General features: G+C 35.0%; 12 protein-coding genes and 1 non-coding gene across 34 annotated transcripts; 8 read left to right on the forward strand and 5 right to left on the reverse strand.

The window, feature by feature from the left end:
• Positions 1–272: 272 nt before the first annotated feature.
• LOC123900269 lies at positions 273–379 on the forward strand. The gene has a single exon (XR_006805915.1). It is a non-coding gene; the product is annotated as a small nucleolar RNA R71 (small nucleolar RNA).
• A 19,839-nt stretch (positions 380–20,218) lies between these two features.
• LOC123895320 (probable signal peptidase complex subunit 1) lies at positions 20,219–24,873 on the reverse strand. Of its 4 annotated transcripts, none has more exons than XR_006804235.1 (4): positions 24,566–24,873; positions 23,614–23,898; positions 22,336–22,536; positions 20,219–20,403 (listed from the first exon to the last, which is right to left on the reverse strand). XR_006804235.1 is itself a non-coding variant. In XM_045945570.1 (3 exons), exon 2 carries the CDS (start codon positions 23,896–23,898, stop codon positions 23,617–23,619), a length of 282 nt encoding a protein of 93 aa, XP_045801526.1. In that variant the 5' UTR covers positions 24,566–24,873; the 3' UTR covers positions 22,052–22,536; positions 23,614–23,616. The 4 variants fall into 4 exon arrangements, 2 of the variants coding, with proteins under 2 accessions (XP_045801526.1, XP_045801527.1); XR_006804236.1 differs by lacking the exon at positions 20,219–20,403 and adding an exon at positions 22,054–22,268; XM_045945570.1 differs by lacking the exon at positions 20,219–20,403 and having other exon boundaries at positions 22,052–22,536.
• A 6,944-nt stretch (positions 24,874–31,817) lies between these two features.
• LOC123895321 lies at positions 31,818–34,917 on the forward strand. Of its 2 annotated transcripts, none has more exons than XM_045945573.1 (2): positions 31,818–32,198; positions 34,425–34,917. In XM_045945573.1, the coding sequence occupies exon 2, from the start codon at positions 34,457–34,459 to the stop codon at positions 34,739–34,741; it is 285 nt and encodes a 94-aa protein (XP_045801529.1). In that variant the 5' UTR covers positions 31,818–32,198; positions 34,425–34,456; the 3' UTR covers positions 34,742–34,917. The 2 variants fall into 2 exon arrangements, with proteins under 2 accessions (XP_045801529.1, XP_045801528.1); XM_045945572.1 differs by having other exon boundaries at positions 31,819–32,198; positions 34,332–34,917.
• On the reverse strand, positions 33,144–34,323 carry LOC123896134 (peroxidase 65-like). Its single transcript, XM_045946563.1, has 2 exons — positions 34,315–34,323; positions 33,144–33,629 (listed from the first exon to the last, which is right to left on the reverse strand). Exons 1-2 carry the CDS (start codon positions 34,321–34,323, stop codon positions 33,144–33,146), a joined length of 495 nt encoding a protein of 164 aa, XP_045802519.1.
• Positions 34,918–42,394: 7,477 nt separating the features above from the next.
• Positions 42,395–61,042, reverse strand: LOC123895323 (probable inactive purple acid phosphatase 1). 6 transcript variants are annotated; one of them, XM_045945576.1, is made up of 12 exons: positions 60,757–61,042; positions 60,467–60,692; positions 59,920–60,011; positions 59,391–59,457; positions 59,169–59,291; positions 58,895–58,987; positions 58,535–58,664; positions 58,235–58,316; positions 56,963–57,095; positions 56,329–56,534; positions 56,108–56,233; positions 42,395–42,471 (listed from the first exon to the last, which is right to left on the reverse strand). In XM_045945576.1, the coding sequence occupies exons 2-12, from the start codon at positions 60,665–60,667 to the stop codon at positions 42,438–42,440; spliced, it is 1,287 nt and encodes a 428-aa protein (XP_045801532.1). In that variant the 5' UTR covers positions 60,668–60,692; positions 60,757–61,042; the 3' UTR covers positions 42,395–42,437. The 6 variants fall into 6 exon arrangements, with proteins under 6 accessions (XP_045801532.1, XP_045801535.1, XP_045801536.1 ...); XM_045945579.1 differs by lacking the exon at positions 42,395–42,471 and adding an exon at positions 44,700–44,837 and having other exon boundaries at positions 60,757–61,041; XM_045945580.1 differs by lacking the exon at positions 42,395–42,471 and adding an exon at positions 45,397–46,039 and having other exon boundaries at positions 60,467–60,649; positions 60,824–61,042.
• Positions 43,633–44,829, reverse strand: LOC123895324 (probable inactive purple acid phosphatase 1). The gene is made up of 2 exons (XM_045945581.1): positions 44,539–44,829; positions 43,633–44,065 (listed from the first exon to the last, which is right to left on the reverse strand). The coding sequence occupies exons 1-2, from the start codon at positions 44,827–44,829 to the stop codon at positions 43,760–43,762; spliced, it is 597 nt and encodes a 198-aa protein (XP_045801537.1). The 3' UTR covers positions 43,633–43,759.
• Positions 61,043–62,612: 1,570 nt separating the features above from the next.
• LOC123895325 (DEAD-box ATP-dependent RNA helicase 22) lies at positions 62,613–74,505 on the forward strand. Its single transcript, XM_045945582.1, has 8 exons — positions 62,613–63,065; positions 63,813–64,103; positions 64,297–64,410; positions 64,520–64,968; positions 71,631–71,958; positions 73,321–73,473; positions 73,701–73,752; positions 74,152–74,505. Exons 1-8 carry the CDS (start codon positions 62,766–62,768, stop codon positions 74,205–74,207), a joined length of 1,743 nt encoding a protein of 580 aa, XP_045801538.1. The 5' UTR covers positions 62,613–62,765; the 3' UTR covers positions 74,208–74,505.
• Positions 74,506–76,180: 1,675 nt separating this feature from the next.
• Positions 76,181–77,685, forward strand: LOC123896135 (protein FAR1-RELATED SEQUENCE 5-like). The gene is made up of 3 exons (XM_045946564.1): positions 76,181–77,019; positions 77,067–77,417; positions 77,502–77,685. The coding sequence occupies exons 1-3, from the start codon at positions 76,181–76,183 to the stop codon at positions 77,551–77,553; spliced, it is 1,242 nt and encodes a 413-aa protein (XP_045802520.1). The 3' UTR covers positions 77,554–77,685.
• Positions 77,686–77,717: 32 nt separating this feature from the next.
• Positions 77,718–79,098, forward strand: LOC123895326. 2 transcript variants are annotated; one of them, XM_045945583.1, is made up of 2 exons: positions 77,718–78,184; positions 78,286–79,098. In XM_045945583.1, the coding sequence occupies exon 2, from the start codon at positions 78,393–78,395 to the stop codon at positions 78,984–78,986; it is 594 nt and encodes a 197-aa protein (XP_045801539.1). In that variant the 5' UTR covers positions 77,718–78,184; positions 78,286–78,392; the 3' UTR covers positions 78,987–79,098. Both variants share the same exon structure in this region, with proteins under 2 accessions (XP_045801539.1, XP_045801540.1).
• Positions 79,099–82,856: 3,758 nt separating this feature from the next.
• Positions 82,857–100,327, forward strand: LOC123895327 (pentatricopeptide repeat-containing protein At1g03100, mitochondrial-like). Of its 12 annotated transcripts, none has more exons than XR_006804242.1 (8): positions 82,864–83,270; positions 83,586–83,627; positions 83,753–83,859; positions 84,557–84,832; positions 84,950–85,004; positions 85,430–85,537; positions 85,643–85,744; positions 85,863–86,051. XR_006804242.1 is itself a non-coding variant. In XM_045945586.1 (8 exons), the coding sequence occupies exons 7-8, from the start codon at positions 96,282–96,284 to the stop codon at positions 97,992–97,994; spliced, it is 1,617 nt and encodes a 538-aa protein (XP_045801542.1). In that variant the 5' UTR covers positions 82,883–83,270; positions 83,586–83,627; positions 83,753–83,859; positions 84,557–84,832; positions 84,950–85,004; positions 85,430–85,501; positions 96,229–96,281; the 3' UTR covers positions 97,995–98,464. The 12 variants fall into 12 exon arrangements, 5 of the variants coding, with proteins under 5 accessions (XP_045801542.1, XP_045801541.1, XP_045801544.1 ...); XR_006804243.1 differs by having other exon boundaries at positions 82,865–83,270; positions 85,430–85,501; XM_045945586.1 differs by lacking the exons at positions 85,643–85,744; positions 85,863–86,051 and adding exons at positions 96,229–97,487; positions 97,584–98,464 and having other exon boundaries at positions 82,883–83,270; positions 85,430–85,501.
• Positions 100,328–112,086: 11,759 nt separating this feature from the next.
• LOC123896136 (protein FAR1-RELATED SEQUENCE 5-like) lies at positions 112,087–115,346 on the forward strand. Its single transcript, XM_045946566.1, has 2 exons — positions 112,087–112,688; positions 113,924–115,346. Exons 1-2 carry the CDS (start codon positions 112,087–112,089, stop codon positions 115,344–115,346), a joined length of 2,025 nt encoding a protein of 674 aa, XP_045802522.1.
• A 24,199-nt stretch (positions 115,347–139,545) lies between these two features.
• On the forward strand, positions 139,546–140,068 carry LOC123896137. Its single transcript, XM_045946567.1, has 2 exons — positions 139,546–139,713; positions 139,808–140,068. Exons 1-2 carry the CDS (start codon positions 139,546–139,548, stop codon positions 140,066–140,068), a joined length of 429 nt encoding a protein of 142 aa, XP_045802523.1.
• A 2,430-nt stretch (positions 140,069–142,498) lies between these two features.
• LOC123896138 lies at positions 142,499–143,601 on the reverse strand. Its single transcript, XM_045946568.1, has 4 exons — positions 143,484–143,601; positions 143,044–143,391; positions 142,728–142,944; positions 142,499–142,554 (listed from the first exon to the last, which is right to left on the reverse strand). The coding sequence occupies exons 1-4, from the start codon at positions 143,556–143,558 to the stop codon at positions 142,499–142,501; spliced, it is 696 nt and encodes a 231-aa protein (XP_045802524.1). The 5' UTR covers positions 143,559–143,601.
• Positions 143,602–144,179: the final 578 nt, after the last annotated feature.

Consider the following 144,179-nt stretch of genomic DNA (forward strand, 5'->3'; position numbering starts at 1 on the left):
TTAAACTCTCCAACTTTTGAGTAAGGGCTTCTACTTTGGCGTTGACATGGTCTATGCCACTTACTTCGTATATACCGCCTTTTGTTTGGGATTTCTCTATAGCAGCGCGTTCGCTTCCCCATTGATAATGGTTTTGGGCCATGTTTTCTATAAGCTGGGTGGCTTCTTGGTATGGTTTATCCATCAGTGCTCCACCGGCGGCTGCATCTATGGTTAGTCTTGTGTTATAAAGCAGGCCATTATAGAAGGTATGGATTATGAGCCATTGTTCTAGACCGTGGTGTGGACAGAGTCTCATCATGTCCTTGTATCTTTCCCATGCTTCGAAAAGTGATTCTCCTTCTTTTTGCCTAAATCCGTTGATTTGGGCTCTTAGCATAGCTGTCTTGCTTGGCGGGAAATATCTGGCCAAGAATTGTTTCTTCAATTCGTTCCATGTAGTGATGGAGTTCGAAGGTAGAGCTTGGAGCCAAGCTCTAGCTCTATCTCTTAAAGAAAACGGGAAAAGACGGAGTCGTATTGCTTCGGGTTCGACACCATTGGCTTTGGTCGTGTCTGCGTACTGCACAAACACTGATAAATGGAGGTTAGGATCCTCCGTAGGGGAACCAGAGAACTGGTTTTGTTGCACGATTTGCAACAAAGCGGGTTTCAACTCGAAGTTTCTTGCTTCGATGTTAGGGGGCGCGATGCTCGAATGCGGTTCTTCTTCAGAAGGAACGGCGTAGTCCCTAAGAGGATGTGCGTTGTTAGCCATGGGTAAGAGGTTTTGAAGTTCGCGGATTCGACGTTTCAAATGAATAAAACGTTCTATTTCGGGTATAGGTTGTTGTAATGGTTCCTCGGAGTTACGAGTATTGGGCATACAACCTAAGAAAAAGGGTTTAAGGGTTTGCCTTAATCGTTACGGATTAAAAACTGTATAGCGAAAATTTGACTAAATTAGTCCCCGGCAACGACGCCAAAAACTTGTTGCGATTTTTCTGCAAGTGCACAGATGTATCGTGTAGTTATAAAAGATTATCGATCCCACAGAGACTATTCTTCAATATTTCGCTAATGTTTTTAATATAGTGTAAGGTTAAGGCTGAATATTAATTGGATTGGGGTTTTAAAAAATAATTAAAGTTTATTGGATAATAAGAATTAACTAAACTGGAATGTTACTTTTAGTAGCTTACTAGGGTTCAGTAATTAAATTGAGTTTTTGGGAAAAAGGGTACTTTTCAACAAATTGATATTGATTTAAAGATACGCGTCTCACACTCTCGCGCTATTGAGTTATATCGTATAAAAATAAGATAAATGTTTAACTGTCACTGTTTCATTTACTTATAAAATACTATTTGAAAATCAATATAATTAATTAGAAAAGAATCTAGTTTTCACAAAACTGTATTAGTTTAAAAATATAGATCTCACGCTGTCGCGCTATTGAACTGATATTATATTTAAATAAATCAACGCTTCACTCTCGCTCTCACATTTATTTATAAAAATATTTTTTGAAAACTAATAAGATTTAATTAACTTTAAAGAGCTGTCGCGGTGTTTAAAGTTAATGTCCAGTTTTTACTATCCGGTACAAATCTCACACTGTCGCGCTATTGATTCATACCTTTGTTAATTTTCACTGTCGTGCAAAATTATTTAATTAAATTAAAAACCGAAACAGAAAACCGAATTAAAAAATAAATTCACAATTTAACCACCGAACCCAATTTGGCTTACTAATTCACATTCCAGTCATATAGATTTAGCTAGACATAATTATAGATGAAGACATCATAAAATAATAAATAACCATATTAAACAAAAACATCACAGAGTAGAATACGAGGAACAATAAAATTGAAATCATGCAATTCAAATTTAAACTGAATTAAAACTTACAGAATGTCAATAACACAAGTACTGGAACAGGAATTGAAACTGGAAATTACACCTCAAATGCTTTGAATGCTTAAACACTTAAAATCTAAAAATTAATTTGCTCTGAACTCTGTAAAAATATGGCGTTTTTTTTCTCCCTCTGGTTAACAGAGTTAGACTCTCTTATTTATAGGCGAACGTTTGCAACAACTTTTCCTCCAATTCATTCGGGATTCAGTTGAGAGTCGTGTGGCGTAAGAGTAGGAATGGATGATCGTGACAAATCTCTTTCTAAAAAATAGGAACGGCCAACTCCTTTTTTTGTTGTGACTGGTACCTTGTTGCTTAGTGGCTGGCGCCACTTGCTTAGTGGCTGACTTAGTGTAAATGTGCCAAGCTGGCGCCTTGTGACTCATGGCCAGCACCTTATAACTCAAGGCCAGCGCCTTGTGTTGTGTGGCTTGTGCCTTTTCAAGGCCAACGCCTTACACAAGGTGGCTAGCGCCACTTTTTGATGGTAGTTGCCTTGTTTCTTTGATATTTTGCTCATTCTTGGTGCATCTGTAGTTTCATAAAAAAAAAAATAATTATTTTATTTTATTAGCATAAATTAGACAAAATATTAAAATACTTAGGGAAATAATATTAATAAAATAGTGCATTTTTCGTTGTTATCAGCTGCATCATCTGTCAATCAGTCAAACTGATGTTTTGCCTAGGAAGCAAATGACTGTTGACCTCAAGGTGTTTTCCAATGTCAATCCTGGTGTTCTCGATGATAATACATGTGGTGATACTGAGGTAGAGGAGGAGGACTCTGATGCAAGTCCTTCTATGTGACCTGCTTATGCTTTATTTGCATGTCCTTTCGGATTTTAATTTTGTTGGGCTACGCCCTGATGCTCTCTGGATTGTAACATGCATAATCCATGTCTTTTGGGTCCGATACTCCAGGTTTTCTATGCCCTGATGGTTTGTATATGCACTTTATGAGTTCCTATGCTCTGATTCTCTCTGCACTCTATGTTCTCTATGATCTGATAACTCTGTGGAAATATGTATTTTGCTCCTACTATGTGATACTGACTTTATTTGTCAGAATTTATGGCTAAAAAGGGGGAGTAATATGTTGTGCATGATGTGATGCATAATGCTATAGCATCTAGTATAGCATGTCTGTTCTATGTGATATGCAAGTTTTGAGGGGGAGTGAAGTTTATGCATATGTTGAGGGGAAGTAGGTAGAATTTATTTTTCTATGTGATGCATAATGCTATAGCATCTAGTATAGCATGTCTGTTCTATGTGATATGCAAGTTTTGAGGGGGAGTGAAGTTTATGCATATGTTGAGGGGGAGTAGGTAGAATTTATTTTTCTACTACTTATGATATGCATGTTTATATAGGAATTTATTTTTCCTATCCTCTTTGGCATTGCTTAAATATGAAGGAGTTTATTTCTCCTATCTTGAATCCACTATGTGAGAGTTTATTTCTCTCTATCTGTACTTTGAGGCTAGATGTGTTATGTTCCGCTGTTGCATGCCTCTGATGCTTACGTGCTAACTATCTATTCATCTGATGAATTTCTTTACTCTCTTTCCTAGTTGTGTGCGTATGTTGACTCGAAGGAAAGTTTAAATAGCTTAGCATCGTTCTACTTTCTTTCCTAGTTGTGTGCTTATGTTGACTCGAATGAAAGTCTAGACTGTATCTCTCTATGCACTGGCCTAAGGTTGTTTTAGCCAAAATTTGCCAAAGGGGGAGATTGTTGGTGTTTTGATTGGCTACATTTTGCAAAAGCCAACCAGCCAGATGCTGGACTGAGGTGCTGTAGCATTATAGTACAGCATCCTGATGCTCTGTTTTTCGTGCAGAAGTTTTATTTCAAATCTGAGTCAAGATTTGCTTCAATTATATATTCAGGCACGTGCGCCTGGGCAAAACGAGCCTTGCTCAGCAAGTTTTATTGAAGTCGGCTGAAGGAATGTTATTTAAAACAAAAATATAATTATATTATATTTTTGGCGCTTTTTTTTGTTTGGTACAACATGAAACAAACAAATTATATTTTTGAAATTAATTTAGGGTTGGGCCGAAATTCCTACAGTTGTACATGTCTGAAGACCTAACTTGGACATCAAGACAATTGAAGACTATAAATATGTGAAGCCTCAAGCCTTTACAACTCATGTATTCTAAACCGTGTTGTTTACAAAGTGTGAGTTTTTTTAGGTTTAGAGTTTGTGTCTTTTGTCAGCCTTTCTTGGGTCGATTTGATGCAAGTTTAGGACTGGGTTTGTGTTGTTTATTGTAAGCTGCTCCTAAGCTTTTAAGCACGGAGTTAGTTTGTGTGATTCACTCATAAGCTTTTAAGCAAGAGTGTGGTCTAGTTTCTAGGAGAGTGTCTCCATCCTTATCGTTATTATTGACAGCAACATAGTACGTGTTGTTAGAGGGAATTTGGGACGAGGTCTCATTATCTAAGAGGTTCTTAGATAGGATTGCATGGGTAGTGTCTAGGTGATAAGTCAAGTACCGGGTGTTGGTCGAGGGCTTTGAACTAGAGCTATTATAGTGGATTCATTCCTGGATTGGTATCCCCCAGAGTAGGTGACGTTTCACTGAACTGGGTTAACAACTATCTGTCTTATTTATTATTCTGCAATTTATTTATTTATTTCCTGTGTTCTGCGACTGTCTTGCTGCAACGTATGCTATAGCATCTTGTGCAGCATTGTGTTCACTGCGTGCCAGATTTCAATATGTACTAACAGATATTGAGATGATGTTACGTAGTTGTGGAAATAGTTTAAAAGATTATCCTCCAATGCCTAGAGCAGACACATCATTAGTTTCTGATATACAAAATAGTTTAATACACGACGAATTGAATTATAACAGACAATCATTAGCTGAGGAACATGTTAGATTAATGTCAACTATAACGCCCCAAAAATTAAAATTCATTTTATTTAAGTATTTAGTGATTTATAATATACGGTTTATTCTAACCTACGTTAATTAATTATTAGTGAGTTATATTGTGAGCATGATAATAATCAAGATTGGACACTATTACTAATTGAATTTCTATTAAGGATATGCGACATCTCAATCAATGCTCATCAATTCTCTCCAAATTGCCAAAATTACTATATTGTAACTCCACTCTTCAATTGATAATAATAGAGGTTCATGTCAATCCTTTATTCTCACATGGTTTTGACCTCCCAATATTCATGCTCCAAATTCCAAATCCATGAAAATTAATGGTCTCTCACTTGCCAATCATTATGCTGATCCCATATTCTATATTGCCTCATATGTGCTAAACGATAAATCATGAAATGTCTTTCACAATCTACATCCCAAGTGAATACATCCTTTATCATCGTCATCATTCCTTTTGTTCAAAGAATATATTTACTTTGTCATCATCATGCTTTATTATAAGCTTCATTCTCCTTAGTTCAATTTGTGTAAGTTCTCTTTGACGAGTCTCTCTATTTTATTTTCTATTTGTTCCATGAAAACTCCAAAAATAATCCATTTTCGTTTTCCTTAATGCTGTCACGGTAAAATATCGACTGCGCTTTCGTTAACCGTCAGATCATACTCAATTTTGGACGGTGGGTTCACGGCATGTGGCTTTCCATTTTCAATCGTTGGATCGTCGAAACGAATTTTGAAGCGTGAGATATCATGTGTGCACGGTAGCTGCGAATTTAGGCTAGTTTTGTGCTCGGAAGGAAAGCGGCCAAGGTAAGGGCTTTTTCCCCATACATTCATACTATGTAAGGATTGTGTTGTGAAGTGGTAATAGGGCCTTTATCTTTTAAAAGAAAATAATTAAAATAATAGAAACAAACTAGTTTTGTTTGAAGTGTGTTTGTTGTTGTTTGATAAGTGAATTGATGATGATTTGGTAACTTATAAAATTAAATAAATAATTAAAAAGAGAAAACAAATAAAAGTATAGAGAGGATTAAGTTTTTTTGTTCTAGTCGCTAGTTATATTGGTTTTGTGCAGGAAAGGACTATACTCAAAATATTTGATTTTGAAATAACATACGTGAGTCAAATTTAATTAAGTGGATACTTACAAAGTGTGTGATTATGATGTTGTATTAATAATAAATTGTCTTTGTTACCATTGATTGCTATGGTGGTCGTTGTGTTGCCGTTGTTGTTATAAGTTGTTGTTTATAAGCCGCTATTATAAACCGTTGTTTATAAGCTGTTGTCTTTAAGTTGTTGTCTTTAAGCCGTTGACTATTGATGTTGTCTCGTGATTAAGCCGTCGATTATTGATGTTGTTATAATGATGATGAAGTTGTTAAATGATGTTGCCTATTGACGTTGCTTACTATAATATGACATGCATTCATTCATGTGCCCAATGACGTTGCCTATAGAAGTTGTATAAATGACGTTGCTTAATGATGTTGCTATTGGTGTTGTTCAATGAAGTTGAAAATAATGACGTTGATCCTCCATGATGTAAAACTGTAAATGACGTTGATCCTCCATGATGTAAAACTGAAAATGACGTTGCTATTGGTACCACATGCATTTAGCGAGTCTAGGCGCATTACATTCATTTTATTTATTGAAGTTGTGTTGTATTTGGATTGATGAAGTTGTGCTTTACGTATTCGGTGTGTTTCCTTGTTGTGTGTTGTTGCTACTCGTTGATGTTCTAGTGTGTTCTTTATATTATTGATAACGAGTTATCTGCTTATTTGTTTTTGAAAATAAATAATTATATATATATATTTTTAAAAATCTTTTGATCGGTGAAGTATTTTGTTATTATTTTATGACATCTTTCTTATGGTGAGTATGATTCAATTTGGATAAGGAAATTGACCCTTACATGATTATTGTTGTAGGTACTAAAGATGTGTGAAGTTGATATGTTGCTTGAAGTGTGTGCGGGGCAAAAATGGGGTTTTATAAATTGAAAACTTTATGTAACGAATAGTTCGTTGAGAAACCTCGCTATTTTATTTTAATTATTTTGTAAATTAAATTTTTCTAAATAATTTCTTTATTTAAAATTTGGGCTGTTACAATTGGTATCAGAGCAATAATCCTCGGACAAAATGATTTTTGGGTGGGAGCGATTTTGTATGACGCGTGTCTTTTCTTGATGTGTGAATGTTTTGATTTCTTGGATGTTAGCCTTGCCATCCTTCTTGTCCTATTTAATTAGTGATCAAAACTTAGTTGGAATTATATGTGTAACTGATTCAATTGCTTTGCAATTTGGTGATCTAAGTGGTTGACCTTAACATTATGATTTCTTGATGTGACCTTGGTTTGAGTGATATTTTATTTGTTTGTTTATTTATTTTTTTTATTTTTTTATTTTTTTTTAAAAAAAAATGAAATTTTGAATTATGAGTTTTGGAATTGTTTATTTAATTTTGTTATGAGCCCAAGTTAAAAAAAAATATGATGAAAATATATAGTTATATGTTTGTACATTTGATAGGTGAAATAAAAGAAGTGTGATTTTGCGACATACTTTTTTATGATTGGTGTTTCTTAGTTAATTCTTAAATGATGATGGTATGATTTCTTATGTTTGATAGAGATGACTTTGCTAGAAACTATGTTTTCATTTTTGAATTTTCTATTGAATAATTTTTGTAGCTTGTTACTTAAAAGAAAGTATTACGATGAACTATAGTTTAAAAAAATTTAGTTTTGGGTGAAATACTTGTTGAATGAATTTTGTGCTCGTTTTGAAGATAATAAATTGTATAAAAATATTTATGCCATGTTTTGGATTATAAAGATTTTTGTTGAAATGTTTGAGCCAACAAAATTGTGATTTTAAAGAGTATTTTATCCATGATTTATTTACCGTTGTTTTGAATTTTAAACTCATGTTTTTTTTTCTTTTTCATATTGGTATTTGGTGACATTGTTTTTAAGAGATAATGAACTAAGTGGTTAGAGTGTGTAATTGAGTAGAGATAGAATTAGTTAAATTATTTTATCTAATCTTCGAAATGATGATTTTTGATAATGAAATACTTATACATGATTGAGTAAATTGGTTGTTGACCCTGAATATTTTAAATAATGACGGTGATGAATATTCTTGAAAATATTAATAGTGAATGAATTCTATTGGTGATGCTTTCATGAATTCAATTAGTGTTGTTATGTGAATTCTATTAATGATGAATCTTGTTGGTAATAAATTATGAATAATTTGGTGGTGAATATTGATGGTGATTAACGATGATGAGTATTGATGTTACTTTTGAATGTAAATGAACAACTTTTATAGCTTATTTTGAGGTATCGATTTTACGAATAAACATGATGAGAAATATGATTGATTAGCTTGATAAAAGAATGGTAATTAGCAAGCATGTTAGTATGAAGTATTCTTCTAAATTTTTATTATAAAAATGTTCCTTTATTTGTTACGAATTTTGTAGTTACTTTTTAGATCATGTCAATTAAGAAGTGTTTTCTTTAAAAAATAAAAGCAATTTGATCGAATGAAGAAACTATTTTATGACATAGTTAAATGACTAATTTTCCAAGAAAATAATTTTTATAACTTGGTAATCATAATTTGTGAATTAGAGGTTATGTTATTGACAATTAATGATCTTATATATGAATTTTGTAGTATTAGTATATTAATTTTGTTTTTATGATGTTGTCTTACTATTATAATTTGTCTTGCTGCGGTCTGTCACTAAAACATATTTTCTATATAAGATGTTCCTGCTGCCTGTCACTAAAAGTTTTTGGCTGTGCAATCTGTTTACTTCTGTTGTCTGTCACTAAAACATTTATATGTGCAACTCTGTTTTTCTGTTGTTGTCACTAAAACTGCTTATAAGTGCAATGTTGTTTTTGCTTTCTTCTTATAATATTGATGTTGCTTCAATAATTTTTTTTTTTATTTTTACTCTGGATAGGTGCTACATTTCTATGTCTAACTACATGTGTTGAAAACCCTTTAATTCCTTTAGTGATGTTGTCTTTGAATTAATAAGCTAAGATTTATGAAGTTATAAGGTAACTAAAATATTTGTTTCGTAAATTAAATTTTGGATGGATAGATCGGAGGAAATATACTTTGTGTAAATGAGTATGAAATATTGTGGATTGATTTTATTTTAAGTGTGCTTTAAGGAAAAGAGTTGAGAAAAAAATAAATGGTATAATTGTGTGTTTTGTTTCTTTTGTGTGTGGTGCTTGTTATTGTGTTGCTTGATTCTTTTTTTGTTATTGCCTTTGTCATTCTATTTTTGATATTATGTCGTTGGTTGCAAGTAAATGTTACATTTAGAATTGAATGATGATTTGGTAGCGAAATTGAATCACCAGGTTGTTTTATTCAAATAATTTTCGATGACGAAAATTCTATAAGTGGGGGAGAATTATAACGCCCCAAAAATTAAAATTCATTTTATTTAAGTATTTAGTGATTTATAATATACGGTTTATTCTAACCTACGTTAATTAATTATTAGTGAGTTATATTGTGAGCATGATAATAATCAAGATTGGACACTATTACTAATTGAATTTCTATTAAGGATATGCGACATCTCAATCAATGCTCATCAATTCTCTCCAAATTGCCAAAATTACTATATTGTAACTCCACTCTTCAATTGATAATAATAGAGGTTCATGTCAATCCTTTATTCTCACATGGTTTTGACCTCCCAATATTCATGCTCCAAATTCCAAATCCATGAAAATTAATGGTCTCTCACTTGCCAATCATTATGCTGATCCCATATTCTATATTGCCTCATATGTGCTAAACGATAAATCATGAAATGTCTTTCACAATCTACATCCCAAGTGAATACATCCTTTATCATCGTCGTCATTCCTTTTGTTCAAAGAATATATTTACTTTGTCATCATCATGCTTTATTATAAGCTTCATTCTCCTTAGTTCAATTTGTGTAAGTTCTCTTTGACGAGTCTCTCTATTTTATTTTCTATTTGTTCCATGAAAACTCCAAAAATAATCCATTTTCGTTTTCCTTAATGCTGTCACGGTAAAATATCGACTGCGCTTTCGTTAACCGTCAGATCATACTCAATTTTGGACGGTGGGTTCACGGCATGTGGCTTTCCATTTTCAATCGTTGGATCGTCGAAACGAATTTTGAAGCGTGAGATATCATGTGTGCACGGTAGCTGCGAATTTAGGCTAGTTTTGTGCTCGGAAGGAAAGCGGCCAAGGTAAGGGCTTTTTCCCCATACATTCATACTATGTAAGGATTGTGTTGTGAAGTGGTAATAGGGCCTTTATCTTTTAAAAGAAAATAATTAAAATAATAGAAACAAACTAGTTTTGTTTGAAGTGTGTTTGTTGTTGTTTGATAAGTGAATTGATGATGATTTGGTAACTTATAAAATTAAATAAATAATTAAAAAGAGAAAACAAATAAAAGTATAGAGAGGATTAAGTTTTTTTGTTCTAGTCGCTAGTTATATTGGTTTTGTGCAGGAAAGGACTATACTCAAAATATTTGATTTTGAATTAACATACGTGAGTCAAATTTAATTAAGTGGATACTTACAAAGTGTGTGATTATGATGTTGTATTAATAATAAATTGTCTTTGTTACCATTGATTGCTATGGTGGTCGTTGTGTTGCCGTTGTTGTTATAAGTTGTTGTTTATAAGCCGCTATTATAAACCGTTGTTTATAAGCTGTTGTCTTTAAGTTGTTGTCTTTAAGCCGTTGACTATTGATGTTGTCTCGTGATTAAGCCGTCGATTATTGATGTTGTTATAATGATGATAAAGTTGTTAAATGATGTTTCCTATTGACGTTGCTTACTATAATATGACATGCATTCATTCATGTGCCCAATGACGTTGCCTATAGAAGTTGTATAAATGACGTTGCTTAATGATGTTGCTATTGGTGTTGTTCAATGAAGTTGAAAATAATGACGTTGATCCTCCATGATGTAAAACTGTAAATGACGTTGATCCTCCATGATGTAAAACTGAAAATGACGTTGCTATTGGTACCACATGCATTTAGCGAGTCTAGGCGCATTACATTCATTTTATTTATTGAAGTTGTGTTGTATTTGGATTGATGAAGTTGTGCTTTACGTATTCGGTGTGTTTCCTTGTTGTGTGTTGTTGCTACTCGTTGATGTTCTAGTGTGTTCTTTATATTATTGATAACGAGTTATCTGCTTATTTGTTTTTGAAAATAAATAATTATATATATATTTTTAAAAATCTTTTGATCGGTGAAGTATTTTGTTATTATTTTATGACATCTTTCTTATGGTGAGTATGATTCAATTTGGATAAGGAAATTGACCCTTACATGATTATTGTTGTAGGTACTAAAGATGTGTGAAGTTGATATGTTGCTTGAAGTGTGTGCGGGGCAAAAATGGGGTTTTATAAATTGAAAACTTTATGTAACGAATAGTTCGTTGAGAAACCTCGCTATTTTATTTTAATTATTTTGTAAATTAAATTTTTCTAAATAATTTCTTTATTTAAAATTTGGGCTGTTACTATTAGTTCATCGGTTCTTTGGAATTTTTGTGAAGTTTTAACATTGAGTAAAAACATGAGGCTTCTCGGTGATGCTTCGAGTGCAGACATTGAACAAAGAATATTGTTTTTTGAATGAGTTTTTGGGTGTTGGCGATGGAGAAATTGGAGATGACAACGAAGATGATTTAGAACTTGACATTCCATCAGATTTATTGATTTCAAATTCAGGTGATCCTCTTGCTTCTATCGTTGAAAGCACTTATGCCCAACTTTTACAAAACATGAACGATATAACATATTTCCAAAATAGAGCTATACTAGCTCCTAAAAATTCAATAGTCGACACAATAAATGATTATATGTTGGATTTAATTCCTGATGAAGAAAAAACATATTTGAGTTATGATACTCCACTCACACAAAATGTAGACGGTCAAACAGTGGATGATATTCATACTCTCGAATTTTGAACACGATTTCTACGTCGGGACTTCCAAATCACAAGTTGAGACTTAAAGTTGGAGTTTCAGTTATGCTATTAAGGAATTTGAATAAAAAATTAGGATTATGCAATAGAACAAGATTTATTATTATGAGATTGAGAAAACGTGCTCTTGAAGGAAAAATTATTTCAGGAAGTAATATTGGTGATCAGGTTTTCATACATAGATTTTCTCTGACACCATCTGACGTGGGAATTCCTTTTAAATAATAAACAAAATAATTAAATAATTATCAATACATAATAGATATATGTCTTTGCAAAAAGAAAATAGACATACATGCGATGATTAGAAAAAAGAAGATCTAGGTGGTACCAATGTCTTACCATGGTTGTGCACATGAGCCGAATTGGGTTGAGTTTGATCAAAACTAAAACCCGAACCACATAAGATATTTTGGATTGGGTCGAACAAAATAACCGCTCATTTTAGCATTGGGCCGGTTGGATAAATCCACTCATTTTTCGGGTTGGGTTGGATGGATAGTGGGTTTATAAAAAAAAAAAATGTTTTTTTAGTATTAACAATTAAGTATATTTAATTTTTTTTCATTTAAATCACATAATTTGGTTTGGGGATATCTTTTATATTATAAGCTTGTATACGCAAGCAAATCCTAAACCCTAATTTGTTTTTCATGTTTTCCCTCCATTTTATCTTGCAATTTTTATTAAAAATTAATACAATTTTGTCTTGACTAGGATTCGAACCCGTAACCTTCAATGCAAGACAATATTTCCAACCAATATGACAAGTATACCAATTGTGATTAAAATTATGTGCAATCTTTTATATTATAAGCTTGTATACGCAAGCAAACCCTAATTTGTTTTCCCTCCATTTTATCTTGCAATTTTTATTAAAAAATAATACAATTTTGTCTTGACTAGGATTCGAACGCGTAACCCTTCAGTGCAAGACAATATTTCCAACCACTATGACAAGTATACCAATTGTGATTAAAATTATGTGCAATAATTGATAAGCACCATCAATTTTAAAAGTATATCATATCAAAATTATTGTTGACTATATTATTCATCACGAAATATTTTTATGTCTTTCTCGATCAATGATTTTTTTCTACCGGATCATAAATTTAGAGAATAATTATCATGTGAGATTTGGAAAGTTATTATCACGTGTGATTTGGAAAGTTATATATATATATATATATATATATATATATATATATATATATATATATATATATATATATATATATATATATATATTCTCATACTATAACACTTCAACAATATTGAAATCTATTATAAAAAAAAGCATCTTTCACATTTCAATATCTCATGTTAACAACTCACCACAATTCGACTTAATTTACTCAGAGGTGTGTATAAACTTTCATTTTATTTTGTGATTTATTATCTATATTCTTGAAATTGATATTGTTTTAAAACTTAATGCTAACTTTATATATATATATATATATATATATATATATATATATATATATATATATATATATATATATATATATATATATATATATATATATATATATATATATATATATATATATATATATATACTTTGAATCCCAATCACTTATCTGATCGGGAGAAGTTGGTTAATGAATTGCAAATTAGATGTTGGACCTACTGCGTTGAGTTTTGCGTAACCGAAGTTAGTATAGTTCCAAATTTTTTAATAGATTGTTTTTTACACCAAAATTCTAAATTATTTATATTTAATTTTATTTTATATGTTATTTCTATTAAATTATGATACCGAGTATTGATATTAGGATTTTCACACACGACACAATTTTGCATTTAGTGACAAGTCACAATGATCGTGTTACAACAAATTTCTATACATCTGATAATGGAAGCAACAAGTCACAATGTTTTAATGAAATAAAGATGTATTATGACTGTAGATATTTGTCGGCATGTGAAGCTGCATGGAGGATATTTTCTTTTGATATACACTCTAGAGAGCTTACAGTTGAGCGGCTTAATTATCATCTTGAAGATGAGCACACTGTTTTATTTGAAGATAACGAGCGTATTGAAGACGTTCTAAACAAACCAAAGAGTCGCACATCAAATTTTTTGGTATGGATGGATGCAAACAAGAAATTTCTAGAGGCAAAAAATTTAACATATAGTCAATTCCCAGCTAAGTTTGTGTTGAAAGAAAATTTGCATCAGTGGGCTCCAAGACAGTGGATAAAAAACGGTGGATAATTTCAAATATGATAGTTTCAAGGAAGTCTGTTTTGCAATGGGTTTGCTGGATGATGATAAGGAGTATACAGAGGCAATAAAAGAGACAAGCCACTGGGGTTCAGAGATTTTTTTAAGGATAATTTTTGCAACATTATTGGTGTCAGATCAGCTGACCAGGCCAGAAATAGTTTGGACAAGTACTTCACATCTTTTGATTGATGACATTTTGCACAAACAGAGACGCTGCTTGGTGCTCCATGTATAAAATATTTTCACCTATTTCTATAAAACCATACTTATTAGTTGTTTATTTTTTTACTCATATAACCTTGCTTATATCACTTTTTAAATTATTTATTATGCAGTTTATTAAATTGTAGTTTTTTAAAACTGGAAAAAGAATTTTGTCAAAAAAAAAAATGGAAAAAAAGTTGATATTTTTTATAAATACCCTTTATTTTTACGTTAATGTATCCAAACATAAATCAATTCTGTTTAACTCACTTTTAACCAAAATCTATTCTATCAAACTCAATTTTGTTAAATCAATTTTTTTTTTTGCAATACAACCAAACACAACCATAGTCATGTCACTAATCACATTCATTATTTTGATTTTAATATTGCAGATTTAATATTAACCGTTGATCAATTGATATGATACAATATGCACTAGCAAATATTGAAATGATGTTACGTAGTTGTGGGAAGAGTTTAAAAGATTATCCTCCAATGTCTAGAGCAGACACATCTAGGCATGGTAATGGGACGGGGCGGAGACGGGTTTTGCCCTCTCCAAACCCAAACCCATAAAGTTCGGGTTTCCCCAAACCCATCCCAAATTCGAGCGGGGATAAAAATGATAACCCCAAACCCATACCCAACGGGGATCGGTTATCCCCATCGGGTTTCGGGTATCCCCATTACGCCTCTTTCCACATGAATTTAGATTATATTTTAGTATTTTTTTATTAAAAAAAAGTTAAATGTCCAAAATTATATTCTTTAAACAATATTATTTTAAACAAAGAAAAAAAAAAAGAGAAAATGGTTTGTTTAATACTAAAATTAAAATAAAAAATAAATATATGAACGTAATTTAAGAGATTGTTTAAGCGTTTCTAATTTAAAAGAGGTGAAACCTAATTTTTAGTATAAGTGGGGCGGGTTCGGGGTGGGTATCAATGTACCCATTACCCGCCCCAAACCCATCTTTTGAAATCGGGGAAAACCCAAACCCGAACCCAAACCCAGTCAACTCGGGTTTTCCCCGTCAAAATGGGTATGGTTTGGGTGGGTACCCGCGGCTATGGGTTTTATTGCCATGCCTAGACACATCATTAGTTCCTGATATACACAATAGTTTAATACACGATGAATTAAATTATAACAGGCAATCATTAGCTGAGGAACAAGTTAGATTGATGTCAACTATGACTTCAGAGCAACGTAAAGTATATGACACAATCATGATAAGAGTTAACGAAAATAAACATGGTGTGTTTTTTCTTTATGGTTATGGCGGTACAAGGAAGACATTTATTTGGAGGGTCATGTCAGCCGCATTACGCTCAAAAGGTGAGATAGTTTTAACAATTGCCTCAAGTGGGATCCCTACATTGCTTATACTTGGCGGTAGAACAACACATTCAAGGTTTTGTATTCCTCTAAATGTTGACGAGTTTTCAACATGTACCATAGTTCCTAAAAGCCCTTTGGTGCTATTAATACAAAAAGCAAAGCTCGTTATATTGGATGAAGCACCAATGATGCACAAACACTGTTTCGAATCCGTTGATCGAACTTTAAAAGATATTCTCAAGTCTGTTGATGAAAAAAATAAACACATTCCCTTCGGTGGAAAAATTGTTATTTTTGTCGGAGATTTTAGACAAATTCTACCAGCAATACCCAAAGGTACAAGTCAAGAAGTTGTTCATGCTACTATTAATTCTTCGGTTCTTTAGAATTTTTGTGAAGTTTTAACATTGAGTAAAACACATGAGGCTTCTCGGTGGTGCTTCGAGTGCAGATGTTGAACAAAGAAGATTGTTTTCTGAATGGATTTTGGGTGTTGGCGATGGAGAAATTGAAGATGACAACGACGATGATTTAGAACTTGACATTCCATCAGATTTACTGATTCCAAATTCAGGTAATCCTCTTGCTTCTATCGTTGAAAGCACATATCCCCAACTTTTACAAAACATGAACGATATAACGTATTTCCAAAATAGAGCTATACTAGCTCCTAAAAATTCAATAGTCGACACAATAAATGATTATATGTTGGATTTAATTCTTGGTGAAGAAAAAACATATTTGAGTTACGATACTCCACTCATACAAAATGTAGATGGTCAAACAGTGGATGATGTTCATATTCCCGAATTTTTGAACACGATTTCTACGTCGAGACTTCCAAATCACAAGTTGAGACTTAGAGTTGGAGTTTCAGTTATGCTACTAAGGAATTTGAATAAAAAATTAGGATTATCCAATGGAACAAGACTTATTATTACGAGATTGGGAAAACGTGCTCTTGAAGGAAAAATTATTTCAGGAAGTAATATTGGTGATCAGGTTTTCATACCTAGATTTTCTCTGACACCATCTGACGTGAGAATTCCTTTTAAATTTCAACGGAGACAATTTCCTATGATGATTTCTTTTGCGACGACTATTAATAAGAGTCAGAGACAATCTTTAAAGCATGTTGGGATATATCTTCCGTCGCCAGTGTTTACACATGGTTAGTTGTATGTTGCAATTTCAAGAGTTACTTCTAGAAAATGATTAAAAATATTGATCATCGATGACGATGGTGAAGATACGACTAAGACTTCGAATGTGGTCTATAAGGAAGTCTTCCCTAATATAACATAATTTTCTTTGTATGAATATTTTTCCAAAATTATTGTTGAACTATCGTTTAATGTTACTCAATTTTTTCCATATACCTTACATTATTGTAATTATCATATCTTATTTAATCATTATATATCCCATAGCTAATCAGACCGGTGCACCGCACGGGTCGATGTCCTAATTTGCTTGAATGCATAGGTCGCGTGTTCAAATCCTTGCAAACACTATTTGGAATTTTTTATTAGATATACATACAAACATAAAATTGGTTCGGTTCCTGACGATTTTTCCGGTTCACCGGTTTGACCATAGAACCGGCTGGGTCACGCCAGTTTTCACTGGTTTATTATTTGCTTAATCGGTTCTGCAAGTAGATCGATCCATCAAACCCTTTAATTCCTGACCGGCCGATCCGGTCCAGTTTTTAAAACCATATATATAACTAGAACATCGACCCGTGCGGTGCACGGGTCGTCTCCGTTGAAATTTAAAAGGAATTCCCACGTCAGATGGTGTCAAAGAAAATCTATGTATGAAAACCTGATCACCAATATTACTTCCTGAAATAATTTTTCCTTCAAGAGCACGTTTTCCCAATCTCATAATAATAAATCTTGTTCTATTGCATAATCCTAATTTTTTATTCAAATTCCTTAATAGCATAACTGGAACTCCAACTTTAAGTCTCAACTTGTGATTTGGAAGTCCCGACGTAGAAATCGTGTTCAAAATTCGAGAGTATGAATATCATCCACTGTTTGACCGTCTACATTTTGTGTGATTGAGTATCATAACTCAAATATGTTTTTTCTTCATCAGGAATTAAATCCAACATATAATCATTTATTGTGTCGACTATTGAATTTTTAGGAGCTAGTATTTTGTGTGAGTGGAGTATCATAACTCAAATATGTTTTTTCTTCATCAGGAATTAAATCCAACATATAATCATTTATTGTGTCGACTATTGAATTTTTAGGAGCTAGTATTGCTCTATTTTGGAAATACGTTATATCGTTCATGTTTTGTAAAAGTTGGGCATAAGTGCTTTCAACGATAGAAGCAAGAGGATCACCTGAATTTGAAATCAATAAATCTGATGGAATGCCAAGTTCTAAATCATCTTCGTTGTCATCTCCAATTTCTCCATCGCCAACACCCAAAAACTCATTCAAAAAACAATCTTCTTTGTTCAACGTCTGCACTCGAAGCACCACCGAGAAGCCTCATGTTTTTACTCAATGTTAAAACTTCACAAAAATTCCAAAGAACCGAAGAACTAATAGTAACATGAACAACTTCTGGCCTTGTACCTTTGGGTATTACTGATAAAATTTGTCTAAAATCTCCGCCAAAAACAACAATTTTTCCACCGAAGGGAATGTGTTTATTTTTTTCATCAACAGACTTGAGAATATTTTTTAAAGTTCAATCAACAGCTTCGAAACAGTGTTTGTGCATCATTGATGCTTTATCCCATATAATGAGCTTTGCTTTTTGTATTGATAGCGCCAAAGGGCTTTTAGGAACTATGGTACATGTTGAAAACTCGTCAACATTTAGAGGAATACAAAACCTTGAATGTGTTGTTCTACCGCTAGGTATAAGCAATGCAGCGATCCCACTTGAGGAAACTGTTAAAAACTATCTCACCTTTTGAGCGTAATGCGGCTGACATGGCCCTCCAGATAAATGTCTTCCCTGTACCGCCATAACCATAAAGAAAAAACACATCAGGTTTGTTTTCCTTAACTCTTGTCATGATTGTGTCATATACTTTACGTTGCTCTGAAGTCATAGTTGATGTCACAGCCCAAATTTTAAATAAAGAAATTATTTAGAAAAATTTAATTTACAAAATAATTAAAATAAAATAGCGAGGTTTCTCAACGAACTATTCGTTACATAAAGTTTTCAATTTATAAAACCTCATTTTTGCAATGTTAAAATCAAAATAATGAATGTGATTAGTGACATGACTATGGTTGTGTTTGGTTGTATTGCAAAAAAAATTGATTTAGCTACATTGAGTTTGATAGATTTGATTTTGGTTAAAAGTGAGTTAAACAGAATTGATTTATGTTTGGATACATTAACGTAAAAATAAAGGGTATTTATAAAAAATATCAATTTTTTTTCCATTTTTTTTGACAAAATTCTTTTTCCAGTTTTAAAAAACTACAATTTAATAAACTGCATAATAAATAATTTAAAAAGTTATATAAGCAAGGTTACATGAGACAATGAAATGTGAAAGATGCTTTTTTTTAATAGATTTCAATATTGTTGAAGGTGTTATAGTATGAGAGTATATATATAACTTTCCAAATCACACGTGATAATAACTTTCCAAATCTCACATGATAATTATTCTCTAAATTTATGATCCGGTAGAAAAAAACCATTGATCAGGAAAGACATAAAAATATTTCGTGATGAATAATATAAAATCTCAACAATAATTTTGATACGATATACTTTTAAAATTGATGGTGCTTATCAATTATTGCACATAATTTTGATCACAATTGATATATTTGCCATAGTGGTTGGAAATATTGCCTTGTATTGAAGGGTTGTAGGTTCGAATCCTAGTCATGACAAAATTGTATTATTTTTTAATAAAAATTGCAAGATAAAATGGAGGGAAAACAGGAAAAACAAATTAGGGTTTAGAGTTTGCTTGTGTATACAAGCTTATAATATAAAAGATTATAACAGGCAATCATTAGCTGAGGAACAAGTTAGATTGATGTCAACTATGACGTCAGAGCAACGTAAAGTATATGACACAATCATGATAAGAGTTAACGAAAACAAACATGGTGTGTTTTTTCTTTATGGTTATGGCGGTACAAGGAAGACATTTATTTGGAGGGTCGTGTCAGCCGCATTACGCTCAAAAAGTGAGATAGTTTTAACAATTGCCTCAAGTGGGATCCCTACATTGCTTATACCTGGCGGTAGAACAGCACATTCAAGGTTTTGTATTCCTCTAAATGTTGACGAGTTTTCAACATGTACCATAGTTCCTAAAAGCCCTTTGGTGCTATTAATACAAAAAGCAAAGCTCGTTATATTGGATGAAGCACCAATGATGCACAATGTAGCACCCTTAATTTACCCCTTTATTTTATTTGTGAAAAAGTTAATTTCATTTATTTAATAAGGATGTCACACTTACTCAATGTAACTATGTCCTCAAATGATTAGAAATTATGCGGCGGAGAATAAAAATTAAACCAATAATATAGGTTTCAAAGTCCAAATTGAAATGTTTGAATCAAAACGACATAGTCCAATTGTTAATAAAGAATTAGTAGCATAATTAAATAAAAGTTTTCCCCAACAACATCCTAACAGAGCGACTCCAATTAAATAGCAAAGCAACAGCTATCCGAACGCATCAGCTATGACTCATCACCTACCTGAAAATCTACGGTTGCACACCGTAGGGCCAAGCCAGAAAGGGGAATGTAAAGGTGAGCGACAATACATCAAGAAAGTAACTGAATTAAAACGTAATAACTAGCAACATCATAAACAACAACAAGACCACCTAAGCGGATGGCCACGCACATTCATCAGTCAACCACAATCATCAATCAACAATTAAATAAAGAGAAATAAACAACAACATTTAAATAAACAAATATAATTAAAATGCATGCAATGCGCCTAGACTCGCTACATGCATGTGGTACCAATAACAACGTCATTTCTAGTTTTACATCATAGAGGATCAACATCATTATAAGCAACATCATTTTCAACTTCATTAAGCAACGTCATTTTCAACATCATTTATACAACTTCAATAGGCAACGTCATTAGGCATATGAATGAATGCATGTCATGTTATAATAAGCAACGTCAATAGGCAACATTATTTAACAACTTCGATAGACAACTTCATCATCATTATAATAACATCACTAAACAACGTCAATAAGCAACTACAACAATAACAATTACAACATCATAATTTCGGCACAACTTCAACATCATTAAAATAGATAATTCAGCATCGTTATAACCACGTAGCTCAACATCATTATTCAACAAAACCACAATTCAAACAACATAATTACTATCAACGAGCAACGACTTAAAACAACACCGATACACAACAATTATTAGCAACTTCGTTTACAACACCAACTAAAACTCCATAACTCAATTAATCATTCACTCCTCTCCAAAACAACAACCTATTACTCCTTTTTAACAGTACTCATAATCCAAATCATCTTGATTTAGTTTACCGACGAAACGTACGAATTTTAAGTCAATTTAATTAATAAAAATTAAGAAATAAATTCAAATCTTAATAGCATATAAAACCAGGGAGAGTGAAATGAACCAGAGGGTTCCAAAATATTCAAAATACCCTACATAAAAGTTTGAGAAATTTTCACGAAATTATAATATTTTTAATCACCTTTTTACTCCAAATAATTAATTAAAAATAGCTACGAGTGTCCAAAAATTACCAAAGAGGTACCAAAATTTCAAGAAAATTATTTACTATTTTTACGTAAAAACAATTTTCAAAAAAACAATCTCCCAGACCTCGCACGCGCCAGACTCGCGAGTGGCCATGACGCGCGGCACTGTTCATCACCCCTGTCACCCGTTTTTCCTGCAAACGGGTCGTGCGACCCGGTAATCCGACCCGAACATATCTCCCTCGTTTCTCAACGGAATTCGACGTTCTTTATACCATTTTGATCGTAATTCAAAGTTATAAAGATACCCGATATTATTTTTAAGAAAAAGGCTATCAAATCTAGCGTTTAAAATAGCAAAGGTTCTTACGAAAATTTAACCAAAAAACTCCATTGATGGGCATTCAAGGACTTCGGCTTTGATATTCTTTTGACTCGGAAAAACCCCATGATTGTTTTAGATGTTTAACACGTTTTAAAATTGTTTCCTTTCTAATCAACATCAAAATCCCATAAACTCCATTATTTGAATTCTTAAGAACAACATCAATCTATGGTTTTATTTACCCAACAATAGAATACCAACTTTTAATCAACCAACAACTCACAACTTCAATCATCATAGTATAAGATTCAAAAGGATGGCCAACACATATTTCAAACACGAATCTAAGGTGCAAAGAAACAAATTAGTGAAATTAGTCAGAACTAAGTTGGTGAAATTATTGTTCCAAACAACACTATAAATGAAATTGGACATTCTACATACAAGGACTCTATATATTTTCCTCTGTCTTGCTGGACCATTTTCAATCATCAATTGGGTCATGAATCGAAAAGATCTAGCTGAATCCTGAATTTTAGATGTGATCAAAACCAGAGTGAGAAGGAATTTTACAAAGTAGATGACAAGAACTTACCAACGTAGAGCGGACACTCAGGTCTCAGTGAAAACATCATTGCATCTGCCAAGTTATCTTACATTTGATCTATCCACTAAGATAATTGAGATAAGACAAGTTCATGACTGAAGAAATTTTCAAATATATGCTTCAAAGTGAGCCTACCTTCACGACTAATACGACATGTATGATTTAAGGTTCCAGCCGAACTTCCCTTTTCTTCAGGTACACCAAATATCATAAAAAACACGAAGAATCAATCAAATCATGAAGAAGATCAAACTGAAATGGATAAACACAATACACAAAAAATAATCATTCAAATAAAAACCAAATGTTTGAAATGTAATGACAGTCATAATTAGAAACTCTATAAGATGACATGAAAATGGTTGAAGACATGTATTAGAGGCATTATATCCTTCTCATCTTGACTCATACATAGTCTATGTAGCATTGGCATCCTTCAAATTTCAATTTAACCGTCTTTCTTTCCTTTTACATGACTATTTAACTTGCAGAACTAAAAAAGAAAACTTGCAGAACTTACCCTCAAATCTAAACACAATATACAGAAAACCAAACCATTTTCATCATAGCTCATGGTCAAATTCAATGCACCTACTACAGCACAATATAATTAAAGTGACTCTAATATCACTGACTCACTTTGTAATTTGCAATGAACACTACATATGTCTACACTGTTCATTTGGGGTTCCGACCAAACATACATTAGAAGTGAGTCAAAATATGAAGAAGGCGTTAAAAATTAAAACTAGAACAAGAGAAGTTTCTCAGTTTGTATATGTAACAGAAATAACAAGAATCCTCTAGCTTAAGATGTAAAACCAGTTCATTGAAAACCTTAAACGATGACAATCCTATGTATATGCCAACTCAATTCAGTAAAGCAGAACTAAAGAGGGGTTTGAGGGCTATATCTTGAGTAGCTCGTGAAATCATGTGGATATTAGTTATGCTAGGGACTGACTTTGAACACCAACAAGAATCATAAGTAAATACCAACAAGAATCGGCAGAAAAATGATGGTATGCCCCATTATATTATCAATATCTTAAAGAGGTTAAAACAAGAGAAAGTGAGAGAAAAAAAACAGGCATCAAGGAAAATGGCTATCGAGACGAGCAATGTCCAAAAGAAAACAGAGATATAGTTGTATTCTAAGAAGTAAAGTGCATTGTAATATAGATTCGTAAACTTGTGTCAAAGCATCAACATCAGAATTTGAAGAGATACTAGTACCAACATAAGCAACAAGAAAAATAAACCTACTTTTTAGATGCTTGTAAACTTCTTCTTTGCAGTTACATTCACAGATGGTTGTGGCTTTGGATGCTTTTCTGCCTCGCTCGGGTCCAACCACTTAAGAGGATGGTGGTTGAAGAAGGGCCAGTTGGGAAGAGTGACTAATGTGGTGAGAACCACACCGCCAGCGTATGTGAGGATCATTGTTTGGAAAGAAGCCGTGATATATCCAGCTCCAATTGCAATCACAGCAAATGAAAGAAGCATTATCTGCATCAACTGCTCTGCAAGCTTTTGCCCTTCACAATCCATCTAATGAAGCAAAGATAATCAAATGAAAACATTAGTGTTAACATTAGCTTTCATCCAACTACGATCCATACCTATGTTGTGAAATTAAGTTAAAACATTGTAACACCAATTAAAGTATTGGTTTCGTACCCGATGAGAATATATCCTAATCTTATATTGTGTTAACTTTACCACTATATAGCAGACAAAAAAATCACTGAAACTTCAAATGAAATAAAAACTATACCACACAAATTATAAACAACAACAGATTTCCACCAAAAAATAATTTATGAAATAGCCATAAATCATAGGAAAAGGAATTTGCAATATTTTCAGGTCACTGTATCTTGTTTGCGTTGTTAAAATTTGTGCTAATTAGAGCACTTTTTCATGTGGGAGATTTTTCGAAGTTTCGGCCGAAATCTGATTCCAATAGGGCAACATTGATACATATATTTCATTAAATTATGAAGAAAAAAGAATGTATGCAATTTCCTTTAAATAGGCACGAAAGAATCGTAATTTATTCCAATAGGACGTTGCCCTATAGCCATAACTAGATACCAGACAAAAATGTAAAAATAACAATAACAAAAAATAATACAAGCATAGAAAAAGAACCTAAATTGAAAAATTGAAAAATTGAAAAAGGAAATTGAAAAATTGGAGTTGAAATGGAACTGACCGGTCAAGAACGGAGATGTATTTGAGAGTTGAATAGATTGATTCGGGATGTCACGGTTGAAGGATGAGTTGACAGTTTGCGATGTTGCGTTTCCCTTATGAGTGAGAGAAGGTTCAATTTGGAGCTAGGGTTGGAGATTACGAGTGAGAGAGAGGACGGCTGAGAGTGAGAGTGAGAGAGAGAGAGAGAGAGAGAGAGAGAGAGAGAGATGGCGGTGCTTGGAGAAGACGACTGAGAGTCGATTTGGGGTTGCTGGGTTCGATCGATTTCGGCAGAGAAGATAGTGTTTGTTGTGTGGTGTTATCGCGTAAGATGTGTTTCGTGTTTGGGTCAGAGAAGATAAGATTCCTTTGTTTTACTTGGTCTATCTACTATTCAGTTATTGGTTCCAAATATTATTTTTTTATTCAACCTGACTTTTTACATCTGTAGCTATATATGGCCAGATATATATATTTTTTAGATAATTTTTGCCATAATTACAGGATTGCCACTGCGTTCAGTTATGTTTCTGGTACATTGAAACCAGATGTAAAAAGTTTTGTCTATATATTTTTCACATCTGTGGATATTGAAACCAGATGAAAAGACTACTCCATATAGCTTTTCACATCTGACATATGTTCCGCAGATGTAAAATGCTTATGTAATATGTCATTTTTCTACCGGTGCTCTTTGACATTTTAATGATAAATTTTTATTTTCTTTTACAATTTTTTTTAATAATAAGTGAGTTCATCATGTTCTTAAATAATCAACACCTAAGATCATTCATTTTGTTGAAGAAGCTAAATTAGCCCACTCAAATTGACACCAGAGAGAATCAAACCTCAGACCTCAAGAGGAGCACACTCCCAGGTCTCAAGCCAATACCAATGCACTAACCCAAACGGGTTACCTAAGATCATTCATTAGCGGTAATAATTAGATTTTCTTCGCATTCTTTCTTTGAACCGTAAAGGAAGCTATTTTTACCATTTTTCAACGAAACAACTTTCAGAAACATATGATAGACGATGATGTTTAGCCTGATGTTTTGGTGTGTTGGATTTCAAGTGTGAGTGTTTAAGTCCCACATCGACTATGTGTAGAAAGAATGATGGATTTATAAGAGAGGTGACCCATTAACCTAACACCTTAATGTTTTGGATTGGGATGTGGTGTAACACCCAACCCATTATTTATATATTTCTACCTTTAGTAAAATCTTTTTCAAAATACGCAACGGAAAATCACATTTAGTTTATTGAATATCGGTTCGAGTATTACACTCCTTTACCAAAATAATACTAATGTAATTAATTAGTAAAAACAGTGTTTATACAATTCTTTGAATCAAATAATGTATTTATTGATTATACAAACAACCTAGACAATAGACTTTATATATATAATATAAAACCCTTTCCCGTGTCACAATCAGAGCGGAGCTTCACCGACGACTCGACATCGAATACCACAAAATCCTGTGAATCTGGACCCCCAACGGTCCAGCACATAACACATAAAAGAGAGTTAGACAACATACTCAAAATATAAGTGTAAGTAAATGGTACTTAAACACTTCTTCATAAAAACATGCATAATCATACATTATACATATACATCACCATCATTCACGCATATTCATATATCATGCATATACTTCATTTATCACATAATCAATCATCCACAAAATACACCAAACATATAGTTTCACGTCGTCTCGGACAATACCAAAACATCAACAAATATCACATAACTCAATTACCAATAGGAATATACATAAAGTTCCTAATGTAATTTAACACCACAAATACATTGTTCAGATTATGGTCATGACGGACCCTGCGTTGTTCATTTTATAGTCATGACGGACTCTGCTCCTCACATATGGATTAACAATCAACATTTACCAAGTATGTGTCAAACATCATTTATTATAAAATGCACACATAATCCCTAATGCAATCTAATGCTTCACATTCATGCTATGTCCTCTAGACACCTCTAATGCATGTGGTACCATCTTCTTTATTAGCCCACTCAAATTGACACCAGAGAGAATCAAACCTCAGACCTCAAGAGGAGCACACTCCTAGGTCTCAAGCCAATACCAATGCACTAACCCAAACGGGTTACCTAAGATCATTCATTAGCGGTCATAATTAGATTTTCTTCGCATTCTTTCTTTGAACCGTAAAGGAAGCTATTTTTACCATTTTTCAACGAAACAACTTTCAGAAACATATGATAGACGATGATGTTTAGCCTGACGTTTTGGTGTGTTGGATTTCAAGTGTGAGTGTTTAAGTCCCACATCGACTATGTGTAGAAAGAATGATGGATTTATAAGAGAGGTGACCCATTAACCTAACACCTTAATGTTTTGGATTGGGATGTGGTGTAACACCCAACCCATTATTTATATATTTCTACCTTTAGTAAAATCTTTTTCAAAATACGCAACGGAAAATCACATTTAGTTTATTGAATATCGGTTCGAGTATTACACTCCTTTACCAAAATAATACTAATGTAATTAATTAGTAAAAACAGTGTTTATACAATTCTTTGAATCAAATAATGTATTTATTGATTATACAAACAACCTAGACAATAGACTTTATATATATAATATAAAACCATTTCCCGTGTCACAATCAGAGCGGAGCTTCACCGACGACTCGACATCGAATACCACAAAATCCTGTGAATCTGGACCCCCAACGGTCCAGCACATAACACATAAAAGAGAGTTAGACAACATACTCAAAATATAAGTGTAAGTAAATGGTACTTAAACACTTCTTCATAAAAACATGCATAATCATACATTATACATATACATCACCATCATTCATGCATATTCATATATCATGCATATACTTCATTTATCACATAATCAATCATCCACAAAATACACCAAACATATAGTTTCACGTCGTCTCGGACAATACCAAAACATCAACAAATATCACATAACTCAATTACCAATAGGAATATACATAAAGTTCCTAATGTAATCTAACACCACAAATACATTGTTCAGATTATGGTCATGACGGACCCTGCGTTGTTCATTTTATAGTCATGACGGACTCTGCTCCTCACATACGGATTAACAATCAACATTTACCAAGTATGTGTCAAACATCATTTATTATAAAATGCACACATAATCCCTAATGCAATCTAATGCTTCACATTCATGCTATGTCCTCTAGACACCTCTAATGCATGTGGTACCATCTTCTTTATTAGAGTATCTCATCTCTAATATCCTTCTTTATCGGATAAATATAATCCGATATCCTTCTTTATTGGAATATCCAATATCACATATATTCATGAATGCATGTATATATTTCATGAATTCACTCACAATCAATAGCATTAAGCTCTTCATTTACTAATGTGGAACACTATCCAACATTACTTCTTTATTAAGATAACACTATACCTTAATATCCTTCTTTATCGAATAACATAATTCGATATACTTCTTTATTAAGTTAATTAACACCTTAATATACTTCTTTGACATTTTAACAAACATCATCAACACAATCAACAACAATTATATTCCACACATATAATCAACAACTATCATCACAATACAATTAATCATGGTTATAAACACCTAATTGCATGTTAGGATACCTTAAATCCATGTTACAAGTGCCTAATTGCACTTAAAACAATTATCAAAAAGTTGCTGTCACAGTACTGTTCGCTAAGCGAAGGCGTAGCGAACCTCACCAGAGGGTCACCTGCTCGTGGCGAAGCTGCAGCGAGCTGTGGCGAGCTGTTCGCCACACGTTCGCTGAGCGAAGGCCTAGCGAGCGCCTCCTGTCAGGATAGTTCAAAACCTGCGTTTTCCACACCAATTCACCCAAAAATCCCATTTTTCATGTTATAAACCCCAAATAAGTTTATATTCAAGCATAACAAGCATATCTAAACACAAAAGGACGGTTCATTTCACCGATCTACCATTTTTACTACGAAAAAGTAGAGATTTAACACTTTTACTCAAAACTCTCAAGAACACAAGTTCTTGAGTTTAATCATCTATAGACTTCGTTTTTATCCAATAAATTCGTTCATACATCATGGTAAGAGCATGTTAAACATGTTATGAACCTTAGAATCGATTTCCATTAAGAAAATCCATTCACAACTAAAACGAAAATGGGGTGGAGGAAGTTCGGGTGAGGAGAAATCGACATTCTCCCCTTCCTCGAGTCACCCACGAATATGAAATCTACTCTCTTACCTTAGACCGACGAACTCACGAAGATTGCTCCTCAAATCTCCCCTCCAAGCTCTTGCCCTAGCTCTCCTCTTGCTCTCCCTTCTCTCTAGCTTTCTCAAGAACAATGAAAAATGAAATGTTCCCTCTCTTCCCCTTGGCCATATGGCGCCCTCCTCACAAGTCCATAAGGCCCATTGGGCCTCAAGCCCAATTAGCTTGGCCCAATAACACGTTAACTCTCTCTCTGCTCGCTTAATATCTAAAGTACTCGATAAATAACTCTAGTTATTAACTTAATTAAAATGCCACGTTAAATAAAATATTTTAACACATAAAAATAATAATATGAAAATTGGGTCGTTACATGTGGCGTCTCCCTCTCTTGTGTGGTCCTAGAGCATTGGCCCATTGAAAGACAAAAGAGGAAAAAGGAAAAAGGAAAAAAGGAAAAAGGAAAAAAAGGTGTAGGGAAGAGGAAAAAGGAATTTGTGTTTTTTTAATTTTAAAATTACATTTAAATTACAATCATGTCCACTTGTCTTTACTGATTTTAAAATAAAAATAAGGGCTTTTGGTGTCTTATTCAAAGGGTGTATCATGCTAATACACACCTTCACAAAAGTGAATAGGTGTGTTATAGGAATATCCTATATATATATATATATATATATATATATATTTCCCATATAGGGAGTGTATCCGGTGAGAACTGATAATTATTGTGAGAAATGAGAACTATTAATAATAACCATATGATTTAATCGACGTATCAGATTAAAATCCGCACACTCACTTAAAATCTCATGTGATTTTATTTGTGCAGATTGAAAAATCTTCCTAAATATAATATTTCCTAATTTATTGTGCAGCTCCTCCAAAACTTACCCGAAATAATTTTTTACCTTTCTCTTCAATTTATTTGTTCTTCGTTGGCACATTCTCCTCTTGTTTTCTAATCGAAGAGAGTGAAGAAAAAAAAAACTGAAGAACAAACAATAGGTTATCATGTGTGTATGTTAATGCTTAAACTAATTTAATATGCATATAGAAGGCGTGAGAATTCAGTATTCACATCATATGATACAGTAGTAAAATATAATTAAGATGATATACAGTAACACCATCATCATAATATCATATCATATCAAATATATAGCAATGAATCATTTTAATAACAATGCTCGATGATGCATTTTAGACTCCAAGCCAGTTGAGACCTCCAGACCTGAATCACGTACATCCAAGGCTAGGAGTCTTCAATTTTTTTTCATTTTTTATTGAAGAGAGAGGTAAAAAATTATTTCGGGTAAGTTTTGGAGGAGCTGCGCAATAAATTAGGAAATATTATATTTAGGAAGATTTTTCAATCTGCACAAATAAAATCACATAAGATTTTAAGTGAGTGTGCGGATTTTAATCTGATACGTCGATTAAATCATATGGTTATTATTAATAGTTCTCATTTCTCACAATAATTATCAGTTCTCACTGGATACACTCCCTATATATATATATATATATATATATATATATATATATATATATATATATATATATAATAATCCTCAAATTTAATTGACGCATCAAATTAAAATTCTCACACTCACTTAAAATCCCATATGATCCTATTTGTGCAGATTGAGAAATCTTACTCTATATAATCTTCCTAATTTATTTATCATATTTCCTAATTTATTAACGCATGTAATTCATATCATGCTAACACAGAGAGCATTTTTAGGAATGAGAATTTGCAGTGTCAATAGCTTTATAATGTGTAAGTTACATACCATCGTTGCTGTTATGGAGCATGTATAGTTATATCATAGAGTAAAGTTCATGATGTGGAACATGTATACCTTCATTAATCTCACTAATGTGTAAGTTACATCATGGAATTTGCAGTGTCAATAACTTTCTAATGTGTAAGTTACATACCATCGTTGCTGTTATGGAGTATGTATAGTTATATCATAGAGTAAAGTTCATGATGTGGAACACGTATACCTTCATTTATTAACTTGTGCATGTTAGACTTGGCCTTTAATAAATAGTACAACACAAAATCAATATAAGATAAAATGAAAAATAGGTACATGTAAGTCACTAATTCCACCAAATAGCAAAAAGAAAGAATAATCATTCCAAATTAAAGCCAAACCAAGCCAAAATTTAGTTCATTGGGCAACTGCATTTTATTTTTTTGGTTTATGCATTTTTCTATTCGTGTTAACATCATATTTCCTCCGGCTTTATTTATAAGCAAAAGTAAATAAAAAAATTTTGGTCTTAAATATAAGTAAAAGTTGTTAAAATCAACTTTATTTAATGTTATTTTTTCAAAAGTACCCTCATTAATTGTTCTACTTATTTAACATTGTAGAGATTCAATGCAAATTATAAGATCATTTTAGGAATTTCAGTAGAAATATAACATGAAATTAAGACAAAAAAAGTCACTCCTTAATAAGTGTGCAAAATGAAATTTTGGCTTACAAAAGAGGTCGGAGAAAGTATGCATTATCTGCGTTAATAAATTAGAAAAGATTATAGCAATAAATTAGGAAAGATTACATATAGAAATATTTTTGAATATGCACAAATAGAATAACATGAGATTTTATGTGAGTGTGAGAATTTTAAAATGATGCATCAATTAAAATTTAAAAGTTATTACTCCCTCCGGTCCTTTTTATAAGGAACACTTAGGGCAAAAAATTTGGTCCTTTTTATAAGAAACTTTGACCAATTTTCAAATGTTTTAAATGTTCAATTTCACTTATGCCCTTATTTATTATGAGAGAGAATTTAAAAATAAGTAAATTAGTTGAATAAGGAGTAATTAAATAATGGTATATATGAAATAAATTTAAATTTATAAGAGTATTAAATGAAAATAACTATGTTAAATGTGATTCCTTGGTCTGTGTGATTTTTTCAAATTGTTCATTATAAAAAAGATCGGAGTATTAATAATTTTCGTTTCTGATAATACGATTAAAATGAGATGATGAGTGAGTAAAATGCTATCCATGTGTCTTTTGATATCTCTCTCCCTCTCCCACACCACACGCCTCACTTCCTCAATTTGACTGAGCCACTCCTTTCCATTCATTTCAACCCACACCAATTTTACAACCAGAGCTTAACCTTGCATGCAATCACAACAGTAGCAGCCCTTGTAATTCCTTTCTCCTTTACCCAACCAAGGTAAGTGACTGACTTATTCCTCCCTTCTCCTTTCCCCAACCCTCGTAATTCTTTTTGAGCATGTGAATTTCTAGCAATCAAGAGGTCATGGGTTGTAATTGGAGCTTGAAGGGGGATCAAGGAATTTTGTAAAGAATCCATTTCCAGCTCTACAACTCTCGTTGTTATCACACCTCTAATTCAAAGGTGGGTTGGTTCCTTATTAGGTTATTAGCTTTACCCTTATATTAATATCTCTAGAATATTTTAGTTATTGATTACATGAATGAATTAGTACTAACATGCAATTAATAATTAGAGATATAACTGGGAATCGATTTATAGGGAATTTACTTAACATTAATTTAACTGAGCAGCAGTATTAGAGAAAGTTAACACCAATTTTCATTTCGTTTCACATTAATCAATTGAATCTACACAATAAGTAACACAACAAAATTAAAAACGTGTACTTAAATCCCTTAACTAGTAATAATAATTAATCTGTTGGTCTCAAATCAAGTATAATCTACAAAAGATGGACACCTATATGAATAGACGTTTTGCGGTGTTTGACACGTGTCGGTGTCCGACACTCGACACTTCTACGACACACGTCGTTGGATAGGTCAGACAGGTGTTGGGATTCTCTCCATTTCTCATTCTTTCCATTTCATCCATTATTATATAGTTTTGGGAATATAAAGCAAAAGGGTCCAAATATTTTTTATACACTCCAAAACATTTAAAAACTTTGGTAATGGAAGAAATTAAATTAATAGGAAATGGAGAGGATCCCAACTCGTCAGACAGGCGTCAAAAAAATTATTATTTTTCTTTACTTCGACACTTCTTAGATCGGTGTCTGACACCTATAAGACACTGTGTCGGACAAGTGCCCCAAAAAATTTAGTGTTTTCTTCTTTGCCTCTACTCTCCTCAAACACATATTAGACATATTTACAAGGATTAAAATGCGTCAAAACAATAATGTTGATCAATGAGGGATTAAAGAGATTACATTTTGATAAAAATATTTTTAACTTTTCGATAGTAGATGGATAACCTAGTGGTGTCGGTGTCCCATGTTTTTTACATTAGCAATGTCGACGTGTCCGTGCCGTGTGAGGTGTGCCTTTCGGAGTCTGGACTTCATAGATTATCATTAAGTTTGTTGAAAGTATCACACCTATGTCGTATCTCTCCTTCCTTCCCCGCCTTAACATGCAAAACACTAACCTTGCGCATAGCATTACCAAAATCCTCAAAGAACTTAGTTTGGTCTGTAGCATACAATTCCACAAAGGGTTTTGTCCTCTTATCCTCAAACATCAAACTATCTGTAGCCAAAAGCCCTAACCCTCTCTTCAAGTTTTTAAAATACATGTTATCAAACTTGTTAGGTGTCATCACGTCGTTATACGCTGACATGGAAGGATCTTGTTGATAATTTTGACAGAGTTTCTTTAGCCCTGCGGCATACTGTGGGTTGTAAATAGGATCAGTCTCAGAGGTCTTGCTGAAGTTGAAGAGCCTATTGCTAAACTGTTTGCAGTGAGAGAATCCTATTGTGTGTCCACCAGCTAGAGCCACCATCTCTTGCACGGTAAACCCTTTTGAAGTGAAAATGTCTATCACCTAGCACAGTCACAAATTCATAGTTTTAAGTTAGTACAATAAACATATAAAGAATTAATCAAACTATATTGGTGTAATATTGTTGAGATCTATTAAATGTGATGTGAGTTAAGTCTTACATTGGTTGGAAGAGTTGCGTTTGAACACTATAAGTGAGATGACCCATAAACCTAATACCTTAAGGTGTTGGGGGAAAGTGTAGTGTTAAAGTTATGGTTGCGCAATGTCCAATATGCTGACCCAACCCAGTGAGACTCTCCCTCACAGCCTAACAAATACTCCATCCGGTCCTATATATAAGGAAAAGTTTACTTTTTAGATTCATTAAAAGTTGATGTATCTAGACTATAATGTTGTCTAGATACATCAACTTTACAATTAATCTAAATAATAAACTTTTTTTTTAATATATAGGACTGGAGGGACTATTTACCAAGATAGGTGAGACATACTCTACCCCTTGATGATTTGGGGTGTTTACCCAATAACCAACGAGAACAATATATATATATATATATATATATATATATATATATATATATATATATATATATATATATATATATATATATATATATATATATATATATATATATATATAAACTTTCAGTTAACGGACAAAATTGTAATATAACTATTTGATACCAAAAAAATTAATGAACAATGTAATAGATTCTTCTCTAACCTGAGACATTGTCATAGTTGGTAATGGATATTTGTTTTCTGCGTCGATTGCTTTGGACTCTACACTGTCTTTTCGACCAAGGTCTAACTCATAGAATGGGCCGCCGACAGCAACAACAAGATCACGCGTCGTTGTGGCAAGTATGTCAGAACAAGAGACCACGCCGGGGCATTCCAACTCCAACATGTTCTTGGTACGCGTGATCATGTCAAAGCCATCTCCTGAGAGGGAGAGATTGATGTCTGCATCACGCTCCGCCTTGTTGAAGGAATTGGAGGTTACCAAGACAGAGGCATCACAACCTCCAATCAAACAGTCAGTGAAGAAGAGGCGGAGTGTGGCGCCCGCGGTGGAGGGTGTTGATTGCTGCTTGCTGGTCACGGTTTCCTTTACAATGTCTAAGAATTTTGGACATGATTTTTCATAATAGTTTGGGGTGAGTTGGGATTGTGTAAAGGGAAGTAGGGTTAGGTAGCATAAGAGGAAAATGTAAGATTTATATTTATAAATCATATCGTTGTTATTGTATTATTACTATAAGTATTCTTTTTTGGGTTGGAGAGGATAACGAAAATTGAAAGGTGTTTAAAATTTGTGTCAAAATTGCTCACTTGAAGAAATGGTTATTATTTGTTTGATTAAATTTAAGAAGATGAATGAGATTCATGTAATATTTGGTATTGTGTGAAGGAAATATGGAGAACAAATGGTAGTGATTATATGTGGAAGAGAGGATTCAAAGGGAGGTGATGGTTATTTTAAGAGAGGCTTGTATATGTTTTTCTCTTCCATTGGTTGTAGACAAACCAGTCAATCTTGAGGTCTAAATTCAATATAGATAATAGAACACTTATTGGTTATTAAATTTCATGATTGTAATTAAGTGATTAAAATTATAATAACGTGAATATTTATTTTATATCAGTAAGGGTCAAAGCCCAGAAAAGAAACAAACCTACCGCTACAAGGGAATCAATCGAGGGATAATGAACCCCCATTACATAAAAAAAAGTGCTAGTATGATCCAACGTGCAACCCATATTTGTCGAAACATCTGCACACTAATTTAGCTTTTCTATAAGTGTGAGCAGATTTTCACTTCCCAATGTAACTCGTTAAGTCTCCTGTTCTTAAACTTAATCCAATATATATTCAGATATATTGCTAAAAAAAAATCCTCTCAGAGTTCAATTAGAACTACATTCATCCATAACGATCAAATCAATTGACAGTCCCTCAATGCGTGCAACAGTGTTTCCTCCATATCGCCATATTGTACTGTAATGTAATTTGTTAGCAACATGTCAGTCATCTTGAACCAACCAAATGAAAGTACTTAATTCTCCTCTCTAATACATGGAGCTGCCAAATGTCCAACCAGCCATTCTCTTCATCTGCATGCAGTACCGAAATTGTAACAGAAAAATGTTTCCTGTTACATCAGTTCCAGTTTTAAAATTTGATTCATTAGTTGCAGCAGGAGTTAAACTCGCGCACAGTCACTTTACACAAACTAACTAACTTAATAACTTATAGAAGAATTCTGTGTTTATTTCATGTAGCACAATGCTCAATATATACACGGTACAACTTCTGTTTCATATCAGAATTGCTAAACAATTGCCTAGTTTATCTCCTTAAACTATGCCTACAATAGCTTGGTCAAAGGTATAACAAATCACCTAATTAATATACCTAATCAATATACAATACAGAATATGACAGTTAACAATACACTTAATGAAATATATTTTATTTCCTTATTACCCGCACTCAAGTTGGTGCATGTGGACTCCAAATGCCCACAAGGCATGAAACTGAACGCGACCCAAAGCTTTAGTAAATGTATCTGCAAGTTGTGCATGAGTAGGAACATAAGACGGTTGCAGATTGCGACGCACAATTTCATCGCGGATGAAGTGACAATCTACGTCGATATGCTTAGTACGCTCATGAAAGACGGGATTCTTTGCAATGTGCAGCGCAGCTTGACTGTCGCAATAGAGTTGTATGGGCATTGAATGACTGATCCCAAGGCTGGAAAGAACACCCTTGATCCACTTCAGTTCACATGTGGTACTAGCCATCAAACGATACTCGGCTTCAGCAGATGAACGTGCTACTGTATGTTGTTTTTTGGTTTTCCAAGAGATGGGGGAGTTACCCAAGAAAACTATCCATCCTGTAAGAGACCTACGAGTAAGGGGACAAGTGGCCCAGTCAGAGTCGCACCATCCATACAGTTGCAGATCACAATTACTGTCCAAGAGGACTCCTTGTCCGGGATTTCCTTTGAGGTATCTAACGACTCGCAAAGCAGCATCCCAATGCTCTGTTCGCGGTTGCTGCATGAACTGTGAGAGCACATGGACACAATATGATAACTCAGGTCGTGTAAAACATAGATAAATGAGACGACCAACCAACCTACGATAGCGATCAGGATCAACAAGAAGCTCGCTACTGGAAAGGCTAAGATGATGATTTTGTTCCAGTGGAGTACTTGCAGGTTTTGCACCAAGTAAACCAACTTCACTAATAATATCTATAGCATATTTTCTCTGACAAAGAAACACACCTTCAGGGGATCTTGCAACTTCCACCCCTAAGAAATATTTTAACTTTCCCAAATCTTTCATATGAAAGCATCTTCTCAAATAATCTTTGAAACATATAATTAAATCATCAACGTACACTAGTACTACCAGCTGAATGTCTTTATCTTGTAATGTAAACAAAGAATAGTCTGCGTAGGACCGCACAAATCCATAATCTTCGAGAGCCGAAGACAACTTTGCAAACCAATAACGTGGGGCTTGCTTCAACCCATACAATGATTTTTGAAGCTTACAAACCATACCTGGCTGAGAGGAGTGAAAGCCGGGGGGAATTTCATGAAGACCTCTTCTTGTAAATCACCATGAAGGAAAGCATTGTGTACGTCCATTTGGTGGAGCTCCTATCTTTTCGCTGCAGCGACTGCTAGAACAATTCGCACGGTGACCATTTTTGCCACTGGTGCAAAGGTTTCAGTGTAGTCGATGCCTTCAACTTGATGATTTCCAAGTATAACCAGCCGAGCTTTAAATCGTTCAGCGGTTCCAACGGAAAGATACTTGATTTTATATACCCATTTGCATCCCAACGCCTTTTTATTCGTTGGCAAGGAGCACACTTTCCATGTGTTATTATCTTCAAGAGCTTGTATTTCTTGTTGCATTGCTAATCGCCATCTGCTGTCTTTTATTGCTTCTGCAAATGACATAGGCTCTCTGTCGGCTGTCACGGCTGCAAGAAACTTGCGATGCTGCAGTGAGAATTTTTCACAGTCAGTGTAATGAGCAATAGGATACCTTACCTTCGATTGATGCTATGATGTGGAAGAACTAGTAGATGGGCTCTTTGATGTTTGCACTGTATTGGTTACATGATCTCGCAGCCTTATAGAAGGAATTTTAACACGCTTGCCTCGACCAAGCTGCTCCTCATTTTCTTCATTAGTTGCAGCCTGTTCAGTTTCTAAGTTATTGCCCCCCCCCCCCCCCCCCCCCTTACGTCATCATGACTCTCTTCTCTTGGCAACTCAGCATTTATAATTTCCTCTTTGTCAACATTTTCATCATCAACAACAACCTCTCCATCTTGGATGTGTGTCATTAACTCACTACTTGAGATTACAGGTTCTTGTCCAAAGGGAAATTCAGCTTCAAAAAAATCAACATCTCTTGATACAAAATAAGAGTTGGTATCCAAGTCAAATAGCTTCCATCCTTTCTTTCCATGCGGGTAGCCTACAAACACACACTTCCTACTTCTGCTAGCAAATTTGTCACCATTTCTTCTTTGATTATGTGCATAACAAAGAGATCCAAAGACTCTAAGATGTTCATAGGTAGGTGGCTTCCCATTCAACACCTTATAAGGACATTTTCCATTTAACAATGGTGTCGGCGTTCTATTTATCAAATATCCAGCCGTTAAAATACATTCACCCCAAAAAGAAATGGGAAGATTACCTTGAAATCTCAATGCTTGAGCCACATTAAGTATGTGTCTATGTTTCCTTTCAACTCGTCCATTTTGTTGAGGAGTTCCGGTGCACGATGTTTGAAACATAATTCCACGTTCATTGAATTGTGTTCGCAAACCTGTATATTCAGTTCCATTATCACTTCGAATCATTTTAACATGCCTTTCATATTGTTTTTCTATTAATGCAATAAAATTCAACAAAGCATGAGGTGCTTCCTTTTTATCTAACAACAAGAAAATCCAAATTGCTCGAGAATAATCATCCACTATAGTTAAAAAATAATAAGCACCACAAGAAGATGGGGTCTTATAAGGCCCCCACATGTCACAATGAACTAACTCAAATGCACTAGCTGCTTTATGATTACTTAAAGGAAAGCTATATCTAGTTTGCTTAGCCCTTTGGCAAACATCACATGCCTTATTTTCATAGTCATTATTGTTGTCGCGGATGGCTGGAAACAATTTAACCGGAGGCGTGTAATCACTGAACTAAGAAATTATCCGCAAATATTGCGCAACTCCCCCAGAATACAACCGGTTCTTCTCGACGATAAACATGCCGAGACTTTCAAGACACGAGAATATCAACAAGGTTGGTAACTCAGACACACTTTAGAAAATAACTTATGTGTATATAAGTATGTATTTTTCAAAGAAAAACTTATATCTCCAAAGCAACCACTCTCATGGTAGTTTTTATATCTGCGTCTCTAAAAAACATTACACGAATGACTTATATAGATTTTAATAGCCATGTTGCCTAGAAGCCGTTCCACACTTTATGGCCACATATTTTCATTATAGAAAATAATAATGATTATTGAAGAGAGTTTAAAGGGCGGTTACTACAATAAAGAACATGTTTTAAAAACGTTTCAATACTTAAATAATATGGAATCCCATGTAAAAAGATCAAGCCAATTTAGATCAAAATATTAAGTAAATATAGAAAATGATTATTAAATTTTAATTAAAAAGAATAACAATTAAGTTTTGAAATATCTCAAAATTATCCAACAATCCCCCACATATTTCAAAAGTTTAAATTAAAGAATAATAAATTAGAATTGTTTTAAAACATTGTCTGAGTTGCTTTTGAGTGTGATGTATCAAACTGGTGTAGCAAGCTATATGAACCAGTGCTAGGATGATAAACTTAACACACAGTGAAATTGGTGTAGCAAGCTATATGAACCAAAGACACTTGACGTGTGTTAGCGGTCTACCACACGCATCACACCCCCACAATTCTCGTATTACGCGGTGTTGCGCATTTAGGCCGTGCACGTGTCTGGTTTTCATGAGTGCTCTAGAGACCCGTCACAGTCTCATGCAAGCGGCCCCACCTGACACTCATATAGGTGATTCCATCTAGTGTATGCTACAACCATACACCACCCACAAGGGCTTATGGTAATCATTAAAAGCCTTAAGCTTACCCCTCAAATTAATTTTAATTTAGCACTTCTCATAGCCATTATCCATAACACATAGGAAATGAACAAAATTTTAGTGCTAACATAACTAACAAGTAACTTGTTTTTACCCATATGAACCTTCTTCATGGGATCTCCAATCACAAAGGTTGGGTTCCCATTACTTGTCGTTTTTCAGTGGCATAGTTCATTCCTATCAATTTTCTTCCCATGGGTTAAGTCAACGGATCCGATCAATTCACTAATATTGACTAAGACGTCTCAAAGTCAATCAATCTCATATTTTCACAAGTTTATAAAATAAACTTGGTTTTCACAATAAGTTTATACTAGTCTACTTAGATGGCTTCTAAGCGACAACTTATTCATCAATAAAATAAATCTACTTATAGGTTTATCTCATTGGCTCATATCCAATTAACATTATCATTGTATTATACAATGGATCATTACTCTAAATAATATCTCACATATTCGTATAACATACTTCAACAAATATGCCTAGATAAATTCTAAGCGTACATCTTCTCAAAAGAGAAAGTTATACCCAATTATAAATTTATTATTCAAGTCTACTTAGAATATTATTATCTAAGCGACACCCCCACATTGGATAAATGTGACTTCATTTGAATAATTTTCAAGTGATAACACTCTCACAGTAGAGAAATAAATCTCAAGTATATATTTTTACACAAATAAATATCATGATACATCATTGTATTGTTCTAATACAATGGCTAATCCACTATATCATTTATGATATATCTCGAATATCTTTACTCAAGTAACATTATGATCACCAGGGATGCTCAATATTTTAATTCCAATATAGTTGAACTTCCTAAAAAATTTCTCAACATACGATATTTATGATAGAATTATATCTGTCACACATCCTTATAATATTGCGCTACAATTCATACACTTGATCCTCTTATGCTTTAATTCACATCAGTTTGAATATATCTTCTAGCATCATAGGAAATGCTCAACAATTTAGCCTCAAATTTCATACTAAATAATCATAAAATTCTCTTAAAGTTGGCCACTACTGCAACTAAAATCACCAACCAAACTTTTTGAAGATAATAATGTCACACCAATTACATTACCACAAACGTGACTACAACTGCAATCACTACCATATAGAAGCTACTAGACAAAAGACTATCCAAATTTTAAAACTGAACTAGTATAAAACTTCAAGTGAATATATATTAAAATTATCATCTTTTTCCCAAAATAAAACTGCCATATCTTGTAACAATTCACTGTACTTCTTGAAATTAAAACGAGAGTTAGATTCAATCACTTTTAACATGTCCTTTCTCATCTCAACAAATTCAATTTCATATTAAGATTAATTCTCGTAACACATCTGCTTAAATATGCACTTTGAGCAACTTTAAATTTCATATGAGCAAATCACTATATAAGGCCCAAATATAACGTATACACGTCAAAGTAAATTCTCACAAGATAGATGTTCTCACAGCAAAATCTGATTCACACAAACTAAAGTGACCATGCCAATTTAATTTATACTCACAAAATTTTCAGCTTTACTATAGAAGGCATATCTCAATTCTACACATTGAACACAACATTATATTCTTATACAAATTTTAAATTAATCCACACAAAGATTTTCAATTCCTCATTTAATTCACATAGTACAGAAAATCAGTTAAATATATAGATATAGTCGGCAACCGAAAATATTCTAAAATACATGGATAAATTAATTCAATCACTATATCTAATCGCAAAAATATTCCACTACGATAGAACAAATTAGCTTATCATTGTTAAATAAACTACTCATTAATGTTAATTTCTAGACAAGTTCAACACATTCACAGAATCAATATAAAATTCAAAACTTTGAAGGTTAGAATATGTACCTGACCCCTTGTGGATGATTTCAAAGGGAGAAAATTGTTACACTTACATAGAAGGTCTATCACACCTAGAGGTGGGAACAGGCCAGGCCGGCCTACATGGCCTTAAGGCCTAGCCTACATAGGCTCAGGCCAGACCAGCCTATTTCTTTAAATAGAGCAGGCCAGTGCTTTTTTATAAGCCTATTTAGCTAAAAAGGCCAGGCCGCAGGCCATTAAAAAAGCCTTTGAGGCCTACTAGGCCGGCCTATTTAAGTTAACATGAATAATATTTTTATTACGATTATTATTTATATATTAAAATTTATACTTTGATTAAATTATAAATCTATTAACTTTTTAAGTAATTTAAGTTTATTAATCTACATTAGTTTTTAACATATATAAATGTATTATTATAAACTAGAATTGAAATATGATGACATATATAGTCAAATTCTCTAAAATATCAAATGGAACATTATTTTATTAGTTCATAAGTATATTTCAAAATAAATATAATTATTTATTTAAATATGTTCATATGAAATAGGCTTTTAAACAGGCTAACAGGCCACATCAGACTTTCAAAAGGCCAGGCTCAGGCCTAGAATTTAAGCCTATGATAGGCCATAGGCCAGGCTCAGACCTTCGATTTTTTGACAGGCCAGGCTCAGGCTTGGCAAAGCCTAGCTCGGCCTAGCCTATTCCCACCTCTAATCACACCATGCTCCCGTTCTTTTATCAGGCTAACCCCCACATTTTGGTGTCATAAAATAATATTAGAGAGACTTACCTGGCTCCTGGCAAGCAAACAAAGACATACCCTCACATTAGCCGATAGTATTCCCTCCCAACATTGGTTCTGAAATAGAGTTGGTTTTTGAAATAGAGGGACCAAAAGTTCAAAAAATTCAAAATAAGGGGATCAAAACTGCATTTAAGCCTAAAATAAATAAGTATAGCTTCAATAACAATTTTTGCCAATATAACTCTTCCATCCACCAACATGTTAATGAAATAAAAAAAATTTCTTATAAAAGATGTATATTTAATATCCGTAAGCTTAGCCCAGTCGATACTTGATAGAGATATCACATATATTATGGGGTTCAAATCTCGGATAGTTCACTTATTCACCTTTAAGGTTGAATTTATAGCCAATATGCTACTAAACCCAAAAAAAAAAATTTATCAAAAGAATCAATTGAATAATTACAATCAGTTGACTTATTCAATATTATTATTCTTTTTATAGGCCTTATAAGGAATAATGATCAAAATAAATAGCATAAACGAACCTGCATTAAGGAATGAAGGAATATTCTTATTATTACTAACATCAATAGAAGAAATCAGATCTTTTATCAACCAAAAAAAAACAAAAAAGAAATCAGATCTTTTAAAATGAAATAGACAGTGTAACAAAAGAGGCAATATAAAATTGACTTTCAAAACATAAAGAGCAGCAAAAAAAAAAATACAAATATCAAATGAATATTCTATATTTTTATTACCTTTTATTTCATTGTTTTATTTATATATATACAGTAAATAGTTTGTCTCATAAAGTTTTATTCATCAAATTCAAAGTAAATAAACATTTTTCTTTGCATGACCCTTATTTCAAAGTGATGCAAATTTTTAAGACATAGGTACATATATAGTAGGGATATTTTTTATTCAGATTAAACAAATACATCCATTATAGACTAAGGTGATGATACTCATCCTTGTATCAACAATATCAATAGCAGTTGAATCAGGAGTATACACTCAATAATGGTGATGCAAAGAAAAATGTTTGTTTGCTTTAGATCTTTTCCCTCTAATAAAAGTTTGACTATAAGTTTGACTATTTTAATAACAAGTTGACTCATTAGAGACATATATAGAGACATGACTCGGAGTATATTTTGTATTTTCCTATGATGTGGCATCCTTAAATGATTGTAAGACTTTAATATGTAAGGAGTCTTATTCAAATTAGCTATAATGTTTACGTTTCATGTGATAGTGTGATCACAGGAAGCATTTTATTCAACCAAAGTAAACCAAATCAACATTATTGTTTTTTTTTTTGCTTTAAGATCATAATGCTAATGTTGTACTTTGGCAACTATCAACAGTGCATGCCAAGATGTCCCTATAATCCCTTGATATCTTAAAAGAGTCATAAACTTGTCCATCACTACTCTTCTTGTACTCAAGCAACAAATTTGAATGGTCAAATGCTGTGAGTTTCACAAATCCAAAGTCGTGGTCTTTAAAGATACTCCATGTGGTGTTTACGGGTGCAAAGTCGGCTAGGGCTGCTCCTCCTCCCCCAACCACTACATGTATTGTCCCATTCAAGGAACCCTTGAAATTGTGCTTCTCTTTATCGGTGCATATATTCTGAAGGACGAAGAAATATTAATGGTTAATTTATATGTCATACGAGAACAACAAATAATAAAGTGAAGACGACGAGTGAATCATTTAGTCTCTGAAATTGTATGAGTCGGACAATTTGGTCCCTGAGATGAACAGAATTTCAAAAAGTAGAAATCCTCAACCACATCAGCCCTTCTGGAACGATTCCATGGACTGAATTGACTAACCCAAAAGAGCTAATGCGGTCTAGAATTTTCAATTTCAGGGGTCATTTTGAAATTGATGATTCACTCTAATTTAACTACTTAAAATCCAGAATATATCTTTGATGAGCAAGTTAATTGTCAAAAAAGCAACCAACAAGGGAAGGACTAGAAGAATTTTACGCATCCAAATAGGGAAAGGTCGTGCATAGCATGTAGTCAGCTAGAGCCAACTGCAAAAAAGTAAAGGAACAAAGTAAAATCTGCGCATCTTTGAAATTAGAGAAATACCTGATAGATTGGGCATGTTCTTTCATAGTTATGAACATGTCCATACATGGCTATGTCGACCTTATACTTTTGCCAGAGACTTTGAAGGTCCTCCCTTCCCATTGGTTCTTCAAACGAACCTTCTGCAACATAGAAATCTGCAGAAGAATAACCAAGTACCCTATGTGCAAGGAATATTAGCCATGGCTGTTTTTGTCTGTCAACGGATGCTAGGCACTTTTCGATGAACTCATACTGCTCTGTTCCTTTTCTCCAATCAAGTTCTGTGTGAGCTATGCAAAATCTGAACATGCCGTAGTCTGATGGGTTTGTGAAATATGAAGATGAATATAACAGTAACAATGGAGTAAAAGGAAAGAACTTTTTATTGAAATCGTAAGAAGATTCGATTACAATGCAAATAAAGGAAAAGAAAGAGAAAATACTATCAGCAAGAGCTAACAGTCCTGAAAGCAAGGAATGCTTCCTCAATCACAATTAAGTGACCCCACCCAAAATAACTGAATTCTAGGATGATTCCATTCTTCTACTGACACCACTATTTATAATCATTAGACTCTTATGCCACGTCATTGTTCACATTTCCTTTGCCTCTCTTTCTTTGATACACTCTCCATACTCTTGGTTTGGGCCCTATCTCAAGGCCCACTTCTACTTGATCCACATTCCTATCAACACCCTCCTCCTCAACTAGAGCCTTGTCCTCAAGGCCAAAATCTGGAAACTGACCCTTCATAAAGTCATTGTCTTCCCACGTGACATCATCCATAGACTTGTCTTTCCATTTGATCAAGCTTTGTTTCACAGTTACTCCTTCTTTGACTGTCAGGCGTGACCCCACCACTGCTTCAGGGTACACTGTTATGTCATCACTAACCTCTAAATCCTTTGGTAACTCACCTTGTACATGATAGTCACCTACAGCTTTTTTAAGTAAAGACACATGAAAGACTGAGTGTATCTTTGACTGTGCAGGCAATTGCAATTGATAAGCAACAGGCCCTACTCTTGCTATGATTTTAAAAGGACCATAGAAACGTGCAGCCAACTTTTGATTGATTCTACGGACCACTGAGTGTTGTCTATGGGGTCTTAATTTGAGGAAGACCCATTCTCCTATCTCAAAAGACAAATCTCTTCTCTTTTTGTTAGCATAACTAGCCATCTGTTCCTGAGCTTTTAAAAGATGAAGTTTCAACTGTTGTAACGCTTCATCCCTGTCAGATAACTCCATAGCCACTGCAGCCACCTTTGTTTCATTGGACAAAAACCTCAATAAATTAGGAGGAGATCTACCATAAACAGCTTCAAAAGGAGTTTTTCCAATGGATACATGGTATGTAGAATTGTACCAATATTCAGCCCAAGGAATCCAATGAGTCCAAGACTTAGGCTGATCAGATGCAAAACAACGCAAATAGCTTTCAAGGCATCTGTTAATAACCTCAGTCTGCCCATCTGTTTCTGGATGATAAGAGGAGCTCATCTTCAACTTCGTACCCTGCATTTTAAACAGTTCCATCCAAAAGTGACTAACAAAAATGGGATCCCTATCACTGATGAGTGATGTTGGAATACCATGTAAGCGAACTACCTCTTTAACAAACAGTTCAGCAATAGACTTTGCTGTGTAAGGGTGCTTCAACAAGATAAAATGGTTGTACTTGGACAACCTATCTACAACCACCAATACAGCATCATATCCTTTGGATTTAGGGAGACCGGTGATGAAATCCAAGGATAAATCTTCCCAGATAGCATTGGGAATGGGCAAGGGCTGCAACAGACCATCAGGAGTAGTAGCAGAATACTTCTGTCTTTGACAAATATCACAAGCTCTTACAAAGTTTCTCACACATTTTTGCATACCAACCCAATACAGAGTTTCAGCCAACCTTCTATAGGTTCTAAGGAACCCTGAATGACCACCAGATGGAGTACTATGATATTCCTCCAATAACATAGGAATGGAAGGAGACTTGGAAGAAATTACTAATCTTCCATAGTGATACGAATCAGGGTGTGGTAACGGAAGCAAACAACCAATAACGAAGGTACTAGGTACCACCCTTATTAGTCGAATTCTATTAAGTGTTTTAGGTGTTTGTTTGTTGGGTTTTAGCGAAAACAGCAAGGAAATAAGCAATGTTAAACTACACCAATAGCCTAACACGAGATTAGCACTCAACACCAATTGAGCTAATCGGACTATTTTCAAGGCGACGCTTGCAAATAATCAGGCGAAAATTGTAGACACAATTTCTAATTGGACTGAAATGTTCTTGTTTATTGAATAATTGCAAATGATCAAATTACATGCATATATGGCCGAAAAAACAGTAAGGCCTAATTAAACACAATAAAACTAGTAATAAAAATGCAATTAACTAGAAATAAAATGACTTAATGCAATCAGCTCATGATACTCCTTTTCCATGATTAGTCACACGCCTATTTAAGGCCTTGAGTGTCCCATTTATGCTTCTTTTGTAACCATCTTGGAAAGGCTTTAAATGGCTGAATTTTATTTGTCTTAATTGATGAAAATGCTTAAAATAACCAAGTAATTAAACTCAGCCCTTGATGAGGATTCCAAACAGTCCCCACGCCATTAACTTCCCTTTGAATGTCACTTGTGTTGATTTTCAACTCCTCTTGGTCAATTTTCGTACCATCCCCTCCCCCTTTGAAAGGAATTGACCTCAATTCTTGAATACCATCATCATCTAAATACGGTGAGAGATCTCCAACATTGAAAGTAGCATGTACTCCATATTCTCCGGGCAAATCAATCTTGTATGCATTGTCATTGATCTTTGATATAACTTTGAAAGGACCATCAGCTCTAGGCATGAGCTTATTCTTTCTCTTGCTTGGGAATCTTTCTTTTCTCAAATGGACCCACACAAGATCACCTTCACTGAATAACTTAGGCTTCTTATTCTTGGACCTTTGCTTGTAAACTTCATTCACGGCCTTGATTCTTTCTTGCACTTGCTTATGTAGCTTGATCATTGCTTTGAGTTTGGCCTCGGCATCTGGATGAACTAACTCCTCTTTTGGCATAACTATCAAATCCAATGGCAAGTAAGGATTCACACCATAAACAACTTCAAAAGGAGAATGATTAGTAGCATATGTAGGGGACCGGTTGTAGGCAAATTCAGCATGAGCTAGCTTCAAGTCCCAATCCTTTTGAGTTTTACTAACCAAACCACGCAGCAAAGTACCAAGAGTTCTATTAGTCACCTCGGTTTGTCCATCGGTTTGAGGGTGATGGGAAGTACTAAACAGCAACTTAGTACCTAATTTCCTCCATAATGTGTTCCAAAAATAACTCAAAAACTTTGAATCACGATCGGAAACAATAGTTTTAGGAACTTCATGTAAACGCACAATCTCACGAAAGTACAAATCAGCAACATTACTAGCATCATCTGTTTTGTGACAAGCTACAAAATGTGCCATCTTTGAAAACCTATCAACAACAACCATAATAGCATCTTTACCTCGCTGTGTACGGGGCAAAGCCACAATGAAATCCATGCTCACATCCATCCAAGGACCACTAGGCGTTGGCAAGGGAGTATACGCCCCTGGTTTGAAAGAACTCTTTGCCATATGACAAGTAACACACTTGCTAATGACTTTTTGCACATCTCCTAACATCTTTGGCCAATGAAAGTGTTCTTTTAAAATCTCCAAGGTCTTTGTAATGCCAAAATGACCAGCCAAACCTCCACCATGAGCTTCACGAACTAGTAACTCACGAATTGAATGCCTTGGGATGCAAAGCTGATTCTCCTTGAATAAAAATCCATCCTGCACTATGTACTTTCCAAATGCTCCATTCTCACAATTAGAGTATATTTCACCAAAATCCACATCTTCTTTATAATAATCTTTCAAAGTCTCAAAACCAAGTAAGCGAGTTTCAAGAATTGAAATTAAAGCATACCTCCTTGAAAGTGCATCAGCCACCACATTACTCTTACCATCTTTGTATTTTGAAGAGAAATTAAAAGATTGAAGAAATTCAACCCATTTAGCATGCCTTGGACTCAACTTTTGTTGCCCATTGATATACTTCAAAGACTCATGATCTGAATGTAATATAAAGTGATTAGAACGCAAATAATGATTCCAATGATCAAGAGCTCTCACAATGGCATAGAACTCTTTGTCATAGGTGCAATAGTTCAATCTGGCTCCTCCCAATTTCTCCGAGAAATAAGCTATAGGCCTTTTGTTTTGTATCAAAACAGCCCCAATGCCAACTCCACTAGCATCACATTCAACTTCAAATGGTTGAGTGAAATCGGGTAAAGCTAAAACAGGAGCTTCACAAAGCTTTAACTTGATCAATTCAAAAGCCTTTTGTGCTTGTTCATTCCACCCAAACGCACCCTTCTTCAAACATTCGGTCATAGGACTTGCTATAGTGCTAAAATTCTGGATAAAGCGCCGATAAAATGATGCAACACCAAGGAAAGATCTCACCTCCGAAACTGTTGTAGGGCTCGGCCAAGTCTTGATAGCATCCACTTTTGTTTGATCAACGGATACTCCATCTTTAGACACCACATATCCAAGAAACACCACACTTTCAACCAAGAAATCACACTTTTCCTTCTTCCCATATAGTTTTTGTGCTCTTAGGGTCTCAAAGATTTGTTTCAAATGAGTGAAATGCTCCTCAATAGATTTGCTATACACCAATATGTCATCAAGATAAACAACAACAAACTTACCCAAAAAAGGCTTGAGTACTTCGTTCATGAGCCTCATAAAGGTGCTAGGTGCATTTGTGAGCCCAAATGGCATAACTAGCCATTCATATAGACCATGCTTAGTCTTGAATGCCGTCTTCCATTCATCACCTTCACGCATTCTGATTTGGTGATATCCACTCCTTAGATCAATTTTTGAGAAGATAACCGATCCATGTAACTCATCAAGCATATCATCTAGTCTTGGAATGGGAAAACGATATTTGATGGTTATGTTGTTCACCGCCCTACTATCAATACACATTCTCCATGATCCATCCTTCTTAGGAACCAACAATGTCGGAACAGCACATGGGCTCATTGATTCACGCACATAACCCATGCTTATCAATTCTTCAATTTGCCGTTGCAACTCCTTTGTCTCCTCTGAATTACACCTATATGCAGCCTTGTTTGGTAATGGAACTCCCGGAATTAGATCAATTTGATGCTCAATCCCACGGATAGGTGGCAAACCATTTGGTAGTTCACTTGGAAACACATCTTCATACTCACCCAAAACAGCCTCCAATTGTTGTTTAAGAGGAGTCTCTACATCGTCTTGCTTAGCATTCTTTGCAACCAACATGTAGACTAATTCACCATTATCAATAGCATCCTTCACTTCATTTTCAGTAGCAAACATAGTGAGGCTAGGCTTTTTACCTCTTTTTGTAATCATGGAACGGACTTCATTTGACGCCATTGGTTTCAACACAATCCTCTTGCCATTGAAGTTCAATTCATGCTCATTGGACCTTCCTCTATGCGTGACATCCCTATCAAATTGCCAAGGGCGTCCCAAAAGTATGTGACTTGCATCCATAGGTACCACATCACACAAGATTTCATCAACATAAGATCCCATGGTTAGTCCCACACGCGTCTGCCTTGTAACATTTATGCTACTTCCGTTGTCCAACCAATGTAGCGCATAAGGCTTAGGATGTTTTGTTGTGAGCAATCCTAATTTAGACACCATTTCAGTTGAAGCCGCATTGGTACAACTACCTCCATCCACAATGATACTACACCACTTATCTTTCACTTGACCCTTAGTGTAGAAGATTTGATTTCTTTGATCTCCTTCCACGGGTACAGCCTTGACTTGCAAAGTTCTTAGCATCAAGGTATCATATATGGGAGGTCCATATACTTCTACCTCATCATCATCATCTTCAACAATTTCAACTCCATCACTTTCAATATTGCCACCAGATTCTTCTTCTTCCTTCATCAACTCATCACGCATGCTAATTGCTTCTCGGAGGGTCACAACTCGTTGATTAGGACAAGCCCTAGCAAAGTGTCCAAAGCCTTGACACTTGAAACACCTAACCTTTGACAGATTAGTCTCCTTGGCCGTGGCAATGGGTTGTTTAGGAGCGGCCTCACTTTGTTTCGGTTGATTCACCATTGGTTTAGTGTTAGGGGCTGGATTTGCACTACCCGACACACCTCCCTTGGACCAACCACTAGAACTCCCAGCATTATATCTACTCTTGTTTTGATTTTCAATCTTCAAACACAAGGTGCACAAAGTGGTGAAATCTGTGTAATTACATAGCTCAACAGCAAAAGCTATGTTCTTATTCAGCCCACGAAGGAAACGGCTCATTCTTTGCTCTTCATTTTCCTCCACTTCACCCATTAGGCATAGGTTCTCAAACTCATCAATGTATTCAGTGACACTCATTTTGCCTTGCACCAAATCTGCAATCTTTTTATACAAATTCAGTCGATGGTTTGATGGTACATATCTTTTGCGCAACTTCCTCTTCAAGGACTCCCAAGAGTGGATTTTCTCCTTCCCATCTCGTGTCCTTCTAGCCTTCAAACCCTCATACCACAACGATGCACTTTTGCTAAGTTTCAGAATCGCATATTTGCAACGTTTCTCATCATCAAGATCCTTGAAATCAAACATTCTATCAATCTTGCGCTCCCATTCTAAATAAACCTCCGGGTCTGCACTACCATTAAATTCAGGTAGTTCGGTGATTTTGAACTCATCCACGTTTGGACGTGGTTCACCCCTTCTAGGCCTCCATCGTTCATCTCTCATGTCAACGTTCCTTAAGGCTTCACGCAATTTGTCCATGAAATCATCACTGTTGAAATCCATTGTTGTCACGTAACACGGAATCAGAACCGTGCTCTGATGCCACTAATGATACGAATCAGGGTGTGGTAACGGAAGCAAACAACCAATAACGAAGGTACTAGGTACCACCCTTATTAGTCGAATTCTATTAAGTGTTTTAGGTGTTTGTTTGTTGGGTTTTAGCGAAAACAGCAAGGAAATAAGCAATGTTAAACTACACCAATAGCCTAACACGAGATTAGCACTCAACACCAATTGAGCTAATCGGACTATTTTCAAGGCGACGCTTGCAAATAATCAGGCGAAAATTGTAGACACAATTTCTAATTGGACTGAAATGTTCTTGTTTATTGAATAATTGCAAATGATCAAATTACATGCATATATGGCCGAAAAAACAGTAAGGCCTAATTAAACACAATAAAACTAGTAATAAAAATGCAATTAACTAGAAATAAAATGACTTAATGCAATCAGCTCATGATACTCCTTTTCCATGATTAGTCACACGCCTATTTAAGGCCTTGAGTGTCCCATTTATGCTTCTTTTGTAACCATCTTGGAAAGGCTTTAAATGGCTGAATTTTATTTGTCTTAATTGATGAAAATGCTTAAAATAACCAAGTAATTAAACTCAGCCCTTGATGAGGATTCCAAACAGTCCCCACGCCATTAACTTCCCTTTGAATGTCACTTGTGTTGATTTTCAACTCCTCTTGGTCAATTTTCGTACCACATAGTAAAACAGCACCCCCTGTTTAATAGAAAAACCAGGTTTTGCTGTAGGATTGTTTTGCACTTCCTGAATCATGTTTTGAATTTCAGCATCATGGTGGACCTCATCTAATAATTTCTTGCTATCTAACCATTGAGGATAAGACACTAAGGTCTTATATTCAATCTCATCATAGCATCTAGACAGTGCATCAGCTGCCTTGTTCTCCATTCCTGGTTTGTATTTTACTTCAAACTGATACCCTAATAACTTTGCCAGCCAACCTTGTTGATCAGGAGAGGTTACTCTTTGTTGGAGGAAATGTTTGAGGCTCTTATGATCAGTGTAAACTATAAATTGTTTACCCAAGAGATAGTGTCTCCAATGCTGAATACAGAGGACCAAGGCCATACTTTCTTTTTCATAAATGGATTTAGCCAAGTTACCATCAAAGAGAGCTTTACTGAAAAAAGCAATTGGTTTCCTTTGTTGCATAAGCACAGCACCAATTCCTCTGCCTGAGGCATCACATTCAACCTCAAAAGGCAACTCAAAATTAGGGAGCACTAACACAGGTGGTGAGGTCATAACCTGCTTCATGATGTTAAAAGCAGCAGTAGCATCAGGACTCCAAACAAAATTGTCCTTCTTGGTTAACTCAGTCAAAGGCTTGGCTAATTTACCATAGTCTTTGATGAATTTCCTATAGTATCCAGTTAATCCAAGGAATCCACGCACTCCCTTGACAGATTTGGGTTCAGGCCATTCTAACATACACTTTACTTTATCAGGGTCTACAGATACCCCTGCTCCAGATATAATATGTCCTAAGTACTCAATTTGTTCACACCCAAACTTACACTTGGCTTGATTTGCCACAAAACAGTTGGTTAATAATATAGAAAGGACTTGATGCAAATGTTTCTGATGTTCACTGACATTCTTACTATAGATAAGATGTCATCAAAGAAAACAAGGACAAACTTTCTCAAAAATGGTCTAAAAATATCATTCATGGTTGCTTGAAAGGTGGCTGGGGCATTCATTAGCCCAAAAGGCATGACAAGGTATTCATAATGACCATTATGGGTACGAAAAGCAGTTTTGTGTATGTCATTATCATGGACCCTAATTTGATGATAACCAGATTTTAGGTCTATTTTTGAAAAAATAGTTGACCCATATAATTCATCTAATAATTCATCTACTATGGGAATGGGATACTTATCTGGTATAGTTGCTTTGTTGAGGGCCCTATAATCCACACACATCCTCCAACTCTTATCCTTCTTTTTAACTAGAATTACAGGACTTGAGAAATCACTCATGCTGGGTCTGATCACCCCTGCTTGTAATAACTCTGCTACTTGCCTTTCTATTTCTTCTTTTTGATGATGAGGATATCTATATGGTCTGACATTAATTGCTCCATGTGTTGGAAGCAATTTAATGTGATGAACTTGAGATCTTTCTGGTGGTAGCTGAATTTGGTCCTTGAACACATCTTGAAACTGTGTCAAAATAGTTTCCAAATCAGAAGGAATCAGATTAGGACTAACTTCATCAGTTTGTTGCTGTGACCACCACCAATCTGTACCTACTCTCCTCTGTTTGTCATCAAGGAAGGTATTCAAATAGCTTTCAGGTTGGCTACCTTGTCCTTGTAACTGCACCTCCTTATTACCCTGCCAAAACTGCATAGATTATGTCCTCCAGTCCATCACTACTTTACCCAATGTGCTTAACCACGCCACTCCCAACACCATATCTAGCCCTCCTAACTCCAATACTAACGCATCTACTACCACATCCATAGGACCCAACTTGATTTTGACTCCTTCACAAACCCCTTTAGACACAATTTTATGTCCATCTCCTAATTTAATGGATTTAGCAGCCATAGGAGAGACTGGTAGTCCTAAAGCAGTTGTAATTTGAGGAGATATAAAATTGTGACTTGCTCCACTGTCTATAAGCACCAACACATCTACGTTCTCCACCTTCCCTTCCACCTTCATTGTACGATACCCATTCATGCTTCCCAACACCCCTAGCGATTTACATTCCACCTCCACCGCTTCTTCTTCCTCAGATACTTCTTCTTCAATAGAGATAATCTCTCCTTCTTCATTCACCGTCTCTCCTTCTCCCAAAATCAAAACTCTAAGAGCTTTCTCTGGACACTTGTGCATAGTAGGATGCCACCGTTCACCGCATTTGAAACAGAGACCCTTAGCTCTCCTCTCGACGATCTCGCTATTCTGAACGCTGCGAACCCCCTTCCACGGACCGGTTCTTCCCGTCGTAGCCATTGATGTGTTAGAATTTGATTTCGACATCGCAGAGTGCGATTTGGGACTAGGGTTAGACCAACCCGAATTAAAGGAACGGTTCGGGTGAGATCCGTTTTGTCCTTTTGAAAACGACCCGGCCCAATTACTTTTATTTCCACGGTCTTGCACCCCCTTTCTACTCACACCCCTCCCTTCGTCTTCATCAGCTTCCTTCAATTCTTCCTCCACATCTTTCGCAATCCTCATCATCTGCATACGACTCAAAGGATTTAACGTGCGAACCCTTCGTCGTATCTGTGGTTTCAAACCACTCATGAAATAACCCAAATACTGTTCCTCTGGAAGTCGACCCACTTGAGACGATAATAGTTCAAACGCCTCAACATAATCTTCCACACTTCCCGTCTGTTTCAACGTAGCTAACTCTTCAAATGGATTTTCTAATCGCCGTCCGCCATAACGCGCGATTAACGCCTTCTTCAACTTCTCCCATGACAAATCGTCCTCCGTTTCTCTCAAGAGATTGAACCAATGAATCGTTGGTCCTTCCATGCTCAGTCGAGCAAGCTTAACACGCATCTCGTCCGCTGTGTTTTGTACGTCGAAGTAGATCTCAGCTCTGGTGATCCACGCAACGGGATCGTCGCCATCAAACACCGGTAACTTAACCTTCTTCCCTGACAAACGTGATTCACTCTGTATTGAGTCACCAACAGAGTTCACACTAGCACCAGAGTTCACCTCTTTCTGGCCAATCTTCCTACTCAGCTCACTCAAAAATAAGCTCTGATCCTGCATCTGTTGAGCGAATCTCTCACTCTGATCATGCATCTGTTGAGCAAATTTCTCCAACGTGGCTTGAACACCAGTCATCTGCTCCTCCAAATTGTCAATTCTATCACCCATCGTTGGCTTAGAACTTTTCTTTGGCATCTACGTAAGAGCGAAACGGTGGTAATTGATCCGGTAGGTCGGACCAATTGATGGGTTTGTGAAATATGAAGATGAATATAACAGTAACAATGGAGTAAAAGGAAAGAACTTTTTATTGAAATCGTAAGAAGATTCGATTACAATGCAAATAAAGGAAAAGAAAGAGAAAATACTATCAGCAAGAGCTAACAGTCCTGAAAGCAAGGAATGCTTCCTCAATCACAATTAAGTGACCCCACCCAAAATAACTGAATTCTAGGATGATTCCATTCTTCTACTGACACCACTATTTATAATCATTAGACTCTTATGCCACGTCATTGTTCACATTTCCTTTGCCTCTCTTTCTTTGATACACTCTCCATACTCTTGGTTTGGGCCCTATCTCAAGGCCCACTTCTACTTGATCCACATTCCTATCATAGTCAATGGAGTACCTAGGAAAGTAATGTTACTTCCCAAGTTATTTTACCGGAAACATAATCATTTATGCTTCGTATGCTCAAGATGCTAGTAAAATGATAGTCCATTTTCAATAAAAATGCGTCTTAGTTTCTTTATGTTTTGGATGTTCATGAAGAATCTTTAAAAAGTTTAAGAAAATGGTAATAAAGTTTCATCAGATGTAACTGAACATGCATGCATGGTGAAGTAAATTTGATCTTTTGAACAAATGCTAAAGTTGATACACGCATTCATCCACTGGAGGAATAAAAAAATGACCAAGAAGGTTAAAATTATAGACTTTTTGTACCAGAATTTTTCCCGGTTCTCAGCAGGAACATAAAACATAGTTTGAGCCAGTACACCAGATTCACCACCTGAATCCAAGGTTCCATAAAATGATCCACTTCCTGGCCAGTCACGTTCATGATTGCCACTAAAAGCACATAATATAATGCCAAAAAAAAAAAATCAGAGAACAAGGAGAAACTGTAAACATACAAAAATCAGTGAATGGGTAACATGACAAACCTTGCTGTCATATAAGGAACTTTTGAGGCAATTGGCTCAATCTGTGCAGTGAACTGGTCCCACTGTGAAAGGTATCCATTAGCATAGCATAAATCACCGATGTGAAAGACCACATCTATGTCATTCAAATCTTGAATAATTTGATTCGTAGTATTGAGTGAGCCAGGCTGGAAATTGTTATACTCATTGGAGCCATCCGCTTCTGCCTGCACATCCGAAAATAAAATGAAAATTTGAGATGCCAATAATTTAAGGGCTCGTTTGTTTAAGATTATAATTATAATAAAAGACATTACTTTGAGATTTTTATATGAAACAGAAGTTGATTTGTGTTTGTTTATAATGGTGAAAGTTACTTTGTAAATCTTCTCTGTCACAAGCTTATGCATATATGTATATACTCCCTCCGGTTCTAAATATAAGCAAAAAGTCACTTTTCAGATTAATTGAATAATAATGAATCTGGCCTATAAAATAGACCAGATTCATCCATTATTCAATGAATCTGAAAAATGACTTTTTGTTTATATTTAGAACCAGAGGGAGTACATTTATTTATATAAATTGTATCTTTAGAGTTATGGATTTGGTTAGAATCAGATCGTCCATGAGAAAAAAGAAAGAAGAATATTACCTTTCCCATATCACCAAATATGACCACACGTTGTACGGAATTTTGACCAGGATAAGGAGATGATTTAAACTGATATTCTTGACTCCAAACTGTTGTACCATTAACTAACCTATGCCCCAGCTTGTATGTGTACCTGCAAGTACCAAAAACAAATATGCAAGCTGAGGGATCATGTGCAACAAGGAACTGCTGCTAATTAAATCTCAATGTATTCCTTCATACCACCTGTCACCAGTCAATATATGAAACACAAGTACAAAGTAATGGTTTCTTATAAACCAGGCATGTAGCAGAAAAGGTTTGCATTTGGTGTCAAACCTTTTCTAATAAAAATGAAAATAGCAGAGTGAGAGGGAGAGTTCGGCATTTGGTGAGAATCATATTGGGACTTAGGTTTGTCCTCGATCTGTAGAATATCCGAGGAATTTGAATACTTTCTGCACATTATTGCTCTACATTCAATAAAAAATGCATACTTAATACAAGTCAAATCTTCATGATTGAATGAGGCAGAAGAAGAATCAGATGGACAAATGGCCGGTAACAGATGAAAGTGAGACAGAGCACTAGTAGGAGTTTGCAAAGACCATTTTCTGTGCAATAGAGGAAAACATACTTGGGCATCCTTCATTTAATCTTCGTAGGTTAGGTCACACTATTTTCATCTTTGTTTAAAGAATGTCTATCGGTACATATAGTTGTGAAATTTGAGTTTGCTAAAGGCCGGTGTTAATAAAAGTGGTGACTACCATTTTAATTGTATTCATTATGATGTGTGGAGACATGCAATGCAACTAAATCCATATATCTACCACAACATGGTTTGTCTCCTTTATTGATGATTGTACTTGTTTCACCTAGTTGCTTCTCATGTCTTATGAAAGATAAAGTTGAAGAATTCCATTTGTTTGAGCAAGTTTATCATATGATTCGAAACATAGCAAAGTTGCTCAAAGAAAATGGTATTGTTCGTGAACTAACATGCATGTTGCATAAAGAAATAAATCGCCATCTTAATTCCTCCTAGATACGAAACCACAAATACATGGATTGAAAATAGTTTCCCTTTCCTTGATTTTAGGATAGAAATTAATAGAGTTTATATGCATTAGTCTATGAATTATTCCAATATCTGTTTATGGTAGTTTAAATTTATGTTGTAAAAAGAAATATTTAATTAACTTGGGTTTGATTTAATAAAAGGGAATTTTACAAATCAGTTATAGTTTCAATGCAAGTAATATCATGGTAATCATATAAAATACAACATACTCTTTATTCGGCCACAACTCCTTCAGAAAACTAGTGTGTATGTATCCAGGGTCACGCCACCCAACAGTCCTTGCTGGTGCGCCTATATATATGTATAGATAAATATATGAATAAGATTCATTATATTTTCAATTTCACTCTTACCTCTTTGTGAATGAAATTTGCAATTACCAAACACATATTCACAAATGTCAATATTGTCAAGACTCGAGATAAATATGGTTTGCCATCCAAAATGTAAATTTTTTGGTGTCTCGAATACATGTAAAAAATCGCCACAACAAAAAAAGAGTTGCATACCACACATGGTGTTGCGATCAAAAGTCAGTGTCCCAGCAGGAGATTGCACAAGTTTCCCTTCTTTTCGGCCCCATTCAACAAAAGGCTCGGCGTCACTGATCCCATATCCACTTGTCCATGTTACAGTAATCTGTTAAAAATTGAAATAAACAAACTTTTGATAATCCATATATTCTGTTTATTCACAATTATAGACACATATTCTATGTGCATTTACTGACAGATATCATTCAAAAGAAAGATTTCAAGCTGGGATGAGAAGAAACATTTGCTGCACTGATATGCCATGAGAATAATATCTAAAGCTGGAAAAAGAAAATACAGATTTGATAATAGAATTTAAAGGTATCTTAAACTTACTTCATCCCATGTTTTCCCTTGTGCTAGTCTAGGATATACTGGAGCGTTTGGATTGAGGAATGATACTTTATTTGACACTGCAACGAGCTTTGGCTGTCAAAAATAATTTTAGAAAAATGAAGTTCCCACAAAGATATTGGTCAATAATGTGAAGTTAGAAAACTAAAAAAGTAAAATAGTAACCACCATTTCCGTGAACTGGAAATGTTTATAATAACAGTGTATGATTAATTTAATTGAATGAAATTGCAGGGTAGAGTTTATATGGAAATACATTTGCTAATCCACCGGTGAAGAGAGCAAACGAGAAGTCAGATCGCTGATTAATCAACTGAAGCTTCAAGGAACCTTTCCCCGTGTTCTTGTAATTGTGACTCGAGAAATTGGCATACTGAAACTGAAATAAGAAACAAAAAAGGGACAAATTAATACTCAACCGAAGCTTCAAGGGACCTTTTCAAGTCTTGTTTATCTGAGGATATTGTGTCACACGAACCTTGATAGGTGCAGAGCACAAAAATGGAGGATTGACAAGTGTGTTTTCAGCAGGGCAAGTAGAAGCACTGGAAATTTTTGAAACATTCAACTCCCAATCAATTCAAATAGACTCATGATATTTAATTTATGACAATATAATATGAATAAGTGTACGTTTGGATTGGCAGTGAGTTTGGCGAAATCACGTTGGTAACCTGATTTTGTTGAAGCTCTAAAGTATATATATGATTTGCAAAAATCATGATGGCATAATGAGATTCCGTCAAACTCACTGAATTTAAAACATGCACTGTGTATGTTTGAATGTTCTGAGTTGAATTGATTTTGCCTCTAACTTGAAGCTAGAATTTGAAGTAAGCCTCTACAATTTATTATTCAACTTCAACCTACTTTTACGTGAATGTATTCATACAGAAATCAATATACATTCAATTCACTTTTAACTAAAATCAATTTTATAGAATCAATTCGTGCAAAATCAATTTTTGTCATTGCAAAACCAGACACGTAGATGATGTGAAGGCTACCTGAAGTTTGCAGGAGAGAAGACTCCAATCCAGTCATCTATTTTTGGGTTTGGAGTACTATATCTCAGTGTGACCCATTCTGTAGTTTGTCCCTAAAACATTCAAAGGTGGAACTCATCAATTTCTTCTACCAAAACTTGCTTTCATCTTGTTTTTTTTTTTTGAACGACAAATATATTATTAGCCAGATCTCTGCACAAGACGATATAAAAGTAACTACATAGGGCGTCGTTTGCTTTCATCTTGTTAGTCAAAAATTTACAAACCAAATACTTGAAGCTTTAAGCTAAAGCTTAAACAAACACATGGAAATATCAATTTAAAAAGGCGGTACTTGAAGTGTTTTTATATGAGTTAGGTCTAATTTAACCCTACAAAACTAGCATGCAAGCTATGTAGCACAGACACAGACACATGTGATTACATTCAATCACTTTGACGTGTCAGCGTTATGGTGTCAGATTCAGTACTTATAAACACAATTTCCAGGTCATCGTCATATATCTCATTCATCAAGAAAGTGAAAAAATGAAAGGTGATTGATTACCTTTAAGCCAAGTAGATTAGGAGTGGCTTTGATAGAAGAACCTTGATTAAGAGCAAATACTGTGTTATGAATTGCTACTTTTGAAAGTGGTTGATGAACATCTGACACTACTTGGTGAAAGATTGAAAGAATAAGCAAAGTAAAAAATATCATTCTTAACTTCTTCATATCATCACCCACCACCTGTGAAATGAAATGCATCCAAAAACAGCAATGATAATGAAGAATATATATATATATATATATATATAGAATTTAAAACATTTTTTTCAACTTGAAATAAAATAAGAGTTAATTAGTTGAGTGGGTTAGAATTAGAATTAGAAATAGAAAGTATGGCGCAGTATCCGACTGAACCTGGAATGAAAAGCAGAAGTGAGTTGAGTGAGATTTGGAGAAGAAGGGTACGTGCAAGTGTTGTTGTGACTGCTGGATCGGTGGAAAAGTGAAAGAAAAGCTTAATTAATTAAAAATAGCAATTTGCAAAGGTTTTGTGATGATTAATGAGTGTGAAGGTACAAGACAAGAATATCTGCAGAATCATTCTCAGCTTTCAGTGGGAAAAAACCCCAATCTCTCTCTTGTCTTAACTGTAATTTAAATTATTTAATTTAATTCCCTTCTTTTCCGAATACGATCGCATCATTGTAAGTTGTAACCCCTAAAATATGAAAATGGATTCTCTCAAGTGTAATTTACACTTTATAGAATAAAGTGTGGTTTGTTACCATTGATTAAGAGAGAGAAACATATAAAAATTTCGATAAAATGAATTTAGATTGTGTTAGATTACACTTTATTCTCTCAAGTGTAAATCACACTTGAGAGAATCCATTCCCCTAAAATATGCCACGATGGTGGGGTATGGATTATGGATCCAGAAAAAAAAAAAAAACTTTTTTTTTTAACCACAAAAAAAAATACTTAGACGGTAGTAAATAGTTTTATTTTTATGTGAAAAAAAAAGGTAAGAATTTAAATAAGGTAATTTGGGACCGACTTCTCTCCCCCGTGGGATTATAACCGGAGGGAATCTAATTTTAATCCTCGCCATCCATAATTATTTTATTTATTAAATTATATGTAATCAAAGAAAATGAATGAACATAATTTAACTAGAGAGGTCACTTCATAGAAGCGAATCTTCCCCCTAGGCAATTGTCATGGTTAAATATCAAGTAATTAATAAAAATTCTCGATATTATAAAATACATTGTTCGACCAACAATGGTACTTCGATTATGAAAAACAGTGATTTGTGATGTAGAAGTAATTTGAGAATTGTTATGGACTGGGCCTAAAAGCCTAACTGCCCGATGAGGAGCATCCCACAAATGATTTCTACGAGACAACGATCTCAATACTCGACGCGTTGTAACGGTTGACCACCGGAATGATGAGCATTATCATGGCTCTTCAGTCGTTTTCCGCCAGCCACTTGATGGTCATTAATGTCATTAAGGGTCTTGGCCCAGCGTTGGGGCTATATAAACAACGTTCACCAACTTCACAAGGTACATTATCTTTCTCTCTGAAAACATTCACTCTACACTTAAGCTGACTTGAGCGTCGGAGTGCCTGCAGGTACACAACCCCCTCCGCTTCATCGAGGGTCTCAACGAAACTACGCCGGACGCGGTCGCATTTCTGATCAAGTAAGATCAAGGACCTTCTTGAGTTTTAAAAAGATTTGTACCATAGTATGAAATGAGAATTTGAGTATGCCCTTATGTAGAATAATATTTTCTTAGTGTATAACGGATGACAATAGTCACCATGGAATAGAAAATGATGACATTTTATGTGCTCATCTATTAACTTTTAAGTATATTCAAATTAATAGTTGTCAGGTTTTTTATTTATTTATTAGGTGGCAAAAGAAGCTGACGTGACAGCTGAGTTACTTAAGTGATTTGTCACATCAACGTTGATTTAGTCAAAATCGACCATTTGCAAAATGGGGCAAACATAGGGGCAAAACTGCTATTTTGAAACATAGGAAGCCAAAATCGCAACTTTCTGAAACTTAGGGCGCCAAAAGTGCAATTTAGTCTAAAATTAAATAAAAACATTCTTTAAAACCTTCTAACCTTAATCGGACGGTGACAAATGTCTCAAAAGCACGAATGCCTGATTCTCATAACCACATGGAATCAATTTCATTTATCTTCTTCCTAAAACCCTATACCCTATATTTCATCTCTCACCATCTTTTTTTTTTTTTGGTATTCATCTCTCACCATCTTTACTTGTTTGCAAAAAGACACAATAATTTGTGAGTTTCAGAACAAAAATCCCAATGAATGTTACACGTTCTGCTTTGATACTCCATCTTCAAACCTCACCAATTCGCTTCAACAATGCTCTTCGCACCCCCATTTCACCTTCTTCTCTGTTCAATTTCAAAGCAACGCGTTTCTTTTCTCTAACCCTTCCACGCCAAACGCAGTCACAACCTGCCGTTGGAACCGCCGCTTCATCACAAGGCCGAGATACTTTCTTTGCTCAAGAAACTGTTTCGTGGAGTTCACTTGGTCTTTCCGATACCCTCTCTGCTGCTCTCTCTAAAATTGGACTCAAAACACCCTCTCTTGTTCAGGTCATTTTTCACTCTTTTTCATCATACGTAAACTTTGTCAATTTTGTTGTGCTATAGTTGTGTTTTTCTTCGAATTTCAATCAACCCCTTATGTTAAAAATTTGATTTTTTTTTTAACTAATTGAAAATGGGCTCTATTGGTTAATAATCTACTTCAAATTCAATTAACGTCAATAGGACATATCGAATTAGAACGATTTTTAGGGCGTGTTTGGATAAACAGCTTATTTGCAGTTTATAGCACAACCAAAAGCGCTTGTGTATATGCTTACATAAGCTATTTTTATAGCAAAGGATAAAATAGAGATAAATTGTTTTTATATATGCTAGGAGCTATTTTCATAAGCTATATTGGAGAACTTATGAAAACTGTCATAAGTTGTTTTCGTAAGTTCTCTTAAACAGTCTCACAAAAATTGTGTCAGTAGATAAACTCAACTAGCTCAAGTTGTCAGGTCTTGCTTGATCCTTGACTCTTGCATAAAAAATCCGGTGAGAGGTGAGAATTTGTGTTGTGTTGCTAACGGGATTCTTCGACAGAGATTTGTCATTACTAAACTATATAATATAATATGTATATAGTTGTGCCAAAAATGAAATTAAGAATCTACATCAATTGGTTAGAACTTAGAACATGGAATGGAACTTGACAACTGATTTTCTTTTCATTCTTCTATTTTGGGGTGCTAAGGCTTATGGTGATATGCACATTATTGATAATTATTGTTTGTTGTTGTGTGTCTTCAGGCTTCTTCTATTCCATCCGTGTTGTCAGGGAAGGATGTAGTTATTGCTGCGGAGACTGGCAGTGGTAAGACATACAGTTATCTACTCCCTCTCATTGATAAGCTGAGGGATACACAAGAACATTCTCTAGATGCTGTATCTGATAAAGAAGTCTATCCGCCGGCCAGGAAAGTTCTGCTGGTGCTTTGTCCGAATGTACAATTGTGTGAGCAGGTAGCTAGTATGGCTAATAGTCTCTGTAGCGACAATGGTGGAACCGTTGTTAATGTGGCATCCATTTGTGGAAGACAGGTAGTGATGCTTTTACTTCTTTATTTCATTATTATTTTCTTACTCTGTTTTTGGTTATCGTTTGCGATTATAGTTATATGGAATTTGTGTTCTGCTACACTGTCTTCCCGGTTGTTTCTATACACATAGTTTTAGCTTTGTCATCAATTTTTCAGAGTCTGATTCTCAATACTAATAATCTTTGTCGGACTAGGGATGGCCAATTCGGGAACCTGATATCATTGTGACAACACCTGCTGCTCTTCTTAATCATGTTGACGTTTATAGAACTCGCCGCATGAAATTTATGCATGGTGTTAAATATGTGGTATCTTTCTTGCTTTGCGATCATATGTAGTTACGTCGATCTAAACTTAAAGACATGTGAACTGAACATTAACTCCTATTATTTGTATGTTTATATTTCTACCTGGCAGGTGTTTGATGAAGCTGATATGCTTCTTTGTGGGAGCTTCCAGAATAAAGTAATCCGCCTGATAAACTTGCTCCGCTATGATGAAAAAGTCTCGTCTCGATCAAAATCGTCAGTAGCAGAGTTGCCAATAAGTCTGGAATCTTCTTTGTCGTCAGATGATGTTTTGGAAGGTGAAGAGGAATTTTCAATTGAAGCCATCTCAGACGAGGAGGAGGAGGAGGATGATAACAGCGAGGATGTTGCTAATATTAATAACGAAGCTGAATCTATCAAGAAAAAAAGGAGTGATTGGAGGAGAGTTAGGAAACATTTTGAGCGTAGTAAACAATATGTTTTTGTTGCAGCTACACTTCCGGTGAATGGAAAGAAAACAGCTGGAGCATTGTTGAAACACATGTTTCCTGATGCTGAGTGGGTTAGTGGAAACTATCTTCATTGTCACAATCCAAGGTGCTTCGTTTTTCCTCCCCTAGTACTTATTAATATTATCAACAAAATGTTTCAATTTTTTCCCTACACTTCCAGTGTAGGGAAAATGTCTCATGAATTTTTATTTTGTGGATTTTGAAAATGTAATAGTTTAGAATTTTTGAATTTACGTGTTCTTGGAGAAAAATGTGCATAAATGTTTATTCCCTATTTTGACGGCCAAATTTTACTAAATGTGGCTATTTGAATTTTTATTTGTAGATTATCATATAATGTTAAAATCTTTATTAAATAGTAATAGATTAACTTATAATTTATTAAGAAAAATGTGCATAAAAGAAAATAGGTATATTATAAAGGAGCTATATTAATATGCCATGCACAAACTCTACTATTTATTAACAAGCCAAACCCAAGATTTTCGTTGTGCTCATTTAAATAAATGAGCCAAATACAGGCCTCCCATATATTTGATAAGCCAAACTCAAGTTTTAACTGCTCTGCTCGTTTATACACCTACCAGAAAAGATTCATGAAGGACTTTTATCTGCCAAACTTTTGACATCTATAGTATTACTAGTATGGCTGATACGTACCAGAAAACGATACAAAGTAATAAAACAGTAAAAACACGAACAGAATGAATATTGAACTTTATTGATGAAGATTAATGGAAAGGAATACAGAAAAGAGTCAATCTCAGATCTGACACAGAGCTAAGCTCCTATAGGAAGTTAATACTTCCTATTCATTCTTAGAATACTACTACAATCCAAGGTACCTCCTCTCTATCCCTCCTACTCCTTATATTGTGGACTGTGAGGTGTTGTGCTTCCCTCACTCCTAGACACGTCACATCATTCTAACAAACTAATCATGATTGACCCTTGTACCCTTCCTTCTAGAATATACTAACAAACTAATCATGATTGACCCTTGTACCCTTCCTTCTAGAATATACCAGCCATGGTCTAGGTCCCCCAATGCCTTGATGAATTACTGGTTCACGTGGCATTTCCTCATTAATCTGAGTCCTAACAATACTCCCTCCTTCAATATCGACCTTGTCCTCAAGGTCAAATTTTGGAAATTGACTCCTAATCATCAATTCATCCTCCCATGTAGCTTCTTCCACATTCTTACCCTTCCAGTGAATTAATAACTGCTTACTTTCCTCACCATTCTGTTTGATTTTCCTTGTGGCCAACACTGCTTCAGGTTCATACATGTCTATTGATTCCTCCATTAAATCTGGCAGTTCTTCATCTTCTTGATAATTTCCCACCGCCTTTTTAAGCAATGAGACGTGGAAAACTGGATGAATCTTGACCCTTCAGGTAGCTTAAGTCTATAAGCTACAGCTCCTATCCTTTCTATTATAGGATACGGACCATAGTATTTAGCAGCTAACTTTGCATTGACTCTTGTGACCACTGAATGTTGCCTATGTGCTCTTAACTTCACAAACACCCATTCTCCACACACAAAGTTCCTATCAACGCGTTTCTTGTCAGCTAAGTTTTTCATTCGTTCTTGGGCTTTTAGCAACTGAGTTTTCAATTGTTTTAAGGCTTCATCCCTGTCCAATAAATCCTTCTCCACACTTGCTACCCTGGTTTCTCCTTGTACCCACTTAACCAATGTTGGTGGAGGTCTCCCATACACTATTTCAAAAGGTGTCTTTTCTGTTGACGCATGGAATGTTGTATTAAACCAATACTCTGCCCAGTGTATCCATGAAATCCAATTCTTGGGCTGATCAGCTATGAAACATCTAAGATACGTTTCCAAACATCTGTTAACCACCTCAGTCTGTCCATCCGTTTCTGGATGATAGGCCGTACTCATCTTGAGCTTAGTTCCTTGCATTCTAAACATTTCTCTCCAAAAACTACTCATAAATATAGGGTCTCTGTCACTAACTATGGACACAGGTATACCATGTAATTTGACTATTTCTTTGCAAAATACCTCTGCAACACTCTTAGCTGTGTAAGGATGCTTCAAAGGAATAAAATGAGAATACTTTGATAATCTGTCAACTACTACTAGTATAGCTTCAAACTGTTTAGACTTAGGTAATCCTGTGATAAAGTCCATAGAGATATCTTCCCATATATGTTCTGGAATTGGGAGAGGTTGGAGCAAACCTCCAGGTGAAGAAGCCATATATTTCTGCCTTTGACAAATGTCACATTGCCTTACAAATTCCTGAATTGCACTTTTCATGCCTATCCAATAGACATTTGCAGCCATCCTTCTGTATGTCTTGTAAAAACCTGAGTGCCCTCCTTGTGGTGTAGCATGAAATTCTTCTAGCAAAGTTGGGATTAATGTGGATGTTTTTGAGATAACCAGCCGATCCTCATAGAACAAAACTCCCTGTTTGTAAGAATAACCAGGCCATGACATAGGATCTTGTTGTAATTCTGTGATTATCTTCTGCAGCTTCTCATCTTTAAGAATTTCTTCTTTGATCTGCTCTTCTTGTGCCCATTTCACCACTGAATTCAATACAGCGAACTCTGCCCCGTCATGTATCCTAGATAAGGCATCTGCTCCTTTGTTTAATTTACCTTGCTTATAGATAATATCAAAATCGTAACCCATAAGCTTGGCTGCCCAATTCTGCTGCTCTGCAGTGACTATCTTCTGTTGCATCAATTGTTTTAAACTTTTTTGATCAGTTGACACTACAAATTTTCGCCCAAGTAGATAGGGTCTCCAATGTTGAATTGCTAAGACCACTGCCATCAATTCTTTTTCATAAGCTGATTTCGCTAAATTTCTCACACCCAATGCCTTACTGAAATATGCTACTGGTTTTTTATCCTGCATCAATATGGCTCCTAAACCAGTTCCTGAAGCATCACATTCTATTACGAAACTTTTAGAGAAATCTGGAAAGGCTAAAACTGGAGCAGTAGTAAGCTTTTGTTTCAGCACTTCAAAAGCTTCTCGAGCTTTCTCATTCCACTTGAAACTATCCTTCTTGGTCAATTCAGTGAAGGGTTTTGCGATTTTGCCGTAATCTCTGATAAATTTCCTATAGTATCCCGTGAGGCCTAAAAATCCTCTAACACCTTTAACATTCTTAGGTTGTGGCCATTGGAGGACACTAATCACTTTATTAGGGTCAACAGCTACCCCTTCACCTGTGATTAAGTGGCCTAAATACTCCACAGAATTTTGAGCAAAATTGCATTTTTTTCTATTAGCAACCAGACTATGAGCAGCTAATAATTCCAGCACTTCTTTCAAATGTTTCATATGAGATTTCCAATCCTTACTGTATATAAGGATGTCATCAAAAAATACTAGCACATGCCTTCTTAATAATGGTCTAAACACATCATTCATCAAACTTTGGAAGGTTGAGGGGGCATTCATAAGACCAAAGGGCATTACTAAAAATTCATAATGACCCTCGTGTGTCCTAAATGCAGTTTTTTCAATGTCTGATTCCTTCACCCTAACTTGATGGTACCCAGATTTTAAATCTAGTTTAGTAAAGAATTTTGCTCCATGTAATTCATCTAACAACTCCTCAATAATGGGTATAGGGAATTTATCAGGAATTGTTACCTTGTTTAGAGCTCTGTAGTCGATACACATTCTCCATGTGCCATCCTTCTTCTTCACTAGAATAACTGGACTTGAAAAAGAGCTCGTACTGTGACGAATTATCCCTGCTTGCAGCATTTCTTTGACTTGTTTTTCGATCTCATTCTTGTGATGGTGAGGGTACCGGTAAGGGCGTACACTCACTGCTCCATGTCCCTCAATGAGGTTAATAGCATGCTCTTTTTCTCTTCTAGGGGGTAGGCTCGAAGGCGTTTGGAAAACGCTTGCATACTCACCTAACACCACCTCCAACTCCTGGTGTTGGCTTTCAGACAAGGCAGATTCACAAGTTGTCCGGAAAAAATCAGCGTACTTACCCAACACCTCCTCCAACTCCAAGTGTGGGCTTTCGGACTTGATTAATTCTCGGACCACCTTAGGCTCGACCCCCTCTATCTCCCACATCAGCCCCTTCTTCTTGGGTTTGGGCTTGCCCAAAATACTTTGTAGTGCTACATTAGATCTTTTGCACCCTCCCTTATTTTTAAGTGTCACCCACTTGCCAAATGCCCAAAAACTCATTGTTTGCTGTTTCCAATTGATGATGGTATCCCCTAGGGTTTTCAACCATTCAATGCCTAAAACAATATCAATTCCACCTAATTCAAATAAATGCACATCTGGTTTTATTTTAAAATCCCCAATGTACACTTCCAGCTCCTTACACCTCCCTTGTGTTGCTATCTGCACCCCATTCCCCAATTTGACATTCATTTGAGCAGTGGGCTCAATAGGCCAATCCATTTGATGCACCAACTTTTGGGAAATAAAGTTGTGTGTCGCACCACTATCCACCAAAATTAACACTTCCACACCATGTATTGATCCTTGAAACTTCGTAGTGTTATTAGTCTCATGAGCAATGTGATGCAAGTTCAGGATACTCATCTCTCCCTTCTCTTCTTCCTCCTCGTTCACCTCCACAGCCAATATCCCCTCCTCATCATCCTCACTCTCCTCATCATCCACCACCAATAATCTAAGATGTTTTTCGGGGCATTGATGCCTGGGATGGAAAGGACCTCCACACGTGAAACACAATCCCTTTTGTCTTCTATTCATTAATTCACCGTAAGTAAGGTGTTTGAACCCCCTATCACGAGGCCCATTACGTCTTGTTTCTCCCTGGGCTAGCTGACCTTTGAATTCACCAGACCCACTATTTGCACCCCCATTGTTGCTAGCACCTCTTCTTACCATAACCCAATCAGATCTATTTCTATTAGGCCCATATGACCCAGAACGATGTGACCCACTTCCAAACCTGGATCCATGGTTATGTTTTGACCCATTTCCACCCCTTACTTCCTTCTCGACAGCCCTGGTGATTTGTAACAATTTTGTTCTATTCATTTCACCCATTGCTGCAAGACTCCTCACCTTTCCCCTAATCTCTGTTTTCAATCCATGGATAAAGTACCCACGAAATTGTTTCTCTGGTAATTTAGGGATTTGAGCAATCAAATACTCAAATTCCGTAATATATTCTTCCACCGTCCCTTCTTGTTTCAGCTCTGTGAGTTGTTCGTAAACATCACCTTCTCCGTGACCGCCGTATCGCTCCAGCAACGATTCCTTCAAACGATCCCATGTCAGATTCTCTTCTTCTCCGACTAGAGAATTGAAGAAGTGGATCGTAGAGCCCTCCATACACAACTGAGCCAAGTTCACCTTCACCTCCGGTGTTGTACCCTGGACACGAAAATACACTTCAGCTCGTGAGATCCATCCAGCGGGATCCTCACCGTTGAACGCCGGAAGTTCGACCTTCTTCGCCGATTGACGGAACTCCGTCATCGCATCGCCATGAAGATTGATGATCGGAATCTGTTGAGTTTTTGGCTCCGTCACACCGGACCTCGCTGCCGAGTTTTGACCTGTTGCACTCGCGCTTCCTCCATCTTCCGTCAGTGACTTCCCCAAACATTTCTCTAGCATCGCTATCAAATCAGTGTGGTTTGTCTTCACCGTATTCTGCACATCAGCAAGTGTTGATTGCATACCCGCAAAATTTTTCTCTAAAGCTTCGACCCTAGCCTCCATCTCCTTAAACGCAGGTAACGTGACTTTCTTCAGTGGCATTCACTGGCTCTGTCGTCAAAGATCCGGTAGGTCGGACCAGTTGATACGTACCAGAAAACGATACAAAGTAATAAAACAGTAAAAACACGAACAGAATGAATATTGAACTTTATTGATGAAGATTAATGGAAAGGAATACAGAAAAGAGTCAATCTCAGATCTGACACAGAGCTAAGCTCCTATAGGAAGTTAATACTTCCTATTCATTCTTAGAATACTACTACAATCCAAGGTACCTCCTCTCTATCCCTCCTACTCCTTATATTGTGGACTGTGAGGTGTTGTGCTTCCCTCACTCCTAGACACGTCACATCATTCTAACAAACTAATCATGATTGACCCTTGTACCCTTCCTTCTAGAATATACTAACAAACTAATCATGATTGACCCTTGTACCCTTCCTTCTAGAATATACCAGCCATGGTCTAGGTCCCCCAATGCCTTGATGAATTACTGGTTCACGTGGCATTTCCTCATTAATCTGAGTCCTAACAATGGCACTTTGTAACAAGGTCGACATGAACATCTATGCTTCAAGTTGAGTTTTGAGAGCTAACCATTATTAACATACAATTAATTTGCAACAGTTACTTGTGTACTCCCTCCGGACTTAAATATAAATAAAATTCAAAAATGTATTTGGTCTAAATTTGGATAAGATACATTTTGACTTTTGCTTATATTGAAGTCCAGTGTAGTACTCTGATACAAATACCACCCAGGTAGTTCAAGGAACGTTTACTCTCCCCACTTTAACTTACCATTTAACTACACTCTCTATTTTATTCTCCTATCAATAGCCTCCCTTCGAACTAACTACTAACAGACTATTATAGTTACAACATCTTTTAATAATTCCCCCTTACTCCTAAGTTCTTTTCAGTTTCCTCCTTACAGGTCTAACCGGAAGCACTATTCTACCATATATGCACAACATATTTGATTTTATTTGTTATTGTTTATTTGCAATTTTCAGATTGAAGCAAAGATGGATAGAAGTGACCGTTGATACACAGGTGAAAGAACTCTTAAGGGCTGTGAAACACAGTTTAAAATCTGAAGATTTGGATAATGGCGGTGGCATTCATAGAACAATGGTATTTGCCAACACTGTTGAGGCTGCTGAAGCTGTTGTGAAGATATTGAGCTATGATGGGCTTGAATGTTTACGTTATCATAAGAATTGCACATTGGAAGAGCGAGCACAAGCATTAATTGATTTCCGCGAGATTGGTGGTGTCCTTGTATGTACTGATGCAGCTGCTCGTGGTGTGGATATTCCAAATGTCTCTCATGTTATTCAGGTACACTTCTCCTTTTACATGTCATAAATTGTACTCCCTCCGTTCCATAATATGTGACCTATTTAAGAATTTCACACCGATTAAGAAAAGTGTATAAATGAAAGAGAGAGAATAGTACTTTTACTATATTATCCAAGTATTGGTATAAATGCAAAGTAGCAGATATCGAATTGAGAGTGGTGTATGTAGTATTAGAGGGTCCAATTGAAAAAATATAGTTAATGTGACCTTGAAAATTGAAATGATCAATTATTTTGGGACAAATTCTCTTTGCAAATAGGTCAATTATTATGGGAAAGAGGGAGTAATACCTACCTCCCCATTAGCTCCTTCCCCAGCTCCCCTCCCCTTCTCCATTCCCTTTACCACCCTTTGTTGTTTGTCAATCATTTAAGGGCCCAGAAAGAAAACAGCAAGATGCTCAATTTTTAAAAAAATAAAATAAAATCCTCGAGTTTCTGCACTTCTTAGAGATTTTTCTTATGAAATTGTATTCAGCAAAAACCAGAATGGAACCATGAGCGTAAGAAGATGGTTTCAATGGTTTTCATTGATTAGTGCAAGGTGTTGCAGCACCTTATTATTATTTGAAAGTATAATTGTTCCTCGGGAGATTGGATTGTGGGCGATATATTAGTGTTAAAACATCTGTTCAGTGTGTCCCTTGATTTGTCTTTGTTCCATAATCATTTCACTCTTTCTGTGCTGAGTTGTCAATGGTGACCCTATCTTGTGAACTGTCCATAGTTTTGGTCGGGTTTCGGGCCGGCCCTGTCATCTTGAGAACTGAAGACATCTTCCTCGTATTTTCCTTGGTCATTTTGATCTATTCCCTCAATACAAGTTTCCGTATTTGCTCCAATGCCATTTGTCTCGACTGTTGGACACATTCCAACACAATTGTGTCGATACAAGTTACACTCTGTCAATCTCACATATAAAATGACTGGAAGTAACAAAGCAAGAAGCACTTGCAAGATCTTATTCTATATAGAATGCTTTAAGCAGAGGTTTGATCATTTTCACATGATGGTCTCTCTATTGGAGTGTTTCTTCATTTGGGGTTTAAAGTTTAAACCTCAAAGCATATTATCTTATGTACATCATTACATGGTTTTTTTAAGCCAACTTTTATGAGTCACTTAATTCCATATTTGACATTATGACTCTTGATTTATTATATTATCATGCATATATCCGACTCTATTACTTTCATAGTCTGATATACAGTGGTGTTGCTATTATGACCATGCTTTCTACTGTACTGTTTTCTTATTGTGTTTATTTAATTTTTACATAACCTTAGGTGTTATATTTTATTACATATATGTTTTCATTCTCGATGTTGTGCATGTATTTCAGGCAGATTTTGCTACTTCTGCTGTAGACTTTTTGCATAGGATTGGTCGTACAGCTAGAGCTGGTCAAATCGGACTAGTTACTAACATGTATACCGAGTCCAACAGAGAGCTTGTGGATGCAGTTCGTCGTGCAGAGGAACTCGGTCTACCTATGGTAAATTATAAAACTGTATTTATTGACCTTAATCTTGGACAGTACACATTGAGATATTTGAATAAAATGTATAAAAAATATATTTACATTGGTAAAATAGGTGTTGTTCATGTAGGATAAGAACATTAACTACGGCTGAATAACTTCACACATAATTCCAACTATACAAGTCATTGATATTTGATAGATTCCAACGTTTTGGAGTGATAGTTTCAATATTAATGCAGGAGACCGCATTTAGCAGAAAAAGAAGTTTCCGTAACAAGATCAAAAAGAAAGGTATATCAATATCGTGTGTATATATATATATATATATATATATTCTGCATAGTGCTAACTGACGATGTTTAAGTTTGCAACAAAAATGAGTTTGAATCTTAGATCAGCATTTAGAACTAGTAAACTACTCGAGAGGTGTTGAGTAGCCCATGCTTGTTAGAATAGAAAATTCTTATACTATCTTAATTTATGTCACATGATTAGATTTTTATCTTACAGTATATCTCTTATGATTAGTTTCATATTACTTAATTATTATCGCGATCTGTTTTCATTTTCAATTGGTGTTTAATCTTTTTGAGCATTAAATAGTCAATTATAATCATATTTTAAAGTCTTTATTCTTTATTTCATCTCTTTATCTAAAACCCTAACCAATAACTATCACTCTATTTGTAGCGATTGCTGACAAAGTCAGGGATTCTGCAACCATTGAAGAGAGTGTTACAGCGTGAGAACACAAGACTATTACTCTTAAGTCAGAAACAAGCGCAGCTGCAACATAACATATATTAAGCCTAACATTTTATGGGGATTGTGTATCTACCGTGAATTGATTAATGCGAACGTAAGTTATAGATATTATTCTTCTCTTGGGTTTGAATAGCAGTGAGTTACATTTCCCCCCTCATCTTTCTAAAAGAAAATGTGCTCATTTATGCCTTTATATGAAAGTTGTTGATAACTGTTTTTTCTGCATGTAAATTATGAGAAGATTAAACGTACTCTATCTTATCTCTTCATTACTTATAATTACAACTCCATTTAAGAGGAAATACCCTCTAAATACCAATTCACGTCCATATTATGAAGAAAAATAGAAAATATTCTATTTTTGACTTAATTACAGTTTTTGTCCTCCTATTTTTACCTACCGATAAAATTGATCCCCTGTTCTAAAATCACTTACACTGCGTTTGTTTGAGTAGATTTAGAGAGAAGAGAGAAATAACATAGAAATAGATCATCTTTTACTAGTAAAAGGAAGGTTGAGTTGCTCAAAAGCAAGCATTGTGATGATGTGGCATGCCTTAGAGAGCTTCTCATATCTATTTAAAATTTGTCCCACAATTTATTTTGTGTGTCCATTCATCCTCCAAAATAATTATCTATATGTTACAATAATAATGGCTCCCAATAATAATGAAAGAAAGAAAAGAAAAAAAAGATCAAATTACAAAAGAACAATGAATAGATATATGCTCTTTCATATTTTATACTACCAAACATAAAATATAAATCATGCATGCGTAAATATGATTTGCAATTTGTAAAATTTTACTTTAAATAAATAAACCAAATAAAAAAATTACTCCTCAAAAAAATTCCATGCTTGACAAAATAAATAAATAAATTTTATGAAAAAAAATACTTTAGTTATATTGTTTATTAATTAATTACTATTGTGCTATTATTTAAAAAAAAATTAACTTTGTCACACCAACTTTTAAACTACCATTCTTTCGTATTCCTTAACTCTTATTCTTTAACTATGACAAATAAATTTATCAAACAATCCTTTAAAAGGAAGATTGAGTGTTCACAAGCAAGCATTGTGATGATGTGACACTCTATAAGAAAAGTTTACAATCTCTATTAAAACCTTTTCATATTTTTTCATATAATAGAGTTACTCTAATAATAAATAATAAATAATAATAATATATTAAAAAAAAACTAACACAATTTATTGTTGTTGAATTGAAACAAAAATGAATTGCAAGCAATGAAAGGTGGAATGGTGCATCATGTTATTGTTTTAACTGCATTGCAATATATTATTAAAATATATATTGTATGTTACAATTCCCTATTAATGCAATTGAAAACAAAGAATTCTTGGAGACACTAATATTGAATATGTTAATTTAGCTAATTATCAAACACAAGTTCTATATAAAGTTAACCCAAAAGCTAATTATCACCACCACCAGAAATTTTTTTTTCCTACCCCAACAATCTTCACTTTACCCCAACATTTTTTTAAAAATACCCAATATACCCTTATTAAAAATTAATATATTTTAAAAAAACAATTTTTGTCGTATTATACTGTTCCGGTAGAATTTTCATCCTCACGAAAAACTGTTCCGGTAAGCAATTATCCATACCGGTAAGTTAACTTTACCTGTACACTTTTTTAACAGTGTTCCGGTATGTTAATTTTACCGGTACACTTTTTATAACGTTTCCGGTATGTTTATTTTACCGGTACACTTTTTAAAAAGTGTTCCGGTACGTTAATGTTACCGGCACACTTTTTAAAAAGTGTACCGGTATGTTAATTATATTTCGTTTATCATTATACATACCGGTACACTTTTTTAGAGTGTTCCAGTAGTCAAAGTGTTCCGGTATGTAATAAGTGTACCGATATGTTATTCTTAATTTTTTTAATTTTAATTTATTTTTTTATTTTTAAACAGATATGGCTTATCTCGGCGATACAAGTCAAATGTTGGTAGATACTACGGATGTTTTTACAACTCATCAAAAATTTGCTACCCCAGATGATGTTGTCAAATGGGCTCGAGATGTTGAAGATGCCAATAAAGTCGGTATTATCATTACTCGGTCGGATAAAAAGAACGGAATAAGAGGAAGAAATGACAAGTTGATTTTGGGTTGTGACAAAGGTGGAAAGTATGACTCTTCAGAAAGTTCCACGACATCTGCATCGAAAAAGTGTAACTGTCCATTTAAAATTAGAGCTGCACCTTCAACAGATGGTTCAGGATGGAAAGTTCAGGTTATTCATGGAGTTCACAACCACGGGCTACCTGACCAATATCATGGTCATCCTCGCAAGGCACGTTTAACCGCTGATGAAAACAAACGTGTTCAAGATTTGACAAAGCGTAAAGTAGCACCAAGACACATTGTTTTAGATTTGAAAGATCAAAATCCAGAGTCTGTTGTTGATGCCACACTTGTATATAGGAAAAGACACATGATGCAAATACAGGAAAGAGGCTCCAGAACAGAGCTGCAACACTTGCTGCAGTTGTTAGATGATGCAAAATATGTCAGCTGGAATAGAAGAAAAGATGATGGCTCCGATGTTTTGAGTGATATTTTTTGGGCGCATCCAGATTCAATCAAGTTGTTGAACTTGTTTCCCATTGTTTTGGTTATGGACTGCACATACAAAACTAATAAATATAGACAGCCACTGCTTGAAACTGCTGGCATAACGTCAACTAACATGACATTTGCTGTTGGATTTGCTTACATGGAATCTGAGAAGACGAACAATTATCATTGGGCGTTAGGTAAGCTGAAGCAATTGATTATAAAGCAAATATATTTCCTAGAGTAATTTTGACTGATAGGGAGTTTGCTTTGATGAATGCAATTAAAGATATATTTCCACATACTACTAATATGCTTTGTACGTGGCACATAATCAAAAATGTGAATGCGAGATGCACCGTGCAAATACCTAAGGATATGAAACAGAAGGTGAAAAATTTGTGGAGAGATGTTGTTGAAAGTCCGGATGAGGTGGAGTATCAGCAACGGTTGAATGCGTTTCAGCAAGCATGTGTTAATTCAAGCAATTTTGTCGAATATGTCAATAACACCTGGTTGGCCCCTCACAAAGAACAATTTGTTGAAGCATGGACCAATCGAGTGATGCATTTAGGAAACACAACGACTAATAGGTATAATTTTTTTATTTTAAAATTGAAATTATATTTTTCTTTTTTTGGCGTTTAATTGACTATTGTTTGCAATTTGATATTTAGAGTTGAGTCTGCACATTGGAGACTAAAGAAAATGTTGGAACACAGCAAATGAGACTTATGCAAGTGTTTGGAAGGCATGAATGACAACATAAGACTAGAAGTTGACAAAATAAAGAAGTCTTTTCAAAAAAGTTTTTACTATACAGAAAAGACACATAGCAGTCCATTTTTTCAATATTTGAGAAACTTTGTCTCCAGGGCCGCTATGCACTAATTTCTGATGAGATGGAGAGAATTGACATTGTTGGAACAAATAAAAACTTGTGTGGTTGCAAACTTAGGTCAACATGTGAGTTGCCTTGTGCTTGTGAATTGAGTGGATATACAACCAGCGGTGTACCGATACCGTTAGATTCAGTTCACGGTCACTGGAAGAAATTAACTATGGAAGAACCATTTGGAGGATGACACAGAGGATGGATATGAGTTGGACATGAGTAATGCAATGGAGGCCATATGGACTCGATTTCGGTCACTTGATATTGTTGGTAAAAGAGCGTTGAAGAGTAAAGTGTTTGAACTTGCTTATCCAGCCTCAAGTTCATTGTGTCCACCACCTGAAAAAATAAAAACCAGAGGAGGAGTGAAGAACAAATATAAAGGCAAAGCACCAAAAGGTTATGATGTGTATCGTGATCCATCATACTTTGAACACGTTGAAAGAGAATATGGTGATTCACAAGGTGACTAATTTATTTTTTTGATAATATAGTTATTGCTTATATTTTTATGTCTATATTCTATTATTATATATTCAACTTTTTTTGTTTTTACATAAATCTAGGTACATCGAAGAGGTTGTGTACACAACAATCACAGTCATCTCAGAAGGAACTATCTCAACCCTCTCAGAAGCAACAATCTCAACCATCTCAGAAACAACTATCTTAGATGTCTAAAAAACTGACATCTCAGAAATATTTGGGGCAATTTCCTGATCATATGCATCCACATATTGTTGACATTGCTGATGTGCTTGAAGATGGAAATTGTGGTTTTAGAGCTGTTGCATCTTTACTTGGTTACACAGAGGAAGGTTGGTCCATCGTCCGCCGGGAGTTAGATGAAGAGCTTAGAAATAATAACAATTTGTATGAGAAATTATTCAGACAAGACTTGCAGGTTGTGAGAGATTCGTTGGTAGCAACTAGATGGTTCACCATACCTGCTATGGGTTACTTGGTAGCAAATAGGTATAATGTCATTCTCGTCACGTTGGGTAAACCTAGTAAGACTTTCTTTCCTATGATGACTTCATATTCCTCTTCAGCAAGGTTTTTTTGTATTGGTTTTGTCAATGGAAATCATTGGGTTCCAGTAAACATGTCAAAGGGGTTTCCGTTGCCCGAAGTTACAGCTGATTGGAAGAAATTTTGTTCACATGAAGCAAGGTCTTGGATGTCAAACTTAAACGGACGCCTACAATATTGGAACCTTCTAAATCCTCCGGTGAAACCTCTTAGTGGTGTTATGTCTGTTGAATAATTTTTAATTGTTTATTTTATGTCGAATATTTATATTACTTATGTTTTATCAAATATCTAAATTCGTTAGTAACGTTTATTGTGTTAAAAAATATTTTATGTCAATAAAATGCAATGCCTACTTTAGCAACGTTATTTGTGTCAAAAAATAATGTATTGAAGTATAAAAAACATTTGATCGATAAAGTTCATAATCTAAATAAAGTACACGATATAGTAAAAATAGTTCAACAAAATACACAATCCAAAAATAAAAGTACATAAACCAGTGTTCAAAAAAACATAACAATAAAAAACTAGTCATGGGTATGCACCACGACATACATCTAGTGCAAAAAAAAGCTCCTCAAAATCCTCATCATCCCTATCAGCGTCTATCCTCGTAAGAAATGTCTCAAGCGCGCCTCGAGCCATACCTCTCCATCTCCGCTCACGCTGTAGTGCAGTTTCTTGTGGTGCATCATCTGCTGGTGCATCGTCTACTGGGGCATCTGGTGCAGGTGCATAGTGCGGAACTGGTGGTGCTCCATGTGGTCCATCAACAGGGCGACACAGTCTAGGATGTGATACCCTATAGTACCAGGACATGTAATCAGGTACAGTCTCACTAGCATATGTCACTGGACGTGTCGGCTGAAGGATCCGATCAACGGACGCGTGATAACCAATCCAGTCGCTATCAATATCAGAGTAGGCAGGAGCTAGAGGTGGTGGTCGTGGTATATACTGTACAAATCCAAATTGCCTAATACACCTCTCGAGCAAGTAAGGAACTACCGTGGATCCACGCAGATGACCACTATACAGAGTAATCAGATCAAAAGGAATGCTACCTCTGTGAGTCTCAAACGGACGCCATATCACGTCATCAGGGGTCAGTGCATCCAATATAGGCCGATAATCGAGGAGCTTGGTCTTCCCTTGCTTGTACATCCACCGCATAGCTCGAGGAAATCCAGGATTATCACAATTAAGATCTGACTGAGCCCGCCTACCAAGGGTAGGAAAATACTCGTGGATCCAACACTGTTACAAAAAAGAAAAAAAAGAAAATTGTTAACAACGCAACAAAGAGAAAAGAAAATTAAATTACGCAACAAAGATAAAAACAAAATTTAATTGCACAGCAAAGAGAAAAAAAATTTAATTACGCAATATTTAAATTATGTCTTTGTAGTGAGTGTCGCATACCTGAAGAAGTGTCGCATACCCTGCAAGGGCCCTCGTAGAAAACATGGATGCATCGTTCAAGTTATCGTATAAACAAACTAATGCAATACTGGCCCACGAATATGTATGGACTGCAGACAAATCACTAAACAGAAGTAGCCATTTGGCATCCACACGTGTATAACTCTTATCGGCCAGAATGGTAGATCCCACCAACATCAACATCCATGTCCTAGTTGCGCAGTCATATTTCCCGTAGAAATTGGCATTCCTATTATAACTCTCATATAGCCACTGCTGTGAAAAATAACCACCCCTCTGCACTACAGTCTCTCGCAATGCAAATTCATACTCCTCTCCTAACAACTCAACTGCAAGTTCCACAGCTTGTTCTTGAGAAACTGATACAGGAGTATAAAATTGACCCCTAACAGGTAGATGCAGAAGACATGCCACATCGTCCAAAGTAATAGTCATCTCGCCGAACGGCATGTGAAATGACGATGTCTTAGGGTGCCACCTCTCAACAAATGCGGATATAAGCTGCGGATCGGTAAATTTCAAGTTAGTCCGCTCAAGCCAGCACAACCCCGAAATATTCAACCACCCTTGAATAACTTGAGGATGGTAATCAGGAATCCTGTCAGCTAACTTTCTTCCTAAAGATACTATTCGTAGCTCAATTTTGTCACCTTCGACACGTTCCTACATATATTTAATAAAAAACATTGTGAATAATAAATTAGACCGGATAATTGGATGCATATCATAAGACATTGAAAATGAACTATAATAATATTTTAACACTAAATTTGTATGTAAAATAAGGATTTAACAGTTGTAACGTGAGTATAAACAATACAAATTAAAAAAAATGATCAATATAACTTAACAAATAATAACAAAAAAAACAAAGTAGTACCTGACCAAACCATACATGACGAGCAACATGATGCTCGTATCGAGTCAAAAGACTCGTATCGATCGGCCCTCCAGGCCAAGCCTGCTGCACAGCCTGCTCCCAATGTTTTAAAAACCGAACCGGAGATCGAACCGTTGAGATCACCGGTTCATGGTTCAATCGGTTCAATCGGTTGAACCGTTATTAAATCGGTTGAACCGTATAATAAATAAATAAATAAATATATACTTTTTTTTGACTAAAAATAAATATATACTTATTAAGAATATATATGAGTAAAAAAAATTACATTACATCTCAATATATTATTTTTAAAGGCCCAATACTTATTTTTTAGCAAAACTTTAGAAGCCCAATACTCTAGCCCAATATGCTTAATATATATATATATATATCACTCATAAGTTGAGTAACCCTAATTCTTAATCTCTCTAATCTCACATCAGAAAAGCAGCAGCCACACAATATTATTATTTTCATTCTTTACCTTCTTTAACTTCAATTTCTCTAAATTAAGCAAACCAAGGTTCCTTTTCAAATGCACAAATCTATTTTCATTCTTCTCAAACTCATCTCTACCCCTCCTTCTTTCTTCTTAAATACCAACCTCTTTTTCTACTTTTTCAAATACACAGATCTGTTGTTGTTCTTAAGTTGATAATAGTGTATTAAGGGAAAGAGGATTTAGATATTGTTACAATTGCAAGTTTTGCAAAAATAGAGAATAAAAATAAACTTGTATTTAACTGAGAAAAAAGAAAAGAAGTAAAAGATCTGTGTTTTTTCAAATCAAAATCACAACTATTGCAATTGTAATTGATATGGATACTTCCAACTAAAAATCAACAACACAACCATTTGAAATAATTGCTGCATAATTGTATATATGTCAAAAAAAAAAAAACGGAAAGTAAAAAACTGAAAAGAAAAAAAAAGATTAGTTTTTTTAATAAAAAATCTGGACCGGCCGGTTTTGTAAAACCGGGACCGGTTCTTCCGGTTTTCACCGGTTCAGACCTGTTCGTACCGGTTTTTTAACGGTTTTACGGACTAGCGGTTCTGTGATGTTGACCGGACCGGTACTAGGCCCGGTTCCCGGGCGAACCGGTCGAACCGGCCGGTCCGGTCCGGTTTTTAAAACATTGCCTGCTCCTGATGCACTGGCGGCATCTCATCGTCTTCCGGCTCCTCCTGATGTGGCCGAGACTCTCCGCGTCCTCTGTTATGCCTAATTCTACCGTCTCCTCCTCTTGTACGCACCACTGGAAAAAAAAAATCACTGTGAACCGGTACACTTTTTTAAAAGTGTACCGGTATGTAATATGAAACTCAGACGTCGAATGCATACCGGTACACTTTTTTCAAGTGTACCGGTATGAATATGCATACCGGTACACTTGAAAAAAAGTGTACCGGTATGAATATTCATACCGGTACACTTTTTTCCAAGTGTACCGGTAAAGAAATCAAACCGGCACACTTCGAAAAAGTGTACCGGTATGTAAAATTGCACTTACTCTCTCAAATTCGCCAAACTCACACCGGTACACTTTTTTGACTAGGGTAAATAATGATATTATTTTTTTCAGTTTTACATTATATATGAGGGTATATTTGTCATTTCAAATATGATTGTTGGGGATAAAGAGAAGATTGTTGGGGTAGAAATTTTTTTTTTTCATTTTTTTGAGCAACCAACTGTCTGGTCCAGCCCATTTACTTATTGTTACATTGATGTATAGCACGTCTCAGTTGATTTAATCGACATCCAAGTAATATATATCAGGTCCCCCAAGTTTGCTGTAATATTCAAATTTCCAGCTTTAATGGGCCACCGTTAAAATGCTTCAGTCAAACTTTCCAATTAGAATCCCATAGTGCAAAATTTTATCACTTACTTCAGATTCTCAATGTGCAATTGATAAAACTTGATTTTCCAAAACCCTTATCGTGTTTCTTCCAGCGCCGCCCTCCTCCACACCAGTAATACATCGTCCTCCTCCTGGCGTCTTCTCTTTCTCTCGCTGTTTTCCGCCTTTACGCCGTCTTCATCTGAATTTTTCATCCGCGTCCCGGCGCCGCCCTCCTCCCCTCATCTTCTCCCTTCTCTCTCGCCGTCGTCTACCTTGCACCGTTATCATTGTCCTCGCTCTGATTGCTCTAATTTTGTTTTGATGAATAATGAAATTTTAGGTACAAGTTCTTTTCTATTCTGATTGCTCTGATTTCGTTTCAATGAATTATGACATTTACCATTCATGCATTTAGTTCCTGATTTCATTTTGTTTTGATTTTTATTTATATTATGTTCAATGTTCAATGTTCAATTGAACAGGTGATAGCTTTGCCACATTTGGGTGAGGTTTTTTTTTGTTGTTGTCTCTCTATCTCTCTTTTCAAATCATATTTTTTACATGTAATTTCAAATCATCATTAGTAATAATTTGTAACTCCTATTTGGTACTAATTTCTATGTTTTTATTGACATGTTTTGGTGCCTAATGTTAGATGGGATTACATTATAAGCCTCTGCAAGGTCAAGTGTGAACTGTAATATAAATTTACTAATACTAGATTACACATTGATTTTGTATCGATTTTATTTGTTTCTAATTGTTCAAAAGGAGTTATCTTTTATTGGCACAAATCATAATGTTTGTGATTCTCCTTTCCAGCCTTGTGAGAAATGTTAAGATCCATTACAAATGGGCTAAGCTTAGCACTATGTCACCTGCAAATCAAGTTATTTGGAGAACTCACTTGCAGTGGGCTTCACTCATTGGTGTGTTCATGCTCCTTTCATCTTGATCATTTGTGTGTTTTTTTGTAGAGAATTCATGCTTATACATTTTATGATTTATATTAGGTTCATGGCTCTTATGTTTGCCAAGTTAGGTTAATTTTAATGTGTTAGGAGTGTTGGTATGCATTTTTTGCTTGACCTTCTTTAGTTTGAACCCAGTAGGAGATAGACGCCCTTATTTGTATGAAATCTTTAAATTAAATTTGATAATTTTTTTATTCACTTTTTCAATGTATTGCCATGATCATAACTGATTGAGGGTGCGTGTTTGTGGGGTGCATTAGAAATTCAGATCATGCCAATTAAAGCAACTTGAGAATCTTGAGATTGTTTAGAAGCACTACTTGCTACAATCTCTGGTCAATTGCTCAATAGATATCCCAAAAAAGAAGGTTAGAGGTGTCGATAATTGGATAATATAGATGGAATTTACTATAATAAGGCCCTTCAAGAGCATGAAAAAGCTTTTTGAATGTTTGTTTTGTATTGTACCATCTGTACTCTAACTTATGCATAAAATATTAGTCATCATGGTTTACAAATTCCAATGACTTTATTGCTATAATGGGTTTAAAGGTATTTTATATTTTCATGGTGTATAAGCATGAATTTGTGTGATGTTGTTTATTTTCTATATTTAAGCTTTAATTTGTTCTTTTGTGTGATTTCTAACAAGGAATAACAATGGGTTGCTCACCGGTAATGCATTAGATGGAATGTACGGCTACATAACATTGTTAGGAACATAATGATGGCGGTGCATCTCCTGCAGTTCCATCGTTGTAACCATGACCAATTTATGCACCTCAAACCTCAAGTTTTGATGCTGAGAGTGGCAGCGGATATACTGCAACCCTACAACCCTCCTTCACAGCACTTTGGCTTTTGAGAATATCACCATTTTGAATTTTGAAAGTCGGCATCATTCCTGACTTCCTGTGATGTATCCCAAGTAATCTACTTTCTCTTTCCCTCCAATATCCTTTCTTTTGAATTTCTTACAGAAAGTTGTTTTAACGTTTATTTTCAATGTATACCTAATTTTTGCTATTTTTGAAATTGTGAACAGAGAACATGACAAAAGCCAATCCCTCATCCTCACAAAAGAGTAGTACATCCCCAAGGTAATCATATACTAATTTATACTTCTATAATTACATTTTCATGATTAAATGTTTATGGATAATTTCCATTGAAGTTTGTTGTATTATATATTCCTCCTATATGAACAAAAATCATTTGTTTTCAGTTGAGATATTTTGTGCCTCTCCTATGTGACTATGCGTCCTTATGTAGATGAATTAGCATGAAATTCTTTGCAGTCAATATCAATGCAACAATCATTAATGAAATAGATATTATTATCTTACTCACATGCTACTGGTTGTAGAAGCTATATATCTATTGTATCAAGTATATATTGATAAAAGTTCTCATTAATTTCTTTTGATAACTATTTTTATATAAAAACCTGTAAAAGACCATGAACCCAAAGTTTATTGAAGTGATATTTAGCTGCCTGTGACTAACATGAATAATCTTTGTAAAGGTGTCCATAAAGCTCTCTAATTTAAGGATGGAGGCTCAAATTGGCATAGGAGACATGTTCATGACTCATGAGGTACTTTATACTTGCTATTCTTTATCATTATATCAGGTAATAAATAACTGTGATGTGAAGTTTATAATCTTATTTTTATTTTCATGGCAATTTTCATCTCTAATAAATGCACCTCATCTACAATGTATATTTTTTGAAAAGGTATTGTATATTGATGATTGCGGCTGATCATATCACTATAACTTTGACATTCTTCGCCAAAGTTGTCCATGGTGGTGTTTTAGTTGCAGTGCCGCCATTAGAGTATGTATAAAATGTTTACTCATATGTGGTGCGTTGGTGGTGTTTGAAGCAGCAAAGTAGTGGTTTTGGGGGAAGTTTTTGGTGTGTATTTACTAATTTTGGTTTATGGGAATGATAGGTACATTAATGGTTTGATTGGAATGAGAGAAACAACTGCGAGAGAAAGGTATAATTCTCTTGCTTGGATCATGAGAGAAGTTGAGGAGATAGAGAAAAACTGCCCGAGACCCGCATGTTTTTCTTCTCTCCATAATAGCGAAGAAACTGAAATAGGGCACTAATATCACTATCTACTTTTCCTTTTTTATCCTTCTTTTTCAATTTGTATGCCAACATATTATCCTTCCTTTTTCAATTAAAATGCAAGGATATTTTAGTCTTTTAAAAAATTAAACACACTTCTCTCTTCTATTTCTCTTCTTTTTTCTCTTAAACCAATCAACACATCAAATCTATTATATTTCTTATCTATTTCTCTCTTCTCACACTCTCTCTCACCTATTTCTCTCTTCTCATTTTCTTATCACAACCAAACACACCCTAAGATGATTATAAGCCATCTAGATTCTTGGTAGAAATATTTTGCTCCTACATGTGTTGTTTTCTGATACCTAATGGCATTTAACTAAATTTCAAATTGTTCCCCTTTAGTTATTGTTGGTTATTGTTTCTTCGGTCTTGCAAAGCATCAACCACAATAACAATTTATTCAATCAATTTAAAAAGGGCCACCTTCTTTATATTTTGGATTTTAGAGCATTAATTATGCTTATTTTTCATGCTTGAACCATAGGTTTGTTAAACTTATCTATGATCAATGACTTATTTTTCTATAGGGCTTTCTGTTTGAATTTTATGGATTTTACTTCCACAATACCAAACATAATTTTACTATTTATTGCATTCTTGGAGGATCCAATTTTTTCTTTAAGCTTCCACAAAGTTGGAGGATTTTTGTGCTTGTCAGATTAATATTGACACGTGGAAGATAACTTTTTAACTACGAAAGTTGGGGTGTCAATTTCTTCATGTTTTATGATAAATTTAACTGATTTCTATATGGTTTTGTTTATTTAAATCTTAATTTTATTTTATTCATTTTACCGATAGTAATGGGTTTCAATTAATTCTGTTTGGCTCCCGGTGCATAATTGAACAACTTTCTAGCTACAGGGGAGATGCACAATGACATTTGTGTTTGTTCACTTTTTGAAGGTTAAGTCCTTCCAGGATTTAGTTATATTCTAACCTTTTTTTTTTCTTTTTCACTTCTAAACATGTGACTTGACTTATTAGAAATTAAACTTTGGCAAAATTACACGTGAAGTCCTTTATCTTATTTATTTGTAACAGATTGGTCCTTTATCTTTTTTTTGTCACATACAAGTCCTTTATCTTTATAAATGGTCACGAATTGATCCTTTTTTTTACATTTTTTATTGAAAATATGATGAAGTGGCAAGCCACATAGGATAATCTGATCTTTTTTTTTTATTGAAAATTTTAAAAACCAAAAAATCATAGAACATTCATCATGTTCATCATCTCCTTCATCATCTTTATCATCTTCTCCATTACCCAATAACAAAATACATTCAAATACACCTCAAAATTCCATAGACTTATGTGTTTTGTTTACCTCAATCTTCTTCCAAACTCTAAAATTGAAATCCCCAATTCTTATAAACCCTAAATTTATCAAATAAAAAAATCCACAACTAACTCAAGATGTATCACGAATTTTGGATTATTAAAAGCCACAAATTGTTCGAAATTGAAAGCAAGTGCAACTGTGCAAGTGCGTCAACATCACAACTTCTAATATGTATGTGCCTCCTATAATTGATGATGCCCCAGTCAAGTTTGCTCTTCAGGGTCAAAGAATTACTTAAAATCTCTATTAATTCAAATGAGTTCAACACACCAATTCCCCAATATAGCCGAAGACAACATTTTTTACAGGTTTTAAAATCTCTTCCGTGTTTCTAATTTGTTAAAAGCAAACTGGAATTTTAAAATCATATTTATCATATCATATTTTTTATTTGGTAAATTTAGGGTTTATGAGAATTGAGGATTTCAATTTTAGAGTTTAGAAGAAGATTGAGATAAACAAAACACATAAGTTTATGGAATTTTGAGGAGGGTGTGGATGTATTTTGTTATTGGGTAATGAAGAAGATTTGTTCAAAAAAAAAAAAAAAGATGTTGAAGGAGATGAGATGAACATGATGAATGTTCATATGTGAACATGATGAATGTTCATATGATTTTTTGGTTTTTAAAATTTTCAATAAAAAAAAAATCAAATTATCCTATGTGGCTTGCCACTTCATCATATTTTCAATAAAAAATGTAAAAAAGGACCAATTATAAAGATAAAGGACTTGTATGGGACAAAAAAAAGATAAAGGACCAATCCGTTACAAATAAATAAGATAAAGGACCTCAGGTGTAATTTTGCCTTAAACTTTCATACTTCTGCTTTGGGAGATATCCTAAATCAATAGTCGCTTTTAAAATTTACAATTTTACAAAATCATGTCTTCTTCTTTGTCATAATGCTTGGTTCTTGATCAAACCGTAATTTCAAATATGATCAAACTAAACTACATATCTCAACTTTCTTATATGCTTGGTTCTTTATCAAACTTCAGTTTCAAATTTGAATTGTAACAAAACCTATGCTGAGAGATATTGGCTAAATGTATTGAAATATTTGTCTTTTATGATTGTGTAAAATATTGAAGAATCACAAGATTGATCTCTTTGTAATCTTCCTTATTTCCGGGCTTTAAGCCCTCATGAATATAAAAAAAAAATAAAGAATCTAGAAGCATTGACAATCAAGGGGGGTAATTCACACTTTATCATAAGTTTCATTCTATAGAAATTTTATATTTTACTTAGTAAATGTTGTTATTAAGTTTTAAGATGTTGACTCTTTGATTATAAGATTAATATATAATGTTGTTGCTGACTCTTTGAAATTATGAGGCATGGGTTAAGCACTTCATAGAATACGTGGAGACATCTGTTCTTGTGGATTTTTTTTCTTTCTTTTAGTGTCGTGCTTTTCTTAGCTTCTTAAAAGACTGCGAGTGAAGACGAATGTTAGGTTTACAAGTATAGCCGAAGAAGGTTTTGATGAATTTGTAGTGTCAAATGCAAGCTTTATGAGAAGATTTTTGTATTGTATTCTTTAATTTCCTTTATCATTTATGTTTTTCTATTGTATAGGAAAGGATTACTCAACATTTTGTTATTGTTGGTCTTTGTACCATTTAAACTCCACTGAAAACTTCATTTTAGAATGAAAAAAAAAATTATATCATAGTAATGAGTAATAAATAATGTTATTATTGGCTAAAAACTAATGTGTTATATTTCTTTTCTCTACTATAGTAATGTTATATTTCTCTGATTAAGTATATGTGTGCATATTGTTGTATTGTTAACAATATGGATATATTCATGTTGTAGACTTCACTACAATTCTAATATATATTTTTTCCATACTAGAGCCTTGAATGTAGCCACTAATAACCATTCAGCTTTCTGTTTGTAAAAGGAAATCCGTATAATCCAGTTTCAAGTTTTTTCTCCCGATTGTTTTGCGCTTCAAGATTTCGTGATGTAAAAATCCTTGAGGTGATTGGTACAATCTATATAGACAACTGAATTTTTGGAAAAGTTGATGTGGATAGAGTAACTCAATAATCCTTTTTTTAGACAGTTACTCAATAATCCTTTATAATTTGTTTCTCTTGAATTGTTTATGTTTGTATTAAAATTATGTCCAAGAGATATCCGTGGAGATTGATCATTTCCTTCCATCATTCTCCCTCCTTCAAGGATACAAGTGTAAGAGGAGAGAGAAAATTAAACAGAGAGAGAAAAAAAAAATTATAGAGATCGACACAAATTAGGAAAGGAGAGAGTGGGAGAGAATTGATTGAAAGAGAAGATCTAAGTCCATATTTGTGATAGAGTTTAACTTTGTAACCAAAATGAATAAGATTTAATTCAAAGATAATTGTAAAATAATTATTAGTAACACTATTAACGATACCAATTTTTTCTTTTGTAATTAAGAATACACTAACACTTTTATGAGAATTTTTATCCGTATTTGGCACGAGTCATGATACTAGTTTATATTGCACTATCAGGGATGAGATATTTTATTTTTTGATAAGTTATCAGGGATGAGATATGATTTGCTTTATATTTTTATTTATTTTTAATTGCCGTTTTAGAGGTTTTTATACCTACTAAAACAATCAATAAATTGTCAATAAAAAAAAATCAATAAATTAATGATTAATGTGTATCCGACTAAGTAGATCTAAACTGGGACAACTCAAAATTTAAATAATCAGCATTTAACAACCATACAAAGTTGGTATAAGAAACGTGTTCGGATATGCTCCATTTTACTTGCATCCATTTAATCCAGTCCATCCGTTGGATGAATGACACATGTCAAAGGAATCTAATAGGTGAAATTAAAAGATTTAAATAATTGTTTATTTATATATATAATTCTTAAATAGTTGTGAAACCACTAATCTAACCTTAATTCACATAAACTATTTACATCTAATTAAATCACTCAATAATGCTACATCACTTTCTTATATTATATCATTGTCATTATTATGTACTCTTCGAGTTCAGTTATGCTCCATTTCTTTATCCTCCAGTTTGCTCCAGTTCCTTTATGGATGAATGACATGTGGTAATTAAAAAATTTAATGGGTGAGATTAAACTTCAATAGGTCAACATTTTATGGTTACTCTACTCCTCTTATTATCTGTACGCTTCCTCTTCTCTGTTTGCAGTTTTGCAGTGTCACCGTTGACACTCGACGGCCACCACCATGGCAAAGCTCCGCCGCCACCGTGTTTATATTATTGATCTTCTTTTTCTCTCAAATCAACCATGCCAAAGCTCTGCAATTTTTTTAGATTTGCAATTTTCTCCCCCAAATTGTTTTTCGCTATGTTTGTTACGGTGCCGTTCACCGCTATTTTCACATCCGCCGCCGCTTGCCGTCGTGGTATCTTCTTTGTGCCGCCATCTCCCCATTTTTTTCAGTTTGAAGATTGTTTGATTGAAACTTAAGATTGTCATTGAAGATTGATTGATTGAAATTGTTGTTTGGTGGTGATGCAATCGATTTGAGACAGGAATTAGAAAAGAGGGAAAATGTAATTTTAAGATTCTGCAACTTAAGTTTCTGTAATTTTAAGATTATAATGTTTTAAGATCTATCAGTTTTTCGGAAGAGGTGTTTCATTTTTTTCCATTAGATTTTGTTCTTGTTTGGAAGATCTGCAACGTGAAAATATGCTCGGCGCTGGAATGAACGCAGAGGGATGATGTCGTCACTAGGACGGTGGCGAGCGGCGTAGGGATTGCTAGAGTGGGCAACGATGGCCAAACGGTGATGAGAGGAAAATGAAGCATTGTACTGTGGAGGAAGAGGAAGAGTGACAAAGGAAAGGAAGAAGACAAATTACATGATGTTGTTAAAACTTTTTTCAATTTTTAATCCGGACCGTTGATTAGTTTTTATCCAAGTGTCATTATCTGGGCAAGGTAATGGAAGGAACTTGAGAATAAGGTAATGGAGCATACCTGAACTCGTACTCTTCATATACTCATCAATAACATTTATATAATTGACTTTTCAAGTTTTTTTTTTTTTTGTAAATTTTCAAGATTTTATTGTAAATAATATTCTTCACATTGTCTACTAAAATTTGATTAAGATTTTAGGTGGACTTTTTTTTTTTTACTTTTCAAGTTTTTTTCGTTTTTTCTTTTTTTGTAAATAATCACCCACATTAAAATCTCAGTCAATTTATTAATTGTCTAACTAATTATTATTTTTTGGCTAAAGAAATTTTCTAATTATTTTAGTCCTATTCTTGGATTCTTTTTTCTTTTTTTGGGTACATACGTATTCTTGCATTCTCTTACTTAGTGATTAGTATCAATTTTGTTGATAGTTTACTCTAGATTTCTTTAGTTGTTGAGTTATTGATTTGTTGTAATATACTAATGTAATTTCAAATACATGGTGTACAGAGAAGTTTTTTGAAATGTATAAACATATTTACATCAATATATTATATTTAGATGATTTTTATTATTATTATAATTTTGATAATAATTATTATTTCAGCATACAAATAATTTTTCCGCGTTATAACATAAAATAGCGCATAAAATCCGTGCGCGCACGGGTAAGGGTCTTGTTTAATAAAAGAAAAATGAATAAATCAAAGAACCGGCGTCTTTTCTTCTTCTACCCTTTTAGAAACAACTCAACTGTTCCTCTTCCTCTTCAGTGCTCGTCCCTCCCTCTTCCTCTCACCGGCACCGGTTCCGCTGCTGCTGCCGTTGTCCCCCGTCTGTCTTCCCTAACTCTTCTCCACACACGTTCTCTCTTGCCTCGCCGCCATCGTCATGAGCTATCCTCACCATCCCGTTGCTCTCTAAAACAACTTTATCGCTCTCTCTCTCTCTAAACAACTCCATCTCCCCCCCCTCTCTCTCTCTCTCTCTCTCTCTCTCTCTCTCTCTCTCTCTCTCTTTCTCTCTGAAGATCGCACTTTGGACTCTATCGCTCTCTCTCAACTGGATTCTATCTCTGGTAAGTTCTCTCTTTTCTGATTTTCTTTTTAGCCTCACAGCTAGTGACTGTAACCTGTTTGATAAAATGCCTGAATAAAAGAATACTTGTTGGGTATACTGTTGTGTTGTGAGACACTTGTTTTTGCCCAATTATTAGTGAGTCAGTGGTACATGCAGATTGGTTTCTAGGATTTTCATTTTGATTGACATATATGATTTTTACTATCTAATGCTAAAACTTTTGTCTCTGAAAGAAACTGAAGTTCTTATATAGTATATGTCAAGTTTCAAACATCAACTTCGTTTTCTGGTTTTGGTGATGAAATTGAAAATATGTACGGCCACTTGCTATTACACCAAATAATCACGGGTCCGGACGGCTTTAATTTCTCGTTTTTTAAGAAGTGTTGGAACCTTTTGAAGGGTGAAATTAGAATAATGTTTGACCAATTTCATGGTATTGGGAGCCTCCCAAAGAGTTTGTTGGCCTATTTTGTGACTCTAATTCCAAAAGTGAATTCACCTTTTAGTTTGGGTGATTTTAGGCCGATTTCCTTACTTGGTTGTTTATATAAGTTGATCGCTAAAGTGTTGACGAATAGGTTGGCTAAGGTCATGAATTCCTTGATTGCAACCAACCAATCGGCCTTTATAAAAGGTAGAAATCTTGTTGATGGTGTGTTGGTGGTGAATGAGGTGGTGGACTTGGCTAGAAGATCTGGCAAAGATTGTATGATTTTCAAAGTGGATTTTGAAAAAGCTTACGATTCCGTTGAATGGAGTTTCTTGGACTATATGCTTAGAAGGTTTGGCTTTTGTGAGGTGTGAATTGGGTGGATTAAGGCGTGTGTTTTCGGGGGTAATCTCTTGGTTCTTGTTAATGGAAGTCCAACGGGTGAAATTAGTATCCAAAGAGGGCTAAAGCAAGGTGATCCTTTAGCCCCCTTCCTTTTTCTTCTAGTTGCGGAGGGTTTTGGTGGTGCGATGAGAACGGCGGTTAACTCTAATTTGTTTAGTGGCTTTAAGATCTCTTGTGGTGGTCCATCGATATCCCATCTCCAATATGCGGATGACACTCATTGTATTGGTGAAGCGTCAGTGGAAAATCTTTGGACTTTGAAGGCAATCCTTAAAGGCTTTGAATTAGCCTCCGGCCTTAAGGTTAAGTTTTGGAAGAGTTGTCTTATGGGGGTAAATGTGAGTGACAATTTTATGGAGTCGGCGTGTTCCTTTCTTAATTGTATTCAAGGTGTTGTTCCCTTTAAATACCTCGGGCTACCGGTCGGTGCGAATCCAAGAAGGATGGCCACTTGGGAACCGTTGGTGTCTAGTCTTCGCAAGAAGTTGAACTCTTGGAGTAATAGGCATATAAGTCTTGGTGGGAGGTTAGTGCTTATTAATTCGGTGTTAAATTCTCTCCCTATTTTTTACTTGTCTTTTATGAAAATGCCGGTTCAAGTGATTAAGAAGGTTACCCGTATTCAAAGAGAATTTCTTTGGGGAGGTGTTAACGGTGGTAAAAAGCTTGGTTGGATTAAATGGAAGGTGGTGTGCCAAGAGAAGAAAAATGGTGGGCTTGGTGTCCGAGACATAAAAGTGGTTAATCTTAGTCTTCTCATGAAATGGAGATGGCGGCTTTTATGTAGAGAAGACTTGGGGCTTTGGAAGGAAGTTTTGGTGGCTAAATATGGCCCCCATATTGTTCTTAATGCGGTTTGGCCGAGTGGGGCGATTCCTCGTGTGGCCTCCCTTTGGTGGAAAGATATTTGTGACCTCGAAGCTTGTGTGGACTCAAAGAATTGGGTAGATGAGATGATATCTCGCTCTCTTGGTAATGGTGTCAGTAAGCATTTTTGGAGTGATAGGGTGATTGGAGATTCTTTGTTGAGTACTAAGTTCCCTTGTTTGTATTCTCTTTCTACTCAAAAAGAAGCGACCGTGCGGGAGTTGGTAGTGGTGGATGGAGTGTTGAGGAATTGGAATTTTTTATGGAGGCGTAGGCTTTTTCTTTGGGAGGAGGAGAGTGTTACTCATCTTTTGGCCTTGCTTGAGAATCTTAGTCTTTCTAATGAGGAGGATAAGTGGAGGTGGGTTTTAAATCCGGTTGAAGGTTTCTCGGTTAAATCCGCATAAGATTCGCTTTCCAAGGAGATTGTTATTGGTCATTCTCTTTTGCCTTTGGAAGCGAAGGTCTTTAATAATATTTGGGAAAGCCCGGCTCCCTCGAAGGTTATTACTTTCTCTTGGCAACTTCTTTATGACCGTGTGCCGACAAAGGATAATCTTCTTTTAAGAGGTATTCTACCTCATGATAGCGGTGGAAATTGTGTTTGGTATGTTACGTGAATCCTCCTTGCATTTATTCCTCCATTGTAAAGTTGCTCTCACGGTGTGGTATGTGATTTTCAAATAGCTTGGTGTTGTTATTGTGATTCCGCCGAACCTTTTTAATCTCTTTGATTGTTTGAGTGAATTGGCGTTGAGTAAAAAGTCCAAAAGAGGGTTTCGGTTGATTTGGCACTCGGTGATTTGGTCTATTTGGAAAGCGCGAAACTAGGGGTGTACGTGGGCCGGATTGGGTTGGGTTTGACCAAAACCAAAACCTAAACCACATATGATACTCCGGGTTGGGTTTAGTAAAATAACCACCCGTTATAACATTGGGCCGGGTTGGGCAAATCCACTAATTTCCGGGTTGGATTGGGTTGGGTTGTGGGTTACCCAAATTATTTTTCTATTTTTTTATATTAAATAACTCAATCAATGTATTTTCTTGAAAAATAGGCTAACTTTTTTTCACTATAAAAAATAATCACCCATTTTTTTGTGTAAATCTACTAATTTACGGGTTGGATAGCGTGTTATCCAAATGATGTTTTTGCATTTTTTAATATCAAATGACTAAACCATGAATCACTATATTTGTTTATGAAAATTATTCAATTTTTTTAAATTTTAAAAAAATAATGCGAAAAATTATCATATTTGTTCATAAAAATTATTCAATCTTTTTTATTTTTGTAAAAAATAGTATAACTCATTTTCAATATAAAAATATTTAATAATCAAATGAAAAAATCTTTAGTATTTTCATAAAAAAATTTCAAGAAACATAACACTAGTGGGTTAGTGGATTTTTTGGGTTGGGTCCGGTTTTACCCGAAACCTGATTTTTTTAATGAGTTTTTCATTTTTGAAATCCATATCCACCCACTTACCCGACCCAACCCACTTTTTTGAATTGGATTGGGTGGGTTTGACCAGGTCGACCGGATTTGCCCAACCCATGTACACTCCTACGCGAAACAACCACATTTTTAATGGTGTTTCCTTGGATCCTTTGGAGTTGGTGGAGGCGGTTAAAGTTCTATCGTGGAGATGGAGTGCCGATTTGCTAAAGATTTCTCCGTGTCTATTTTATGAATGGTCGTGGGATCCGGGAATTTGCTTCAACCGCTAGTGTCCTTGGTGTTTGGTAGTATTGTTGGTTTTTGGTGAGCCCTGTTTTGCTTTTTGCCCAGTTGTCTCTCTTTTGTGGGCTTTCGTTGTATGTAAAATGTTTTCCCTTCCCTTGGCATGCCTTATGCCTTGGTGTTGTGGTCTAATAATATTCCTTTGCCATTCAAAAAAAAAAATATCATGCGGTGACGACATGGCGTTGCCTTTGGAATATGAAGATTCTACAATTCTTCCGACTGTTTGCGGAATTTTATTTTTTGACAATTTGGTATATTTACTTCTGCAATTATTATTATTATTTATTTATTTTATTTTTTTTTCTTTTTATATGAATCTACAATTGTACGATTGGTTTATTGACTTCTCCATGTATCTGCAGATTTTATTGACTCCATTCTGATGTTTACCATCGCAAGTTGCTGATAATTCAAGATGCTCGTGGTACGAAAGCTCAAAACAGGACCAGATCACCCGTTTCTTTTATGTTTCTTGACTGCTAATTATAATTATGGCACATCCCAAGTTTCAAATAATAAAAGTCTACAATCTATTGTGAAGTTTGTTTGCCCTTGTGCATCCAAGTCAGGTTCAAAGGCACTGCTATTTGGATTTAAGAATAAATTCTTCCTTCAAAAATTATATATCTCAAGTATGGCTGAAAGACTCCTGGTCCAGGCTCAAGACCCGACCAAAGTTACGATAGAAATACAAAATGCTATTGATGGCAACCAATTAGATTATTCTTGGAAGTTACTTAAGCAGCATAAGCACATGGAGGGATTTCCTAGAAAATCTCTCTTCAACATGATTATAACTAGTTATGTGGAAAGCCTTGATACACAATGGCTACAAAAAGCTTATGAATTGGTACAACGTGCCAGTGAAGATGGTAGAGTAGACTTGTTAGAGAAGGAGGTTCTTATCTACCTTAGCTTTGGCCTTGCAAAAGTTAAACTCCCAGTTCTGGCATCAACCATTTTAAGAAAGATGATTGATATGGAGCATTTTCCTCCTGTTACTGCTTGGTCTGCAGTTTTGGCACACATGTCACAAACATCAGATGGAAGTTTCCTTGCTGCTGAGTTGATTATTGAAATAGGTTATTTATTCCAAAACAACAGAGTGGATCCTCGTAAAAAGTGCAATGCACCTTTGATTTCAATGAAACCGAACACCAATGCTTTTAATATTGCATTGGCAGGGTGTCTCGTATTTGAGAAATCTAGGAAGGCAGAGCAGCTTCTTGATATGATGCCTCGAATTGGTGTCAAAGCTGATGCAAACTTACTGATAACAATGGCACGTGTATATGAGAGAAATGGGCGAAGAGATGAGCTTATGAAGCTGCAAAGGCGCATAGAGGAAGCTCCAAACCTAACTGATATACAATTCCGACAGTTCTATAATTGTTTGCTTACATGCCATTTGAAATTTGGGGATCTTGATTCTGCATCCAGCATGGTATTAGAGATGCTTAGAAAAGCAAAAGAAGCAAGAAATTCTCTTGCATCTGCCAAATTCATGTCTGATGCAGCTAAAATTGATCTGAACTATTCTCCTAGACCTGCTTTTGTGCATAGCTTGAGCAACAGTAAAGATTTGGAGAGTGTCAAAGATGACCAGCTATTAAGAAATGAGGTGTTATCTTATGAGGAGTTCTCCAGAGATCGAAACTTCTTAAAACTTGAAGCGGAATCAACATCTGTTCTTGATTCTTTATTTTTTAAATTGCAGGTGCAGGTTGATTTGATTACAACCGTACATGGTATACTGCAACCAACTGAAACAATTTATGTGAAATTAGTTAAAGCTTTTTTTGAGGCTGGTAAGACCAAGGACTTGGCAGTGTTTCTTCTCGAAGCAGAAAGAGAAGACTCCCCATTTTCCAATGACAATTCAGCCTTGGTTCATGTTATTAATTCATGCATATCACTTGGATGGTTGGACCAAGCACATGATCTCCTTGATGAGATGCGTCTAGCTGGAGTTAAAACTGGATCATCTGTGTATGCTTCTCTTTTGAAAGCATATTGTGCAGCAAATAGGGCTGCAGATGTCACGTCACTTCTGAGAGATGCTAGGAAGGCTGGTATCCAGCTTGACTCAACCTCTTATGAGGCCATGATTCAATCCAGGGTGCTATAGGAAGACACACAGGGAGCACTCCAACTATTTAAAGAGATGAAAGAAGCTAGGATTCCAAAAGTTAGTCAACAATACTCCGGCGTGCTGGCTAAAAATGTTACAGAGACAGATGAAGCTGCACTGATGACAAAGCTGGTGCAGGAAATCAAGGACGGACAGGAAGTGGATTGTGGAGTTCATGACTGGAATAATGTAATCCACTTTTTTAGTAAGAAAATACTAATGCAAGATGCGGATAAGGCTTTAAAGAAGATGAGAAGCTTAGGTCACTCACCTAATGCACAAACTTTCCATTCTATGGTCACTAGGTTTGCTGCCATTGGGGGAAAATATCTGGAGTTAACAGAGCTGTGGGCTGAGATGAAAGGGCTTGCTTCTGAAATCTGGCACGCAGTGAACACAATACTGCACAAGATGCTATAGCATATGTTGCAGCAAGACAGTCGCAGAACACAGTAAATAAATAAATAAATTGCAGAATAATAAATAACACAGATAGTTGTTAACCCAGTTCAGTGCAACGTCACCTACTCTGGGGGATACCAATCCAGGAATGAATCCACTATAATAGCTCTAGTTCAAAGCCCTCGACCAACACCCGGTACTTGACTTATCACCTAGACACTACCCGTGCAATCCTACCTAAGAACCTCTTAGATAATGAGACCCCGTCCCAAATTCCCTCTAACAACACTTACTATGTTGCTGTCAATAATAATAATCAGGATGGAGACACTCTCCTAGAAACTAGATCACACTCTTGCTTAAAAGCTTATGAGTGAATCACACACACTAACTCCGTGCTTCAAAGCTTATGAGTAGCTTACAATTAACAACCAAAACGCAGTCCTAAACTTGCATCAAATTGACACAAGAAAGGCTGACAAAAGACACAAACTCTAAACCTTAAAAACTCACACTTTGTAAAAAAACACGGTTTAGAATACAAGAGTTGTAAAGGCTTGAGGCTTCACATATTTATAGTCTTCAATTGTCTTGATGTGCAAGCTAGGTCTTCAGACAAACACAGCTGTAAAAATTGCGGCCAACCCTATATTATTTCCAGAAATATAATTTGTTTTGTTTCATGTGTGGCCAAACAAAAAAAATATAAATTATTATTTTCAAAAATATAACAAGTTATATTTTTGTTTTCAATAATAATTCTCAAACCGCCTTCAGGAAAACTTGTAGAACAAGCCACGTCTTGAATAGTCGCACATGCTTAAATATAAAAACGACTTAAATCTTCCTTTGATTTGAAAAAGAAATTCTGCGCAAAACAGAGTATCAGGATGTTGTACGATGATGCTACAGCATCGCGATCCAGCATCTGGCTGGTTGGCTTTTGCAAAATTTTAGCCAATCTCAAAAACCCAACAGCTTCGTCATCCTCCATGAAGTTTGATCAGGAACTTCTGGATTCTGTGTTGTATACATTTGTGAGGGGTGGATTCTCCAGTCGTGCCAATGAAGTTGTGGCAATGATGGAAAAAGGAAAAATGTTCATTGACAAGTACAAATACAGAATGCTATTCTTGAAATATCACAAAACACTTTACAAAGGCAAGGCTCCGAAATTTCAGACAGAATCACAACTAAACAAAAGGGAAGCAGCTCCGACTTTTAAAAGATGGATAGGCATGATTTGAGAATCACAACTACCCCATTTTGTCGCACTCCACCCCGCCCTCGCTTTGACATTTGTTTGCTCTCGTTCGACAACAATTTGTCTTAGCTCAACATTGGTTCGCCCCAACTCAATATTGGTTCGCCCCACTCAACATCTGTCTACCGATTATCGACAATAGTCTACCCCCCGCTCGGCTGTGGATTCGAGCTCGACCGTGGAGTCGAGTGAGGTTGGATAAAAATCAAGTGGAATAAATGTGGGGCCTTAAGCATTTAGAAGGTGATCTTGAAAGAACTTAAGCAGGATAAGAGTCAAAAAAAGGGGAAAAGGACGGTGTTGGCGGGGCCACCACAAACTGGCCCACAATTCCCGCGTGAAGACGTAAAGCGGTTTTACTAAAGCCCCACGGACCCAACATAAAACCTGTTAATTTCCTTTTGTCCAGTTCCATCCATGTAATAGTAGGGCGCCGTCTACGGTGCGCATGCATGATAGGCCGCGTACGGTACGCATGCTAAAAAACCGGATTTTAAAGGAATATTCCGCTGACACCTGGATTTAAAATTTTAATTAATAAATTTGATTGTTCCACTATCTAAGGGGTAAAGTTGGAATTTCATATCAATTAATTATTAGTGTATTATGTCAATTTATTATTTCCTTTTTTTTAATCAGATTATTTTCTATTTTTACTATCAATTATCATTATCAATATTAAATATTAATATAACAATTTTATTACCATAATTAACCACTACAATTATTATTATTATTATTATTATTATTATTATTATTATTATTTTTTAGTATTGGTTTCAGATTTGCTGCGCCTCCCCATCTTCATATGTTTTTGCAGATGAACACAATCAACAATCATCTTCACCCAACATAAATCAATTTACCGAAAAAATCAAACAAGAAAAATAGAATGTAGAAGGACAAAATTGAAACCAAACCACCACACCACCACATCACAACCACAAATAACCAAAAAAAAGGCAAGAAAAAAGAACCAGAAACAAAAAATAGAAGGACAAAGAAAGGTAGCAAAACATTTTTTTTTTGTTTTTTGGGGTTTAGTTTTGTTTGTTTAGATTTGGGATTTTTGGGTTTTGATTTGTGTTTAAAACTAGTAAATAAGGGTTTAGGAGATTTTTTTGGAATTTTGGGATTTTTTGTGACGGCGGTCGGCACGGTGGCACCACCGACGCAACTGGCGGGCACCGCCGTAATTTATGAACGCCGGTTGGTGTTGTTGTTCATGAGGAACAACATGAGAGAAGAGAGAACTTTAGAGAGAGAGGGAGTGAAGGAAGAGAGAGAAAGAAAAGTGTAAAATGAAAGAAATATGTCAAAATGCCTATTTATAGATCTCATATCCTGTAAGACGCGCACGGCGCACCTACCGTACACCACCGCTTTCGGAATCGTTGGATGCATCCAACGGAGACAATTTGTTCCACTTGTTCAAACGAGGGACGTAAGATTAATCAGACGGCCCTGATCGTCTCCCTTGTTTGTTTTGGGCATATATGGGCCTGGTTTGGACTGGGCCTGTATTTTTTGCTATACTTGTACCCTCGCATTTTCGTTTGAACCCCCTTTCCCTTTTAATTATTTATTTTAAATTAAGCCATTCAATTTATTTTTATTTGCTTACTTTGTTCATATATTTATATTTACAAACTCATAAAAAATATATATAAAATTTCAAGACTCCGAATGCATAGATAGATTGTAATAAGAGTGTCATCGAAAACTTAATTTCTATGAAAGTGTCATGAAATTTGACTAAAATTTTCAACATTGACTGGAGATTTCAAATTTTATCAAACTGACCGTTCAATATCACCTAATTCGACTAACGGAAGATTGAAAACCAGAATTTTTACGATCGGACTTCGGATGCACATACAGATTGTAATAATAGTCTCATCGGAATCATTGTTTTTATGAAAGTGTCGTGAAGTTCGAATAAAACTACCGACATTTAATGAAGAATTCGAATTTTATCAATCCGACCGTTCAATATCACCTAATTGGACTAACGGACAATTGGGAATCCGAATTTTTACGATCGGATTTCGGATGCACATATAGATTGTAATAATAATTGCATTGGAATCACTTTTTTTATGAAACTGTCGTGATGTTTGACTAAAACTACCGACATTTAATGGAGAATTTGAAATTTATCAATCTGACCGTTCAATATCACCTAATTGGACTAACAAACGAATGAAAAAAATAATTTTGATGATCGGACTCCGAATGGATAGACAGATTGTAATAACAGTCAAATCGGAAACCTAGTTTCAATGAAAGGATCATGGACTTTGACTGAAACTATCGATTTGGAGCAGAGATTTCAAATTAAATCAATTCGATCGTTCAATATCACCTAATTGGACTAACAAACGAATGAAAAAAAGAATTTTGATGATCAGATTCCAAATGGGTAGAGAAATTGTAGTAACAGTCACATCGGACACCTAGTTTCAATGAAAGGATCATTGACTTTGACTGAAACTACCGATTTGGAGCGGAGATTTCAAATTAAATCAATCCGACCGTTCAATAACATCTAATTGGACTAACAAACAAATGAAAAAAAAGAATTTTGATGATCGGACTCTGAATACATAGACATATTGTAATAAGGGTGACATCGAAAACCTAGTTTCTATGAAAATGTCGTGAAGTTCGACTAAAACTACCGACATTTAATGAAGAATTCGAATTTTATCAATCCGACCGTTCAATATTACCTAATTGGACTAACGGACAATTGGGAATCAGAATTTTTACGATCGGATTTCGAATGCACATACAGATTGTAATAATAATCTCATTGGATTCATTGTTTTTATGAAACTGTCGTGATGTTCGACTAAAACTACCGACATTTAATGGAGAATTCGAAATTTATCAATCCGACCGTTCAATATCACCTAATTGGACTAACAAACGAATGAAAAAAATAATTTTGATGATCGGACTCCGAATGGATAGACAGATTGTAATAACAGTCTCATTGGAAACCTAGTTTTGATGAAAGTTCGTGAAGTTTGAATAAATCTATCGATTTTGACTGAAAATTTTGAATTTAATAAATCCGACTGTTCAATATCACCTAATTTAACTTAAAAATGAATGAGAAAAAGAATTTTGATGATCAGACTGCGAATGGGTACACAGATTGTAATAACAGTCTTAGTGGAAACCTAGTTTTGATGGAAGTTAATGACCTTTGAATAAAACTATCGATTTTGATTGAAGATTTCAAAATTAATTAATCCGACCGTTCAATATAACATAACTGGACTGACAATTGAATGAAAAAAAGAATTTTGATGATCGGACTCTGAATGGATAAACATATTGTAATAAGAGTCACATCGTAAAACTAAGATTCCGATGTGACTGTTACAACAATCTGTCTATTCATTCGGAGTCTGATTATCGAAATTCTTTTTTTTTTCATTCGTTTGTTAGTTGAATTAGGTGATATTGAACGGTCTGATTGATTAATTTCACAAATTTCAGTCAAAATCGATAGTTTTATTCAAACTTCATGTCACTTTCATCAAAACTAGGTTTCCGATGAGACTATTATTACCATATGTCTACCCATTCAGAGTCTGATCATCAAAATTCTTTTTTTCAATCGTCCGTTAGTCCAATTAGGTGATATTGAACAGTCGGATTGATAAAATTCGAATTCTTCATTAAATGTCGGTAGTTTTAGTCGAACATCACGACACTTTCATAGAAACAATGATTCCGATGAGACTGTTATTCCAATATGTATGTGCATCCGAAGTCCGATCGTAAAATTTCTGGTTCTCAATCTTCAGTTAGGCGAATTAGGTGATATTGAACGGTCAGATTGATAAAATTTGAAATTTGCATTCAATGTCGACAAATTTAGTCAAATTTCACGACACTTTCATAGAAACTAAGTTTTTGATGACACTCTTATTACAACCTGTCTATGCATTTGGAGTCTTGAAAATTTATATTTTTTTTTTTTGAGTTTGTAAATATAAATATATGAACAAAGTAAGCAAATGAAAATAAATTAAATGGCTTAATTTAAAATAAATAATTAAAAGGGAAAGGGGGTTCAAACAAAAATGAGAGGGTACAAGTATAGGAAAAAACACAGGCCCATTCCAAACCAGGCTCATCTGCGCCCAAAACAAACAAGGGAGACGATCAGGGCCGTCTGATTAATCATACGTCCCTTGTTTGAACATGTCGAACAAATTGTCTCCGTTGGATTCATCCAACGATTCCAAAGGCGGTGATGTACGGTAGGTGCGTCGTGCGCGTCTCACAGGATATGAGATCTATAAATAGGCATTTTGACATATTTCTTCCATTTTACACTTTTCTTTCTCTCTCTTCCTTCACTCACTCTCTCTCTAAAGTTCTCCCTTCTCTCATGTTGTTCTTCATGAACAACAACAACACCAACCGACGTTCATAGCTTACGGCGGTGCCTGCCAGTTGCGTCGGTGGTGCCACCGTGCCGACCGCCGTCACAAAAAATCCCAAAATTCCAAAAAAACTCCTAAACCCTTATTTACTAGTTTTAAACACAAATCAAAACCCAAAAATCCCAAATCTAAACAAACAAAACTAAACCCCAAAAAACAAAAAAAAAATGTTTTGCTACCTTTCTTTGTCCTTCTATTTTTTGTTTCTGGTTCTTTTTTCTTGCCTTTTTTTTGGTTATTTGTGGTTGTGATGTGGTGGTGTGGTGGTTTGGTTTCAATTTTGTCCTTCTACATTCTATTTTTCTTGTTTGATTTTTTCGGTAAATTGATTTATGTTGGGTGAAGATGATTGTTGATTGTGTTCATCTGCAAAAACATATAATGTCGGTATTTGACATCAATCTCAACTTTACCTTTCCAAAAATAACATGAAAAATTAGCAACAATTCTCACTGAAACTTGCAATTGCAATCGTTCGTTGAAGATCGACCGCAGAACAATGAATAACCAAGTTCGTGGTGAGGTCGTTGGTGACGCTGATGGTGCTGTTAGTGGCGAAGTTCGTGGTGAAGTCGTTGGTGATGCTGATGGTGCTGTTAGTGGCGAAGTTCGTGGTGAAGTCGTTGGTGACGCTGATGGTGCTGTTAGTGGCGAAGTTCGTGGTGCCGTCGACGGTGGTGTTGCTGGTGTCAGTTCAGCGCGCAATGAAGTAATGGATGCTTACTTTGTAAGTGCTAGTATGTATTTGTGCTTTTAACCGATAGTATATATTTGTTGTATTTTATATTGATGTAGTCATTTATTTATTTTTTAGCAAGCATTGAACGAGTTAACACAAGAGAATCCTTCTTATAGAGAACATTGTAGAGGTGATGAGGATAATATTGGAGACAATGACATTGGGTTTGATGCAGAAGATGACAATGTTGGTCACTCTGCAGATCATGATTATAATGATTATAATGATTATGAGGAAGATGATGAAAGCTTGGGGGGTGAACTTGACGGTGATGAAAGTTATTCTGATACCGACAATGAGTGGGAACATTTGGATGAAAGTGGGAACACGGTTGCCAACGATTTGGATGAAAATTCAGATACCGACAATGAGTGGACACATTTGGATGAAAATGTGGTACGAAAATTGACCAAGAGGAGTTGAAAATCAACACAAGTGACATTCAAAGGGAAGTTAATGGCGTGGGGACTGTTTGGAATCCTCATCAAGGGCTGAGTTTAATTACTTGGTTATTTTAAGCATTTTCATCAATTAAGACAAATAAAATTCAGCCATTTAAAGCCTTTCCAAGATGGTTACAAAAGAAGCATAAATGGGACACTCAAGGCCTTAAATAGGCATGTGACTAATCATGGAAAAGGAGTATCATGAGCTGATTGCATTAAGTCATTTTATTTCTAGTTAATTGCATTTTTATTACTAGTTTTATTGTGTTTAATTAGGCCTTACTGTTTTTTCGGCCATATATGCATGTAATTTGATCATTTGCAATTATTCAATAAACAAGAACATTTCAGTCCAATTAGAAATTGTGTCTACAATTTTCGCCTGATTATTTGCAAGCGTCGCCTTGAAAATAGTCCGATTAGCTCAATTGGTGTTGAGTGCTAATCTCGTGTTAGGCTATTGGTGTAGTTTAACATTGCTTATTTCCTTGCTGTTTTCGCTAAAACCCAACAAACAAACACCTAAAACACTTAATAGAATTCGACTAATAAGGGTGGTACCTAGTACCTTCGTTATTGGTTGTTTGCTTCCGTTACCACACCCTGATTCGTATCATTAGTGGCATCAGAGCACGGTTCTGATTCCGTGTTACGTGACAACAATGGATTTCAACAGTGATGATTTCATGGACAAATTGCGTGAAGCCTTAAGGAACGTTGACATGAGAGATGAACGATGGAGGCCTAGAAGGGGTGAACCACGTCCAAACGTGGATGAGTTCAAAATCACCGAACTACCTGAATTTAATGGTAGTGCAGACCCGGAGGTTTATTTAGAATGGGAGCGCAAGATTGATAGAATGTTTGATTTCAAGGATCTTGATGATGAGAAACGTTGCAAATATGCGATTCTGAAACTTAGCAAAAGTGCATCGTTGTGGTATGAGGGTTTGAAGGCTAGAAGCAGTGTTTTTAAAACCGGACCGGACCGGCCGGTCGAACCGGTTGGACCGGGAACCGGAGATCAACCGGTCTGGTTCAGTAGTTGGATCGGACATGCTATTGAACCAGTCAAAACCGGATAAAACCGGGAAAACCGGGGAAAACCGGCGGTTTTCAAAAACCGCCGGGTTAAATGCTTGCGCTAAAAAAAATGGAGATCTATAAAAATGGAGAAAGAGAAGATAGATTCAGATCTGTATTCATCTCTATCGCCGTCCCTTCGATATCCCGTCGCATCTCCGGCATCGGCTCTTCAGATCTTCCAAGGGTGGTTTTGTTGTGAGAGAGATCGATTAAAGAAGAAAGGAGAGTTTGATGAAGTTTTGTTTTTTCGGTTAGTTTGAGAATTTGATTAAGGAGAAAGAGAAATGTGGAGTAAGTTTGATTGGTGAAAGATGAAAATGGAAGTGTTTGATTTTGCAGTTCTATGGTTTCTAGAGATCTCCGGAGAAAGAAATGGAATGTGTGAAAATGAAAGTGCTTAATTTTGTATTATTAAATTTATCATTTATTATACATTTTTTAAGTTTTTATAATACTCCTAGTTATGCGTCAAAAATAATACTACTCCTAGTTAACAAAATGAAAGTTTTTAATGTGGTAGGTGGTAAATTAATGCTTCAAACTCATTGGTGTGTCCAACGTATTTATGATATTTTTAAGTTTTGTAAGATATTTTAACATATTAATAAAAATAATTGAATTAACATTTATATATTTAAATCTAAATTAAGTGAAAATAAAAAAAATATAAATTGGTGGGGTCAAATATGGATTGCTTATTAAAATTGTCATTGGAGTGAAATTAGTTAAAATTGCTTATAAGTTGCTTAAGTCTCTATGTGGCGATTTAGGCCCACAAAAAAGTAACTTAAGCAACCATGTTAAGTTCTCCCATTGTAGATGCTCTAATTTTTTTTAGGTGTTATTATGATTTTTAAAGACCAAGTTATCCGGTTTAATAACTATATAGTTTTATTATAGAGACCGGTTCATTCCACCGTTTTAATCCGGTTTAATCCGGTTTATCATGCAGTTCGACCAGTAACCCGGTGGTTCGACCAATGAACCAGTAACCCAATACCCTCACCGGTTTGATGTCCGGTCCGGTTTTTAAAACACTGGCTAGAAGGACACGAGATGGGAAGGAGAAAATCCACTCTTGGGAGTCCTTGAAGAGGAAGTTGCGCAAAAGATATGTACCATCAAACCACCGACTGAATTTGTATAAAAAGATTGCAGATTTGGTGCAAGGCAAAATGAGTGTCACTGAATACATTGATGAGTTTGAGAACCTATGCCTAATGGGTGAAGTGGAGGAAAATGAAGAGCAAAGAATGAGCCGTTTCCTTCGTGGGCTGAATAAGAACATAGCTTTTGCTGTTGAGCTATGTAATTACACAGATTTCACCACTTTGTGCACCTTGTGTTTGAAGATTGAAAATCAAAACAAGAGTAGATATAATGCTGGGAGTTCTAGTGGTTGGTCCAAGGGAGGTGTGTCGGGTAGTGCAAATCCAGCCCCTAACACTAAACCAATGGTGAATCAACCGAAACAAAGTGAGGCCGCTCCTAAACAACCCATTGCCACGGCCAAGGAGACTAATCTGTCAAAGGTTAGGTGTTTCAAGTGTCAAGGCTTTGGACACTTTGCTAGGGCTTGTCCTAATCAACGAGTTGTGACCCTCCGAGAAGCAATTAGCATGCGTGATGAGTTGATGAAGGAAGAAGAAGAATCTGGTGGCAATATTGAAAGTGATGGAGTTGAAATTGTTGAAGATGATGATGATGAGGTAGAAGTATATGGACCTCCCATATATGATACCTTGATGCTAAGAACTTTGCAAGTCAAGGCTGTACCCGTGGAAGGAGATCAAAGAAATCAAATCTTCTACACTAAGGGTCAAGTGAAAGATAAGTGGTGTAGTATCATTGTGGATGGAGGTAGTTGTACCAATGCGGCTTCAACTGAAATGGTGTCTAAATTAGGATTGCTCACAACAAAACATCCTAAGCCTTATGCGCTACATTGGTTGGACAATGGAAGTAGCATAAATGTTACAAGGCAGACGCGTGTGGGACTAACCATGGGATCTTATGTTGATGAAATCTTGTGTGATGTGGTACCTATGGATGCAAGTCACATACTTTTGGGACGCCCTTGGCAATTTGATAGGGATGTCACGCATAGAGGAAGGTCCAATGAGCATGAATTGAACTTCAATGGCAAGAGGATTGTGTTGAAACCAATGGCGTCAAATGAAGTCCGTTCCATGATTACAAAAAGAGGTAAAAAGCCTAGCCTCACTATGTTTGCTACTGAAAATGAAGTGAAGGATGCTATTGATAATGGTGAATTAGTCTACATGTTGGTTGCAAAGAATGCTAAGCAAGACGATGTAGAGACTCCTCTTAAACAACAATTGGAGGCTGTTTTGGGTGAGTATGAAGATGTGTTTCCAAGTGAACTACCAAATGGTTTGCCACCTATCCGTGGGATTGAGCATCAAATTGATCTAATTCCGGGAGTTCCATTACCAAACAAGGCTGCATATAGGTGTAATCCAGAGGAGACAAAGGAGTTGCAACGGCAAATTGAAGAATTGATAAGCATGGGTTATGTGCGTGAATCAATGAGCCCATGTGCTGTTCCGACATTGTTGGTTCCTAAGAAGGATGAATCATGGAGAATGTGTATTGATAGTAGGGCGGTGAACAACATAACCATCAAATATCGTTTTCCCATTCCAAGACTAGATGATATGCTTGATGAGTTACATGGATCAGTTATCTTCTCAAAAATTGATCTAAGGAGTGGATATCACCAAATCAGAATGCGTGAAGGTGATGAATGGAAGACGGCATTCAAGACTAAGCATGGTCTATATGAATGGCTAGTTATGCCATTTGGGCTCACAAATGCACCTAGCACCTTTATGAGGCTCATGAACGAAGTACTCAAGCCTTTTTTGGGTAAGTTTGTTGTTGTTTATCTTGATGACATATTGGTGTATAACAAATCTATTGAGGAGCATTTCACTCATTTGAAACAAATCTTTGAGACCCTAAGAGCACAAAAACTATATGGGAAGAAGGAAAAGTGTGATTTCTTGGTTGAAAGTGTGGTGTTTCTTGGATATGTGGTGTCTAAAGATGGAGTATCCGTTGATCAAACAAAAGTGGATGCTATCAAGACTTGGCCGAGCCCTACAACAGTTTCGGAGGTGAGATCTTTCCTTGGTCTTGCATCATTTTATCGGCGCTTTATCCAGAATTTTAGCACTATAGCAAGTCCTATGACCGAATGTTTGAAGAAGGGTGCGTTTGGGTGGAATGAACAAGCACAAAAGGCTTTTGAATTGATCAAGTTAAAGCTTTGTGAAGCTCCTGTTTTAGCTTTACCCGATTTCACTCAACCATTTGAAGTTGAATGTGATGCTAGTGGAGTTGGCATTGGGGCTGTTTTGATACAAAACAAAAGGCCTATAGCTTATTTCTCGGAGAAATTGGGAGGAGCCAGATTGAACTATTGCACCTATGACAAAGAGTTCTATGCCATTGTGAGAGCTCTTGATCATTGGAATCATTATTTGCGTTCTAATCACTTTATATTACATTCAGATCATGAGTCTTTGAAGTATATCAATGGGCAACAAAAGTTGAGTCCAAGGCATGCTAAATGGGTTGAATTTCTTCAATCTTTTAATTTCTCTTCAAAATACAAAGATGGTAAGAGTAATGTGGTGGCTGATGCACTTTCAAGGAGGTATGCTTTAATTTCAATTCTTGAAACTCGCTTACTTGGTTTTGAGACTTTGAAAGATTATTATAAAGAAGATGTGGATTTTGGTGAAATATACTCTAATTGTGAGAATGGAGCATTTGGAAAGTACATAGTGCAGGATGGATTTTTATTCAAGGAGAATCGGCTTTGCATCCCAAGGCATTCAATTCGTGAGTTACTAGTTCGTGAAGCTCATGGTGGAGGTTTGGCTGGTCATTTTGGCATTACAAAGACCTTGGAGATTTTAAAAGAACACTTTCATTGGCCAAAGATGTTAGGAGATGTGCAAAAAGTCATTAGCAAGTGTGTTACTTGTCATATGGCAAAGAGTTCTTTCAAACCAGGGGCGTATACTCCCTTGCCAACGCCTAGTGGTCCTTGGATGGATGTGAGCATGGATTTCATTGTGGCTTTGCCCCGTACACAGCGAGGTAAAGATGCTATTATGGTTGTTGTTGATAGGTTTTCAAAGATGGCACATTTTGTAGCTTGTCACAAAACAGATGATGCTAGTAATGTTGCTGATTTGTACTTTCGTGAGATTGTGCGTTTACATGGAGTTCCTAAAACTATTGTTTCCGATCGTGATTCAAAGTTTTTGAGTTATTTTTGGAACACATTATGGAGGAAATTAGGTACTAAGTTGCTGTTTAGTACTTCCCATCACCCTCAAACCGATGGACAAACTGAGGTGACTAATAGAACTCTTGGTACTTTGCTGCGTGGTTTGGTTAGTAAAACTCAAAAGGATTGGGACTTGAAGCTAGCTCATGCTGAATTTGCCTACAACCGGTCCCCTACATATGCTACTAATCATTCTCCTTTTGAAGTTGTTTATGGTGTGAATCCTTACTTGCCATTGGATTTGATAGTTATGCCAAAAGAGGAGTTAGTTCATCCAGATGCCGAGGCCAAACTCAAAGCAATGATCAAGCTACATAAGCAAGTGCAAGAAAGAATCAAGGCCGTGAATGAAGTTTACAAGCAAAGGTCCAAGAATAAGAAGCCTAAGTTATTCAATGAAGGTGATCTTGTGTGGGTCCATTTGAGAAAAGAAAGATTCCCAAGCAAGAGAAAGAATAAGCTCATGCCTAGAGCTGATGGTCCTTTCAAAGTTATATCAAAGATCAATGACAATGCATACAAGATTGATTTGCCCGGAGAATATGGAGTACATGCTACTTTCAATGTTGGAGATCTCTCACCGTATTTAGATGATGATGGTATTCAAGAATTGAGGTCAATTCCTTTCAAAGGGGGAGGGGATGGTACGAAAATTGACCAAGAGGAGTTGAAAATCAACACAAGTGACATTCAAAGGGAAGTTAATGGCGTGGGGACTGTTTGGAATCCTCATCAAGGGCTGAGTTTAATTACTTGGTTATTTTAAGCATTTTCATCAATTAAGACAAATAAAATTCAGCCATTTAAAGCCTTTCCAAGATGGTTACAAAAGAAGCATAAATGGGACACTCAAGGCCTTAAATAGGCGTGTGACTAATCATGGAAAAGGAGTATCATGAGCTGATTGCATTAAGTCATTTTATTTCTAGTTAATTGCATTTTTATTAGTTTTATTGTGTTTAATTAGGCCTTACTGTTTTTTCGGCCATATATGCATGTAATTTGATCATTTGCAATTATTCAATAAACAAGAACATTTCAGTCCAATTAGAAATTGTGTCTACAATTTTCGCCTGATTATTTGCAAGCGTCGCCTTGAAAATAGTCCGATTAGCTCAATTGGTGTTGAGTGCTAATCTCGTGTTAGGCTATTGGTGTAGTTTAACATTGCTTATTTCCTTGCTGTTTTCGCTAAAACCCAACAAACAAACACCTAAAACACTTAATAGAATTCGACTAATAAGGGTGGTACCTAGTACCTTCGTTATTGGTTGTTTGCTTCCGTTACCACACCCTGATTCGTATCAAAATGCAGAGCAATTAGTCATAATTGATGGTGAGGAGGATGTTGTAAAGATTGATATGTTTAACTTGCACAATGAAGACGTTTCTAAGTTGCGATTTGGTAATTTGGAAGTTGCATACAAATTTTACTGTTGGTTTGCAAAGATGAACGGTTTTGCTGTTCGCAAAGGGCAAGATGTTAGAAATAAAGATGGAGTTCTTGTTCAAAAAACATTCGTTTGTAACCTAGAAGGCTACAGGAAAGACCGTCGCGATTTAACTGAAGTGACGCGCAAGCGTGGTCCGAAACACGAAACCAGGTGTGGTTGCAGTGCAAGACTTCGAGTGCATATTGATATAATTTCGGGTCTCTGGTACATTACTATTTTCAGTTTTGAGCACAATCATTATATGTTGACGGAGAAGCACTGTGGGCTATTGGCAGCACATAGGAAACTTACAAAATCAGATCAGATTCAAATTAAGAACTATGGTCAAGCTGGGATAAAGGTTGCTCAAATGATCGGTGCGTTTGCCAATGCTGCGGGAGGGTATGATAAGGTAGGGTTTTTGAAGAAGGATTTGCACAATCAAATTCAAAGACAAAGAAAAGAAACGTCTTCTGATGCTAAAGGTGCTGTTAAGTACCTTCTAGGTCTTAGGACTAAAGATCCATTGATGTTCGTTGCACACACGGTCGATGCTTGTGGTAGGTTGCAAAGCTTATTTTGGTGTGTGTTGGAACAAAATTGATTTAAAGATGTTAGCCCCTAAATCTATAAAGGTTTTGATGATAACAAAGTATTAATAAACAATTGGAAGGACTAAAAATTTATTTTAAGTGTGCAGATATAAGCATCAGATAAGCTCTGAGTGAAGCTCAGAGGATGTGAATTCAGAAGTTCACAAGCGCTCAGAAGATTTGGACTTCAGAAGTTACAACCTTCAGAGGATGAAGTCTTCAGAACTTCTTGAGTGACTAAAGCCTCATCAACCTCTGAAGATCTTTTTGATATCTGTGAAGATTCCCTTTGCAAGTCAACTCTTCTACCAATGAAGAAAAGGACCTCTCAAGCCTGATTAGTTCAGCTACTCTCGTTTTGTCTGTCCTCACTTGAGAACGTGGGTCTTCAGAATTGTTAGCTGAATAAGGAAAGTCCACTCTGCAGTAGTCAAAGTATCTGAAACTTTTACTCAGTTTAGATACAAACAAACTGCATCAAGACAGACTGCTTGAAGACAAAAGATTATCAACTCCAACGGTTCTTTTTACAACGACTCTTTTCTAGTCATATATATACTAGAAGAATCAGCTACAATATATACAATTATTAAGGATTGAACGTGCGCTGAACAAACTCTGAATTCTGTGTATACAAGCTCTGAACCTCTTATCAAGTGTTTTTGCACTTTAGTCAAATACTCTATACTATTTGTATTTGCTCTCTTTAGGTTCATCTAAGAGCATTTGTATATTTTCATATACTTTACTATTACTTGAGGAAACTTAAGCTTGTGTGCTTAAGTGTGAAGTCTTAAGCTTGTGTGCTTGAGCATTGTTGAGAAGTCTCTTGCTTGTGTGCTTGAGCAGGTGTAATCTTGTGTGATTATAGTGAAATCCCTTGGAAGTGCAAGGGGACTGGACTACTCTCGTTTTGTGAGAGGAACCAGTATAAATTGCTTGTGTGTGATCTCTCTCTCTCTCTCTTAACTTGTTTATTGTGTTATTTATCCGCTGCCGTTATAGTTTTGTTAAGAACTTGAAAAAGTTTTAAACTTGACTAAAACACAATTCAACCCCCCCCCCCCTTCTTGTGTTTTCACACCTTCAGTGTGATGGAGAAAGCCAAAAGAATTATGAGGTTTTTGGTGATGTGTTGGCATTCGATGCTACATATAACAAAAATAAATACAGGTGCCCGTTTGTTGTATTTTCCGGTGTCAACCACCATAATCAGACAATTATCTTTGCCACTGCTGCAGTTTCTAATGAGGTTGAAGGCACATATGTGTGGTTGTTGGAGCAATTTTTGCTTGCGATGAAAGGCAAGGCCCCTGTTTCTGTAATAACAGACGGTGATGTAGCTATGAGGAATGCAATAAGGAGAGTATGTCCTAATAGTTATCATAGGTTATGTGCTTGGCATCTTCTTCGAAATGCCATGTCTAACATTGGTAACCTAGAGTTCATTCCATACTTGAAAAAATGCATGCTTGGCGATAACGATGTTTGGAAATTTGAGAAACTGTGGAATGAAATGATAGATAAGTTTGGGCTTCAAGACAACAGTTGGATCAAAGAATTGTACCAGAAAAAGAAGATGTGGTCAACAGCCCATATTAGGGGGCATTTTTTTGCAGGAATACGAACGACGTCGCGGTGTGAAGCATTTCACAGTCACATGGGTCAGTTTGTCCACTCAAAGATGAATATGACTGATTTTGTGAAGCAGTTTAATAGATGTGTATGTTATTTTCGCTTCAGGGAGGTGGAGGCGGATTTTCATTCACAATATGGAAATGCTGTCTTGCAGACCCCTCTAAGGTCACTCGAGAGGTCTGCATCAAAACAATTCACACATGAGATTTTCTGCTTGGTACGTTCTGTACTAAAAAAGGTTTCCCTGATATCATTATGTGACACTCAAGAGATGGCATCCTTTTCAATTTATTCTGTGACGAAGTATCAAGACGAAGGACATGTTTGCCGTGTATCTCACAGTCCATCAAACAATGAATTTAAATGTTCTTGTCTTAGAATGGAATCAATTGGAATTCCTTGTGAACACATCGTGGCAATTATGGTATATCTTGATACTGTTGAATTCCCGACTAATCTTGTGTTGAATCGATGGTCTAAATTTGCAAAGGACTCAATTCGTGGTAATGTTAACGATGGTTCACATTACTGGGATTCACATTTGGTTGCGAGACATGCCAATTTGGTGCATCTTAGCAAGGAAGTTTCCGATTTGGCTTACAAGGATGTTGATGATTATAAAAACTATTTGGATTATCTAACCAATGAAATCACGAGGCTTAAATCGAAGTACGTTGGTGATAACGGTCCTGTGAATTTAAATGGTCCGGTCGAAGTTGATAACATATTGAACCCTTCCTGTGCAAGAAGCAAAGGCGGTGGACCCAGTTCCAACAACACTACAGCTGGGAGAAGCAGGCGTCCAGGAACATGTGGCGGATGCTCCCAAGTTGGACACAACATAAGATCTTGTCCTAACCTGGCTGAAGATGGAGAATTTCCTGCAGCCAGTTCTGTTCAATCAATGTCTGTACGGTTAAGCGGTAACAATTACGAAGGCTACGTCAACACCAGATAGGAGCTCTCTGGATGCAATCTTGTAGGTAATGTGTGTAACTACTATTCCGTGTTGGGTTACCATTTTGTTATTTATAATTGTTCCTTCCTGTTTGTTAGCACTTGCCGGTTGTTATACATTAGTGTAATTTGTTACCGTGCCGATGCACGGGATTAATTAACAATACTAGTTAGTTAATGAATTTCAACATGCTTATTCGACCGGTAGTAAGAATGATTAATTTTTGTTAGAAATCATTAAAAATTCATAGTTGTTACAGACACATTATGCATAACCATAAATAAATAAACTTCCAAATAAGACCAACTAATTATAAGTTAACAAACACAATGGCCCTATGTCAGATTTCATAACAAAGGCATAAAGATGAGATTAATCATCAACAGAGTATATCATAACTTGTACTTCTCTTGAGTGGAGGTCTTGTACATAATCATACATATCATGCCCAACATATTGGTATATCCTTTAGGTTCTTTTTGGGGGTCGCCTTTTTTGGGATCACTTAGTTATAAAATCCTATCCAAACTTGAAAAAGTACTAATACAAATCATTAATAATAAATCATAACTACTACAGTTGCACGACCTAAAAAAGTACTAATACGATAAGATAATCGTCAATATTTAATCATTAATACCAATCAAACAAAACCACGTCTACGATATTCACCGCAATCATGCGAATCTGCCAAATCCATCTCAACAACCTTAATATCAAAGACAATCTTAAATTCCTTTCCTCCAGATCGCTGTCCGATTCTAACGCAATTTTCAAAAATATACGGTGAAACATAATTAGCTAAATCATTACTTATGGGTAAATTTGCCAACCTTTGAAACAAACCGACAGAAAATAATTGCACATTTTTAGTGACAACGAAAAGAGGAAGGCCGAACTTGTATTTATATATTGGGGATACAATAAAATCACTTTCAGTTGGTATAGGTTGGAGTCCAGACAGAGGTTGAACATAAAGTTTATAGAACCCTTGAACATGAAGCTCTATTGTTACTAATTTTTCATGAAAGCATTTGTCTGATACTGGTATAGTGGTTTCTGCCATCATTGTGTGGGTATAGGTTTTGCTAGGGATTTTAAGCTTCGATAGATCTAAACGATGAAGTGGATTTGGGTTTGGGGAGTTATTTGAGCTAGATGCCATTGATTGAAACTGAAAATGATAATAAAACCAACCTGGCTATTTTTCACAAGTTTGTTTCTTGCGTATCATCTCAAGTGTGGATAGGAAGCCATTTTATAGGTAATATAAACCAATATTTACTGTTGTTACATCCTGTAGCTGTACAGTTAAAATATGTGTTGGAAATATGTAGTATACTTATTATTTTCTCGAAAAGGAACTAAATCAGGAGACAGGGAATCTTACTATTAGCCATATGTAGTATACAAAAACCTCATAAAATGTGACAATTCATTTCCTGACAAGATTCCCGTTAATACCCTTTTAGTTGTATTAGATTTAATGAATGTAATATATTCTGGCTATGCATCAATATGGAAAGGAAATTTTAAATTGTTTATATATTAGCTCACACAAAATAATGGGCCTATAAAAGTGTTAGTGGCCCATCCAAAAACTCACCCATACCAGGTCTACATCCACACCCAAAATAATGGGTCTCAAAAATTAATGCTAGTACCATTAAACATGAAGTGCCCATCATACTATATATATAGTGCACACAAAATAATGGGCCTATAAAAGTCTTAGTGGCCCATCCAAAAACTCACCCATACCAGGTCTACATCCACATCCAAACTAATGGGTCTCAAAAATTAATGCTAGTACCATACATGAAGTGCCCATCATACTATATATATAGTGCACACAAAATAATGGGCCTATAAAAGTCTTAGTGGCCCATCCAAAATAATGCTAGTACCATTAAACATGAAGTGCCCTTCAAAATACCATACATAATTACTTTTGCTTCCCACATACCCCTCGTCCTCGTCACTGATCATCTTCTGCAGTTACTTGATGCCAATACATCCTCGCCCGTTGTATCAAACTGTTGCTAACCTCATTGTGGTTGCCAAGCAAGACTCTCATTGTCACAATCATTCTGGTCACATTCTCATCCAGCTAGCATAACACGTTATTTGGTTAGTAATTAAATAACAAGTTCAGGAACAAGTATTTGACAACGCACATTTATTTTAATTCATTATCAGTTTGAATGTGTTTGTTTGTGGAACCAAATAAGAACATTCAGATAGAAACCACATAGCTGTGTTTGACTGTGTTTGCTTGACCTTACTATAATTTTGAGTTTAAGTTTATGGGCGGCATGAAAAACAAATTATATCAAACGCAAATGTGTACTTATTAAAACTGATAACTGACTTTAATTCGTGTGTTGTAAATGCAGCATGGTATACAGGTAGTTAACGTGTGTTAATCCATGGCACCATGTTGTTGCAAAGCATATCTTACAGAGGAATTGGAGTGTACTACTTGTTCATACTCAAAGGCATATCATGGTAAACCATAATGATATCAAATGCATATGTTATTCCACGTTCTGAATTAAAGTTTGGTTTTTCAAAACATAACAACTTTACAAGAGAAAGATAATTTACCAATCCAATTGCGTTGCTCGTAAAACTGTTTTGCATAATGAGCCACTCCACAACCCATAGTCCAGAAGCATCACTACATTTTGAACATATAACATTAACACCATAATTATACCAATTTCATTATAATTTTGTACATTTACTGACTAAATACCTGTTCCCAAGGTTAGGCACACCTCTAGCCTCCACGATGTCCCACCTCCCAAAATCTGCCAGTCCACATAAGGTATAGTAATCGGGATATACTTTGTCAATCAGTTTGGAAAGTGCCTGGCTCTAAACAAAGAAAATATGAAGGTTACACATGTATCTTACATAATCCATATAAAATTTCTGTTAGGTGTTGTGACTATTATACGAATACATACGATGGTTCTTATGGTTCTCTGTCTCTCGTCAATGACATCGTCTCTAAGGTGTGTGTCAAAGTGAAAGATCTTTCCATGTTCGATAGATACCACCATAAGATAAAAATGACCGCGCGCATCTTCAATGGGCACGTAGATCTACACCAATTGTAAACAAATATGTTATATTTGGATACTATTAGTAGTGTTACTTGATTAGGGTGTATTGCAGGGACAGTTCAATATGTATTCATACCAGATTCAGGCGATCAAACTTAGGCAACCAATCTTTTTCGTAATAGCCGTGCAACTTGTCAATTGTGTCATCCTCAACAACATCATCCTGTAATCAATTTGGAGTTTATTATGACATCAGCTATGTATTTATGTAATTCTTTTATAACATGGCCTTGGATAAAATATGAAATATATTTGATATACCGCAAATGAAGGTGGGAGACACCACAGTGTCTTACAAAATGTGTTCTGCTGCGTCCATGTAACCCTCAACGCCATCATGAGGATTATCTAGTAATGTTGACACAAACAGATATATGTCAATGGATGGAGTTCTAAATATACCCCCAAGCAACACAGACACATATATGAATAAGGCATGTGCCAATCACGAAACTAAACAAGTATTTAAATGCATTTCAGCCCAAATCGATAAAAACAATTGCTAAACACACACCCTGCATAGCTCAAACACAGTGTATTGCCAAATACCATACAAAAAAAGGCTAAAGTTGTATAACAAACACATAGCACAACACAATTAATGCCTTAAGCGTCAAACATTACAATAATACACATAATCATTTAATACACTGTTTACGTTGACGCTCTTTTCATCAATATTACCTCCCTTGACACCAACATTCCGGGAAGCATACACTCGAACTCACATCTTGCAAATACTGTTTTGCCCTTCCTGAATACAATATCCCTGCACACAGACCACCAATGTTATGTTACATTACAGCAACAAAACATATATCGATATTTATTCAAAAATTTACAAGTTATATCAATTACATCACTCACTTGACATCAAAGTCATTCTGGAATACATAGGCACATATCCTGACTTCCACATTGTCCAATTTCATGTCCACGGTTGTCTTAAATGGACACTTGAAAATCTGTTAAATATCAGTAACATATATAGTGTCATTGCATTGAAAAAATTTGTAAACTGGATGATCAAGACATAATTCATATATGATAACCTTTGGAATAATCAGTCCAACGCCATTTTTGAAAGCTTGTGTTTTTCCGACAGCTACAACACCCTTAGCTCTCCCAACAGGGGAACGACGTTTGACGCCGTTTGCCCCAGCAGTTGCGGCTTGCTTGCCCCGTCCATTGCCAGGCAAAGGTGGTGCTGAGCATTCACCAGGTGTGAAACTCAGTTTTCTAGGCATCGCCGTTGTACTCCTCAGTGTTGTGCCCTTCATCAATAATGATGCAAATTACTATCTACATGCTTATTTACATTCATTACTTAATCATGCAAGTGTTTTCATGCAAATGTTTTTTACCTTGTCGTTGACACGTCTCCGATAATCACTGTTGAATGCTTCGTAAGTTTGATGATCATCGACAGCTTTTGCGATAGCATCCTCTTCCACTGCATTTGAAAAATACCCCACGCGTTTTTTCGCCCTCTTGGGTTGTGTCTCGGCGCGAACAAAAGTTTCTCTACTAATTGTTCTTTTCTTTGCTTTGACTGTTGCATCAGCTATTTCCTCAGACAAGGAGATTGTACCAAAGTTTTTTAGTCTCGCCATCTCCTTGTCGATTTCAACCTCGTTATCGACACCGGTTCTTTGTAAAACAGATGTTTTCTTCAGCTTTTTCCCGTTATCCCCCAGCTCAGGAGAGTAATCAGAGCTGTTGTGGACGTCACCATCGTCCCTCCCCTTAGCCGGCGATCTCACAACGGGTTTTGAAAGTTCTTTCACATAGCGCTTTATCATGTCGGTGTTACACAGATCCATGCTATCTAAACGGATGTTGAGGTTCTAAAATAATGAAATGATTTTCTTAGTTCTTTTTCGATGCAACATATTTACTTATAAAGACATAAAAATGGATTGAACGAAAACACACAAAAATGATTTACTTTGTTCTTTTTGGATGCTACGTATTTATTTATAAAACACACATAAATGGATTCAACGAAAACAACTTTTGATAAACATATTTGTACCTCAATGGCGTCCATTATGTCCCTCAGAGTGACTTCCGTTGAAGATCCAGCATGTCCAGCATCTTGAATGACATGAGCCCCACGCTCATGAACCACCTGTAACAAAAGTTTATTAAAATTATTTTTACTTGTGATATTTCAGTAAACACGACCTTGATTAATCACTAGAACCCTTGATTCAATCACTAGAACTTTTGATTTAATTACTAGAACTTATTATACAGCCATTACATTGTCATCCATGGGTCCAGTTGAGGAGATATGCATGATCGAGACATTACCATCGTTTTGAGGGTGGATGCTACACAAACACATTTTTCTTCATTAATAACATGGAATATAGATAAAGTTATCAACTTTAAATCGTGTAAATGAAAGTTAAAGTTGGTTATGAATTTACGAATTGCTTCCTCTTGCAGGGCTGGAGACCAGAATGTGATTGTTGTTGAGATCCATTGTTGGAGGACGGAACAAAGAAAAGCTACTGGAAACGATATAGTATTATGGTTTGCTCTGGTCCTTCTTTTGTGTTATAAAGTCAAGTAGCCTTTTTCACTACTACGTACGCCTTGCTTAATTAAGTATGCAATTGAAAGCATTATATCAATCAAAACTAACACTCACATTTAATGCACCTATACCCGCCCTATACCCAACTCACCCCACACATGATTACACAATTTAGTCAAATCTTTTATTTTGATCTATTGTTGCCTCCGACTCCGTCCCTAATTATAAGACTTTGTTGCTAATTTTCAATGATTAAATAACCGAATTGTAATTTCTTAGATTTAGTATATCGGTTTGTTTTATCAAATTTTATAGTTGAATAATAAAATTCGACTACGGTGTGAAGGCAAAATCAGTCTCGCACCGGTACACAACAAAAAATTTAACAGCCAGATTTAATCAATGGATGAGATGTAGCTTATTGCAGTATGCTTTCCCAAATTGAATTGCTCCGTAAATTTCATTGATCAATGGGATCAATATGTAGCTCATATAGATAACATTTAAATTGCATTAGACTGTTAACTTAAAAAATGACCATCAAAAGAGCAACGATTATTTTTGTAGACGGGTTCTTATAAAAATTACCAATTAAAGAGTTGATTATTATATGCTCTAATTTTTAAATCCGGGTGGCACTAACATTTGACTTAAATAAACATTTATTTTTTTTGCTATGTGATTCTTGATGATGACTTCCGACCTAACAAAAAGTCTAAAAAATATGGCAAAGCAGGAGTTGAACACACAACATGGCATAATGAAATCCCACTACCACGCACTACCATCTGATCCAACACTCCTTTATCTCCAAGTTTTGGCGTTGCGAGCTATATATTTGGAAATTTATTAACAAAAACTCAAAATGTTATTGTTTAAAAAAATAACAAACACTTAATAATATCAATAACAAACTACTTTTGCGTAATCATCGTTACGATTATTGGGTTTATTGGATTCATTTAGTTATCGGAGAAACGTGTCTTTCCATACTTGTTGATATCAGTAAAAAGCTTCTTTGGTACATGTGTAATAATTACTTCCACACTGCAAAATCATTGCTTATTTGTCCGAAATATATCATTTTTACGCGACATTCCTTACTTAAGCTTTTTTTTACAATTGATTCGGGAATCAAAAGGAAAAAAAAAAAATCATTTTTTCCATACAACCTACTTTTGCTTAATCATCGTTACGTTTATTGTAATTATTTGATTCATTTAGCGTATCGGAGAAACGTGTCTTTCCATACTTGTTGAAATAATAAAATACTAGATAATATTTCACAGACCAATCCAACTATTTGGATTCAAATTTACTCAAAACATAAAACATAAAAAATGCATTTTTTTTAATAGGCTCCGTCGGCTAAATGAGCCTCGCACGGTACGCGAGTAAAAAAAACCGGATCTTCAGGAATATTCTTTTGACATCTGGATTTAAAATATAAAATTGATTAATTTCATTGTTCCACTATCTGAGGGGTATTATTGGAAATTTATATCAATTAATTATTACTTTTTAGTTTTGAATACACAGTTAGACAGAAATAAATACAACATTAGTGTAGTGTTTTATGTCAATTTATTATTTCCCATTTCCTTTATTTGAATTAAATTATTTCCCATCATTATTCATATTAATATCACTATTTTTATTAACAAAATTAACTACTACTACTACTATTATTATTATTATTATTATTATTATTATTATTATTATTAAACGAATTATTCTGAAATTAGCCGTATGTCTTATCTATCCGAATTATTATTATTATTATTATTATTATTATTATTATTGTCAAAAAAAACTATTTGTTCACTGATGACATGTTTGTTTATTTTGAATTGAACCAGTTAACATTAAGCAGAGCAGTGATGGAGTTCAAAGGCGAGTTCAAATGTGACCAGATGATTGTATCCTGTTTGGTTGTGTCATTGGCTCCAATTACTCATGCTATTACACAACAGACAATGCACTGTGCTTACGGGGAAGACCGAAACGTCTTAATCTGTCAACAGCTTTTCCTTTCGTTTACTGTTCATTTGCTTTTCAGGCTCACTGTTCCTTTGATTTGAAGCTTGTACTCTCCAAACCAACTTCAATTAATAAACCATTAAACCTAAACCACATATATGCTCAGAGGAACGAAAAAGGCCACCCATACCGTCAATTTGGATAGGGATGTAGATCCCATGTAGTCCGATAACGTTTCATGGATGAAGTCAGTTGCTTATGTACCATTTGATTGAAATCAGATGATCACGATTTAACATTATTAAAAATTGTATTAAACCATTCGATTTGATCTAATGGATGTGATGCACCTGCATTGCATTATAGTATGTGTGTAAAACGTTACTTCCTCCCTAGAAAATAATCTATCCGTTTTGACTATATATTTTCACCGGACACAATTATAAGCAAAAACTACTTTTTAGGTGTATTGAACATGTACTCCTTCCGTCCCAAAATATAAGCAAAAGTGGATCAACAACAGTGAATGTATCCGGACTAAATTTTAAACCAAATTCATCAACTTTTGTTGACCTATTTTTGCTTATATTTTGGAACAGAGGGAGTAATGTATTTGATCAATAATATCATATTTTTATAATTTTTACAATTAAAAACTTAGTGTATGTTTGGCTTATGTGTTTGCTTTTGATTATTTTTGTATTATAGATAATCAACTTATAATAATCTTTATGTCCTAAAATTAGGAGAATGAATTCTCTCAATTTTTTTCGGGGAAAATAATTGAGAGAATTCATTGATTTCTTATGATAGACAAAAGAAAAGGAGAAAAAATGTAAATTAAAAGGTAGAAATTGATCCAAAATATATGTAATTGACGAAAATAAAATTGACATAATCCATTGTGATCGGCTTGACTATTGTACTTCATTCACACATTTTGATTCAACCTCTTTTCAGTACTGAATAATAATGTTGATATCCTCTGAAACTTAGTCGCAAACCCACTCGGTCGTAGTAAAATTATAGTCGGCTTTATTTAAATATGATACTTACAAATTTAATCATATATTTTATATATCTTAATATCTTATAAATAATATTTTTATTAACGATGTAATAATTTGTATTTAAACAGTTTGGTACCAAGGTCAGCTGACAATTAAATGTTTGTTGACCTTTATGTAATTTTAATGGAATTAGCTGCCGATGGAATATATCTCTGTCGTTACCCACAGGCTACAAGCATATCCTCCTATACGACATTTATTCACTACGATGAACAACAGCAGTAGCAGTTTTAAGTTCGTAACCAAACTGTGGAAAAATAAGGTAAGCAAACTTTTTCAAACATATTTTATCAATTCCTATATTGCGCCCAATATTTATCCTATAATTATAGACTTTGATCATACAATCGTTTCCCAGGCTTACATCATTATCCCTGCATCAGTTTATCAAAAATGGAAGGAAGAGTTTACACAAATATGTGAAATTCATGGTCCTGGTGGAAATGTGTTTCCTTGTTCAATAACGCAAGCTTCACAAGGCAAAGCAAAAATTAACACCAACCTCACAACCATTAGAGAAGTCTATCGAATCACAAAGCCTGTAGACATCAGATTTGATTTTATAAAGTTCGTATTTTTGAGTTTTTCATTTGGTCTGAAAAGAAATAAGCATCGAAATTCAAGGAGAAATCGTCGTGATCCAAACAAGGTTACAACATCTACTCTTTCAAAACCAGCAAAAGCAATTGACACCGGTCTTATATGGGGATCAGATATACCCCTATGGGAGTCAACTATTTCAAAATCAACGGCCAGAGGGGGTCAACCACTCGTAAGCTAAACTCCAAACTCGTTATTAGTTTTATTCAGCTTAGATTTCAATCTAAATTTTTTGATATTCCTGCGATTCTCCATGTTATCCGACACATATTTTGTTGCCAATTCATTGTTCTATGTCCAATTTTTGTTATAGTTTGTTGCCAATTGATTGTTCTATGTCCTATTTTGTTGCCAATTCATTGTTCTATGTCCAATATTTGTTATAGTTTGTTGCCAATTGATTGTTCTATGTCCTATTTTGTTGCCAATTCATTGTTCTATGTCCAATATTTGTTATAGTTTGTTGCCAATTGAGTGTTCTATGTCCAATTTTGTTGCCAATTTCAGCTGATCCCTGCACATGTGGTTCAAACAAGGCTCTCAACAAGACCAGTTTATCTTACGGTGTCATTAGCAGGGGGTGTTGTTGAATGCTGGAACCTCATTTGGAATGAGAAACGACCTTCACAATGTCATGTTGGTCATGGATGGTACAAATTTTTCAAGAATAGTTGTATCAAATGTGGCGACAGGATCCAATTTTGGGAAGGAGAAGATGGCATAATAACTGTGACAAAATACGATGGCTAAATTACCCAGAAACATGATTAATGTATTAATTTTCTATATTGTTCATATACTTGCTTTTCAATTGTTGTTGGTTATTCACATGGGAATTAGAATAAATTCATTAATCTTTTTAATTCATTTTTTATATAATTATAGTTAAGGAAAATAGAAATAGTATAATTTACTTGAAACTTATATTTAAAATATAAAAAATATTAGTTTCAATGTAAAATTTACTCTTCTTATATTATTTAATTATTTGTTTCGAGATCGGAAGTTGGAGTTTACTGGCATCTCTGTAGGTTGTCTACGAAGACCCGGTACGTGACTTACAATACGACACCGATACGGCGATCATATATTTGATTTATACATATAAATTTTGGCTTTTGAAAGTTAGTATCAGATGCAATAATAGTATCTTCAGTGGTGGTACTAGGGTGGGGCAGAGGGTGGCCACGGCCCTCCCACACCCAATTTTTTTTTTTTTATGTGTATTATTAACGCCGGGGACTTTTCTGACAAACGAAAGTTATATTCAGGGATTTTGAAATGTTTTTTTATGATTCAGGGACTACAATGACAGCGAGTGCCACTTGCATGGACCAAAGTGGTCGTTTACTCAAAAATTAAATTTAAAATTAAATATATATAAATGCAAAATGGGGAATGCGATAACACACCCACCCACTTTTCGTTGGTGTGTTGCAACTACCATTTTCTCCTCTCTTCAGAATCTAATTATTTTTGGAATAAACACAATCGCATCATGCCCATTCAAATTCAAATGGAAAACAATATCAATAACTTCTTCTCCTCAATCAAAGAAATAAGTCATAAAAATTATTAAACCATGGAGCTCTCCATGGGTGGTGCTTAGTCAACGGCACCTTCGACAGCTGCAAACGGAATTGTGTGCCAAAGACCGTCAACTACAAATCTATGTCAATTTGCTTATACAAAAAATACGTACTACTCAAATACATATTTGATAACATCATGCCCAAACATTCAATACTTAAAGAGAAAACACAAATATTTTTATCAATTAAAATGTAGCTTTATGTAAAGCTCTGGTCATTCACTCACTTCCAATTCCATCACATATACAAGAGTATTATAAATTATATGAATTTATTATAACCGAAACTTCCATTATACGAACATTGACGGATCCAACATTGGCCTTCAATATTGTCCCTCCCTAAGTGGCATCTAATTTTAAAGGTACTTGTTTGGCCAAACTTTTTTTTACTATAAAAGTTACTTTAAAAATAAAGTCAAAAAAAGAAACTTTAAAAATAAAGTTAAAGTTGTTTGGTAATATAAGTGATTTCACACCACTCATAGTTCCTAAATGAACAATATAAGTGATTTCACAAAACAAACACAACAAAATTGTTAGACCAACACGACTGACACACAATACTCACTTGGTCTGACTGCACAGACCTGCTCTGATCGACACATAACCCACACAGTCCGAAGACAACGGGGCTCTGATACCAATTGTAACACCCAAAACCATTATTTATATATTTCTATCTTTAGTAAAATCTTTTTCAAAATACGCAATTGAAAGTAATGTTTGATATTATAAAAGTTGTGGTTCGAGTATTACATTCTTCAATCAAAATAGTACTAATGTAGTTAATTAGTAAAAATACTTATTTATACAAATCTTAAATCAACTAATGTATTTATTAGTTATACAAAACAATCTAGATAAGGAGACTCTATATACATATAAAACCCCAATTTCCCGTGTCACAATCAGAGCGGAGCTTCACCGACGACTCGACATCGAATACCACAAAAACCTGTCAATCTGGACCCCCAACGGTCCAGCACATAACACATAAAAGAGAGTTAGACAACATACTCAAAATATACAAGTGTAAGTAAATGGTACTTAAACACTTCTTCATAACAACATGCATAATCATACATTATACATATACATCACCATCATTCATGCATATTCATATATCATGCATATACTTCATTTATCACATAATCAATCATCCACAAAATACACCAAACATATAGTTTCACGTCGTCTCGGACAATACCAAAACATCCACAAATATCACATAACTCAGTTACAAATAGGAATATACATAAAGTTCCTAATGTAATCTATCACCACAAATACATTGTTCAGATTATGGTCATGACGGACCCTGCGTTGTTCATTTTATAGTCATGACGGACTCTGCTCCTCACATACGGATTAACAATCAACATTTACCAAGTATGTGTCAAGCATCATTTATCATAAAATGCACACATAATCCCTAATGCAATCTAATGCTTCACATTCATGTTATGTCCTCTAGACACCTCTAATGCATGTGGTACCATCGTCTTTATTAGAGTATCTCACCTCTAATATTCGTCTTTATCGAACAAATATAGTTCGATATCCGTCTTTATTGGACAAGCCAATATACAACAACAATTCATGAATGCATGTATATGTTTTTCATGAATTCACTCACAATCATTTTAATTAGCATTAAGCTCGTCATTTATAAATGTGGAACACTATCCAACATTCCGTCTTTATTAAGATAACACTATACCTTAATATACGTCTTTATCGAATAACATAATTCGATATCCTTCTTTATTAAGTTGATTAACACCTTAATATACTTCTTTTGACATTTAAACAAACATCATCAACACAATCATATTCCACAAATATAATCAACAACTATCATCACAATACAATTAATCATGGTTATAAACACCTAATTGCATGTTAGAATACTCTAATCACATGTTACAAACCTTTAATTGTACTTAGAAACATCAACAAGTTCTAGTCTGTCATGGTGGCTTCAGCCAGAGAAAGCCAGAAAAACTAGCAGGAACCAGAGGCTTACTGGCTTCAGCCAGAGAAAGCCAGAAAAACTAGCAGGAACCAGAGGCTTACTGGCTTCAGCCAGAGAAAGCCAGGCCTCGCTGCAAGGCTGGCCCAGCCAGTATGCCAGCCACAGGAGCTCTGTTTTCGGGTTTGAGCATAAATCCACCCAAAAATCCCATTTTTGATGTTCCAAAACCCAAATAAGTTTGTTTTCAAGCATATAACATGTATATAAACATAAAAGGTCAGTTCATTTCACCGATCTACAACAAAACACATCAAAAAGTAGTGATTCTACACTTTTACTCAAAAACTCATAAATACCAATGTTCTTGCTCAAACATCAACAAATTCTCATTTTTTATCCAATAAATTCGTTCATACATCATGATAAAAGCATATTAAGCATGTTATGAACCTTAGAATCGATTTCCATTAAGAAAATCCATTCACACTAAAAACGAAAATGGGGTGGAGGAAGTTCGGGTGAGGAGAAATCGACATTCTCCCCTTCCTCGAGTCACCCACGAATATGAAATCTACTCTCTTACCTGGATTCGAAGAAAACTCGAAGATTTGCTCTTGATCTCTTCACTTTCCCCTTGCCCTAGCTCTTGAGCTCTCCCTTCTCTCTTCATCCTTCACAAATGTTGAGAAAAATGAGTTTCTCTCTCTATCAAGGCCATAAGTAGCGCCCCCCACTCATGAGATAAGGCCCATTGGGCCTCAAGCCCAATAGCTTGGCCCAACTCGCGTTAACTCTCACTAACTCGCGCGTTAACTAAAACTCTCGATAAATAACTTAAAGTTACTATCTTACTTAAAAACCACGTCACCAAATAAATAAACACTTACATAGTGAATAATAAATTTGGGTCGTTACAACCTCCGGCCAGCCACTTGAAATCTTCACCTCAAAAGGATACTGCTTAAACTCCAACGAGCACCAGTGCTTTTCACCATTGTTACCAACTAGCCTGACCCGGCCAAGCATTGTGTTCCACAGATAATCTCCCAGATCGTATGGTAATGTCTGAAACGAACGAAACAAACCATTAAAACAAATTTAACAACTATATCTGTTTAATTCATTAAACGTTCTTAGCAAAAATTGAACAATATAACACAAAACTCAGAAACTTACCAAAATCGGATTAACTTCAGGATCCTCTGTGATAGTAACTTTAAATGTCACAGCCTTTCGAAGCGCTCGACTTTTCGAATGCCACGTTGGGAACTGTGCAGGAGTAATCTTTTCGGGTGACACAAAGATCTGAAAGGAACTTGAACCTAAGTATTTGAATAATACCGAATGATGACCTTGTAAACCATACATTTCCCTAAGCTCCGTCCACCCTTATGTAAGCCTGGGAACTTCATCATCATCGTTGAACTCAACGACTTTTTGAACCCCACTTCCGGTTGAATCTAACAGACGCCATTCTTTCCCTAACTCTTGTTTGTATTCTCTGTAAAAATCCGGTTCAACTTCGCCCTTGACCTAACGTTACAACATAAATGGAAACAAATTTAAAATAAAACTTAAATTTAAGTTATTATATCTGGAAAAAAAAAAAAGACACAACAATGTTAACACATCATCGTTGTGGTTTGTTTTTTAATCGAAGGATTTTGTATTTTTATTACTCCATAATGGTTTTTCTCTTTTAAAACGCATATTAAACATCAGGGTACTTACCTCTCCTTCGACATGCACTGTACTGAAAAAACTTATGGCTGGACGAACAGAAGATTCGGCACGGTGTTCCGCCATTTTTCAAAGGTCTGTTTGCTGGGTTGGTAGACGCCTTAGACTTGTCTGTTGTTGATCAGATGGAAGTGAAGAGAAATTGATTAATTGTGGGAAGTGAAGAGATATCAATGACATATATATGGGGTTAATCACTACCATTAAGGGACGCGTGTTTCTAAGGAATATGGTTGGTTTCGGAGTTAATACCCAACTTCGTCAATCGGTGTAGTGAGTGGGGAAATGGATTTCTTGCTGTTACAGCTAAGGACCGTTCGATCTGAATCAGTGGCTGACATTTAATAGAGAAAGATTAATCACAGACGTTCGATCAAAATTCAGTGGCTGTGATTTAAAACAATGGGAAAATGTGTTAATATCAACAGCAGTAAATATGGGTCCGTGAGTGGGGTATGACGCGTCAATTATTGCCTTGCCTCGGTAGACGATGGGTTGGCTTTGTTCAGTGCTTACCCATCGATCTAGGCCATTGATTTATCATCGGACGGTTTGTATTACATAAACATTAAAATAATCCTGACCATTGATTGACATCCAACGGCTGCTGCTGTAACTGCGTTGACGCAGTTACAGCAGAAAATCTGCTTCCTACCCACACCGGCCCATCCCATAATCAATTTTGTTAAGTTTTTTTAAAAAAATATATATATATTTTATCAATAATTTTAAAGTTATATATATATATATATATATATATATATATATATATATATATATATATATATATATATATATATATATATCAGGGGCCGGTTCCGATATTTTGGAGGCCCGAACAAATAATCAAAATGGACCCATAATAAAAAATAAAAAAAAAACATTATTTATTTAAAAATTGCAACTTAATTTTATAAATGAATTCGTTTTTTACAAATAAATAATAAAATGTAGTTTTATTTAAAAAAGAAAAAGAAAATAAGGTAGTTAAGTTATATATAAATTATGGTAGATTCTAAGGTGAGGTTTAAACGGAGCAGTTAAGGCTCTTTGACTGTTCATCACGTGTCTCTGTCCGTTATTTTGTTTTCATTTTTATTATTAATGATACTATATATGGAGTAGATAGTAGTAAGTATCACCATATTGTTTTTCCAACACCGTTTTCTTTGATCCAAAACCAACAACTTGATCAACCTCTGATTCTTCATCTTCATAAGTTCATATACCTTTTAAAACATAAACTTCAATTCAACTAGTACAAATTTGGTACCCAGCCTCTAACCCCAAAACTTGATCGTAAAACCTCAACCTAAGAGTCTTCATTACCTCCAGTCTTTCTTCTTAGTTGTTCCTACTACCACGCTACCATATTTGTTGCCAGAGATGTTGTTGCTGGAGTTTAACCTACTGCTTTACAAGTCAATCGCTTCTTTTTGTGTTTATCATCGACTGTAATTTCTTTGATTAATGAGGTAACAAACTTCTATCTTAAAATTTCATTATTTGTTAATGTAATATATGTTTCTTATCAAGCAATTGTTTTCAAATAATTTAATATTTATTTTTAAAAATTTAAATATTGAAGTGATTTACATTTTAAAAATTTACATTAAGACTCTGATGTTGGAGTTTTATGAAGACATGCTTACTTTGGGATTTAATGCTCATCAGCAATCTACTGATTAATTTTTGTCTTTTTACACGTTTTTAACATGTGCTATCGGTCATATTGAGTATTAATTATTAGCGGCTAGGGCTAGCCGCCAGTAGAGCTGGGTATGCGATCGTAGATATATTTTTAAAAACAATAAATATCTTGATAATTTTAAAAAACAATAAATATCTTTTTTAAAAATAGTATTTTTAAAAACGATCATTACAATCAAAATTAGATTTTCATATATTTGTTCTTTTATTTTCATAAAAAAAAGGTCATTATGCAAAAACTAATCTAACGGTTAATATATTTGTTCTTAATCGTCATCTCTCTCCTTTAGACATTTGTTTTCTGGCTCTGTCTCTGGTGCGCATGACATATGAGCCTCGCACCGTACGCAGGCAATAAAAACCGGATATTAATGGTATATTCTCGCACGTGTATTTCACTTGGTCTTATTTTTTATTTTATGTTACTCATTTTGTATTCTTTCAGTTTTATTTCTATTTTATATTTATGGGTTTGTACAAAAAAGAAAGGTAACAGAGAGATTTAAAATTTTTGGGTTTGATTTTTTGTTTGTTTTGATTTGTTATTTTTTGGGTTTAATTTGTGTTTGAAAATGATAAATAAATGTTTAGGACAAGATTTTGGATTTTGGTTTTAATTTAGGGATTTTTTGGGTGGTTTTTGGTTTTCTGATCGGTGGTCCGCCGCCAGTGTACATGATGAACACGATGAACATTCATCATGTTCTTGAACAAAATGAAAATGCAAGAGAAAGAATGAATGTGAGAGAGAGAGAGAGAGAGAGAGGGAGGAGAGAGAGAGAGAGAGAATAATGACAAAAATGAGAGAATTGGGAGGTTGTCGGTATTTCTAGGCTTTTGATCCTGTGTGACGCGAGTCTACCGTGCACCCTCGAACTGTCAATCGTTGGATGCGTTCAACGCCCCAGATGCGTTTCCCAGGATCCAATCAAGGACGTCCGATCAATCAACCAGCCCTGATCGTTCCAGGCTTTTTTTTCTTCTATTTTGCACATGAATGGGCTCGGGTACTGGGCCTTAGTTGTTTTTTTATTTACACCCCTGTCCGTTGTTATTCGCAACCCTTTTTATTTTATTTACTTCATTTATTTTATTTCAATCATAATAAAAAAAATGTTAAAAATAATAAATTACAAAAAAAATTTTGATGATCGGAATCTGAATAAATAGACATATTGTAATAATAGTCACATCGGAAACCTAATTTTGATGAAAGAGTCGTGAACTTTGACTGAAACTACCAATTTTTATCGTAGATTTTGAATTTTATCAATCCGACCATTCAATATCCCCTAGTTGGACAGACAAACAAATGAAAAAAATAATCTTGATGATCGGACTCCGAATGGATAGACAGATTGTAATAACAGTCATATCAAAAATCTAGTTTTCATGAAAGGGCCATGAACTTTGACAGAAACTATCGATTTTGATCGTAGCTTGCAAATTTAATCAATCCGACCGTTCAATATCACCTAATTGGAGAAACAAACGAATGAAAAAAATAATATATGAAGTCAATTACTTCATTCCTTTTATATTCCAGACAATGACACATTTTTCTCTACTTGATAAGTATGAAGTTTAAGAATAATTTTTTTTAAGCATATCAATTTCTCAATTCCACATTTTTCCAATTCATCCTATAATATAGTCATTCGAGGAGTTTCCATTATTTTATCAGTGTATTTGTTAAATATCACATGGAAAATTAGACAAATAAAAAAATAATGAGTAAAAAAATAGAGTGCAACATTTATTTATAAATAATAGTAAAAAAACATTTATAAGCATGATTTAAATCCAATAAAAAAGAATATGAACAACAATTCCTTTTTAATAAGTAAACATATGATTAAAAAAAATGACAATAAAATATAAAAAATATAAATAAATACTTAAAATGAAATATTACAATCACAAAATATTAAAATTTTAATAATTTATATTTTTCATTGATTTTTATTTATCGGTGTGGTATTTTAATTGATAAAATGCACCAATTTAGGGAATATATAGATTTGGAACAAAAATATTTTATAAATATTTTCCAATTACCATTGAAATCTGAATCAATGCATCAAAACTCAAAAGAATGCTTATGAAGATCTGGAAAAAAATAAAGAAAATAAATAATGAACAGTAACAATAGCAAATTATCATTCTATTATATTATTATTATTATTGTCAAAGTCAAAATAAAAATAAAGCAAAAACAGAAAAGAAGAACACGCAACAACAGCAGCAACAGAGCTGCTTGCACAGTGCACGCCCATCCCCTGTTTCTTTTTGTTTCTTTAACCTGTCCCTTTCCTTCACTTTTTCTGCAATGGGATCACCTTTAATTAACAATCAACACCAACAGGCAACCAAACGGAATTGGATTCCATGAATTCAGGAACCATGCAGTCAGGCTGCAGTTAGTAATTTCCAACCGTACGATCAAAATTGAACGGCACAGATCTTATGCAGTTTTATTTTTTAAAATAATAAAAAGTCTGACTTAAAAACCTGAATCGTCTGATTTCAATCAGACAGTCCAGATCTTGCTGACTGCATGCAGTCATGATTTTTGACTGCACATAATCTGCATCCCAACCAAACCTCTTTTGAATTGCAATTTCCCATAAATAGAGGCAAAACACACCTTCAGGATGAAGAAAGGAAGAGCAAATATTTCAGTTGAGAGAAACAGGGCGCATAATATTTTTATAAGAGTACAAAATATAGGCTAAATTGCAGTTTTGGCCCCCCACGTTTCATAATTGTGCGATTTTGGCCCCCCACGTTGACTATTTTGACCAAAAAATTGATGACATCAAATATTTTTTACATGTGTCTTAATTGTATTGGCCAACCAAAAATTATTATTATTATTTTTTTAAAAAAAAAAGGATAGGTCACGTGAAACCAATATAGCATAATCAATTCTTGAAACCTATCCTTTTTTAAAAAAAAAAATAAATAATAAATTTTGGTTGGCCAATACAATTAAGACACGTGTAAAAAATATTTCATGTCATCAATTTTTTGGTCAAAATAGTCAACGTGGGGGGCCAAAATCGCACAATTATGAAACGTGGGGGGCCAAAATCGCACATTTGAAATGTGGGGGGCCAAAATCGCACAATTATGAAATGTGGGGGGCCAAAACTGCAATTTAGCCCAAAATATATCAAAAGAGAGAAACAAGTAAAGAGTCCTTTTGGTCTTCAAGGGTTAGTTCAACCTTAACTTATTTTTCCTATTTTTGTTTAAAAGTCTTCGTTTTTTTATTTGTCTTAATGAAAAAAAGTCACAGAAACCGTCGCGGCGTAATATAAGATATGTGGTGGCAGCCAACATAAGAAGATGAGGATTCATCCCTCCTCGTGAACACGATGAACCCTAGCAGAGAGACGAGAGCGTGAGAGAAGAAAAGAAAGAATGGAAAATCTGTTGTTTTTTGGGTATTTAAACCGACCAGATTCTATGTGCGCGTGTCCATCGCAGCACGCCATAAGCTCTATCATCACAGCCACTGATAATCATCCGACGCCTTATGTTGATCCTTCTCATATTAGATTAAGGCCATTTCATGATATATATATATATATATATATATATATATATATATATATATATATATATATATATATATATATACTTGTATATCAATTTTTAAAACAAGACAAGATGATACATTTATGTCATGTAGTCATTACAACACTGACGTTTTTTTGTTTTGTTTTTTGTGGTGGTTATTTATCCAAATACTGTGACGTAACAAAGGTTCAACCGGGTCGAATATTGAGAAGGTTTATGCGGACTAAGGCAAAAACGTGTATTTGTTAGCCTGTTAGAAAATGAATGTTTCAGATCGATTTTTTTTCCAAGACTCGGGGAAAAAATACCGATTTTCTATGGAGTTTCGCGGTAACAAGACCTATTTTTGTTTGAGATGACGAACACGGTAACAAGTATTCGAACACTCAAACGTCATATTGAGATTTTGTACTATGCCATGTACGCCATTGAAATCCGCATAGACAAAATTTCGTATTATGATTCGTACATCAATTTGGATGGTGATAGTGCTGGGTACGATGATGCGGAAAGGAAATATGAGTTGAAAGAGTTACACACAAATGAAGATGTGGAATACATGTTTGATCATATAGACGCTCATCCGAAAGACCCCCGATTGTTCGCTACTTTAGCAGTTGTAAACTAATGAACATGTTTCATTAAAGTCGTTATTTATATGTGGGTTTAATATGTTATGTTGTTGTCGTTTCAATCTAAAAAAAAATGTTATGTTGTTGTCATGTAATTTGTTGTTCGTTTTATGCGATTTACTTTTTAATATATAATTCATCCACTCAATTAGGCTGAAATGTGGTTGTGAATGGGTTTTGGTTGATGTCCCCCCTAGTTGTTTGTAATTTCTTTTTATTTTATGTTACTCCATCATGACTGTTGCAGATGGTATTCCATTTAGACCTTTTTTGCTTAAAAAAAAAAATAACGGACTATTAAATCAAGATATTAGACTACATAGTTTACATAATAATATTAAGTCATGAGCATTAATTGGTATTAAATTACGAGTATTTTATTTTAAGCTCTATAACCTTCCTATAAATTTATATACATACGACGGATCTGCAATCCATGCATTCAAGTTACCATCCAGTTGTGCAGTCATGCATTATAAAACCTTTAGATTTAAATTTTGGCAATCCAGCTTTAAATGTCGATGGCTGAGATTCACATGCAGTCAAATAGGAGATTCACCTGTAGTCAAATAGTGACTGCAGGGAATACGTTTCCACATACAACATTAAAGGGTGGCGTGAAGGGAAGGGATGCAGATTATGTGCAGTCAAAAATCATGACTGCATGCAGTCAGCAAGATCTGGACTGTCTGATTGAAATCAGACGATTCAGGTTTTTAAGTCAGACTTTTTATTATTTTAAAAAATAAAACTGCATAAGATCTGTGCCGTTCAATTTTGATCGTACGGTTGGAAATTACTGACTGCAGCCTGACTGCATGGTTCCTGAATTCATGGAATCCAATTCCTGAAGGGGAAGCCCTTTTTGGAATGTCACGGTGTGGCCCAATTTGGGTGAATACCTTTTAGAACCCAATAGCCAATTTAACAAAATCCAATAATTGTCCTGAAACAGTGAAACGAATATAAAGCTACCACACAATCTCCTTATCCCCTTTGAATCTCAGTTGGTGGAGTTGTTGCTACAGTGACGTCGCTATTATCTTTTAAATACTGAATCTGGTAACATTTGAACCCCACATCTTGTACACTGTCAACGATGGCTCCTACAAGTACAAGGTAATTTTTGTAGGACAACCGTATTTATTTTTAACGCTACGTGCATTAAACTAGTTTTGGTAGTCTTTCTTTTCTTTTTCAATGTAGTTGTCACCCTGCCCACTCGTTTTGTGTTTTTACTTTATTGTCCTGTAATTAGGTATTGTCGTTGTAGTGCTGGGTCAAATAGAAACGTGATTATGTTAAATTGCTGGTTATATTCACCTGTTTTGCAAGTAATGTTCGTATGATTTTGATACAATTTCAGGCGTTCTGCTGTTAAGAAGGGTAATAGGAAATCCTTTAGAACTGTTGTTTATCCAGACCAGGTATGAAAGTTGTCATTATTTTCAACCATGTTTCAATTGTGTCATTATACCAAGCGTTATGGAAGTGAATGATTGTATGTGTATATGGTAATTGTCAAATTTACTGTGCCAAAATGTAAAAAAATGCAATTATTAAACAGTATAGCCGTAGGGACAACATGCAAATTATGATGAGTTTATATGTTTGTCATTTATAGGACAAGATTGAAATGTGTCCAACATTTCGATCTATTTGGAGTGATAACTTAGAGAAACGCCCATGGGGGTATCTATGGCATCCCAGTGGAAATACAGCCATGCTGGAATTCCACATAGCTGATGGTCAGTGTTACATGACCTCGGGCCGGATGGCAGCTATTTTATACGGTTTAAGACAACCGACTGATGTTGTAGTTGTTTATGAACTCATTGACGATGGAAATTATTTTAAGTTGCATAATATGAATGCGACGGAAGTTATTGACCTCACAAGTGATCAAGAATATTTTCATGTTTTACCGAATGACGACACTTATACTCTTCCCGAGTTTGAAAACGACCGTCACTATGGTTGGGAAACAATAGTGACTGAATGCAATTCCAGTGACAAAAGGGCGCAAGTTCTGGTGAGTTACCCAAGTTACTATAATTTGAAAGTTAATGATATTTCAGACCGTTATTTAATTTCTTAACGGTTATATTATGCTAGAACCTTCTGTCGCGAACGGCCAAGCATGTGCTCAGAGGCAGGAACAACATTGTACTCAGAACTCGGCACAACATGGACCAAACCATATGCACTATAAAGACTTACACTTTGAAGAAAAATCCAGAAAAATTCCGAATGTACCTGACTGATGGTTGGTATCAGTTTAGGCAAGCTAATCAACTACAGGAGGGAGACTTGGTTCAGTTTCAGCTGTCCGATCCACCTGATGTTTTGGTGGTTGACATTGTTCGAGGCAACCGCTTGAACTAATTCACAGTGAGGTTTGTCTGATTGTATGTAATGGTTTTTATGATGCTCTTGGAACTTGGCATGTAACTATAATCTATATTTGAAGTTATTTATGATTTTGAACTCCTCAATGGGCTAGATGTTTTCATACTTGGGATATTTTCATAATGTTATGTGTTTGTTGATGAGTATATTATAATTTATTTATTCATGCACTATGATACCCTTGGGCAGGGCTGATTTTGCTTCCCGTCGTGCCCTGGCGCAGTGGTTGGCCTTTTACTCTTGTAATGTATAGGACTTGGGTTCAACTCTTATGATGCTGTTTATTTTTTTTCCAAAAACTAGATATTTCTTCATCAAAAATACAAAAAATATCAACTTTGTTTCCTTTATATATATGGTGAAAATAGTAAAAAAATGCATATGTTATTGTTATTTTATCGAAATACATTTTGGTTATACATACAAATACAATCTAAATGTATTTTCTATGATGATATTTTAAACCGGCAAACGTATATAAAATACATTTTTTGTAATAAAAAATTTTAAAAAATTGATGGATGATCTATACGATATAAACTTTTAATCCAACTGTGAATTTCGCAAAATTCATATTCGGTAGGTCACTTGTCCACCGTGAACCACTTGTGAAGGTGGTCCACCGTAGCATTAACCATTTAGATAATTGTACCAAAAAAATGCAATATTGTTGGTTGGTTGAAAAGCATATAGCCCTTACCAGTTACCAAGGCGCGCCAGTTACCAATGCAAGTTCCTGTAATAATTTCGCCAACAGTGTTACTATCTGGGCTACCCTACTAGACTTTAACAACATGTGGGTTACTGCCAAAAAAAATTATTTTCAACCTTCGAATTGATTGTAGATGTCCACTTTATCCTCTTATATACGTTTCCTATAAACCAAAGTACAAATGCAGCATCCTTTTGTCAGTAAAACTTAAAGGCATTGCGAAAAAGGAGATGGGAAGAAGAAAGAGGTATGCAGCATCCTTCTATGTATATTCCGCGTTTGTTCAAATGATCATCTGTTTGTTGTGATACTTTTAAGTAATCATATCGTTCAACTTATTAGCAAGGTTAAAGAAAAATGTCATTAGATTATTGTTTAATTGAATCTATTATGATGAAGCTAAATGTGTTTATCGTCACTGAAGGTTGAATGTTTAAGAGTTTTTCATAAGCTTTATGAACCAACTAGAATTAAGATGCAGCTGTTATGATAAGCAATTTATATTGTAGGACTCCTATGGTGAGCTATACCGAAAGTCAAGAATATACGAATGATAGTCACTGCTATTGTGCTCACTGTTCTTCTGGAGGGACCGACGATGTTGATATCAATTTTCACGAAGTTTACACTTGGGATATGGAGGTCACTAATGCACTTGCTTCCAGGAAAAAGATGCAAGTCATGGTAGGTTTTATGGTCCTAAATTTATAAGCTGTTTTTTTATTCAAAATTTGCTCGCTTTCGACTAAACAATACATTTGATTAACATGTCTTTCAGCATTTCCCCCGTAATGTATCGAAGTTTGCATTCTCTTCAAATCAGACACGAATCGTTCTTGAACCAGAAGACAGTTGGGAGGAATACGCATGCACAATTGCTACTTCAAATCGATGCCCCTACGAGAAGTACTTGACTCGTGGTTGGTATGAATACAAGAAGGATATGAAGATTAGAGCTGGCGATGTTCTTAAGTTTTCAATGCCAAAGTATCCGGGTTTTATCATCGTTGATCTTATTCGTCGCCATGATCGTGTTTGAGTAGGAAAATGTGTTACTAAGCTGTGCGATTTGCTGGGATATTTCTCAAAAGGATCTATATGCCGTGTTTTGTGATGCTTTGTATAATGATGTTAGGTTATGTTACAAAAGTTCTTAATTTTCAATCCTTTATAATGGGTGTTATGTATAATCAAGTGAATCTAATGTTAATTAAGTGTTGATGTAACTTATTGCATTATGTGGTTTTATTGCGTTATGTGGTTTATATTTATGTGCCGGAAAGAGTATGAAATAATATGACCAGTTGCAGAACAAATAAATTAAATTCGAAGGTCCGTTGCGAAAATTACATTATATAATAATAAACAAATAGATAATTTTTTTTTATATTCATTAAAAATAATAAAGAATTAAAACATATCAAATGATTTTCAAAAAATTTTAAAAAAATTTATGGATGATCTATATGATAACCAGGTATACTGTCAGTTGTAATTTAAATTGAGTTTAACTTAAATTTATTATAAAATGTTTTCACAACAAAATTTAATTAATTTTGTTTTCTTTCTTGTAGTCAATTTCACCATTAAAATTACGGAGAAATTGATGCAGATTATGCTGAATTCTTTGACAAATACGGTGAAGATTACTATGATAGATTTCGAATTGAATTCAAACATGTTTATTCCAATGTTGGAAAAGTTTTTAAGGTTACAACTTAATTGAATTCATATATATGCATCGTCAGTGTAAAGTTTTTTGATACGTGCGTCCAATAATATACTTGCACATCATGTATTGTGTTTAAAAACACATTATGTGTCACGTTCATTAAATGATGTGTTGATTAGATGCACGTGTACAAAAATTTTAAGCTGTCAGTGCACTAAAATTAAAATCTTATCATTTTCGACAAATACGGACGAAACACTAAAAATTAAAACTACATTTTCAATAAAAAATCTTTTAAGCTGATACGAATTGAATATTTCACATGTCACGTGTATTCGCTTTAATAATCAACAAATTTTAATCTCATATCAACCTAGGGGTGATAGCGGTGCGGTTTGGTTCGGTTTTGAGCATAAAAGTCATCCTAACCGCGAGATAAAAATGCATGCGGTTCGGTTTGGTTCGGTTGATTTTTAAAAAGTCATCCAAACCAAACCAAACCAAACCAAACCAATGCGGTTTGGATCGGTTCGGTTGGTGCGGTTTAAAACATAACGATTGTACCGAACAATTTTAAGCATAAAAAAAAAATAAAAAATTGAAGTTCCAAAATAACATTGTAGTACCAACAAAAATTATTTATCCAAAATAACATTATAGTAACTTACAATTTTAAATATATAAAAAAATTGAATTTTCAAAATAACATCACGGTACCGATAAAATTTGTTTATTTAAAATAACATTACAACACCAAAATAAAATTTCAGTACAAAAAATAAAAACAACTTGAAGTTCGATTAAATTGGTCGACTGACTTGGTAATTGGGCATGTATATTGGAATATAAATATATTTTCTTTTACGATATTGGAATATAAATATATAATAGTAACTTAATGCGGTTTGCGGTTTTGCGGTTTTGCGGTTTGCGGTTCAGTAAGAAAGCCATCCAAATACATCCAAACCAAATGCGGTTTTTGCGGTTTTCGGTTTGGTTTGGTTCGATTTGCGGTTTTACTTTTGGATTGGTTCGGATACGATCACCCCTATATCAACCTGATTTTGGGCCCAATTAGTTTGTTACCAAATATATACTTCTAAATCATTGGTCAATTGATAACACATTAAATAATAAACAAGAAAAAAAATATTTTTACGAAAAATTATTTCAATCATATATACAAAACAAAATTGTCTTTTTCCGGATCAAGATTATCTACAGTAAAATAACACATAGTTTTAACACAGTTTTAATCTTGGCCATTGATTACTGATCGGACGATTCTGATAAATAGATTATAAAATCGTTCAAAATAATCTCAGCCGTACATCTCAGATCGAACGGTCTAAAACTAAACCTGTGTGAAAACTGCAGGAAACTTGACTGCAGGAAACCTAATTCCTTGACATACCCTTTTCACTAAAAGGACATGAAGAATATCTAAAGTTGGATTAACATTATATAAATCGGCTATATAAATCATAAAGAATATCTAAAAGGACAATGAATCAACCTATTAATTAACACTAAAAGCACACGTTTTGTTCCTTCAAGTCCACCATTTACATCGGAAAAAACTCCTTCCTCAACCCACCGCTCGCCTTCCATAACAGCCCAAAACATTATATAAGCTTAAAACTCTAAACACCCACTTTAAACTTTGAATTCACACGCCAACTTTAAACTCTAAATTAATTAAAATAACATTAAAATAAAGCAACAAACAACTTGATTCATTACAGACCTTAAACTAAATTCAACCCAAATCATAAAAATCAAACTAAAACATTCAGCCTAAACATGAATTACATAAAGAAGAACAAACATTCTAACATAATCATCCTCCAAATCTTAAAGAACAAACATGAATAACCAAATTAACTTAAAACTAGCCTAAAATAGTGCATAATTAACAGCCTCCAACAACTTCTCTTTCCAATCTCCATTTTTTCCAGCAACAACAATCCTCCAACTTAATCATCTTTCCCAATTTAGATTTTAAAAACGCGCACAACATTATTACCAGAGTTAACAAGTGAAAAATTAAAGCATAATCCATCACCAGCACGAAACCCATTTTTGCGACAAAAACCAAACCAACCAGGTCCTAAGGCAGTCACCGGGAAAGGATTGTCGTGAATTTCAATTTGAAGATCAGTCTTTGTTCCATTGTCACAGCAAGCAGTTATCACATTCACATTACAATTTCGCACAAAAATTGCAAACAAATGCCATATGCTCTGTTTTGCAAATTAAAAAATCCTCAATATATATCTTCAATAACTGTCAAAATAAACATATTTAGAAAACATAAACATTAAATAAATTATAAAACTTACCAAATATGGATTCCTGATGTTCTCACGCGTGAGTTCCACTTGAAATCTAGCACAATTACCACGAGTATATCGGCTATGATAGTTTGGGATTTGTTCTTCACATTCAAATCTTCTTGAAGCAGTGATACCAAACAGACCTTCACCATGATAGGCAAAATGGATTTCTTCATTCTTATGAAGATCGAACTCCTCTCTCATCTCTTCCCATCCATCTGTGAGAAGAGGATGGATTTCATCTTTGTTGTATGTAACAACATGATGCTCAAATCGATAATCCATTATCCTCCATTGTCCAGGAAGTTCATGTCCAAAATCACGAATGAACTTTGGATCCACCTCTCCAAATTTCTAATTCAATTATCAACAATCAAATAATTACTTAATTTCAACATCTATGAAACATAAAACATTGCAAGATAATAACAAAGGTTTCGTTTTACCTGATTTGAGAAAAGCATGGTTACAAAGTTCCCAAGAGGTGTAACATCGATAAGATCACAATAGTAGGTCTCCATGAGTTGTTGGAAGAAAACAGGGGGAATGATAATTTTGTTCACTGATGAGATGAACCGATCTAAATGTAGTATATGTCTATATCTCATTTATTTATCTTTTGTTTTACATCAAAAGGATCAATTAAAATAATAAAATATTAAATTACATTGGATAAAATCTTATCTTATCCAACTAGGAATAGTTACTATGACAAGGTCACAATAATTGATACTTCTTTCGTCGTAATTTTATCGACGAAGTTGGATTAACAGTTGTGCGTTATATAAAACTTTTTTTATTTACTAATCAACAACAATAACAATTATCGTATAACAAATTTAGTTCGTGTGTATCGATATATTTTTTTTTAAATAATTTTAGGTTTTACTTTACCTTAACACTTCGAATAAATTGTAACATTTTTCTATACCTGAACACTTTGAATTTTTTTTTACATAACGCCACATTTTTGCTCAGACAGTTCAGTTAAAAAAATTTCAAAATTAAACATATTATACATATCTAAACAATTTTTTACAAAAAAAGTAGGTAACAAAATAAATTTATAAAAAAAATACATATCTACGAATTTTATTTCAAAGACTTCAGATAACAATATTGCCAGAGGATGTCAACATTGT

Source organism: Trifolium pratense, linkage group LG7, assembly GCF_020283565.1.
Source record: "Trifolium pratense cultivar HEN17-A07 linkage group LG7, ARS_RC_1.1, whole genome shotgun sequence".
In the NCBI taxonomy this organism is placed as follows: domain Eukaryota; kingdom Viridiplantae; phylum Streptophyta; class Magnoliopsida; order Fabales; family Fabaceae; genus Trifolium; species Trifolium pratense.

Coding starts and splice junctions, on each gene's coding strand:
- LOC123895324 (XM_045945581.1), bottom strand. CDS start 44,829: ATGTTCAGATTTTGCATAGCTCACACAGAACTTGATTGGAGAAAAGGA. Junction 44,066..44,538: donor GAACATGCCCAATCTATCAG/GTATTTCTCTAA, acceptor TTCGTCCTTCAG/AATATATGCACCGATAAAGA.
- LOC123895326 (XM_045945583.1), top strand. CDS start 78,393: ATGTCTAAAAAACTGACATCTCAGAAATATTTGGGGCAATTTCCTGAT.
- LOC123896135 (XM_045946564.1), top strand. CDS start 76,181: ATGGCTTATCTCGGCGATACAAGTCAAATGTTGGTAGATACTACGGAT. Junction 77,020..77,066: donor ACGAACAATTATCATTGGGC/GTTAGGTAAGCT, acceptor TATATTTCCTAG/AGTAATTTTGACTGATAGGG. Junction 77,418..77,501: donor GGAAACACAACGACTAATAG/GTATAATTTTTT, acceptor TTTGATATTTAG/AGTTGAGTCTGCACATTGGA.
- LOC123895320 (XM_045945570.1), bottom strand. CDS start 23,898: ATGGATTGTGAAGGGCAAAAGCTTGCAGAGCAGTTGATGCAGATAATG.
- LOC123896138 (XM_045946568.1), bottom strand. CDS start 143,558: ATGGAGACCTACTATTGTGATCTTATCGATGTTACACCTCTTGGGAAC. Junction 143,392..143,483: donor CCATGCTTTTCTCAAATCAG/GTAAAACGAAAC, acceptor TAATTGAATTAG/AAATTTGGAGAGGTGGATCC. Junction 142,555..142,727: donor TTTTTCACTTGTTAACTCTG/GTAATAATGTTG, acceptor TTGTTCTTTAAG/ATTTGGAGGATGATTATGTT.
- LOC123896136 (XM_045946566.1), top strand. CDS start 112,087: ATGTTTAACTTGCACAATGAAGACGTTTCTAAGTTGCGATTTGGTAAT. Junction 112,689..113,923: donor AGGACTAAAGATCCATTGAT/GTTCGTTGCACA, acceptor AAATAAATACAG/GTGCCCGTTTGTTGTATTTT.
- LOC123895321 (XM_045945573.1), top strand. CDS start 34,457: ATGTCAGAACAAGAGACCACGCCGGGGCATTCCAACTCCAACATGTTC.
- LOC123895323 (XM_045945574.1), bottom strand. CDS start 60,667: ATGCATTTCATTTCACAGGTGGTGGGTGATGATATGAAGAAGTTAAGA. Junction 59,292..59,390: donor TGTGCTCTGCACCTATCAAG/GTTCGTGTGACA, acceptor TTCTTATTTCAG/TTTCAGTATGCCAATTTCTC. Junction 55,791..56,107: donor GAGAACCGGGAAAAATTCTG/GTACAAAAAGTC, acceptor TTACTTTCCTAG/GTACTCCATTGACTATGATA.
- LOC123896137 (XM_045946567.1), top strand. CDS start 139,546: ATGGTGAGCTATACCGAAAGTCAAGAATATACGAATGATAGTCACTGC. Junction 139,714..139,807: donor GGAAAAAGATGCAAGTCATG/GTAGGTTTTATG, acceptor CATGTCTTTCAG/CATTTCCCCCGTAATGTATC.
- LOC123895327 (XM_045945585.1), top strand. CDS start 96,282: ATGCTCGTGGTACGAAAGCTCAAAACAGGACCAGATCACCCGTTTCTT.
- LOC123895325 (XM_045945582.1), top strand. CDS start 62,766: ATGAATGTTACACGTTCTGCTTTGATACTCCATCTTCAAACCTCACCA. Junction 63,066..63,812: donor AAACACCCTCTCTTGTTCAG/GTCATTTTTCAC, acceptor GTGTGTCTTCAG/GCTTCTTCTATTCCATCCGT. Junction 73,474..73,700: donor AGGAACTCGGTCTACCTATG/GTAAATTATAAA, acceptor ATATTAATGCAG/GAGACCGCATTTAGCAGAAA.